General features: G+C 42.5%; 2 protein-coding genes, 1 long non-coding RNA gene and 1 pseudogene across 9 annotated transcripts; 1 reads left to right on the top strand and 3 right to left on the bottom strand.

Moving 5' to 3' along the window:
• The first annotated feature begins 7401 nt into the window (after nt 1–7401).
• Nucleotides 7402–62385, top strand: BBS4 (Bardet-Biedl syndrome 4). Of its 3 annotated transcripts, XM_080807419.1 has the most exons (17): nt 7402–7445; nt 14059–14110; nt 28647–28692; nt 42283–42362; nt 45130–45193; nt 46427–46538; nt 47628–47700; nt 50981–51034; nt 52374–52501; nt 54940–54994; nt 56168–56236; nt 57215–57367; nt 57468–57639; nt 59336–59405; nt 59983–60124; nt 60667–60868; nt 61415–62385. In XM_080807419.1, the coding sequence occupies exons 9-17, from the start codon at nt 52431–52433 to the stop codon at nt 61522–61524; spliced, it is 1044 nt and encodes a 347-aa protein (XP_080663545.1). In that variant the 5' UTR covers nt 7402–7445; nt 14059–14110; nt 28647–28692; nt 42283–42362; nt 45130–45193; nt 46427–46538; nt 47628–47700; nt 50981–51034; nt 52374–52430; the 3' UTR covers nt 61525–62385. The 3 variants fall into 3 exon arrangements, with proteins under 3 accessions (XP_080663545.1, XP_080663544.1, XP_080663543.1); XM_080807418.1 differs by lacking the exon at nt 28647–28692 and having other exon boundaries at nt 7406–7445; XM_080807417.1 differs by lacking the exons at nt 7402–7445; nt 28647–28692 and adding an exon at nt 7688–7864.
• Nucleotides 30312–30953, bottom strand: LOC308346030 (large ribosomal subunit protein eL22-like; annotated as a pseudogene). The gene is made up of 2 exons: nt 30751–30953; nt 30312–30529 (listed from the first exon to the last, which is right to left on the bottom strand). The product of its transcript is annotated as a large ribosomal subunit protein eL22-like (transcript).
• An 8458-nt stretch (nt 62386–70843) lies between the features above and the next one.
• On the bottom strand, nt 70844–112277 carry ADPGK (ADP dependent glucokinase). Of its 3 annotated transcripts, none has more exons than XM_080808738.1 (7): nt 111986–112277; nt 105154–105379; nt 101736–101798; nt 80076–80196; nt 75454–75650; nt 74807–74905; nt 70844–72427 (listed from the first exon to the last, which is right to left on the bottom strand). In XM_080808738.1, the coding sequence occupies exons 1-7, from the start codon at nt 112210–112212 to the stop codon at nt 71873–71875; spliced, it is 1488 nt and encodes a 495-aa protein (XP_080664864.1). In that variant the 5' UTR covers nt 112213–112277; the 3' UTR covers nt 70844–71872. The 3 variants fall into 3 exon arrangements, with proteins under 3 accessions (XP_080664864.1, XP_080664865.1, XP_080664866.1); XM_080808739.1 differs by having other exon boundaries at nt 70844–72424; nt 111986–112268; XM_080808740.1 differs by having other exon boundaries at nt 70850–72274; nt 111986–112268.
• Nucleotides 112278–119249: 6972 nt separating this feature from the next.
• LOC308345668 lies at nt 119250–121992 on the bottom strand. Of its 2 annotated transcripts, none has more exons than XR_013967095.1 (3): nt 121727–121899; nt 120861–121009; nt 119250–120167 (listed from the first exon to the last, which is right to left on the bottom strand). It is a non-coding gene; the product is annotated as an uncharacterized lncRNA (long non-coding RNA). The 2 variants fall into 2 exon arrangements; XR_013967094.1 differs by having other exon boundaries at nt 119403–120281; nt 121727–121992.
• Nucleotides 121993–144179: the final 22187 nt, after the last annotated feature.

The following is a 144179-nucleotide window of genomic DNA, read 5'->3' as shown; positions in this document are numbered from 1 at the left end:
CCATCCCTACTCTAATTTTTAGCATTAAAGATTTTTTTTGTCTGCTTTTGGACTTTCTGTAAGTGGAATCATACAATATGTCCTCTTTTGCATCTCACTCTTCTTTCACTTAAAATGCTTTAAAGATTCAACAATATTGTATGTTTTGGTAAATTATTCTTAATTGCTAAGTAGTATTTCATTCTATAAATATACCACCATTTGTTTGTCCATTCTCCTATTGAACTTTTAGGTTGTTTCCAGCTTGGGGCAATTATGAATAAGGCTGCTATGTATATTAATATATAAATTTAAAATTTTGTTTTGTGGACACGTTTTAATTTCTCGGATAAATGCCTAAGAGCAGAAGATTATTGAGTCACATGATAAGTGTATGTTTAACTTTTTAAGAAACTGCCTTCCTGTTTTTCAAAGTGGCTTACCACTTTGTATTCCCATCAGTGGTATATGAGAGTTCTAGTTGCTCCATATCTTTGTCAGCATTTACTGTTGCTAGTGGTTTTTTTATTAGTCATTTTAGTCGGTATGAAATAACCTGTGATTTTAATTTACATTACATTTCCCTGATAATTAATGATGTTGAGCACTTTTCATATGCTTACCTTACATTTGTATATCTTTCATGAAGTATCTTTCATGTCTTTTCCCATTGAATTGTTGTCTTATGATTAGTCTGCGAATTCTGGATACAAGTCCTATAATGGATATATGTGCTGTGATTTTTGGTGTTGTTTGGTTGTAGACAATGGGTTATCTGTTCACTTTCTTATTGGGATATTTTGATGAGCAGGAATTTTTATTTTGATAGTCTGTGTTACTGATTTTTTCTTTTATAGTTTTATGACCTCCAGGTCACAACATATTTTCTTCTAAAAGTTTTGTGGTTTGGGGTTTTATGTTGAGGTGGATCACAGATAGTGTATGATCCATCTCAGTGGTTTTAGGCTTTACATCTTTGGTTTGGAGTTTTACATTTAGATATATGATCTATCTCAAATTAATTTTTGTATCCAAAATTAGGTTTATTTCAACATGGATATCCAGTTTCGGCAACATTTGTTTTAAAAGGTTTTTTTTTCACCCAGTAGATTGACTTGGCATCTTGGTTGAAAATCAATTGACTGTGTGTGGTTATTTCTAGACTCTATTCTTTAATCTGAAAGACTTTTTTTGGGCATTGTTCTTGTAGTTTCTCTGGAGATGAATTATCTCAGCTTTTATATGTCATAGGATTTTTTAAAAAGATTTTATTTATTTGTTTGACAGAGATCACAAGTAGACAGAGAAGCAGGCAGAGAGAGGGAGAAGCAGGCTACCTGCTGAGCAGAGAGCCCAATGCGGGGCTCTATCCCAGGACCCTGAGATCATGGAGCTGAAGGCAGAGGTTTAACCCTCTGAGCCACCCAGGCGCCCCCATAGGGTATTTTTATTTTACTTTTGTCTTTGAGTGGTATTTTAGTTGGATATAGAATTCTGTGGGTTTTTTTTTTAATTTAAAGATTTTATTTATTTGACTGACAGATCACAAGTAGGCAGAGAGGCAGGCAGAGAGAGGGGGAAGCAGGCTCCCTGCTGAGCAGAGAGCCTGATGCGGGGCTCAATCCCAGGACCCTGAGATCATGACCTGAGCCAAAGGCAGAGGCTTAACCCACTGAACCACCCAGGTGCCCCTAGAATTCCATGTTGACCTTTCCTTCTTTTTTCAGTACCTTGAAGTCATTTATTTATCTTCAGGTCTCATTTGTTTCTGGTCAGAAGTCATCCTTTATTTTTATTATTTATCTGTGCGTAATGTATGTTCACCCCCCCCAATGATTACATTGGCTCTTTATCTTTGATCATCAGCAGATTGATTAGAAATGTTTCTCCTTGTATAGAGTTTACCTAGTCTCTTGGATCTTTGTTGATGTTTTTCATTAATATTGAGTATTTCTTGTCCATTATCTCTTCAAATATTTCTCTTGCTCCATACTGTCTCACCTCTCTTCTCCTTCTGGGACTCCAACTACACATACATTAGATGATTTGATATTATCCTACAGATCTCAACATTCTTTTTTCTTGTTGTTCTCAGTTTGGATACTCTCCATTTAGCTGTCCTCAAGTTTCCTGAATGCTTTCCTGTTAACTCCATCTAAAGAATTATTTCTGATATTGTATTTTTCTTTTTCTTTTTTAAATAAACTTTTTTAAAAGTAAACTCTACATCCAGTGTCAGGCTTGAACTCACAATCCTGAGTCAAGAGTCACGGGCTTCATTGACTGAGCCAGCCAGGCACTCTGATATTGTATTTTTAATTTCTAGCCCTTCATTATATTTGTGTAGTTAACATATGTCTGCTAAAATTTCCCCTTTCTTCATGAACATTGTCCACATTTCCACTAGATATTTTTAAGCATTTTCATCATCGCTATTTTAAAAACTCTATCTTATCTATCTTATCTATTGATTCCAGTATTTGGCCTACACCAGATTTTTTAACATTCTAACCAGAGTTATTTTAAAGATCCTGATCTTTAGGTTGTCTCTAATTCTGCTTCTATTGAACCTTTCCTCCATTACCATAGATCTTATTTTCTTGCTTTTGCACATGCTTTGATTTGATTGTATGCTGGACATTTTGCATAAAAATAGAAATTGGAAGGAAATATTACTTATCTTGAAAATGGGGCATGCCCATTTTCCTTTCAACCAACTTGAATAGTGGCTCAGTTAACTTAGGTCTGGGCTTAATTGTGGCTTAGTTTAATTCAATTCACTATTAGTTTTAAATGTTTTGAAGGCAGAATCAGCACTTTCCCTTCAGTAAGTCCTGGGTTTGGGACATTGGCAAGATTCCAGAGATCTGACTTACCTTCTCAGCAAAGTCATCAGTCTTTGGAAAGATGAGAAGTCTCAATGTGAACAAACTGACCTAGCTACCAGGTTTTTTTGGTCACTGGAAGGGGGTATGAAAGGTATTTTTCTCAGTTTCTGTATGTGCCCTACATTAGCCTTTAAGGAATAATGCCCACAATGCTTTGGGGATGGGTCTCTCAGCTCTCCTGCCCCACTCTTAACCTTCAAGAGTGCCTCTGATGGGTTTCTTAGTGTTATTCCTTTGTGCCCTCATTTTTAAAGGGTCTCTTGCACTTGCGAGAGGCTCCACTTAACCTCTTAGGCAGTACTGATCTGTCTCAACTCTTCTATTATCTACCCCACTCCCACTTTTCATCTATTATCTCCCCATACCTGGTTAAGATCCAAGAGAGAAGATTGGTGAATGGGTGCAGGCTTTCTCTGTGGATTTGGGTCCTCCTGTTGCAAATGTCATGCCAGTCTATATGGACCTGTTAAAATTTTGTTAAATTTCAACTGGTTTCTCATTATTCCCCTATGGTGGATTCCTCTTCCCAGCATAGTCCAGCCAGACGTATGAACAGCCATGGGTCTTTCTCTCCTGTGAAGGACTTAGCACTTTCTGGAGGTCGGTTCATTTATGTTTCTTTATGTCCTTATCTTCCTGATGGGTTTTAAAAGATTTTTGATTTTCTAGCTGATCTGTCCTTTTGTTTGCTAGGATAGGAGCTATATCCTCTTGTAATTTTCAAGATCCAAATCAGAAACAAATTCTAGGAATGAAAATTTTCAAAGTGGTTTCATTTACATAGTTTATTAACTAGTTTATAAAATTAAATGAATAATAAAAAGTCAAATTTTATTCAATGGTAAGCAATGAAAAATAAGTCATCTTCCCATTCTATATCCCATAGCCCTCTTTGCTCCCTGTACGGAGACAAACATTATTATCAGTTTCTTGCAATTTCTTCTCAATTCTATTTACAAAATGTGAATATCCCCCCACCTTAGTTTTTTAAGAAACAGAAGCATACCATATTTTTTACTTTACTTTTTTTTCATATAATCATTTCACCATCTTGAAGTATTTTACTGGCTGTAATGTGTGTTAGTATGGATGTACTTTGGTTTCTGTAAATAATCCCTGGTGATTTGAGTTTTTGCCAGTATTTTTTCTCACAATGCAATGTATAGTCCTTTGCCGACATTCACTGTTGAGTATATCTGTAGTACCAGGAATGGGTATATTTAAAATGTTCCATGAAGGTCCTTGGAGCTTCTCGTTATTTTATAGTGTTTCCCTAGGTGTTGGCTGCCCCTTAGGAGTTGGTGGTATGAATTTTGGGAGGCCCAGTACCACACAAGAGGCATAAGGTGCTGTGCTAGAGAGTTGCCTAGCAGGTGGCATCAGAACAAAGCTGGCTGTTAGACCCTATTAGCACAGACCCTTTCCCCTCCCCCCTTCCTCCCTCCTTTCCTCTTTTCTTTTCTTTTTGGGGGGTGTAGCTCTTTCTTTCCCCTACTTCCTTAAGCCCTACCACGGGAGAGAGAAAGACAAATGTCATTTTGTTTGGAATGCCTTAACCAGCTGTATGACTGAAATGATCCTGATAAGCAAAATTACATCCAAGGAAGATTTCTAAGGGAAATGAAGACCCATTTATTATATAAGAATCGTGTCTATGTAATTCTGGGATCTTCTTGTGAAGATCCTATGTATTTTTGAGGAATTTGTTCCTAATTACCTAGCTAATTAAAGCACATTAAACTTAGTTATTAATTTGAGAAATCAACATACTTCCTTACAAAAAAGACCCTTGCACAAAAAGTGCTCCATCTCTTTCCTAAGATCCGGGATCCAAGGAGAGAGATACAATATATATTTATTTAATAACACAGGCATTAAGAATGTCATGTAGTCCTCACAGGACCCCTTTCAGGGAGATTTTGTACATTGGGAAGTGTGCTTAAGAGCTTTCCACCAACATCTTCCCTAAGACTTCCCATCTCAGTAATTGACTGTACTATTTTTCATCCAATTGCTTTTAAAGTTAGAAACCTGGTCATTTCCTGTGATATCTATCCCTCCTCTCATTCTCCCATATCCAATTCTACAGCACAGGAAATCTGTTTTACCTTCTAACATCCTTGAGAATCCATTCACTCTAGTCAAATGAACTATCTCATTGTCTTTTGTTTGTACTATCATGTAGTCTCTCCTAGATTATCAATCCTTATCCCCCTCTTGATTCATTAGCTAACATGAACTCTTTATTTTTACTAAGTTTATTTTTTTTTTTAGTGTCTCTATGCTCAATGTGGGGCTCAATGACCCCAAGAACAAGAGTCACATGCTCTTCTGAGCCGGCCGGATGCACCTAACACAAACTCTTTAAGTCTGACCATGTCACTCTTTGCTCAGAACTCTCTAGTGCCTTTCCAGTGCCCTTAGAATAAAATCCCTCACATGAGCTCTGTGGATCTGCACCATTAGTCTTTCCTACCTCTCCACCTCTTGCAACCAACTCCCTTCCCCTTTCTTCTTTCCAGCCACACTGGTCTTTTTGTGCTGCAAACTGGCCAAACTTCTTCCATCCTCAGGGCCTTTGCACAAACTCTTCCTTTGCCTTAGGATTCTCCCCAGGGCTGCCCACTTCCTTATCCCTTGTTCTCCAAGCTAATGCCTTATCTCCTAGATTTTATTAAAAAAAAAAAATCTCTTATCCAGGGAAACTTCTCTGTCCAAACAAGTCTATATTGGATCTCCCTGTTATTTGCTCTTTCTACTCCATATTTCTCATTAGTATTTACCAACCTTCTAATTATATAGTTATGTAGTTTTTTTCATTTAATTTTATTTTCTCTGATTGGAATAGGTAATACATCCACTTGGTAAAAAAATTCAAATTGTACACAAGGTACAGAGTAAAAAGTCTCTTCCTTGTTCCTCTACTATCCAGTTGTTCTTACTAGTAATCATTTTTAGCATTTTGGGTATCTAACAGATATTTTCTGAGTAGACAAGCAATTATGTACATAATATTCCTCATTTTTTGCCTTCTCTTTATTAACACAGATACTATATACATTTTTCTGCACTTTGTTTTTATCGGTTAATAATGTATCTTGACAATTCTTCTATGTCGATATGTAAATAGTTGCCTCTTTTCACATACTAGATAGTATGGACTTACCATAAATTTTTAACCTCAATTATTAGGCATTGGGTTGTTTTCAGGCTTTGGTTATTACAAACAATGCTTCATTGAATAACTTTGTATGTAAAGTCATTTCCTGCAAAAATACCTACAGAATAAATTCCTAGAATTGAAATAAGGGCATTAAAGGTTATATGCATTTTAAATTTTGGTAGTTATTGCCAAACTGCTCTTAATGGACATTGTATCAATCATATTCCCACTAGCCACAAATGAAAAATGCATGTTTCCTCACAACTATGTTAGTGAAAATTTTTTTCTTTGCCATGTAAGAGGTGGAAAGTATCTCTTGGAAAGTTTAATTTGCATGTTTTTTCTTCCTTGCAAAGTTACACTTTCATGTTTAACAGCCATTTGTATCTCTTATTTAGTGTACTGTTTCTTCATAAATTTTGCTTATATTATTAATGTCTGATTTCCTCTCTCTACTTTAAGGTCGGTGCTGTGGGTGCAGGGATCTTGTTAGTTTTGTTCACTACCTGGTTAGTTCCAGGTACGAGAATGAATGAAGCTCGAGAAATGACTGGCTCATGTCATGCCGTAGTCAAGTTCAGAACTCATGTTTGACTCCAAAGCCCACCTGTATCTCCACGATCACACCCGGGAAAATCCAAGCTTTTAACTCACCACACAAGGGGACAGATGGGTAACGTAAAACGGCTTAAGTGTGTCAGGAAGTGGATTGTGGCAAAATGGCGAATCTATGGACAGTCCAAGCGGTTTTTCACATCTGTTTTACTGACGTTTGGGAATGGAAGTCCACTGTATCTTTACATGCCCCGAGGCCGGGTTTCTGGCTTTCTTGTGAAATCTCCTGGTTTTTAAGTATTCCCAATAAAAACATCACATGCAGCCCACCCGCAGCGGATTTGCAAATTCTGGCGTAGAGACTGGGAGCCTGATGAGGCGAAGACCTCAGTTAGGGAAAGCTAAGAAACGAGGTTTTTGTGAAAGTCGAGAATGGGGTTCTCTACCCTAGAGTCTGGGGACCAGGACTCCCGGAAGGATTGAAATAAACGCAAAGTGGCGGGAGGACTGCGCGGCCTTCCCAGCTATGTGTGGCCATTCCAGCCAGCGCGGTCCCGAGCTTCACTAACGGTGCCCAGGGCGGTCAGGGGTTGCCCTAGGGGAAGAGAACTGCCTCTGTATTCCCTCAACCGGCCCAATAGCGTCAAGCGGTCGGTGAAGCAGCACCCCACCCTATCCAGGTTTCCAGAAAACCCTCCCAGGTGAAGCGTCCTGCCCGACGACCGCTTTAGCTCCCCGCTCAGGCCCCTCCCAGCTTCCCCTGCTCCATGACTTCCGTTTGCCTGGTCGTCTGGGAAACGGCCAACTTCCGGCCGCGAAGCGGGGGCGGAGCCAAAATGGCTGAGGACAGACGTGCGATGGTGAGCGCGAGGTTCTCTTTAGTGTCCCGGCAGCCGGGCGGGGCAGAGCCGCCCCGGGCGGAGCGGAGAGGCGAGGCAGGCTGGCGGGCGGTTGTCCCTTGGGGAATGGGGAGCGGGCTCTGGAGCCGCTCGGGGTGCGCGGGGCGACACGGCCCCGCTCTTGAGAGCTGGTCCGCCTGCGTAAGGCGGACTTTGCAGCGCTGGGCCTGTGCTGGGCTTGTGGTCCCTTTTGGGGTGCGCTGGACGAAAAAGGGAGATTTTCATCAGAAATGGCTCTTTTCCTAGTCCTATCTTTTCCTTCTCACGAGTTTTGGAAAGGAAGCACTACCGTTTGTGCAGAGACAGTTTGTGTTAATCCCCTGGATTAGAAGTTGACTATGACAAAGCCTGGCAACTTTGAGCGTCACTGCCTTCTGCCGGTGGGTCGGGACCGTGTTTTCTCTGTTGTAATTTAGTTTGGGAAAGTGCTGTTTGGGGATTCAGCTGAAGCTTGAGTTAGGCGTTAATTAGACTCCACAGAACTAATAATACAAAGTAGTCCAGATAAGTTCGGGATAACCCAGTGGTAGTTATTTATGAAGTGTATGTTTATATTTGGATCTAATTTCTGTAAAGTTGTAAGTGTGAAAACGTGTCTACTTTGCTTTGGGTTTCAAAGCATGTTTTACTCGTTTGTTAGAATGACTTTTTTAGGGGCACCTGGGTGGCTCAGTGGGTTGGGCCTCTACCTTCGGCTCCAGTCATGATCCCAGGTTCTTGGGATCGAGCCCCCGCGTTGGGCTCTCTTCCCCCGCCCCGCCCCGCCTGCCTCTCTGCCTACTTGTGATCTCTGTCAAAAAAAAAAAAAAAAAAAAAAAATCTTAAAAAAAAAAAAAAGAATGACTTTATTAGTTATGTCTTTGGAACGTATTGCTTTGAAAAACACCCTGGAAAATACAGGAGACAAAATAGCAGTTTTGGGCTGATGGTTTTACAACTTAGTTTTGGCCGTTAAGAGGAGCAAGGCCAGTACTGTCTATCAGTGGGTTTTGTTTTCTATTCTCTTTTCATGTCCAGAGAAGTCAAATTATTTTTGGTGTAATCATACAATTCCGAATTCAGTGAAGGAGGCCCCAAGCAAAGACTTTTAAGCTGTAAATTAAAAAAAAAAAATTAAATAGCATGATTACTGTTACTGGGTTTTAGATACTAGAAACATATGAAAGAAAATACGTCACCTACAGAAATGTAAGTTATACTGCTAACACTGTGTTGTAAATAGAGCTTATTCTCTAGTGCTCATTGCAGGTATGATCATAAGTAGAATATGAACTTGATTTCTGTGATGGCAGAATTGTCCAGTACTTTTGAATCTAATAGTGTTCTAAAGAGAATGGCTGTTTTGTAGCACTTGAACCTGAAGTTAGCTGTTCATTTTCATTATTGTCAAGTTTATTGCTGGCAGTGTTATATTTGTAGTAATTTCAGCTTTTCACATTACTGCTGCAGGGAGATTTGAATTTCTGCCCTTTTTGGAAGCGATCTGGTATCTTGTAATAAAATTAAAAGGGCCTAACAGTCTCATTCAGTCAATCAAGAGACCAGTATCCCACTGAAATAAAAGCAGAATATAGGCATATAGTGCAAGGGTATTCATTGCAATATTGTTGATAATGACAAAATGCCGGAGACAGGGTGAATACCCGTTAATAGGGTAATAGATGACTTCTGATACTTCCATTCTGAGAATTATTATGCAGCTATAAAAAAGTGTTATTAGAACTGGGGGTGCCTGTGTGGCTTAGTCGTTGTCTGCCTTCAGCTCATGTCATGATCCCAGGGTCATGGGATCGAGCCCCACATTGGGCTCCCTGCTCAGTGGGGAGCCTGCTTCTCCCTCCTCCACTCCTCCTACTTGTGTTGCCTCTCTCACTCTCTCTGCTAAATAAATAAATTTTAAAAATCTTAAAAAAAAAAGTTGTTAGCACTATATATGTTGATGGGGATGGTATACATTTAAAAAAAGATATGGAATGGAGTGTTAAACAACAAAATTTAACTGAATAGACTTTAAAGATCTTATTGGCTTTATTCAGTGATTAATGAATTAATCAATTAGTGACTTAATGAATTAATGATTACAGCATTCATTCTGTACAAAATGGAAGGCTTTCATAGGCAGAAAGGAGTGGAACAGGGAAGTTATATTAAACAAAAAGTTTGGTTATTGCAAGATCACTTTCCTTTAGATGATGGCAGGGGTCTGTCAGGCATGTTACCTCACTAATACTTATTGGGTGATTTTTTTTATTAAAAAATTTATTTATTTATTTGACAGAGACACAGTGAGAGAGGGAACGGAAGCAGGGACAGAGGGAGAGGGAGAAGCAGGCCTCCCGCTGAGCAGGGAGCCCCATGCAGGGCTCGGTCCCAGGGCTCTAGGATCATGACCCAAGCCGAAGGCAGACACCCAACGACTGAGCCACCCAGGTGCCCCTGATTTTTTTTTTAATTGAGGCTTTCTAAAAAAAGTTTTTATTTATTTGACATAGAGAGTGCAAGCAGCGGGGGAGTGGCAGGAAGAGGGAAGGGGAGAAGCAGGTTCCCAGCTGAGCACAGCTTGATCCCAGGACACTGGGATCCTGGCCTGAGCTGAAGGCAGTCACTTAACTGACTGAGCCACCCAGGCATCCCAAGTCTTAATGTTATTTTAACTGACATTACCTGATTATTAATGAGGTGGAGGCAGTAGTGGTTGCTCCTTTTCCTTTTTTGTTCAATGCCTGGTTCATATGTTTTGCTGCTTTTTCTTTCTTCTTTTTCTTTTTTTAAGAATTTTTACTTATTTATTTGAGAGAGCAGAGCTAGTGAGGGAGAACAGGAGGGGTAGGGGAGGGACAGAAGAAGAGGGAGGGGTAGAGGGAGAGGGAGGAGCAGACTCCTGGTTGAGCAGGAAGCCTGATGTGGGGCTCCATCCCAGGACCCGGGGATCATGACCTGAGCCTAAGGCAGACACTTAACTGACTGAGCCACCCAGGAGCCCCATGTTTTGCTTACTTTTCTACTTCAATGTTTTTCTTATTTTCTTTTTACTGTTTGTTTTGTAGTTACAGTTTCTGGCTGTTAATCCTTATCCTTTTTTTTTCTTTTTTTTTTTTTTTTTTTTTGGTTTTGTGTTGCAAATATCTGCTCTTGGAACAGAAGTTCTTAATTTTAATGTAGTTGAGTATTTAGATCTTTTCTCAATTGGTTTGTGCTTTTATATCTTCCTGAAGTAATCTTTCCCTAGCCTATATTTTCTCTAGAGGTTTTTTTAAATTTGCCTTGTTCGTTTTAATCTTCTATCTTTTTAAATTTTTTTATAATTTTTTTAAATTTTTTTAAAGATTATTTATTTATTTATTTGACAGACAGATCACAGATAGGCAGAGAGGCAGGCAGAGAGAGAGGAAGGGAAGCAGGCTCCCTGTTGAGCAGAGAGCCCAACGCGGGGCTGGATCCCAGGACCCTGAGATCATGACCTGAGCGGAAGGCAGAGCCTTTAACCCACTGAGCCACCCAGGCGCCCTGTAGTCTTCTATCTATCTTAATTCATTTTAATTTACCTTATAAAGCTTTTTCTCTTGAAGTCTGTTTTGTTTAATGTTAATATTGCTACTTTAGTTTTCTTTTTGTTTCTGTTTTCCTGGTGTAAATTTTTCTATCGTTTACTTTGCTTTTCTGTTTTAGATGTGTCTTTATATAAATAGCATACATCTAGATTTTTAAAAACATCTATCCTGATAATTTAACTGGAGAATTTGACTTTTTTCTCCTTCTTTTTTTGCCTTCTTTTTTTCTTTTTTTCTGAGTTTCTTTTTTCTCTCTCCTCTTCTCATTTAATTACTTGTAAGTTATATACAATTTTTTAATATTACATATTCAACTGAAAGTTCAAATTTAAAATTCAGTAATGTAGGGGTTATCAAATGCTTTATTACCCATTGCCTTCTGCCAGTTCATGCAACTATTGTTCAGTTTTGTAGTTTTTGTGTTTCTCAACACCACAAATTACACTTTTGTTTTATTTAGTCAGTGGATGTTTAGAATACTTCCATATTTTACCAATTCCTTTGCTCATTCCACTCCTTCATTCTGGGGTTCCTCTTCTTCTTCTTTTTTTTTAAGATTTTATTTATTTTTCTAACAGACACAGTGAGAGAGGGAACACAAAAAGGGGGAGTGGGAGAGGGAGAACAGGCTTCCCGTGGAGCAGGGAGCCTGATGCCGGGGTTGATCCCAGGACCCTGGGATCATGACCTGAAGCGAAGACAGACACCTAACGACTGAGCCAGCCAGGCGCCCCTGGGGTTCTTTTCCTTTTTCCTAATGTGTATCCTTTAAGAAGTTTATTTAAACAACATTTTTTTTAAAGTTTGTTTTTTTTTCTTTAAGTAATCTCTACACCCAGCATGGGGCTCAGACTTAAAACACTGAGATCAAGAGTCACATTCTCTTCCAACTGAGCCAGCCAGGTGCCGTGAAAGTTAGTTTTGATAGATATAAGAGTTTAGATCTGAGGTTGGCAAACTATTTTTTAAAAAGGGCCATTAATATATATTTTGGGCTTTGTGAGCCAGTCTCTGTTGCAAGTAACTCAGCTATGCAGTTGTAGTGTGGAAATAACCATAGACAACCATAGGCACACGTGTGACGGTGTTCTGATAAAATTTTATTTTAGACACTTAAATTTGAATTTTATACAATTTTCAGGAGTTAAAAAATATTAAAAAATGTAAAAACCATTAAAAATGTAAAAACACGGATGCCTCAGTAGCCCTATTGTTTGAGTGTCTGACTCTTGTTTTTTTTTTTTTTTTTTAAAGATTTTATTTATTTATTTGACAGAGAGAGATCACAAATAGGCAGAGAGGCAGGCAGAGAGAGAGAGGAGGAAGCAGGCTCCCCTGCCAAGCAGAGAGCCTGATGCGGGACTCGATCCCAGGACCCTGAGATCATGACCTGAGCCGAAGGCAGAGGCTTAACTCACTGAGCCACCCAGGCGCCCCTGACTCTTGGTTTTGACTCAGGTCATGATCTCATGCTTGTGGAATTGAGCCCTGCATCAAGCTCCCTGGTCTACTTCAGATTTTTTCCCCCTGTGCCCTTGCCTGCTCACACAAGCATGCGTGCTCACTCGCTCTCTCTCTCTCTCTAAATAAATAAGTAAATAAATAAAATCTTTTTTAAAAAAATGTAAAAGACATTCTTAGTTTGTTGACCATATAAAAATAGGCTGGATTTGTTTGACCTGCAGGCCATAGTTTGCTGACCTTGTGTTTAGATTAACATTCATTTTACTTTTAGCACCTGAGACATGGGAGTGATTTTTCTTATCATGTCTTTATGTGATATTATTTACCATTTTCAGTTGTTGAGATGCCAGCTGTCAGTCTAATTGTCCTTTCTGTGTAGCTCATCTGGTGATACTTTTTTTTTTTTGGATGCTTTTAAGAACTTTTGTCTCTGGTTGCAGGTCCTTGTGATATATGCAAATGTGGGTTTATTTTCATTTAACCTGGTCAGGATTGGTTGCACATTCTGAATCTAAAGATTAGTGTCTCTCATTACTTCTGGAAATTTTCAACCATTATTTTTGCTTATATCTTACCATATCATATGTAACATAGGAAGTAGTTATAAGAAAAATCCATTTGAAGATTTCCTGCAAAGTTAGAGCATAAGATAGTATTTACTATATTCAATAATGTCCCTTTAAAAAAAAACTCCCTCTTAGGGGTGCTGAGTGACTCCTTTGGTTAAGCAGCCAACTCTGATTTCAGCTCAGGTCATGATCTCAGGGTCCTGGGATCAATCCCTGCATCAGGCTACATGCTCAGCAGGGAGTCTGCTTGAGGATTCTCTCTCCCTCTCCCTTTGCCCCTCCCCCTTGCTCATACTTGCTCTCTCCCTCTCTGAATTAAGTAAATCTTAAAAAACAAACAAACAAACAAAAACCCAACTCCTTGAGTTGAGTGCTAGGTAATTTCTGTGTAGATGACCTCATAAACTTCTTTTTATCAAAGTTACTACTTTTTTGGTTTGGTTGTTAAGATATATAGCATTAAGTATAATGCTAATATGCAGTGTCTAAGAACTTAGTACATTTATTTGTGCACATTTTATGCATTATAATTATATATTACACAGGGTGTCTAGGTGGCTCAGTTGGTTAAATGTCTGACTCTTGGATTCTGCTTGGGTCATGAGCTTGGGGTCATGGGATCAAGCCCCACATCAGTCTCCTCACTCTGTCTAGAGTTTGCTTGAGAGTCCCTCACCTTCTCCCTCCTCCTGCTCATGCTCTCTCTCAAATAAATAAATAAAACCTTAAAAATATGTATAATTATATATTATACGTAAGTATATATCATAGATATGCGTTATACATTATTAATAGTTTGGATAGCAAATGTGTAACTTGACATTTGCTTTTTAAACCATATTAAAAATGATTTTTAATTTTTCTTTGTGCCTGTATGTAGTTAATGGATTAATTGCATGATTGGAGAGCTACTGATTATGGTTGTTTGAATGCTTTTTTAAGTTAGCAAGATTTATGGTGATGGTTTAACATAGACTTCTCTGTTTTCAGAGAACTCCCTTTCCTGCATCTGCTGAATCTCAGAAACCCCGGCTGAAAAAAGGTTGGTATGCAATTTCATTGTATGTGTCTATTTGCACAGAATTTCTATTGATTCTTTTTTTTTTTTTTCTTGAAGATTTTATTCATTTATTTGACAGACAGAGATCACAACTAGGCAGAGAGGCAGGCAGAGAGAAAGGAAGGGAAGCAGGCTCCCTGCTGAGCAGAGAGCCCGATGCGGGGCTCGATCCCAGGACCCCGGGATCATGACCTGAGCCGAAGGCAGAGGCTTTAACCCACTGAGCCACCCAGGCGCCCCTCTATTGATTCTTTGTTGTGTATGCATTAGAGCTTTTAAAAATGTGACTTTTGGAGAAAAGCAGTAATCGTCTAAATATTCCTCCACACCACGCTCTTATTTTATGGAGTTGTTAGATATTTTGGGATTGATTTTGCCTGTAAATATGTTTAAATGGGCCTTTATTATTATGTAAGTATGTATTTTCTTCTTGTGGAAAAAAACACTGTAAAGTTCCCATGGTACATATCAGACCTCATATAATCTCATGTCTATGTTAAGTAAATATGAGGTTTTATGAAAATTGAGTCTGTGAAGACTAGATAAGGACATATACTGTGAAGAACTGCATTTAAAAATCTGATAGAGATATGTTCTATTTTATTTAGAGGAATAGGATTCCTTAATTTGTTAACGCATAATAAAGTCTTAGAAAGGCTTGTATCACATTGCAGTGTACTATATTGGATATTCTGTCAATGTCTAATAAGCATGTCTAATGCTTAACAAACTTAGAAAATACCCAAACTTTTTATTTAGCAGAAGAGACCATCTGTTTTATTATTTACCCATGTATTTATTATTTTCTAGATGAGGAAACCAAGGCTGAGGGAAGGGGCATGACTTATCCAGGGTCATGGGTGTAGTTCTTGTCTGCATTATGAGTTATGTTTAACAGTCAATACGTCCTTTTGCAGCATGTGTTTTCCTGTTGTCTGCTAAGATTTTTAAATTTCATTTGCCAGTAAATTGTTTAGCTTACTTGGGGAATTTCTGTTCCTCTGAAATTATAATACAAGTTATTGTAACGTATGATTGCCTTCAGAATTTGTTTTCAGAGTTTTTCAGGAATACCTCTTTCATTGAAAGAGCATTACATCTATAATTTATTTATTTATTTACTTTTTTTAAAAGATTTTTATTTATTCATTTGTCAGAGAGAGTGAACACAGGCAGACAGAGAGGCAAGCAGAGGCAGAGGGAGAAGCAGCCTCCCCGCTGAGCAAGGAGCCCGATGTGGGACTCGATCCCAAGACCCTGGGATCATGACCTGAGCCGAAGGCAGCTGCTTAACCAACTGAGCCACCCAGGCGTCCCTACATCTATAATTTAGATTATTTGTGAAGCTTAGGTGTTTCTTCTATTATCTAACATAGTTGCTAATATTTTTTTACATCATTTCTGGACATGAGAGCCATCTTGCTGTGATGTTTCTCACTTCGTTTAAATGCTGATGTATTTGGCTAGTTAAGTAGCTAGGGGCTAGTGGGTATTATGATTGTTTCTCCAGTGTTCTTTCCGTCTTCCTCCAGAGTCAGACTCCATGGTTTGACTGACTCCCAGTCCAGGAGAGCTCTATAGTATATACCAGTAAAAAATTGGCCTGTCCCCAATTCAGGCTAATGAGATACAAAGCTGATAGTTATGGGGTAAAGGGTCACATTTGACACGTTATGCTATAAGAAGTAACAGTGCTAGTTGAGAGGCAATGTGGGGGGTTTGGAGGGGTAGGAAAAGAATAAATGAAACAAGATGAGATTGGGAGGGAGACAAACCATAAGAGACTCTTAATCTCAAAACAAACTAAGGGTTGCTGTGGGGGGAGGGGAGGGAGAGAGGGTGGTTGGGTTATGGACATTGGGGAAGGTATGTGCTATGGTGAATGCTGTGAGGTGTGTAACCCTGGCAATTCACAGACCTATACCCCTGGGGCTAATAATACATTATATGTTAATTTAAAAAATTATTAGAAAAAAAGAAGTAACAGTGCTGTAGTGCCCCATCTAATCCTTTCTTCCCACTTTCTGATTTCTGTGACTAAAATTTGGTTTTTCCTGTTCTTGAATCCTTCATACATGAGTACTTACCAGTTCCAGGACCAGTGATAGGTATCGGGAATACAAAGATAAATAGGGTATGGATTCTGCCCGCAGGGATTGGCAGTCTTCAGGACATAGAAGATACAAGCAAATTATTGAAGTGTAGTGTATGCCTTCCAGTTTTTTTAACTCTTTTTGTATGAAATGTCTTGAACTCTTTGCCATTATTGCTTTGGTTCTCTGGTGAAATTCATTGTTCCCCCTGGAAGTATAAAGGTCAGGACTTAACAGAATATTTCAGGTGTGAGCAAGGCCAAGTGGAATGTCTGGAAGGTAAAAATCTCTTCATCTGGATCTTTTATTTCTTTTAGTCCAGCGCAAAGTCTAATTGCCTTTTGGTCAACCGTTTTACACATTTGCAATACCACTACATTTTACAGTTTGAGGGGTATCATTCATGTAGAATACAATGACTACAGTGTAAATGATACCTTTGGAGTTGTGCAGAGTAGTGTCACAGGCACCTAAAATATCGAGGGTATACCTCTTAACCTGCCTTAATTTCTGGGTTCCACAGCTCAAGATTTTATCTGTCAGTATGGTGAATTACATTGACTCTTTGGAATGTTGTGCTAGCTTTTGAATTCCTGGGGTAAACCCCACATGGTCATGATGTATTAACCTTTTTACATGTTACTAGATTCAATTTGCTAATTTTTGTTAAGGACTTTTGCTCTGTTCATGAGGGCTATTGGTCTTTGTTATTATTGTTCTTTTTTTTTTTTTTTTTTGCAATTCTTTTGTCTTTTTTTGGTATCAGGGTTATGCTGGCCTCAAAACAAGTTGGGAGCTATTTCCTCTTCTCTTTCCTGGAAGACTTTGTATAGAATTGGTGTTATGTCTTAAATGTTTGCTAGAGTGTGACAGTGAAGCAGTCTATGTCTGGATTTCTCTTTGTTGGAAGGCATTTAAGTACAAACTCAGTTTCTTTAATAGATTTGGGGCTATTCAGAGTGTATGTATTTTTTTTTTAAGATTTTATTTATTTATTTGACAGAGAGAGAGAGATCACAAATAGGTAGAGAGGCAGGCAGAGAGAAAGGAAGGGAAGCAGGCTCCCCGCTGAGCAGAGAGCCCAGTGCAGGGCTGGATCCCAGGACCCCGAGACCATGACCTAAGCTGAAGGCAGAGGCTTAACCCACTGAACCACCCAGGTGCCCCAGATTATATGTATTTCTTTAGGGAGAGCTTTGGTAATGTTTTTCTTTCAAAGAAATTTTGTCCATTTCATCTAAGTTATCAAATTTATTGGCATAAAGGTCATGATACTCCTGTATTTTTCTTTTAATGTCTTTTTAGACCTTCCTTTTAGGATGTGTTGTGGTAGTCCCTCTGTTCCTGATTTTGATGTTTATGTCTACTGTCTTTTTTTTCTTGGTCGGCTTGGCTAGAGGTTTATCCACTTTACTGATCTTTTCAAACAACCAACTTTTGATTTTATTTTTTCTTCTCTCTTTTCTGTTTCAATTTCATTGATGTCTGCTCTTATCTAATATTGTGTTTAATTTTGAGTTTCTTTTTTCTTTCTGCAGTTTCTTAAGGTAGAAACTTAGATTATTGGTTTGAGGTCTTCTTTTCTGTTGTCAGCATTTAGTGCTTTACATTTCCTTCTAAACACTGTTTAACTGGTTTGTATACATTTCAAATGTTATGTTTTGGCTTTTATAAACTTCTAAATATTTTAAAATTTCCCTTTTATTCCCCTTTAACCCATGTACAATTAAGAAAAGTATTGATTAATTTCCCTAAATATACGATTTTTCCAGATTTTTTTGTTGTTGTTGTTACTGGTTTCTAGTTTAATTCTAGTTATGGTTAGAAAACATACTTTATATGATTTGTTTTATGGCCCAGAATGTGGTCTGTGTTGGTGAATATTCCATGTGCTTTGAAAAAAAGGTGTATTGTTCTGTTGGATGGAGTTATCTATAAATGTCAGTTAGGTCAAGTTGTTTGATAATGTTATTCATCTTTGTACTTATTGGTACAGATATTAATATCCTTATCGAGAAGATACTGATAACCCTTAATGAGAGAAAAGTGTTGAAGTAGGCACATGTAATTATGGGTTTGTCTGTTTCTACTTAAAGATCTATCAATTTCTGGGACACCTGGCTGGCTCAGTTGGTTAAGCGCTGCCTTTGGCTCAGATCATGATCCCAGTGTCCTGGGATCGAGTCCCACATCAGGCTCCTTGCTCAGCAGGGAGCCTGCTTCTCCCTCTGCCTCTGCCTGCCACTCTCTCTGCCTGTGCTCACTCTCTCTGACAAATAAATAAATAAAATCTTAAAAAAAAAAATCTATCAATTTTCACTTTGTGTATTTTGAAGATCTGTTGTTGGATGCAAAAACATTTAGGGTTGTTTGAGTTCTTGGTGAATTGGCTCTTTTATCATTATGTAATGTGTTTCTTCTATTCCTGATAATATTCCTTATTTGAAGTCAGCTTTGTCTGATGATAATAGAGCTGTTCCAGTTTTGCTTTGATTAGTGTTTGTATGGTAATGCGTAGTTTACATACAGTCAAATTCACCTTTTTTTAAAAAACATAAAGTTCTGGGAGTTTTGACAAGTGAAAATAGTTGTGTGACTACCACCACCCCCTCAATCAAGTTATGGAACAGCTTGATCACTCTCAAAAATTCACCTTGACTTTGTAGTAAAACCACTTCTTCCAATTCCAGTTGCTGGCAATCACTGATTTTTTCCTGCCTATAGTTTTGTCTCTTAGAGAATATCATTTATTTATATATTTTTAAGATTTTATTTATTTGAGAAAGAGCAGGAGCAAGCTCACAAGCAGGGGAAGTGGCAGGCAGAGGGAGAGGGAGAACCAGGCTCCCTGAGGAGCCAGGAACTGGATACAGGGTTCAATCCCAGAACCCTGAGATCATGACCTGAGTCTAAGGCAGATGCTTAACCAACTGAGCCACTCAAGTGCCCCGAGAATATCATTTAAATGAAGCATACATTATGTCACCTTTTGAGTGGCTTTTTTCACCTAGTGTAATATTTTTGAGATTTATCCATGTTGTGTGTTTGAGTTTGAGTTTCTTTTTATTGATGAGTAGTATTCAGTTGTGTGTGTATACTGCAGTTCATTCATCCATCCATTCACCAAAGGACATTTGGGTTTTTGGCTATTACAAATACAGCTGCTATAGAAATATTTGCCTAGAGGGTTTTGTGTGAACATATTTTTGTTTCATTTGTGAAGTGTCTTGGAACGGGATTGCTGGATGGTATTTTGAGTATCTGTTTAGTTTTATTGGAAATTGCCAAACTGTTTTCCAAAATAGTTAAACCATTTTGTATTTCCTTCTGCAAAGTGTGAGTGTTCCTTATACCTCATAAATGATTTGGGAAGTACTCTCTCTTATTTAATTTTCTGAAAGTTTGTGGAGAATGGACTAATTTCATCCTTAAGTATTTGTTGTAATGTTTCTGTGAAGCCATTCGGGCCTGGTGTTTTCTTTGTAGAAATGTTTTCAACAACAAATTCAACTTACTTAATAGAGATAAGGCTAAACAGGTTACTTAATTCTTCTTAATTGATACTTGGTAGTTTTTGTCTTTCAAGGAACTTTTTTCACTTCATCTAAATTGTCTAATTTATTGCCATGAGTTCACAATTTTCCCTAACAGATATTAAAAATACTGTGAAGCCTCTATAATTAAAACAGTATATTACTAGTATACAATTAGAGGATAAACCAGTGTGGGTGGGTGGGCACCTGGGTGGCACAGTCAGTTGAGTGACTGACTCTTGGTTTCAGCTCAGGTCCTAATCTTAAGGTCATGAGATCCAGTACAAAGTGGGCTTCATGCTTAGTGCAAGACTGTGCTTGTCCTCCCTCTGCCCCTCCACCCTGCTCATGTACACACACACTCTCTCTCAAATGAATAAATAAATCTCTTTTTTTGAAATATAAATCTTAAAAAAAAGAGAGAGAAAGAAAAAAAGCCAGTGGAAAAAAAAGAAAGTTCAGAAATAGACTCAAATACATTTGGCAATTTATTTATTTATTATTTTTTAAAAAATTCTATTTATTTGAGAGGGAGAGAGCACAAGCAAGGGGGGAGACACAGAGGAAGAAGGGGAGAGGGAGAGGGAGAAACAGGTTCCTAGCTAAGCAGGGAGCCTGATGTGGGGCTTGATCTCAGGACGCTGAGATCATGACCTGAGCCCAAGGCAGGTGCTTAATGACTGAGCCACCCAGGCGCCCCTACATTTGGCAATTTAGTATATGATAAAGTATATGGTGTCCTAAATTACTGGAGTAAAGATGTATTTTTTAAAAAATTGTGCTGGGACAACTGGATAGCCATTTTGATAAAGAAAAAATTAGATTTATACTTGATACCGTACACAAGAATAAACTCCAGATGGGTCAGAGATCTAATCTAAATGTTAGGTACATAACCATGCAAGTACTAAAAGAAGGTATTGCCAGAGGTTATACAAGATTGATAAATATTACCTCATAAAAATATTACCTCATATATATATATATATTTTGCATGGCAAAAGGCACAATAAGGAAAGACAAAGCAAAATAATATAGTGAATTAATATATTGGCAACATATATCACATATGATGTCTGATATCCCTAATATCTAAAGAAGTCTTAAAAACTTGGGTGGGGGAAAAAAGACAAATACTCAATAGAAAAGTGGATAAAACACAATCACAATTTACGCGTGCGTGTGTGTGCACACACACACACCACACTATAAGAATGACCTTTGGGCGCATGAAAAATATGTCCAACCTGATTCAGAGTAAGAGAAATTAAAATTAAATCGATACTAAGTTACCATTTCTCACCTATCAGGATAACTAAAATTAAGAAATATGAGTACTTAATTTGTGAGGCTCTGGGAAACAGGCATTGTCTTACATTGCTGGTGAGAATCTCAATTGTTATGGCTATTATGGAAGAGAATTTGGCAAAAATCTAATAAATCTCTATGATCACATTTCTAGGACTTTGAAGATAGTATCTCTGACAATAAAGGGTTTTTAACTATTATTCGTTGCACTGCTGTGGTTGTTAAATATTGGAAACTTAAACGGCTGTACATAAAGAGTGAATAAACTGTAGTATATATAGCCACATAGTAGAGTACTATGCCACTTTAAAAGAGTAAGATTAATATAATTTGATAGAGTGATTTCCAAGATAAATTGTCTTTATTTTTATTTTTTAATTTTTTTAAAGATTTTATTTTTATTTATTTGACAGACAGAGATCACAAGTAGGCAGAGAGGCAGGTAGAGAGAGAGAGAGGGGGAAGCAGGCTCCCCGCAGAGCAGAGAGCCCGATGTGGGGCTCAATCCCAGGACCCTGAGATCATGACCTGAGCCGAAGGCAGAGGCTTAACCACTGAGCCACCCAGGCGCCCCAAGATAAATTGTCTTAAAAAAAAAAACAACCAGTATAAAAGAGAAGTTGCCGTATACTCCATTTTTATAAGAAAGAAGGAGAGGGACACCTGGGTGGCTCAGTGGGTTAAGCCTCTGCTTTTGGCTCAGGTCATGATCTCAGGGTCCTGGGATCGAGCCCCACATTGGGATCTCTGCTCAGCAGGGAGCCTGCGTTCCCCTCTCTCTCTCTCTGCCTGCCTCTCTGCCTATTCATGATCTCTGTATGTCAAATAAATAAATAAAATCTTTTTAAAAAAAGTAGGGGAAATAAAAAATACGTATGTGCTTATTTTCACAAAAAAAATCACCAGAAGGCTATATCAGAAACAAATGAGATTGGCTATCTACAGGGCCTTGTGTGGAAATGCCGTGGAAAGGATGGGGGATATGAAACTTCTTTTGGTATGTCTTTCTGTAGTTCCAATTTTTGGTATCGTGTGTTGTTTCAGTAAAAATTGGAAAAACAAAAATCTTTTCCTTTTTTTAAAGATTTTATTTATTTATTTGATACACAGTGACAGATCACAAGTAGGCAGAGAGGCAGGCAGAGATGGGGGAAGCAGGTTCCCTGCCCAGCAGAGCGCCCGATGCGGGACTTGATCCCAGGACCCTGAGATCGTGACCCGAGCCAAAGGCAGAGGCTTAACCCACTGAGCCACCCAGGCGCCCAAAAAACAAAAATCTTAAAAATAAAATGCGAGCGAAAGCAAATATGCTATGGTTTATTGGAGTCAAGTTTTCTTACTGTTAGAGTAGGGAGTTACATAATACAGAAAAGGGAGAGGTGAGATTAAACCCTAATGGATTAGATTGGAATCGAAGATACCAGTATTGAAGACATGGCTTTTAATATAGATACATAGTTAATAGAATATATTTTTTCCCTACTTCTGTCCACTGAGAAGGGTTAGCGGCAATGACATCCTAGCAGCCATGAGCACGTTTAGTGCCCAGATCTTAGTTTCTATGTAGTGTTTTCCAGTAAAAGGAACCAGGGTTCCTTAGAGAAATTCTGCCTAATTCCATAAGTAAGGCTAGGAGAGTACAAGATGAACCTGGGATATCTTGTGTCAGAAAGTTTGTCATAAGGACACAGAAGTATGTTTGAAGGGCGTTCTCTGTCCACTGGCCAGTTCTGGAGTGATTTAAGCCTTCAGCAAAATAGCAATGGATTATAACACATGGAATAAAATAAGAATGCACCAGTGCATACTGATAGAAGTATACTAATACGGAAAAGGAAACACTCTTTCTTTTAAAATGGAATGATAACTAGTAAGTGTAGAATGAATGATAGAAAATTATCGTTTGGCAGCCATCATAGCAATAATCAATTCATGCAAAACTCAGTGGATCTAAACTAGTGGGTAAAAGTTTGATGGGAAACAGGATATTTACTTAAGTCTTTAAATATCTCTCCATAAGATACATCTTAATTATAAAGTAGTAATAACTTCATAGTGGAAAAATTTGCCAGACACTACCTTGACCAAATGATGTAAGTTAAACGTCACAGTGATGGAGCACATCAGTATCCTATGCTTCCTAAATCACTTCTATGGTATTCTTGCCAAAAATCTTGAAGAAATATTAGATGAACCCAGATTGAGAGATAGTCTACAAAATAACTAGCCTGCATTAAAAAGAAAAATGTCAAGGTAATGGAAGACAAAAATTAAAGAAGACTAAAGAGACATGACAGCTAACTGTAACATATGGTCTATGATGATTCTAGAGCAGAAAAACACCTTTTTTTTTTTTTTGTAAGATTTTATTTATTTATTTGACAGAGATCACAAGTAGGCAGAGAGGCAGGCAGAGAGAGAGAGGAGGAAGCAGGCGCCCGGCGGAGCAGAGAGCCCGATGTGGGGCTTGATCCCAGGACTCTGGGATCATGACCTGAACCGAAGGCAGAGGCTTTAACCCACTGAGCCACCTAGGCTCCCTGAAAAACATCTTTTTTTAAAGTTTATTTAGTTTTCGTAACCTCTATGCCCAGTATGGGCCTTGAACTTAAACAACTCTGAGATCAGGAGTCACATGCTCTTCCAACTGAGCCAGCCAGGTGCCCCCAGAAAAAAAAATTTTTTTTAAAAGATTTTATTTATTTATTTGACAGACTGAGATCACATGTAGGCAGAGAGGCAGGCAGAGAGAGAGGAGGAAGCAGGCTCCCTGCCGAGCAGAGAGCCCGATGCGGGGCTCTATCCCAGGACCCCGGAATTATGATCTGAGCCAAAGGCAGAGGCTTTAATCCACTGAGCCACCAGGTACCCCTGACCTTTTTTTAAGCATACAGTCCAGTGGCATTAGTTACATTTACGGTGTTGTGCAACCATCACCACTATTTCCAAAACTTTCATCTCAAACAGAAACTTTGTGCCCATTAAGCAGTAATTTTCTGTTGTACCTTCCCCCCTAGTTCCTAGTAACCTCTACTTTCTGTCTTTATGAAATTTACCTCTTCTAGATATTTGGTATACTCAGAATCGTACAATATTTGTCCTCTTGTGTCTGGCTTATTACATTTAGCATAATGTTTTAAAGGTTCATCTATGCTACAACAGGTTATATAGAATTCGTTCTTTTTTAAGGCTGAATGATAATCCATTGTATGTGTATCTCACATTTTTTTTATCCATTCATTTTTTTAATGGACTTGGGTGGTTTTCAACTTTAGGTTGTTGTGAATAATGCTGCAGTGAACATTGGTGCACAAATTTCTGTTTGAGATGCTGCTTTCATTCCTTTTGGGTGTGTATCTAGGAATGGAATTGCTGGATCCTACAGTAAATCTATGTTTAGTTTTTTGAGGAAATGCCAGATTGTCTTCTACAGCAGCTGCATGTGCAAAGGCTCTAATTTCTCCACATCCTTGCCAACACTGTTTTTTCTGCTGCTTTTTTTTTTTTTAACATAGCTATCCTAGTAGGTGTGAAGTAGTACCTCATTGTGGTTACCATTTACATTTCCATAATGATGAAAGATATTGGGCATCTCTTCTCATGTTCTTATTGGCCATTTGGATTTGTTCTTTGTAGAGCTGTCCATCAAATGCTTTACCCATTTCTACAGTGGGTTGTCTTTTTGTTGTTGAGGTTAGACTTATTTTATTAGTGATTGATTCATGTCTTCTTCTTCTTTTTTTTTTTAATTTATTTATTTGTTAGAGAGAGAGAGCGAGCGAGCACAGGCAGAGTGGTAGGCAGAGGCAGAGGGAGAAGCAGGCTCCCCACCAAGCAAGGAGCCCGATGTGGGACTCGATCCCAGGATGCCGGGATCATGACCTGAGCCGAAGGCAGCCGCCCAACCAACTGAGCCACCCAGGCGTCCCTGATTCATGTCTTCTTTTTTTCTTTTAAGATATTTGCTTCAGTTATCTCAGGATTTTATTTAAAAATTTGATTCTAAGAACCTTATACAGTACCATTTTTTTATTATGTTATGTTAGTCGCCATACAGTACATCATTAGTTTTTGATGTAGTGTTCCATGATTCATTGTTTGCATATTAACACCCAGTGCTCCATGCAGTACGTGCCCTCCTTAATACCCATCACCGGACTAACCCATCCCCCCATCCTCCTACCCTCTAAAACCCTCAGTTTGTTTCTTGGAGTCCATAGTCTCTCATGTTTCATCTCCCCCTCTAAATCCACCCCCCTTCATTTTTCCCTTCCTTCTCCTAATGTCCTCAATGCTATTCCTTATGTTCCTCAAATAACTGAAACCATACGATGATTGACTTTCTCTGCTTGACTTATTTCACTTAGCATAATCTCCAGTCCCATCCATGTTGATACAAAAGTTGGGTATTCATCCTTCCTGATGGCTGAGTAGTATTCCATTGTATATATGGACCACATATTTATCCATTCGTCTGTTGAAGGGCATCTCTGCTCTTTCCACAGTTTGGCTATTGTGGCCATTGCTGCTATGAACATTGGGGTGCACATGGCCCTTCTTTTCACTTCATCTGTATCTTTGGGGTAGATACCCAGTAGTGCGATTGCTGGGTCATAGGGTAGCTCTATTTTTTATTTTTTTTGAGGAACTGCCACACTGTTTTCCACAGTGGCTGCACCACCTTGCATTTCCACCAACAGTGTAAGAGGGATCCCCTTTCTTTACAGCCTCTCCAACATTTGTTGTTTCTTACTTTGTCAATTTTTGCCATTCTATTACCATGTGAGGTGGTATCTCAATGTGGGTTTTTTTTTTTAAGGTTTTATTTATTTATTTGAGAGAGAGAATGAGAGAGAGAGTGTGAGAAGAGGGAGGGTCAGAGGGAGAAGCAGACTCCCTGCCAAGCAGGAAGCCTGATGTGGGACTCCATCCCGGGACTCCAGGATCATGACCTGAGCTGAAGGCAGTCACTTAACCAACTGAGCCACCCAGGTGCCCTCAATGTGGTTTTGATTTGAATTTCCCTGATGGCTAATGATGAACATTTTTTCATGTGTCTGTTAGCCATTTATACAGTACCATTTAGTTTAAAAAAGTCAATATTTTTTTTCTCTCTTCACTCTGAAAAGAAAGACAGATTTAAAGGAATTGAAAGTCTAGTCTTGATTTAATTTTGCAGGTAAAGTTTTAGCTAAGCATTGTCCTCTTTTTCTCTTTAGTATCATGTAGAACTGGAGTGATGAGTAAGTTTTTTATATTTAAAAATTATCAGGGCATCTCTTGTGTGCAGAGAAATGTGTGTGAATTGATATACTTCTGAGCAAAAGTTTCTCAGGAAGTATCAGGAACTGTAAAAGTTCGTATTATTTAACTTAGTACTTCCTGTTCTAAGAATCTATCCTAATAAAGTATCCTCAACACATATGTGATTTTCTTCTTAAGCAAAGATATTAATTACAGAATTATTGATAGTAGTGATTTATTGGAAACAATCTACATATTCACCAGTAAAACAAGCTAAGTGATTATTCATTCATGCAAATAAATACTAAGTAGCTATTTAAAATAATGTTTATTTTTTAAAAGGATTTAGAATTGTCTACAGACAACTATTTTTTCTTAAAATGCACATATAAAAGGATTAGGAAGAAATATGATAAATTGATAACCATGATTATGATTATCTGTGAGTAGTGTGAACATGTGAGGTTTTAATTTTTTTTGTTGTTCCTTTCTATATTTTCAGTAGTAAATAACAGAAAATCCAACTCAAAGTGGCTTAAATAATAAGAAATTTTTTCAGCTAATGTAAGAGGAAGTCCAGAATTAGAATGGGCTCTAGCATTGGTCACACAATTCAATAATATATAAAGCCCTGAGTTCTTTCTGCTTTTCCACTCTGCTATGCGATGCCTGCTTTTTCCTGAATTAAAGCTGCCATTAGCATTAGGCATCTGCTGTTCCAATGCCAGAGATATGGTCTGGCTTCCCATCTTTCTCTTTTAAAAATAAGAAAGGCCTGTTTTCCCCCAGAACCTCTTAGGAATACTCTTTTCATTGGGTCAAATTGATAGGCCTGCCAGTCGTGGGCAAAGGAGATAGGATTACCATGATTAGTTTAATTTAATCAATTGATAAGGAGTGAATTTTGAGGAGTCAGGGTAATCATTGCTGGCTGCAGAGCACAGACAGATAGGTAAGTGGTATATGGATATACAAATGAGGCTGTAGGGGAGGCTGTCAGACTGTCCTCCCTCTGGCACAGTGTTTTAGGAATCACTAGTGCTGAGCTTGCTTTTCTTTCCATTATCTGCGTCATCTCTGTTTTTCTCTTTTCTGTTTATTCTGTCTCTCTGCTTGTAGTGCTGCTGCTACTGATTACTTCTCTTTTCCTTTCCTTTGCCTTTTATGACAAAAACATTTTAAATAGTGTAAATATCTGAATCACACATTTTAATATTGTACGGGTTTGTAAAATGATGGACTTGAAAAACAGAATATCAGAAACTTGTTTGTTTTGTATAAAACTTGCTTTAATAGTACTCAGTAATTTCTCTTGAATTCTGATATGAAATTGGGCTTCCAGTTAAGATGGTGCAGTAAACTCAAGTTTTGGTCACTCCTGCTCCAGATACAGAGCAATAAAGAATAAAATGTGAGTAGAAAAAATATACAGTGCCAACCTGCAGGAATTGTCTCTAGGCAAATAGACTATTACAGAAAAAGGAAAGGATAATGGTTTTTATTTTATTTATTTTATTTTAAGATAAAATCAGAAAAATCAACATAAGTTCATCATAGAAATTTGGAAAATATAAGGAATATAAAGAAAACAGGATAAATATCAGCCTTAAGAACTAATGAACTTTTGTTGAAAAATTAAAGATTAAAGTAGTATTTTGCACAAAAAGCTATCACATTTCACTGTGAAATCCTTGGGTGTCTTATTAACCTGTAGTTCAGATTTTCTCAACCTTGACAGTATTGACATTTTGGGCACAATAACTCTTTATGGTGGGAGATTAACCTCTATGTTGTAGGATGTTAACAGCATCACTAGCCTCTACCTAGTACAAGTTAGTAGTGCCCAGTTGTGACAACCAAACGTCTCCAGATATTGCTGTATGTCTCTCGAGTCCAGAATTATTCCTAGTTGAGAACCACTGCTCCGTTTAAACAGTACGACACTTGAAGGTGGAAGGCAGGAAGCTGATAAATTTAACATGAAGAGTTCACACAGAAGTTGAATTAGCAAGCAGAAAGACTTCATCTGAACAAGGAATAGTTGAGGGCATTTTAACTGAGCATCTCTGAGTCTGGACTTGGATGTTGTCTCCCAAAGACATCCCACCCCTCAGTCTGAGAGGCTTGTAATTGTCATTTGACTCTGGTCTTGAGGATGGCGACTGCCAACTGTGGAATGGGTAAATTTGGGATTTTTGTCCAAATATATCTGGACTTTTTCACGAACAAGGAACTTCTTGTTTGGAATTGTTTACCAGAATTACTAGATGGTTCTGAGAAAATAATATCCTACATGGGGCTACTTAAGTCCTCTTATTTTTCCCTATGGTATGACCTCAGGTGACTTTCTTCTGGCTTTCAGTTGAGGACCCTATCCATCACTGAGGTGAGTGAATTGATTTACTTCATGGGTATATTTCCTTTGTTTAAGGAGTTTCCACTGGACGCCTTTTCCATTTGGGGGTGGCTATAGCCCAGGATGAGTTTTGTCTACAACCTGAGATAATATATTTACTTGTGAGAAACTTGGTCTCAGCTTGAGGTTTGCTTTTAGGGTATTTTTTTAATAGAAGACATTTTTTTTTATTGAGGCAAAATATATGTCACATAAAATTTACCTCTTTAAACATTTTTAGGTGTACAATTTAGTGGCATTAATTACATTCACTGTGTTGTATAACCATAACCACTATCTATTTCAAAACCTGTTTCATCACCATATACAAACACTATGTACCCATTAAATAATAACTGTCCATTTCTTCCTCACCTCTAAGCCCTAACAACCTCTGTTCTGCTTTGTTTCTCTGAATTTGCCTCTTTTAGTTATTTCATATAAGCAAAATCATATAATATTTGCCTTTTTGTGTCTTGCTTTTATTCCACTTAGCATAATGTTTTCAAGGTTCATCTGTGTTGTAGCATGTTATACAGAATTCCATTCCCTTTTAAGGCTGATAATATTCCATTGTATGTATATACCACATTTTGTTTATCAGTTTGTTGATGGACATTTGGGTTGCTTCCATAGAGATTTTTTCTTTTGAATTAAAAAAAAATTTTTTTTAATTTTAAGTAGGCTCCCCACCCAACGTGGGGCTTAAAATCACGGCGCTGAGATTAAGAGTGACAGGCTCTACTGTCTAGCCAGCTGCCCCTCCATAGACTATTTTTAATGTGTCAGGTTTTTTTTAAGGTTTGTTTATTTATTTTAGAGTGGGGAGAGGGGCAGAGGAAGAGAGAATCCCAAGCAGACTCCCCACTGAGACCAGAGCCTGATGTGGAGCTCGAACCCATGACCCCGAGGTCAGACCCCAGTCAAAACCAATGCCCAACCCACTGTGCCACCCAGGTGCCCCATAATGTGTCAGTATTAAAGAATGTAAAGGTTGTGGAGGTTGGGAATGTTACACATATTCTGGAAATATGTCATTTTTCTATGCTGTGTATAATAATTTCTTCTACAAAGTAATTACTATCTGTTTTTTGTTTTCAGTACTGATTTTATAGATATGTGCTTTTGACTTCATTAATACTGTTCCCTTTTCCTATGTTTCCGTTCTTGCATACACAGAATTGTAGAGTCAGAAGGTAATTTAGTTGTTATCTAATTCAGTTTACAATTCACATGAGATTGCTCTCACAGCATCTTTGATAAACAGTTATCTCATTTCAGTGTTTCTGCTGTAACAGAAAAAAGTGTTTCTGCACTTTTTTTGATTTGCTTTTTGAAGAGATAGTTAATCTTAATTGTCTCCGTATCTTCAGCTCTGTTTTCTTAGTCTATTGTAATCTGGCTTTTGCCCTACCACTTCACTGATTAAATTGAGCTGAGCATTGGCATTTTTTTTATTGTGGTAAAATATACAGAACATGAAATTTATCATTTTAGCCATTTTTAAGTGTATAGTTTTGTGGCATTAAGTACATTCACATTGTTCAGCCCCATGGCCAAACTTTTCCATTTTCTCAAACTGAATCTTTTTTTTTGTTGTTTCCTAAATTTTATTTTAAATTATACAAAATATTCCAGATAAATGAGTTCTTATCATCATCTTCCTCCTCTTCCTCATCTTGGTTAATCCGGAAGTAATGTAACTCATAACTCTCCTTGCTGTTAGCGACTGTGTGCAGCCAGTCATGGAGATTGTTCTTCTTCGGTATGTTTTGGTGAGATATTTCAAATACCTTTTGGAAAAAGGCGCCTCAGAGGTTACAGTAATCTCGGGGCGCCTGGGTGGCTCAGTGGGTTAAAGCCTCTGCCTTCGGCTCAGGTCATGATCTCAGAGTCCTGGGATCGAGCCCCACATCTGGCTCTCTGCTCAGCAGGGAGCCTGCTTCCTCCTCTCTCTCTCTCTGCCTGCCTCTCTGCCTACTTGTGATCTCTAACTGTCAAATAAAAATAAATAAAATCTTAAAAAAAAAAAAAAGAAGTTACGGTAATCTTGCTTTTGCTCCTTTCAATTGTTATCACCCCTCCACCGAGATTTCCAGCTTTTCCATTCACTTTGATTCTCTCTTGAAGAAAACTGCTCAAAATTGGCAGCATCCATGATATCATCTTCTACAGGGTGGGTGCAATCAAGGGTAAACTTCAGAACTTCTTTTTTTGCCCCCCTTCGCCACAAACTCTTTCACGGGTGCCATGGCGGCAGGAGAGGCAGAAAGGGCTCAGACTGAATCTTTGTACCCATTAAACAATAACTCTGCATTACTCCCTTCCCCCAGCACCTGGGACTCAACATTCTACTTTCTTTTTCCTTTTTCTCTTTTTTCCCAGTTTTATTGAGATATAATTGACATGATATTATATTATATAATGATGATTTGATAGTGTGTATATTGCACTTACTGCAGTAAGTTTAGTTAACGTCCCCATATAATTTCAAAACTTCTGTGTGTGTGTGTGTGTGTGTGAGATGAGAACTTTTAAGATCTCTTAGTACTTTCAGATATATGGTTACTATATTGTTTATGTTAGTCACTGTGCTGTACTTTACATCCCAGAACTTATTTATAACTGGAAGTTTATACCTTTTGACTCCCCTCATGCTTTTGCCCACCCTCCACCCCCACCACTGGCAACCACCAATCTATTCTTTATGAGTTCGATTTTTTTCCTTTTAGCTTCTGCATATCAGTGAGATCATACAGTTTATCTTTCTCTATGACTTTACTTATCATAATGTCCTCAAGGCCCATCCATGTCATGAATGGAAAAAAAAGAATCTTTATTTTTTTGTGGCTGAATAGTATTTCTGTGTGTGTGTGTGTGTGTGTGTGTATCACATTTTCTTTATCAATAATATTCTACTTTCTGTCTCTATGAATTTGATTAGTCTGGGTTTACGTCATATAAGTGGAATCATACAGTATTCATCCTTTGTTTCTGGCTTATTGTAGTTAGCAGTAATATCTTCAGGGTTCATCCATGTTGTACATGTGTTGGAATTTTATTCCTCTTTAAGGCTGAGTAATACTCCATTCCATATTCCATAATATACCACATTTTATTTATCCATTCAGTCACTGATTGACATTTGAGTTGATTCACCTTCTATTGTCAGTAACACTGCCATGAACATTGGTGTATAAATGTCTGAGTCCCTGTTTTTCTTTTCTTTTCTTTTCTCTCTCTCTCTCTTTCATTCATTCATTCTTTTTTTTTTTTTTTAAGAGTTCAGCTTTTTATTGAACATGTTTATAAAAGAGGTTTAGTCAAATAGACCAAAGTGCATGCTGTCAGCCTCCTCAGGTTCTTCTTTCTGTGGTTCACTTTCTTTCCTCAGCTGAGGCCACAGTGGTGAAGGGGCAGGTCCGCCACCCTTTGCAGATGAGACTCCTGTGTAGACGATGGCCAGAGTCTTTGCACACAAGCCTGGTCAGAGAGGTTCAGCATTTACTTTGGCTGTGTTGATGAGAGCATTGATTGTAACCTCCATAACCGTCACCTCCTCATTGTGCAGGAGGAGGGCCCAGGAGATGCCGGTGAAAGTGTTGGGCTGGCAGCTGCCAGGCTATTCACAGGATGAAGTGGGGGCTTTACCCCAACATGGACTTAGCTTCTTTGGAAGGACTACTTTAGCAGCAAATGCAGAAATGGCTCCCTGCTTTCATTTCTTTTGAGTGTATACTCAGTAGTGGAATTGCTGGATCATGTAATTCTGTTTTTTTTTTTTTTTTTTTAAAGAAGGAGCAATGCTGACTTTTCGTTTATTTATTTATTTATTAAGATTTTATTTATTTATTTGACAGATGGAGATCACAAGTAGGCAGAGAGGCAGGCAGAGAGAGAGGGGGAAGCAGGCTTCCCGCTGAGCAGAGAGCCTGATGTGGGGCTCGATCCCAGGACCCTGGGATCATGACCTGAGCTGAAGGCAGAGGCTTTAACCCACTGAGCCACCCAGGCGCCCCTGATTTTTCATTTAAATGGAAGTGCTAATAAGATCTATAGGTCCTAAGTGCCCAAGTCTTTTTTTTTTTTTTTTGAAGATTTTATTTATTTATTTGTCAGAGAAGGAGAGAGATGGGGAGAGAGAGGGAGAGAGAACACAAGCAGGGAGAGCAGCAGGCAGAGGGAGAAGCAGACTCCCCGCTAAGCAGGGAGCCTGATGCGAGACTTAATCCCAGGACCCTGGGATCATGGCCTGAGCGAAAGGCAGATGTTTAACCCACTGAGTCACCCAGGTGTCCCTCTTTTTTTTTTTTTTTTTGATAGAGAGCGAGAGAGAGAAAATGCGTGCATGAGGGTGGGGCAGAGGGAGAGGAAGAGAGAGAATCTCAAGCAAACTCCCCACTGAGTATAGAGCCTGAGGTGGGGCTCTGTCTCACAACCCTGAGATCATGACCTGAGCCAAAATCAGGAGTTGGGTGCCTAACTGACTGAGCCACCCTGGTGTCCCTTAAGTGCCCAACTCTTGAATTTTGACAAACATATGTACTCATGTAATCATTGCTCAGAACAAATTAAACGTCTTTGTCATCCAGAAAGTTTCCTCATGCCCCTTTCCAAGCAGTCCTCCCTTTGGTTCTCTAGGAGGAGCCACTCTGATTTCTGTCCCTATAAATTAATTTTGTCTGTGCTTGAAGTTCTTACAGGGGGAATGAATAATATGTACTATTTAGCTTTAGTTATCTTTTCCTCCGTTTTTTATATTCATCCATGTTGCTGTAATGTATCAGTAGTTTTTTAGTTTTTAATTTTTTAAAAAGTGCCAATATTCCATTGTATGACTTAATATACCAGAGTTTATCCATTCTCTTATTGAGGAACATTTGTGTTGTTTCCAGTTTTTGACTGTTATGTAAAAGCTTCTGTGAACATTCATTTATGTATCTTTTTGTGTGTGGGTGACATGTGTTTTAATCTCTCAACAGTAAGTACCTAGGGAATGAAATTGTTGGGTCATATATAAACTGTATGTTTTAACTTTAAATGAGCCTGCCAGACTGGTTGCTATAAATTCTTTGATACTGTCAGTCTTTTTCATATTAGACATGCTGGTAAATATGTTGTAGTATCTTATTGTGACTTTAATTTGCTTTAAATTTATGACTGGTGATGTTGAACACTTTTTCAGCAATACTTACTGATCATTTCTTTTGTGAGAGAAATATTCAAGGCTTTTGCCTATTTTTAAATTGGATTATTTGTTTTCTTCTTATTGATTTGTAAGAATTCTGTACTGGGGATACAAGTTCTTTTGTCTGTTATATATATTATGATTCCCTCCCGACTGATTCTTTCCTGTTCACTTTCTTAATGCATATTTTGATGATTTTAATTTTTAGAAGTTTTAATTTTGATGAGGCTGATGTATGTTTTTTTCTTTTATGATTAATGCTTTTTGTGTCTTGAGAATCTTACCCTTAGTCACAGACTGAGTTTTGTGCCCCCTCCTCTTCTATACTGGTATTGTAAAAATTAATTCTTTTTGTGAAGGAGGTATTTACTTTGATTCATGACACTTTTTAAAAATCAGTACATAGCATACATAAAAGTGCATAAGTCATAATTCTATAGCTCAATAAATTTTCACAAGGTGGATGTATTCATATATCCACTTTGATTAAGATATGGAACATCATCGGCATCCCAGAGGCCCTCCCTCATGCTCCATACTAGTCATTAACTACTCCCAAATGTGGTTACTTACATCTGACTTAAAGTATGTAGATCAGTTTTGCTGTGCTTTTGAACTTAATATAAACAGAGTCATTTAGTATGTACTTAAAAAATATCTTTTTGTATCTTTTTCATTTGTTATATAGTATTCCACTGTGAGGCTATACCCTAGTTTATTCAGTTTACTATTTGTTTGTTTGTTTATTTTTGTTTTTATTTATTTTTGAGAGAGAGCGAGCGAGCACCAGGGGAGGAGCAGTGGGAGAAGGGAGAAGCAGACTCCCTGCTGAGCAGACAGCCTAATGTGGGGCTTGATCCCAGGACCCTGGGTTCATGACCTGAGCTGAAGACAGATGCTTAACCAACTGAGCTACCCAGGTGCCCCTGTTCAGTTTACTCTTGATGAACATTTGGGATACTTTGATTTTAAGGTATTATGCATAATGCCACCATGAAGTTATTTGGGTATACACATGTACTTAGGAGTAGGATTGCTTGGTCAGTGGAAGGATAGAATTAGGTTCAGTAGATATAAGCAAACAGTTTCCAGATATGTTTAATCTCTTTTGTATGCATGTACACATGTGCATTTGTCCCCATGCATTTCTATAGGCATAGAAATTCCTTAAAAATAAAAAGTTCTCTTCTGCTTTTCCTATCATAGAAAAACTTTTAAATCTAATTTAATTTTGTGTTGCTAAGTTACATCTAGTTGACAGCACAAACACATTTTAAAATTGGAAAATCTTTAATGGTTGGGCAGAAACTTGGTGTAGTTTAATGAGTGATCATGAAGATTTGGGTTATAGCCCTGCCCCATTCATTAATTAGCTGGTGAAAGTGAGCAAATCACTTAGCCTCTGGAGTCTTAATTTTGTCATCTGCAGTGTTAGAATAGTCCATGAGTTATAGAACTTGCTAGCCTCAAAGGACCATTCAGTGGACTAGTAGGGGAGGAAAACAATTTGATGTGGATATATATGAAATATATATAAATAAATTATATATTCTAATATATTCTGTGTACTTACAGAATATAAGTAATTCATATGAATCAGTATATAATAATAAAAAATTTTTAATATAAATGGGAGGATACATATATACCCATGCATCCCTAAAAAGGATAAATGTAATTGTTAAATTTTGATTTGCATAAGTAAAATAGGATATGTAGTAAAACCATAATTGTTTTTTTTTGGTCATAATTGATCTTTTTATATGACTTTTTCTTTCTTCCTCATCTATTTTAAGCTCACAAGAAGCAAACAAATTGGGTAGCAAATAATTTAAGAATAATAACTTTTTAAAAACCAGCTTCTGGCATTTATATGGGGTGAGTACTGACTTGGTCCAGTGTCCTCTTCCTTCTCCATCATCATTTATGAACAGAGTCGATGTTTCTGCTGATCCTGGGCCTATTTGCCCTCAGATCCATTCCTCACCTTCCCTTCTTTGCTGTGTCTTGTGAAGAGCTGACCCTTGCAGACTTCTTCCCTTAACAGGCCTCTGTGTCAGCAGTTTCTGTCTGGGTTAGCAAGTGAGAGGAACTGGAAGGAGATTAGAGGGCAGGAGGAAGAAGAACCCAGGGTTTTCCTCTCTTTGTTTTTGCTTGGGGAAGTTGGAGGAGTGGGTGGTCTCTGGAAGCATCTCTTCTGTTGCTTCTGCCGGTCAGGCCATCTTGGTTTTAGTTTCTTCCTGGTAACTTCAGCCCTGGATACTGGTAGCAACACATTTCCTCCCCTTTTTTCTTCCAGTGGTAGATTTTTTTTGTTCCCATGCTAACCTCTGATTTGCCCCACCATTCCCTGGTGGGCCTCTCATTTCTCTCATCACCTGTTCACTGCATTGAAGTCGCTCTGTTTTAAATTCTCAAGTGTTTTTCATGTTCCCTTGTTAGACCCTGACTGATACAAAGCTCAGATTGATAGTAATAAAAATGTCTTACATTTACATTTGTTTCAAGATTTGTCCTCTTTCTAAAAATTCTGGTATAGTTAACATACAGTGTTATATTAGTTTCAAGTGTACAGTATAGAGATTCAACAGTTCCATGTATTACTCAGTGCTCATCAAGGTAAGTGTACTCTTAATCCCTTTACTTTTTCCCGCCCTGGCATGGTCGGTTTGCTCTCTATAGTTAAGAGTCTGTTTTTGGTTTGTCTGTTTTTCCCCTCTTTGTTCGTTTTGATTCTTAAATTCCTCATATGAGTGAAATCATATGGTATTTGTCTTCTTCTGACTGACTTATTTCACTTAACATTATACTTTTTAGATCCATCCATGTTGCCACAAATGGCAAGATTTCATTCTTTTTTATGGCTGAGTAATATTCCACGCACACATGTACACACACACACACACTCCACATCTTCTTTATCCATCTCTCGATGGACACTTGGGCTGCTGCCATAATCTGGCTATTTTAAATACTGCAATAAACAAAGGAGTGCATGTATTTTTTTGAATTAGTGTTTCTGTGTTTTGGGGGAGTCAATACCTAGTAGTGGAATTATTAGATCATATGGTAATTCTGTTTTTAACTTTTCGAAGAATCTCCATACTGTCTTGCACAGTGGCTGCACCAGTTGGCATTCCCACCAACAGCTCACAAGAGTTCCTTTTTCTCCACATTCTCACCAACACTTGTTGCTTCTTGTGTTGTTGATTCTGACAGGTGTCAAGTGATAGCTCATTGTGGTTTTGATTTGCATTTACCTGATGATGGGTGGGGTTAAGCATCTTTTCATGTATCTGTTAGCCATCTATATGTCTTTGGAAAAATGTTCATGTCTTCTGCCTATTTTTTTTTTCTTCTGCCCATTTTAAAATTGGATTACTTTTGGGGTGTTAAGTTGTGTAAGGTCTTTATGTATTTGAATACTAACCCCCATACCAGATATGTCATTTACAAATATTTTCTCCCATTCAGTAGGTTGTCTTGTCTTCTAGTTTTGCTGGTTTCCTTTGCTGTCCAGAAGCTTTTTATTTGATGTAGTCCCACTAGTTTATTTACTTTTGTTTCCCTTGCCTCAGGAGAAGATTTGCCGTATCTTCCAATGTTCCAAATAATATATGGCGGTAGAAAAGTATTATTAGTCCTGTTATAACATGAGGAAATTAGCATTTATTGAATGGCCACTTTCAGCTTTTTCATAATTTTCCACTGAAAATTATTATTATTTTTAAAGATTTTATTTATTTATTTGACAGAGATCACAAGTAGGCAGAGAGGCAGGCAGAGACGGGGGTGGGAAGCAGGCTCCAGAGCAGAGAGCCTGATGCGGGGCTCAATCCCAGGACCCTGGGATCATGACCCGAGCTGAAGGCAGAGGCTTTAGCCCACTGAGCCACCAAGGCACCCCTGAAAATTATTTTTTAAAGATTTTACTTATTACTTGAGACAGAGAGATCACAGTCAGTGGGGATGGGTAGAGGGAGAAGCAGACTCCTCACTGAGCAGGGAGCCTGATGTAGGACTTGATCCCAGAACCCTGGGATCATGACCTAAGCCGAAGGCAGACGCTTAACAGACTGAGCAAGCCAGGTACCCTCCACTGAAAGTTACTGAGGGAAAAATGGAGTTCCAGAGAAGTTAAATAATTTGCTGTAGGTCCCGAGAAGGCTGGTACTGAATCAGGATGGGAATTCTAGATAAAAAAAAAAAAACCATGTGCTATGTCTGCTTATCCCGGAAGAGATCCTTTATCAAAGAAGGCTTCATTTATGATGTACTTACAAAAGTGTTAGTCGTTTTAGAAAATTTTTCAACTGAAAGTTCAAAGCACAATAACTTTCTGCTCAGCCTTCATATATCCAGGATGTTATTTCCTAGCATTAATCAAAGTGTAATATATCATTTGAGTTAGGGCCATTTGGTGGAAAATTTGGTATCTAGGGCAAATTACAAGGAAGAAGGATTCTTAACAGTTGTCACGTTTATTTGGTTATGTAGTTGTTTCACATAGAAGTCTAGTGCATCCTTAGAGAGGGAAGGAAAGAGGAGGGATGTCACAAAAGAGTAGAATGGGGTCAAGAGAAGAGAAGGGCCAAGGCAGTATGGTTGCCAGGTTGCCAGCCTTCTACCCACACTGCCTTGGTGATGGCGGAAGGGCAGCGTGGGAACTGGAGATACCGAGGAAGTTTTTATACAATAGCTGAAAGACATCACCTTATCTTCATCTCATCAGCTGGCCCCCTGATCCCTGTGGTAATAGAGGCTCCTGAAGTATAGCATCAGAGATGACCACCATTCTCCACTGTAAAATAGAGGAGGCTCAACTTTGCCTTTATTGTGCCTATCTTTTTTTTTAGAGGATCTTTTGTGTAGGTAATTCTCATAATACTTGTGAAAACATGTAGAAACCAGTACTCCTGTTTGTAGGGAATTGGAGTGGGCAATGATTTGGAATACAAGAAATTCAATTCACACATTTACAGGTAAATTCTAACTATAGACTCAAGATTTATAGACTCTTTCTAAGGCATCGAGAATTTCCTCATCTTTGAAAAATAACTAATAATACAGATAATAAAAATAGCAACAACAGTTAACACTTGTAGGACTTACTATGTGCCAGAAATTGAACCTCTATATATTGTCATTCAATCTTCCCAACTCTGTGAGGGTATTTTATTCCTTGACCCTCCTACTTAAAAGTGTAACCCCTTACTCTATACTCCTTGTCCCTCTTCTCTGCTTTTTTTCCATAGAAAAATATCACTCATATATAACTTATTTTATTATCATCTATCCCTTCTGCTAGCACTTTCTGACTTCCCCCCAACTCTGTCCCCACTGATTTAAGGCAGGAGGGCAGCTTTGTTCACTTTTGTATCCCCAGTGCCTAGAACAGTACCTGGCACATGGTAGATATTCAGTGAATATTTGTTGAATGAATGAATGACTCTCTGTTTTATAGATGAGTTAACTGTATATTTCCCAAGATCATACAATAATAGGACAGTTATGGGGCTCTGAAATGATTTCTAAAATCTCTGATGAAGGTAAAATTCTTTTAGCATTGAGACAAACTCTTGTCTCCAGGAGTGTGAAATGACCGTTAAACCTTTGGATTTGATGATGCCTTCCCTTCTTCTAATCTCTAGGTCTTCCTTTCCTTCCTTGGGCTTTTAAGCTGCCCTGCAAATTGAGTATTTTTTTCTCCATTTTTCATCCAGGAAATGGAGAAAATTACTCATCTTTCATTGTGAGATTTTAATAGTAGCAAAACTCAGATTTGCTTTTTATGAATTTTTTCTATAGCTGAAAGCTGTAGAAGCAGTGATACTTCATGACATTTTGAACTCAGAGATTTCAGTGTCTCCTTCTACTCTTGCCCTTCAGAGGGTAGGTGACAGAGTGGTAGGCTGTACAAATGAGTCTTAGCCCTAGATGACTCACTGAGCCTAATCCCAGAACTACACTTACAGTGTAGCTCTCTACCCACTTTTCATGTGTGCGTGTGTGCGCACACACCCCTCCACCCACACCCACCTCTAAGCTTAGTGATTTGTATGGCCTTTAATAGGAAATTTAATTCCAGAAGTGGTCAGGTGGAATGTAAATGGCTTAAGATCTGTTGACTGATGGGGCTTGAGGAAAGAGAAGGATGGAAACAAAAGTCTTCAAAGAACCTCAGATAGGCCCTTGCTGACTAGAAGAAGGGTGGTCCCACCCTGAATATGGGTTACTGGAAGATGAGTCCACTGCTTAACATTTTACCTTTTTTTCCTTCCTTCTGGCATAGAAAACCGTATCCGTACTTTCTTGTCATAATTTTATCTTATAAATTCCATTGATATTCCCTACTGTGTTCTGGCTCCACTGACTCTGGGTCACAGTAAGGCTTTTTTTCCTTCCTGTCATTTTATGGATCTATAAGTCTTAGGTTTTCCGTTAATGTATCTCCTAAGGTTATGAGACAAATGATTGCAAATAATTAGAAATCATTTCCATCATGTTTCCTGCTGTATTCTTTCTTTTACCTTTTTAAGAGAGAATATTTCAGATATGTATTAAAGTGCATAGAAAAATACGAACCTCCATGTACTCACTGGCCAGATTTAATAAATAAAAACATTTAGTCACGCATCCTTTAGCGATTTTTATTTTTTTGCATCAAAGCATCAAAGAACTAAAGTCTCCCTCACCCCTTTTTTTTTTTTTTTAAAGATTTTATTTGTTTATTTGACAGACAGAGATCACAAGTAGGCAGAGAGGCAGGCAGAGAGGCAGGCAGAGAGACAGAGGGGGAAGCAGGCTTCCCGCTGAGCAGAGAGCCCGATATGGGGCTCGATCCCAAGACCCTGGAATCATGACCTGAGCCGAAGGCAGAGGCTTTAAACCACTGAGCCACCCAGGTACCCCTCCCTCACCCCTTTTTTAAGAGTGGGTTGTGGAGGGGCAGAGGGAGAGAGAGACTTTTTTTTTTTTTTAAAGATTTTATTTATTTACTTGACAGAGTGAGAGAGGGAACACAAGCTGGGAGATTGGCAGAGGGAGAGGGAGAATTAGACTCCCTACGGAGCACGGAGCCCAATGCGGGGCTTGATCCCAGGACCCTGGGACCATGACCTGAGCTGAAGGCAGATGCTAAATGACTGAGCCACCCAGGTGCCCCGAGAGAGACTCTATTTTTAATTTTTATTTTTTTTATTTTTTAAAGATTTTATTTATTTATTTGATAGAGATTACAAGTAGTTAGAGAGGCAGGCAGAGAGAGAGGAGGAAGCAGGCTCCCCGCTGAGCAGAGAGCCCAATGTGGGGCTCGATCCCAGGACCCTGAGATCATGACCTGAGCCGAAGGCAGAGGTCATGTAACCCACTGAGCCACCCAGGTGCCCCCTGAGAGAAACTCTTAAGCAGTTTCCACTCCCAGTGTGGAGCCGGATGTGGGGCTGGATCCCATGACCCTGAGATCATGACCTGAGCCAAAATCAAGAGTCGGACGCTTAACCAGCTGAGCCATGCAGGTGCCCCTGAAGTCTCCTTTTTAAAACTTTCCTCCCTCCCCCTTCCTCACCACTGTTCTGAGTTTGGTGTGAACCCTTCTCTCTCTCTCTTTTTTTCTCCACAGAAAAGTAATTTCTTAATAAATTTTTTAAAAAGATTTTATTTATTTATTTATATATATGGAGAGAGAGCACAAGTAGAGTGGCAGGCAGAGGGAGCCTGATGTGGGTCTTGATCCCAGGACACTGAGATCATGACCCAAGCCGAAAAACAGCCACTTAATCGACTGAGCCACCCAGGCGCCTCTCTTAATGAATTTTTACCAATATTTTTATACTTTTGAATTCAAAGCGATAGTAACTTATTTTATGGTTTATCATAAATCATTTTCAGTGACTCCAATAGCTTCTTTTGTCATTGTTGCCTTCTCATTCCTGGGCAGTGGTGTACAATATTTTACCTTCCTATTGCTAGGACTGTGTTTAGCTATTTTTGGTCCTCTGATCTATCAGATGGGACATTAGATGTTGGTAATATTCCTGAAATACCCTTTAGAGAGTCATCTTATTCACCTTCAATAATGAGGGAGAGAGAAAGAGAGAAGAGACAAAGGATGATTTTATTTTTTTCAGGCCAAGTTATGATCTGAGAAACTGATGTCAAGCCACAAAAACTGAGGAGAAGCATATATTCAATGTGTAATAGTAGGACAAGTATCTTGTAGTTTAAAAATCTACACATTTAGATGTGTATATTTAGATGATACTCTTGTGGGCAGCAGCATGAAGGATTTAATGTGATACTGCAGTATGTCTGTAGTAACATGTGAGCACAATGCTTAAGGGGAAAATCTAATAACGACTGTGTTGTTTGTTTTGTTAAAATATGCTGCCCAGGTCAAGAGTTTCCGATTTTGGAGAAGCAGAACTGGTTAATACATCTGCACTATATCCGAAAGGATTATGAAGCATGCAAGGTGAGTGAGTGTAACGATAGAGACCGTGAGAGGCCGGCAGAACTAGCATTGTTTCATACCAGCATGAATCTTAAAAGGTTTCTTTCTTTTGTTCTGTGATATTGTCCCTTTATTGTTTCCTTCTCCTTTTTCCATTTCCTATTTTTGGCTTCTCTTCCCCTTTATTTCTTAAGAGCTGGGGATGTTCTTAGGTCCCATCCTTGACCCCTTTTTCTGTGCATTTCATACATTTGCTCTTGGTCTTCAGACCAAGCTGATACCTACTGGTGCTTCACAGGCGTTTCAGGTTTAGCTTTTCTGTAGCTGAATTAATCTGCTTTCCTCTAGACCTATTCCTTCTCTTGTACGCTGTTGCAGGGATAGGTACCATCATTCATCCATCTGTCTGTGTCAGAATCTCCTGACGCATTTTCCCTAATGTATTATAAATAATCATTACATTCTGGAGATCCTTGTCTATTATCTCTTGAAATTGTCCCACTTTCTTCTCTCTCTAGGCCTTAGTTAATTTCCATCATTTTCTGTTTAAATTACTGTAAGAATCCTTATACTAATCTTGCCTGCTTCCCATCTGTTTTCAACAGTGCTCCAAAAATGACTTTTCTATAAAGCAAGTAGAATCAGGTTACTTCCTGCTTAAAACTTACCAAGATTCTCCCATTGCTCTCAACTTTTTTAGCACGGCATTTGAAGCCTTTTTTCCCTGACACTCTTAGCCACCTAGCTTCTCCTCCAATCCCTGCCAACACAGGATTTTAAAACTGTTGACTCCAGAAGGCTTTCCTTGATTCTCTTAAGTTAGACCCAGGAGTTCTCTGAACTCCTAGCTCATCCTGAGCTTACCCTGTCACAGGAGGAAGAGAGAGCCTATATTTCGATATCAGACAGCCCCTGGCATCTACAGTGATGCCTGGAACTCTTTTCATATTTTCTTGAGCTTGCCTAGATTCTAGATGAGGGTTGGCAAGCTTTTCTGTAAGGAGCCAGATGGTAAATATTTTGGGCTTTGTAGGCCACAGTCTCTGTTTCATATTCTTCATCTTCTCTTATTTCTTTTTTTTTTAATAACCCTTTAAAAATATACAAACTACTCTTAGTTTGAGAGCTTTATAAAAACAGACTCTGTGGCCTTGATTTGGCCTGTGGGCTATAGTTTGCTGACCCCTGTTCTATAATAAGTAACCACAAGAGAGTTGAGATTTAAAAAAAATTCCAGATGAACATTATTAGTAGTTATTTGTATTCTATAGATTTCTTACGTATCTCCTTGCCATGTCTACCTTTTCTTTTTTTTAATTTTTAATTTTAAATTCAGTTTAGTTAACATATACTGTATTATTAGTTTCAGGGGTAGAATTTAGTGATTCATCAGTTGCATATAACACTCAGTGCTCATTATATCAAGTGCCCTCCTTAATTCCCATCACCTAGTTATCCCATCCCCCCACCCAGCTCTCCTCCAGCAAATCCTAGTTTGTTTCCTACAGTTGAGTCTTATTGTTTGCCTCCCTCTGTTTTCATCTTACTTTTTTTTTCCTTTCCCCTGTGTTCATCTGTTTTATTTCTTACCTTTTTTTTTTTTTTAAGATTTTATTTATTTATTTGAGAGAGAGAGAGCACAAGAGGTGGGGAGGGGCAGAGGGAGAGGAAGAAGCAGACTCCCCACTGAGCAGGAAGCCCAATGCGGGGCTTGATTCCAGGACCCTGGATGATGACCTGAGCTGAAGGCAAACATCCAGCTGACTGAGCCACCCAGGTGCCTCATCTGTTTTGTTTCTTAAATTCTACATATAAGTGAAATCATATGGTATTTGTCTTTCTTTGACTTATTTCGCTTAGCATAATACCCTGTAGTTCCATCCACATCGTTGCAAATGGCAAGATTTCATTCTTTTTGATGACTGAGTAATATTCCATTGTGTATATACCCCACATCTTTTTTATTCATTCATCTGTCAGGGGACATCAGGGCTCTTCCCATAGTTTGTTGTGGCACATTGCTGCTATAAACAGTGGGGTGCAGGTGCCCCTTGGAATCATGTTCTGTATCCTTTGGATAAATACCTACTAGTGCAATTGCTGGGTGGTAGGGTAGCTCTGTTTTTAACTCTTTGAGGAACCTCCATATTGTCTTCCACAGTGGCTGCATCATTTTGCATTCCCAACAGTGTAAGAGGGCTCCCCTTTCTCCGCATGCTCACCAACCCCTATTGTTTACTGACTTGTTAATTTTAGCCATTCTGTCCGGTGTGAGCTGGTGTCTCATTGTGGTTTTGATTTGTATTTCCCTGATGCCCAGTGAGGTAGAGCATCTTTTCATGTGTCCATTGATCATTTAGATGTCTTCTTTGGAGAAATGTCTGTTCATGTCTTCTGCCCATTTCTTGACTGGACTTCTTGTGTTTTGAGTATTGAGTTTGATAAGTTCTTAATAGATTTTGGATACCAGCCCTTTATCTGATAAGACATTTGCAAATATCTTCTCCTATTCTGTGGGTTGCCTTTTAGTTTTTGTCAACCGTTTCATTTGCTGTGCAAAAGCTTTTTATCCTAATGAAGTCCCAGTAGTTCATTTTTGCTTTTGTTTCCCTTGCCTTTGGAGGCGTGTCTACCAAGAAGTTGCTGTGGCTGAGGTCAAAGAGGTTGCTGCCTCTGTTCTCCTCTAGGATTTTGATAGATTCCTGTCTCACAGCCTATACCTACCTTTTCTTAAAAACACCTCAAGACACTGAACTACTACTCAGAAGTATTTTTCGTCCTCTTTCAGGCTGTCATCAAAGAGCAGCTTCAGGAGACTCAGGGCTTATGTGAATATGCTATCTATGTCCAAGGTAAGACATAAATTTCTTCTCTTCTTGATAGAGAAGTTTGCCTAGGTTCTGAAGGAAGAGCAAACTGCCTATGAACACTTCAAAGTCAAATGTTCTACAAAGGTCTTATTCAGTATTATGTTGCTTGAAATCAGAACATAATTCTTATGTGGGATTTGACCTCAGAAATGACTGTTTTTTGTTTGTTTGTTTTGGTTTTTTTGCTGCTGTCCTTCCCCCCCCATTCTCTAATGTGCAGCTAGTGTTTTCAGAGTGGGTGTTAGGGTCCCTACCTCAGGCAGCAGCTTCAAGTCCAGAAGGGGCTTCTGGAAGTCTCCTTATGGTCAGGCTAAAAATGAGGTAGAAATGATGAGGAAAGGCTTGAGGATTTTTTATAAGGGTCTTAGGATGAAGGGGGAAAGCCGAGAAGTATAGAGGGTAAAGCAGAGAATAGATGAAATTTATCAGAAACCGAATATAGCAACCACTGACTGAAATTTTACTCCATAGCATCTTTAGTTTTCCTGGGAACTCCCCTTTTGATTCTTTAGTGTGATGAATGATTTTGTTTACCACTCACTGGATTGGTATCCTTCAGATTAACATACAGTTTTCTGACGTAATTGGTAAGATATTGACACATCTAGGACATCATGGCAAAAAAAAAACCCAACTCTTTTATTTCTAATATTACAAGTTCCAGACTCTCAGCACCTCATAATACTTAAACATGTAAATTCTTCCAAAAATTTAAGCCTGGGAAAAATTACTGATTCAGAGTGGTTGCTATACTGAAACCAAGTCCAACATACTAGTGCATTCGCAGCCAGAATCTCCCTGATTGCACTTGCCCTGTTGGGGTATACTCTGGAAATTGATAGACAGAAGTCTGAATTATCATGATAAATAGAGTGTTTGATGGGGAAGCCCAGGAATGTCCTTATTATGAAGAATTTGTAGGATAATTTGCAAGGCACCTCATTATCTGCATGGTGGATACTGGGAATGGAGGAGTAGGTAGGTTTGAGATATCTTATTTAAAAAAAGTTTTAGATTGTCAATCACTTTGCTATTTGTTTTGGCCTACCTGAGGATATAGGGTTTAGGCCTATCTGATTGTGTTAAAGATATAGTTATCCAAAGGATTTCTTTGGTATGATTTTTTAATTCCCTCTTCTCCGATTTTTCTGATACCAGACTCTTTTCTCCCTAGAATATGATGGTTTTTTTTCTGTGTTTTCTGTCTCTTGGCAGCATTAATATTTCGCCTGGAAGGAAACATCCAGGAATCCCTAGAACTCTTTCAGACGTGTGCTGTTCTCAGCCCTCAGTGTGCCGATAACCTCAAGCAGGTGGCCAGATCTTTGTGAGTATTTGCTGCTGGCAAGCCCCAGCACACTCAGGGTGTTCTCAGGCAGGGGCTGCTTCTGGCCGCCTGAGCAGCTTGATGCAGAGAGGGAGAATTGCTCAATAGGGAGACTGGGATCCACTTTGAAGAGTGGATTGATTTTGAAATTTGAGAAGATGAGTTAACAATGAGTATTTCAAACATTGTATGGTGTAGTGTGTTGGGGGAAGACTGATACTGTTTATCGTATAAGTGGTGACATCTTGTTCCCTCAGTCCCCTTATGCTGCTGGCATCCGTAGCATTTTTTGCATCTGCTGTTCCAACACAGTAGTGTTGTATAGTATACAACATTATTATATACAGTATTTATTATGTATATTAGTGTACAGTAGTATAATACTTGACATAGTGTTTGTGAGTGGATGCCCTGACAGCTCCTGTATGCAAGAAACCTCCAGTCTTCATAAGCTGTTAGGTATACTGGTAGTTTTTCAATTCTGGAGCCATAAGGTGTCCCATGGGGTTCCCACCCCCACTTCCTTACCTACTGTCATTCATACTTGCACTGTCTTTGCATAGAGGCCCAGATTGCCTTTTCCTGTCTTTAGAATTGTGATCAATATCAAGGCAAGAGATTTAGTCTTGAAAGGGAAGGGGATGTCCCTTAAGTAGATGGTGGTGATGAATGCTGGCAGTCCTTGCTTAACTGGTATATATACTTCACCTTGTTTCTTTTTTGTTCTATATTGGTGGTACATTACAGAAAATAAATTACAGAAGACTTTCACTAAAATTGGTGTAGAGACCAAGAGCCTGGGACAGCAGTCAGTGCAGCTTCTACCAAAAGAGCTTCTATTATTGACATATGCCAGCCTCATTGGCCAGAATAGCACAGCCAGCTAAAAGGGAAGAGGCTTGCAGAATTTTCTCCTGGTTGGAACATAATGAGGGACTAGTGGAGTTAGTCCTGTATTATTAGTCCTAGCTAATAGGGAAGAGGCTTGCAGAATTCTCTCCTGGCTGGAATATAAGTCAAATGAGGGACTAGTGGAGTTAGTCCTGTAAAAGCTTTGAGTTAATTCCAGAAAATGTATCTCTTCCACAGATTTCTTTTGGGAAAACATAAAGCTGCCACTGAAGTATATAATGAAGCAGCTAAACTTAACCAGAAAGATTGGGTAAGTGGAGAACTTGAAGTTCTTTGTCATTAGTGATGTGCTAATGGTTCCATTTGTCATATGGCTGTCTTTTGTTACTGCTACTAAATACCTACATGCCCAAAATATCTTTATTTTATCCTCACACTTGACTGATGGTTTAACTAAACGTAAGGTCAAAAATCATGTTGCCTCATAACTTAGCAGACATTGCTACTTGATTTTATGGCAGTCTCTTACCAGTTTGATTCTAGTTGCTAACTCTGCTTTCCTCTCTAGAAGCTTCAAGGATTTTCTCTTTATCATTGGAGTTCTGAAATACCAGTCAGAGTTGTCTAGAAGTGTTTCTTTTCTTTTTTCCCCCTTATCTGTGGACCCAGTTGGCTTTTCTCTAAGGATCCTTGCCCCCTTTGGGGTCCGGGAAATTTTCTTTGAGTAGTTCTTTGATTTTTTTTTTTCCTTCTCCTCCATTATCTATCTCTTTGTATCAGCAATAAAAATTCTGACTAATCATTGGCTTTACCAGTTAGGGGTTTATTTTTTCTCATGAAACAGATCCAGGTGAGTAGTTGCTTGGTGGTCCAAGGATGTCAGGGCTGAAGCTTTTTCTTCATGGTCACAAGGTGTCTGCTGCAGCTCTAAGATCACATCATCATTCCAGGCAGGAAGAAAAAGGAAGCAACAAAGAGACAAAGACATGGCTTGTATTAGGAATGTATAGCTTTCCCAGAATCCCCCAACAGACTGCCACTTGTGTGATGTCAACCACCCTGACCCCTTTAAGGGGGGCTGGGAAGTGTAGTTTTTACATTGGACACATTGACACTCTAAACAAAGTTTGGTCTTATAGGAAGGACAGCAAGGAGAGTGTATATTGAGCAGCGGCAGGTGCCGCACTGTTTTCCCCTGTATTCACCGTGTTCTGTACTTGTTCCCTGTGGCTCTTCACTTGCATCGCACATGTTCTCCCTCATTGTCTTTTTGCTGTACTTTCAGGGACATAGCCTCTCCATGTCTCTGACTCTTGAAGTTTTGTTCTGTCTTCCAGAATTATCTTTTCCTTCCTCTCTTTGTTTTGGTTCTTCTTTCTCAGGCTGTTGGGGTTTTTTTTTTTTTGTTTGTTTTTTGTTTTTTTTCCAAGTAGCTGAGGACTCCTGGAAAGACCTATCTGTGTGTGAAGGATTTGATTGGTTAGTACGGAGAGTGAGCATGGAGTTCCCTGCAGTTCTTACGGCACTATTACTTTTGAGAAGTTTCAGTTTGTTGGTCACTTCTGTAGGTCTGAAGACAGAGAAGCCACCAAGTTCTTTATGGCTAAAGGCCAAAGTGAAGCCACAGATAAGGGAAAATTCATTTACTCTTTCATTCATTTAGTCATTCTTCCAACAAATGAGTGTCTGCTACATGATAGGCACTGGGCTATGCCTTAGAGATGCAAAGATGGATTGGTGGATTATGGGACAATCACCTAGAACAGGAAATACAGGAAGGAAGAGAAGGCAGTTTTGGGAGAGGAGGATGATAGCCAGTCAGAGCTAAATCCTGTCTTTAAGTTATGGACATGAGGAGTTTTAGCATCTGGTAGGACATCTAAATTGAGATGTGTCCAGTGCATGTCTGGATACAGAATCTGAAACTCAAGTGTTCCGGGCTAGGGATGTACATTTTGGAGTCAACAATATAAAGGTGATGACTGGGGCACCTGGGAGGCTCAGTTGTTATGCTTCTGCCTTTGGCTCAGGTCATGATCCCTGGGTTGTGGGACCGAGCCCTGCGTCGGGCTCTGTCCCTACAACGATCCAATCCATACTCCCATCTACCCCACTTCACAAAATCCAGCAGAACATCCACAAACGTTTCAGTATGTATTTCTAAGGGATAAGATCTTTTTTTTTTTTTTTTTAAAGGAACAGAGTGATGAATCCATGGTGATTCTGTCTACATTTATGTATAGTTGAAATTCTCCTGAAGATTTAGACCTAAAAAAGGACAAAGTATCCTAGTACTAACACTTTGTCTTAAGCTAGGCAAACTACTTAACCTCTCTGACCTTCAGTTTGCTTACCTCTCAAATCAGAATCGTTATACCTGTGTTTCAGGTTTGCTGGGGAAATTAAAGTAATCATATATGAAAACCATCTGGCACAGAGCCTGATGTGAAGTAGGTACTGCATCAATGATCCCTATTTTGTTGTTATTTTAGGGGACTTAGAACACATTGTAAACCATTTGTCTCTAAGCCCTGGGGTCCGTGTTTCTTCCGACAGGGACGCTTCTGGGTCTAAATGTGCTTCCACACCTCTCCACTACTACTAAGAAGTCCTCACTGCTTCCTGCTTTCCTCACCTTGCTTCCCCCTTTCTCTGAAGCTACCGCAGATAAAGGGAGATTGAATACAAGGGAACTTGAGAGACTCTGTATAACTCAAGGTCAGGACATGCAGGCTCATCTTACAGGGAACTGGACCTGGCCAGCTGTCAGTCACCAGCTACTCTGCATTTCGGCTTCAGTTTTTCTTTCTGTAGGTCAGCGCCTGGCAAACTTTCTATAAAGGGCCAAGTGAATATTTTAAGCGTTGTGGCTTCATGCAGTCTCTACTGCCGCTACTTAACTCTAAAGTCCTAGCGTGAAAGTTCTGTAGGCAATGTGTAACAAGTGGTTGTGGCTGTGCTCCAGTAAGACTTCATTTACGAGAAAAGCAGAGGATGGATTTGGCCTATGGGCCAGCATTTGCAGACTTCAGCAGACTGGCTCCAATGACATGCATTCCGCCTCAGTGGCCTCCAGAGGTGGTGTCAGTTCCCGAGTCCACATCAAGTCGTCAAGTCCCATATTCCTAGGAGAAGGAATCTGGTCAGCACACCGATGTGCGCATGTGCGCACACGCTCACATGCTCACACACACACACACACACACACACACACCCACCCACACACCCACACACCCACACACCCATACACCCATCAGGGATGGGAGCAGGAGCTGTGGGCAGTCTCTTCGGAGAAGAGGGCAGGGGGCAGCTCTTAGAGAAGAAGGGCCTAGGGCTGCGTATGTATCTCTAGGATCCAGGAAGATCACCTGTTAAATTCTGCTTTTATCTCTTATAAACTGAGTTTTTAATATTAACCCATTTTGTAGAATTAAATGTATTTAAGTATGAAATCTAGTAAAAGAACTACCTCTAGTGCCATTTAAATGTCAGCTTTGCTGGACAGTAACAGTCCCTAGATCCCTGTTGTATCATTCTGTTAGTAACTGTGGAGTTCACACCTATGCTGTTTTACTTTCTTTTGTGTGTAGGAGATCTGTCACAATCTGGGAGTCTGCTACATTTATCTGAAACAGTTCAGCAAGGTAATGTGTGGGAATGGTGGTGGTGGTTGAGTGCCGGGCTGGGGCGCCCACCGAGGGGCCGCCTGTTGCAGGGGCGCCATCACTCGCAGTGTAGTATTCCTGAGAAGTGCTTGTAGAGATTTTGGCAGCCAAAATTGAAAGTGCCATACGTTTATCCCCATATTTATTCTCATTTTTCATCCATCTGTTTTTCCAGTTTTTTTTTTCGTTTCTGATTTTAGCAAGAAAATGACAAACTCTAGAAATACTATGAGGGAATGGCAATCGAATCACTTCTCTCCCCTCTTCTCTTCCATCCCTAGTCTGATTTTCCAGTATAGAAACAAATGTTCAGTAAAACTTAGATATCAAAAGTGAATGCTTAGGTCTTAAAAATGTAATCATGATTGTGTGAGCTATCTTACTGTCTGACAGCAAATGATTTCAGTTTTTAAGATTACTGGAAATGAATTTAAGTTTTAAGTGGATTTGATTTCTGACAGTTACCATTTTTAATGTTACTTTCCATCTAAGAACTTATATTTTTAGTGGGTCTCCTTGTTTCCTGGGCAGATCCACAATGTTACATGCTTGCTTAGGAGCGTTTTCTCCTCAGAGAATATTCCAAGCAAGTACATTTCTATTCATAGGATTATTCTGAGCCAGGGGAGAGGTGGGATTGGTCTTTCGTCAGACCTGTACTGATTAGGAGAATTATATTTAGATTTTACTGTAAAGCTGACAGAGCAAATATAATACTTGACATTGATGTAAATACTTGTTGAATCAATTAATGACTTAAATTCTTTTGGTCATCGATTAGGATAAAGCTCTTCCAGAGTGAGGGGTTTGTTTTGTTAGCTCCGGTATCCCTAGTACCCAGAATAGGTACTCAATGGATACATGTTGAGTGAATAAATGAGAACAGTTTATCAAAATTTATTTATCAAAATACTGGTGAGGAAAATGAGGTCCACCCGGGGGAAGGTTGTGGAGTTGGTTAGCAGTGCAGCTGGGATGAAGTTTGGGGCAGTGCTCTATTTTGTACTCTGACACTCCTTTGAATTAGGAAGTATGAGTCATGGGTGTGGGTATCAAGCAGCAGAAGACACTCAAAAAGGTTAGTCATCTTGTATAAAAAACTCTCCCACATGGCTCCAGAGGCAGACACCTCATGTTGCCAGCTGTCCTGTCAGCAAGCGGTTTTGGTATGTTTTAGGGATTTGAGGTAGTGGGAGCTGTTTGCTGAGATGTCATGTTCCTGCCTGAGTACAGGGGGAGCTCTTTCTGATAGCCACACCAAGCCATTGTCCTTTTGTGGTAGTGATTTGGTTCTCTTTACTCCCATCAATCTTGTCAGGCACAAGAGCAGCTGCACAACGCCCTCCATCTTAACAGGCACGATCTGACTTACATAATGCTGGGGAAAATCCACTTGCTAGAGGGGAACTTGGACAAGGCCATCGAAATCTACAAGAAGGCAGTAGAGTAAGTGTGTCTGTTTTCTTTAAGGCAATGAGAAAATCAATGGGAGCAGACATAGGAACCCCCAAGCTTAAGACTGAGTATGGATTACTCTGATGGATTCCTAGTTATGTAAGTTAGAGTAAAACTCAAGCTAAGGTTCGAAGCTCCCAGAGGCTTGCTTACATAAGGAAGAGTGTGTTTCTCACCTGTCAGTAGGGCTAGTCTGCCTAGCTGGATAGCTTTGCTCCACAAGATCAATCCAGGACCCACCATTCCTCCAGTTGTTGCCTTCACCTGTATGGTTGAAGCTACTTAAGGTAGATCCATGGTCCAGGCTGTGGTGGGGGGCGGTGGTAGAGGAAACCACTGAGTTAGCAGCTCAGAGTATCTTAATGGTTCAGAAGTTGCACACCTCATTCCTGCTCATATCCCATGGTTCATGAGGTGAGGCGGCCACTAGCTGCAAGGGAGGTGGGTACACATGTGCTTAGGAGGAAGGAGCGGATAGATTTTGCAGTCTGCTGGCAGTCTGCCACTGTGGTTTTAAGCTTTATAGCAGATCTTGTTTCCAGAGACACTGGCGTCAGACATCTCTTGATTCACTAATAAACGTGTGGCCTTTATTAGCATGAGACCAATATCTTGTTGTTTTTTGGTTTTTTTTTTAAACATCATGAGGGTAGGCCAAACCCCAGTTGATAATGGAATGGACTGCTTTTCCAGGATGGTGTTCAATGTTTCTTCTCTAGGGACACATACTGTCTTTTCTTTTTTGTATAGGGTCTTGTTTGTTTTGTCACTTAACAGGATGTGTGGCTACAGTGTGTAATTCCTGATAATTAGTCTCTGAACTAAACTTAGAATTCTGTTAATTACCTTTGTTTTCTACCATAGCAGTCACTTCTCTGATCATACCAGTCGCAACACTCTTCTGAATTTTTTTCAACCACATTTTGTGTCTAAAAAGATATAAAAATCCCTTGGTTTGGGGCATGTGTGTGGCTCAGTTGGTTAACTCATGATTTCGGCTCAGGTCATGATCTCAGGGTTGTGAGATGAAGCCTCTCGTTGAGCTCCCCACTCAGCAGGCAGCCTGCTTGAGAGTCTCTCTCTTCCTCTATCCCTCCCCACTTCGTGCTCTCTCTTTCTCTCCTTCTCTTTAACAAATCACTTGATTTGTTAAGCTACAAAAGATTTGTCAGCAAGAGGCTAAGTTTACAGGGACAAGTAGGAAGGAGCTCCTGTAGCATATTTTAAGCTTCTATGGTGCTGGGTGGAAGCCTTGATCCCCAACTTCTGCCGTTTAAAGTTGTCTCTTTGAGATTAGCTCACAGAAATCTGGAGGGTGACATTCTTCCAGGGGCTCATCAAGGACTTAAGTCAGTAAAATTCCCAAGGGAAAAAGGGGACAGCTGAACATCTGGAACTTCACTGAGAATGGAGACCATTGTTTATGACCTATTGCTTTGGAGATGGTAGTCACATTTTGGTGGGGATCAAGGGGTCTGCCACCAAAATCAAAGAAGTTACATAGTTGGTTTGTGGGAGGGAGGTGATCAAAGTGGATATTTGCTATGGCAGAAAGTGAAGGGCATATACTCTGTTGAACTGAGTAAGCTCTGGCCAGCTTAGGTGCCTGCTGTCTGGGGCTTTGGCCCCTCTGGTCTGATATCCCCCTAGGTAACCAGTGCCCCACTCATTCCTTAGAAGCAGGAGGTGCTGCTCCTTGCCTTTTGGCATTTTCACTGTTGAAACTGCTGATGGTCCTACAGACAGAACAGCTCAGCTCATTGTGGCTTAGGTTTTATGACAAAGGCAAGGATCAGTGAGGGACTGGGAAAGCAAATCATCTTTTACTTAAGTCAGTGTTTACCGCCCAAAGCCAAAGGCTAATTTTTTCCTCGAGCTGGTTTGTATCTTCCTTCTTTTTTGTTTGGTTGTTTAGTATGGCTTTTTGTTTAATGTGGAGAGCAGAGCATTAGGGCCACTGAGATGCTAACCACACAGAAAACTGCTGGCATTGTCAGTACAGTGAGGCCAGAAAAAACAGCAACCGCTGCCCCCAAACCTATGAGAGAGAACTGGCTACAACTGTGTGTTTCGGACAGACTTGATTCATGGAGTGTCAGTCTTGAATTGTGTCAGTATAATCAGGACAGTCACAGCGAATATTCCATAGATGGTTCTTAGGACTTTGGCCCTAAGGAAGGGCCCTGACAAAGGAGTCTGGATTCTAAGTCCCGTTTCTTTCTTGCTGAGCAGTCGGTCTTGTAGCTGGGGTTGAGAGGACCAACTTTTGAAGGAAATTCCCAAATCAGCTTCAGGAATTTTCATGGGGAGCAGGAGGCGCCAGGGTGTCTCCAGGTGCGGCGTAAGGGCGCGTCAGCGGGCAGGGGTCTCGGTGTGTCATACGCATCTTGTTTCCCTCTGAGCACTCCATGTGGGTCCATGTGTTGCAGGTTCTCGCCAGAAAATACGGAACTTCTCACAACTTTAGGACTACTCTATTTACAGGTAATGAGAACTCTACGCATCTATGCACTGATGTTAGAAATGCTTTTGGATTTGTATGGATTGTGGCATCCTTGCACTTTGGTTTTACTTCAACACATTGTGCTGAAGGTCGTAGGAAGCACATGAACCTCTGTGTCTACATTTGATATTCTTTGTTTGCTAAAGGAATCACTTTTCTGCATTTGAATCAGGCAAATAAGTTTGAGGCTCCTGCCGTTGTAATTCTTACCCATGTAAGGAAAGGGCAGAGCAGAGAACTGGTGGGGAGTTGCTGCTGGAGAAGCTGTGAGGCAGGTGAGCACCCGCAGGGCTGGGGCTGGAGGCCACTTACCTTGCTGCCTCTGCCCAGCCAGGTCCTCTGGGAAAGCGGCGGCAGAGCATTGTCTAGAATAAGAAATCTCCTCTACCCTCCACATTTCCCCACATGTGAATGGGTTTTTTTTTTTTAAATATTTTATTTATTTATTTGACAGACAGAGATCACAAGTAGGCAGAGAGGCAGGCAGAGAGAGAGAGAGAGAGAGGAGGAAGCAGGCTCCCTGCGGAGCAGAGAGCCCGATGCGGGCCTTGATCCCAGGATCCTGAGATCATGACCTGAGCCGAAGGCAGAGGCCCAACCCAACTGAGCCACCCAGGCGCCCGTGAATGGCTTTTTTTAGTGCCTCCACTTCTCTGTACCAGCCCGCAGGCCTGGCGGGGACCCCGGAGGCTCTCGCCCTGTCCTGCCCCCCCAAGCTCCTTCAGTTCTCTGCTCAGCTGGCCCACCGGCTCTGCCTCTGGGGTGGCCTTTTTATCTTTTGTTTTTCTTGAAAAGGAATCAGGAGCTTAATCCTGGACATTCCTGGCTTTGGCTTGGAGGTTGCCCCTCCTCCACCCCCCAACCCCCCTACCCCCCCCACTATTGAGGCTTACCGGCCCATTTCCTGCCAGGGAAGCATTGTTGTGGAACACCAGAGTGCACCAGAGGTGGCTCTGGTGCATAGATACTTTGACCTTCAGGGGACAAATCAACAAATATGGGGGTTTTTAGTTTTTTTAAAGCTGGTATCTGTAGCTTTTTTTTTTTTTTTTTTGCCATGACAACCAAAAAGCCTGGGTGTTGCTGTTTGGGGTGTGGTTGGCCAGACTGCTATCTCCCCCCAATGTAATTCTCTGGTTTGCTTTTTCTCCAAGCTCGGCATTTACCAGAAGGCATTTGAACACCTTGGAAATGCACTGACTTATGACCCTACCAACTACAAGGTATTGTAGGCTGTCCAACCCTGGAGCCTTCACACAGCCGCTCCCACTGCTGCCAGAGGTGATCTGGCCCTAGAAAGCATTTTGGATACTTGAGAAATACCTGTTTCTTGGAAAAATTACAAACAGATATGGCCCTTCTTGATGAACATATGGTAACACATGGTAAAGTTCGCGCTCTGCTTATTTTCTACGAGCGCACATTTGCTGTCACAGGCCTGTCATGCAGACAGTGAAACTCATGCTGGTCCTTGTGTTACTCAGGAAATGAGGTCCAGAGTCTCCACACTGCTGTCCGAGGAGAATGTGGGGAAGTGACTTCTGGGTTCTTAATGAATTTGTGAGGACAACTCTCACCCAGATAGGACTTTGGGGCTGAGATTGTGCAGTGGATGAACGTCATGGAGGGAGATGCAGCAAAACAAGCTTTGAAGAAGGGTGCAGACCTGGCCCTATCTCTTCCATCATGGGAGGTGTGGTAGGCTGAATCTGCCAGCGCCTGCCTGGACCTTTCCTCTGAGAAATGAGAGGGCGGGGCTGCGGAGGCCTCCGGCTGACCCCCCGGGTGGTGCCAGAGGAGCTGGACCTTAAGTGGCCAGACAGCAGTTTCTGGGTTGTCTGGAGCATTTGGCATACCAAGTAGGGGCCGTGGAGAACAGATGAAAGGCTGTTTTCACTGAAAGGGCCTTGACTATCTGAAATACTGACTTTCTGAACTAGAAGTAGGAACAAGTGAGCCAGGGCAAGTCACTGACATTTTTTTTTCTTTTTTCTTTTCTGTGCCAAAGAAAGCCAGGGGCACAGGGACATTCCTCCCAAGCATCTGTCCCGAGAGCCTGAATATATTTTCTATGTCCTGGAAGAAGTGTGGAGTCCTGTCCTTGCTGACAGGCCTGCTGAGTACACCCAGAACCACCGCTTCACTGCGAAAGGCTTTGGGGAATGGCTCAATTACCGGCTTTTCATGTCCTTTGTTTTCAGGCCATCTTGGCGGCAGGCAGCATGATGCAGACCCATGGGGACTTTGATGTTGCCCTCACAAAATACAGAGTCGTAGCTTGTGCTGTTCCAGAAAGTCCTCCACTCTGGAATAACATTGGAATGTGTTTCTTTGGCAAGAAGAAATATGTGGCAGTGAGTGTCTCCCCATCTTCCTTGTTTGTGTTCATAGAGGCAGTTCCTGGGGCTGCCAGGCTTGTCCCAGCTGCTCATCGAGTACCCCCTCTCCCTGCAGGCTATCAGCTGCCTGAAGCGAGCCAACTATTTGTCTCCCTTCGATTGGAAGATTCTATATAATTTGGGCCTCGTCCACCTGACCATGCAGCAGTATGCGTCGGCTTTCCATTTCCTCAGCGCAGCCATCAACCTCCAGCCAAAGATGGGGGAGCTCTACATGCTCTTGGCTGGTAAGAGACATTTGTGGGGAGAGCCCCCCTGTAGTCTGTGATGACGGAAAATGATCTAGAATCATATGAGGCCAGTGGTTAAATGTCCCGTAGAAGCCATTGCCTCACAGATCCCATTGGAGCCTAGTTGAGTGCCCTGGAGCTTGAAAAAAGACAGAATATTTGGTTTCTTCTAGCTTGGAGGTGTTTCACTCAGAGACCAACAGGTTAAATCAAGATCATTCCTAGTTCATCTTTTACCAGTTGTTTTCCCTGACTTGACAGTTTATTTACAAAGAGAGAGAGAGAGGGAAAAACAAAGAGTCCAACCAAGTTCCAGATACCACCGAGTGTTAACAGCTTGGGCTTTAGGAAGGGTCCTCCTTCCACTACGTACTGGTTAGAACTCACAGTAGAGAGGGAGGATTACATAATTAAATAACCAATGAATATTAAGTATTGGTTTTATTATCATTACATAATTGGTCTGTTATTAAAGTACTAATACTCTTTCTGGGGGTATTTCTCCACATACAAGACTTACTAAAATGTAAGCCCAAAAGCACTTTCCGTATTCTGACAGTGTGGTCTTCTGGTGATTTTTCTTTTTTTTAAGATTTTTATTTATTTATTTGACAGAGATCACAAGTAGGCAGAGAGGCAGGCGGGGGGTGGGGGGAGCAGGCTCTCTGCTGAGCACAGAGCCCAATGAGGGGCTTGATCCCAGGACCTGGGATCATGACCTGAGCCGAAGGCAGAGGCTTTAACCCACTGAGCCACCCAGGCGCCCCCTGGTGGGTTTTTAAAAATCATTATTGTGGGGTTTCCTCTTTTTTATAAGAGGAAGGTTGCCAAAGCAAATTGAATGGTTCACTGTGGGTTGCCTGAATACGAAGTGAGCTCCATTCTGATGGGGATGCAGGAATGGGAACAGACAGCCCTACTATAAGGCATGAGCAGCATTTCTGACTTCACAAAGTAGAATTCACTGGCACAGTGTGGCCAAGGAGCGGGGAGCAAGTCGTGCAGCCCGAACGGCAGCGTGGGCGCGGCAGGCGTGTGTGGAGCACAGTGAGGGGGTGGTCAGGAGAGATAGTCTGGGGCCACATCAGATGGCATGAGTGGAATGCCTTTGGATAAAGGACTTTGGCCTTTATTCTAGAGGCTGAGGTTTTCCAGCTATATTCCTAGGCCTCTTTTGTGTTCGGTGGAAGTGAACGCATGGCTTATGGGGAGGTGGAGTGGGCCTGCCTTCCAGACAGCTCTGTTTCCTTTGTTTTATTGAACAGGCTTCCAGATAATACTGATTAAAAAGGAGATTGTGTTCTGTTGCTAAACAAAAGTTAAAGATCATGGTTATGGGTGATGGCAAACCAGTGAGGATTCTTAAATCAGATGGTGACATGGGCAGCTTTGGGGCTGGTGGAGACACTGCTGTGGGGATAAAATGGCAAGCCTGAAACAACTTACACCTTAACAAGGGCGGTGTCAGAAAAGAAAGCGAAACAAACAGGATTCGGAGGCCTCAGCCACTGCTGACTGTGGGGAGGGGTCGTTGAAGCCGATGACGCAGGGGCATCCAGGCCAAGTGACTGCTAGTGGTGGCCCCAGGAGGTGAGAGGGCAAAGGTGGGGATGAATGAACAGTGGTCTTGAAACATTCCTTGTGTTTTCTGTGCTGGGCTTTCCAGCCACGGTGTCCACTTTCTCTGTTGCAGTGGCTTTGACCAACCTGGAAGATCCGGAGAATGCCAAGAGAGCCTATGCAGAAGCCGTCCGCCTGGACAAGTAAGCTGCTCTGTTGGGAATGGTTGTGGGGGCGGGCTGGACTCTCCGAAACCACCAGGTGGCGCCACAGCCCCGGTGTTGCTCTTGCTGCCTAGCTGCGGAAGGACCTGGGCCCTCAGCACGCTCTGGTGGCTCTGCTAGAACGGACATGGCCTCCAGTCCCGAGTCAGCAGTCAGGAGCCAGAGAAGGCGCTGGCAGTGGGCTTGGGCTGCTGACAGCCATGGGCTGGCTGGAATAGCAGATGAGGCTCAGAGCTTAGTTTGAGATAAACAGCTCTCCCGGGATTCATTCCACCGGCATCTGCCCGACAGCGGGCTCGGGAATCCCCTTTTCAAGCCGGCCATGAGGGCTGGGACATCAGACTTGCTGCTCCCACTACCTCCTGCTTGGCTGGCTGGGCAGTTACTTCCTTGATGCTTCTCCAGAGGCCCCCCACACACGTGTTCTCACCTTGCAGTAGAAGGGGGAAGTCTCTACTTAATCACTTTTTGTCTGTTTTTTTTGTACAATGAGAAGGATCTCTGAATGAGCACAGGTTGCAGATCCCAAGCCTCACAGAATCCCTGTTTGGCACAGGTGTAACCCCTTAGTAAACCTGAACTATGCCGTGCTGCTGTACAACCAGGGTGAGAAGAAGGGGGCCCTGGCCCAGTACCAGGAGATGGAGAAGAAAGTCAACCTGCTCAAGGAAAGCAGCTCTCTGGAGTTTGACTCTGAGGTGTGTCTTTCATTAGCTCCGAGGCTGTCTGGGGACATTTGAGTCAAGCCCAAATAATCCAGATACAAGGTATTCTAAAGGTTCATACCTATTTTGGCTTTGATGTTCCTGGCAGCATGAAATCTTCAATTAGTCACAGCCTGAGGAAAAACCTTTCTAGAAGAAAATAGTAAGGGGAAATTCAGGCTGAGTTATGTTATTGATAGAATACAACTGAGTTGAGGTCTGTGTCTCTTTGCAGCTTCCTCCCACTTCCCCTCATTGGGAAAGGCCTGAGTTAGGCCCTGTAACGCGCTGACCTTGAATCATTGGGTTCTGAGATCCTGTATGCCTTCCCGTGCCGCCCACTAAAGGGGATCTGTATTCTCCGCTGTTGGAGAATGATTTCCGTGCAATAAATACTGCCTCTCTCAAACCCTAGTATTGGCAGACACGATTTCAGCTGAATACTCCCAGGTGTAAGGCCTCTGGGAAGCAGTAGGTAGGCTTGACTCTGCCAGTGCTATCTGTGACTCTTTTTTTTCTTCCCACATGGGCACAAGATGGTAGAAATGGCCCAGAAACTGGGAGCTGCCCTCCAGGTCGGGGAGGCACTAGTCTGGACGAAACCAGTTAAAGATACCAAGTCAAAGCACCGAACCACTTCAGCCAGCAAAGCTGGTGGTTTCCAGCAGCCTCTGGGCTCTAATCAAGCTCTGGGCCAGGCGATGTCTTCCGCAGCTGCACACAGGAAGCTCCCCTCAGGTAGGAGGCGCCACACAGCTCATGGAGTCCTTGGGGGTACAAGCTGCGTGTGCCAGCAGAGAGATGGCAGCTTTAAGTGAGGCTTACACTTTTCAGACTGAGAACACGTTTAAGTTGCGTTTCCCGGAAGGGGAAAAAAGCCATATGCTGGCCAAACTGGCACTTGCTTTCTTAAGGCAAGTTGTGCAGTAGGGAACGGCGACTGGCAGGCTCAGGTGAGTGGTTCAAACACTGGGGCTTTACACTATTCAGGGTTAGCAACGCATGACAGTACCTTCTGTTCAGGTAAAGCAGGGAAAATTCCAGCAAGACTGCATCAGTAGGCATGGGTCAGGTAACTGAAGATGTATCTCAGTGAGTCACTGAAGGCAAACTGGACTGTTGCTATAATTCTTGGCTATGGCCTAACTTCCCAGCTGCAAAGATACGCCACAGTCCCACTGGTCCTAGAAGATACAGGGTTTCTTCTTGAAATTTGACAATAAAAATCATGATTTCCTCCCAGATTGTGGAACTGGGAACTCAACCTGCCTGTTCTGTTACCAGGTGTGGGAGGAGTCTCCCAGCTCCCAAAGCCGCCATCTCTGCCTCTGGAGCCGGAGCCCACTACCGAAGCACATCCAGCGGAAGCGTCAGCACAAATAAGAGAAAAATAGGAGCAGGATGACCTCAGAGTGGGGGTTTCTTTGGTGAGGATGTAGCAGATTAGGAAAGCTCATGTGCCACAGGCAGCAAGGAGGCCAGCTTGTTCCCTGGGCACCGGGGGATGCAGGATGTGTGATGATGATCGCAAGGGGCCTGCAGCCGATATGGCCTCCCGTTCGCCCTGTCAGCCTGGAAAGAGAATGGAGCCCGGACAGGTCCTTTAAGAATTAAGTGCAAGGCTCATGGCTGTGTGTGCGTAGCTCCAAATGCCAACAGGGCACATGATGCTGTTACCTTTTGAAATGACTTGGGCCTCCTGGATGACTGACCCCATCCTCTGTGGAGGGAAAGTCTGAGGCAGACCCATGCTCAGGAACCCGGTTATGGCAAAGCCTCGGCTTAGCCGAGGTGATCCTCAGGCTGTGGGGCTTGGCAGCCCTGAAGGCAAACACAAATCCTGGATTAGTAATCCAGCTCTAACAGTCTGAGGGGAAAAAATGATGAACAAACCTCTGTAAGTTGAGGCCCAGCCTGTTGGCTCTCCGAGCTGTACCTGTCCAAGGGAATCCCGAACAAGTCCCCGTGTCTTGTTCTTGAGAGAAGTCAGAGTGTGCGGAGAGCCAGATCATGTCGGTACAAGCAGCAGGAGTGAAGGGCTGGGCTGCTTTCAGCACCAAGGATGAAAAGGGAAAAAAGAGCTTCTTAATTTTGATTTAAAACAATCAATGATACCCCTGTCCAGATGCTATCAATACATCATCTATACGTCCTTTTTAGAATAAAGATTATGTATTATCATTCCTTTAGGGGAAAGTTGTTACTTAGGTGTAAAAAGAAGAAATCACAATAAAACCTTTTTAAAAGAACCTGTGATCACAGTCTCCTCTTCCCTACTTCCAAAAGTAGTTTGAAGCTAGAGAAGGCACCTCACGGCCAAGTTCGTGCTTAGTGCCAGCATAGCTTCTGCTGCCGCCCTGAGGGATGGTGGGCCAGCAGTTTGCGTGAGGTCCAGTCCCCATTTTGCACTTAAGATGGCCTAAAATCACCAGAATTTGAAGGTGAGGACAGACCTACTGCCAAACCAAACTAAGGAGTTTTTTGTATTACGACTGGGTCTGTTTCGACGTTGAGGCAGCAGCTACAAGAGCAGAAAACCCTGTGGTTCTTGGGTCTCCGAGATCCAGGGCAGCACAGCGGTGGCAAGGACCCCTCGGCAAGTGTGTGGCAGACCCGTGGTCTATGTCTGTGCCACTGAGGAAACTCACCTCTGGCTCGATGTGGATGGAGTCCGGTGTCCCTGTGACCGGAAGGTCTTGGTGAGAAGTAACAGGGTATAAACTAAGAGGAGAGGGGACTCTGGGAGAGATTCGGGAAGTCAAGTCAACAAGAGTTGGGGGCTGGATGTAGCAGCTGAGAACAGACCATCGCGGGGGCACGTGCTGCTGGGGAGAGTTACACAAACCAAAGAGGAACATCGGGGGGACTCAGGTGCAGGGTTGTGGAGTCTAGTTGTAGACATGTTTGCCTTCAGGGCATCCAGAAGGGGTATCAGATACTGGGACAGCTAGATTTCAGATGTGAAATCTGGCTTGAAGGAAAAGATGCAGGAGTAGCTTGATTTGGGTGATCGCTGAAACCACAGATTTGAAAGGAGTCCCCAGAAGAAAGCTAGGAACAAGAAGATGGGGCGGGGGGACCAAAAACGGGACACCAGTATTTAAAGGGAGAAGCAGAAGAGCTCACAAAGGAGACAGAAGCAAGTGACAGTGACCGAAGAGACAAACCCAGGACAGTGCTGTTCGGGGAGGCAGGGAAGGATGGGCTCAGGAAGGGATTGGTCTCCCTGACCGCTCCCAAAAGAGCGACACTATTATCCCCTCTCTGTAAAGGAGGTGGCGGAGGTTGGGAGAGGTAAAATGAGTTTTCCAAGGAAAATGGCGGATCACGATTTGAACCCAGGTCTGGATGCAGAGCTCCCGCTCTTACCTGTTATCCATGCATTCATGATATACCTTTTTCTTAAAAAAATTTTTTTTATATTTCTAAGCTACATGGTTCATCTGAGTTTTTTCAAATTGTCACAGATCTCCAAAAAGTCTTCCAGTGCATTTACTGAAGAAAGTCCACGTATAAGCAGGCCTGCACAGCTCAAGCCCACGTTGTCTGGGGCTCAGCCGTACTAGGTCGCACTGCCTGGTCTTTTGGGCATGTGGATTCGCATCTTCTTGTTCAACTCTGGTGAGAAAGGAGCTATTCTGATTTCTAATATGGGCGTTGCTCGTGTCATCACAATTTTTCACAGAATTAGGAAAATGAGGCAAACTACATCATCACAGCACACGTGGTTTTAGATGGCTTGAACTGAGGCAGGAAAGTGCAAGTATGAACTAGCGTATGGGAAAAGTGCCCTTTTAACGGAGTAATGTTAGTACAAAACTGCATCCCAAAGACAGTAAAGCTTCGGGATGTATGATTATAATAATTTTGTTTTCAAGAAGGGGGGAGGGGCAGAGGGAGAGACAGAATCTTAAGCAGCAACACACCTAGCATGGAGCCAGATGAGGCTGGATCTCAAGGCTTGATCTCAACGCTGAGATCATGACCTGAGCCGAAATCAAGACTGGATGCTTAACCCACCTGAACCACCCAGGCATCCCTAAGATTTTAGTTTTTAAAGCAATCTCTATACCCAACATGGGGCTCAAACTCATGACCCTGAGATTAAGAGTTGCACACTCTTCCGATTGAGTCAGTCAGGTGCCTCTGAACATTAAAATTCTAAAAAGTATTCAATTAGTACCCACCTCCCCTAAAGGGCAGGAAGGGAAGAACCAAGGAACAACAACAAAAAAAGATGGGAGAAAGACAAAATAAGAAAATGTTAATGTGAATCCAATCAAGGCCATAATTACATTAAAACATTATTAGACTAAAAAGTAATTGGGGCGCCTGGGTGGCTCAGTGCCTTCGGCTCAGGTCATGATCTCGGGGTCCTGGGATTGAGCCCCACATCAGGCTCTCTGCTCAGCGGGGAGCCTGCTTCCCCCACTCTCTGCCTGCCTCTCTGCTGCTTATGATCTCTGTCAAATAAATAAAATCTTTTTTTTTTTTAAAGATTTTATTTATTTGACAGGCAGAGATCACAAGTAGGCAGAGAGGCAGGCAGAGAGAGGGGGAAGCAGGCTCCCCGCTGAGCAGAGAGCCCAATGTGGGGCTCGATCCCAGGACCCCGGGATCATGACCTGAGCCGAAGGCAGAGGCTTAACCCACTGAGCCACCCAGGCGCCCCTCAAATAAATAAAATCTTAAAAAAAAAAGTAATTGGACTGTACATTCCAATTAAAAAGTAGAGAAAGGATAAACAAATCTGTCACTGAAAGCAGAAGGATGGAAAAAGCGATACCATTCAAGCTACAGGTCTAAGTCTGGAGAGCTGTATTAATGTCCGCTGAAGAAGACTTCAAGGAGCATTACCAGAAATAAAGAGGGACATGTTATAATAATAAAAAGTTCAGTTCAGTAGAAGAAACATAACAAATATGTATGCACCTAACAGCATTACTTCAAAATACATGAAGCAAAAATTGATAGTTAAATCCACAATCTTGGTTGGCTATGTTAGCACTCCCTCTTTCAGCAGTTGTTAGAATTAGACAATAAGTATAAAAAGGACATACAAGCCACCTTGACTGAATTGACATTTACAGAACACTATAGCCAACAGCTGCAGACTATACATTCTCCACAAGTGCTCCTAGTACATGCAGCAGGACAGACCACGGACTGGGCCACGCCATAGGTCTCAAAGTGAAAAGACTAAAATTTACACAATCTGTTCCCTGACCACAATGAAATTCTATTAGAAATTGATAACAATTGTATGTCTTCTTTGCAGAAGTGTCCATTGTCTTATGCCCATTTGTTAACTGGCTTATTTGTTTTTTGGGTGTTGAGTTTGAGAAGTTCTTTATAGATCCTGGATACCAGCCCTTTATTTATAATGTCATTTGCATGTATCTTCTCCCTAAACAAATAATCCAGTTAGTAAATGGACAGAAGACATGAGCACTCACTTCTACAGAGAAGACATATAAATGGCTGACAGACACATGAAAAAATGTTCCACATCACTCGGCATCAGGGAAATTCAAATCAAAACCACAATGAGATACCACCTCACACCAGTCAGAATGGCCAAAATTAACAAGACAGGAAATGACAGATCTCCGTGAGGATTTGCAGAAAGGGGATCCCCCTTACACTGTTGGTGGAAACGCAAGCTGGTACAGCCACTCTGGAAAACGGTGTGGAGATTCCTCAAGATGTTAAAATTAGAGCTACCCTATGACCCAGCAATTGCACTAGTAGGTATTCACTGCAAAGATACAGATGTAGTGAAAAGAAAGGCACCTGCACCCCAATGTTCATAGCAGCAATAGCCACAATAGTCAAACCGTGGAAAGAGCCGAGATGCCCTTCAACAGACAAATAGATAAAGAAAATGTGGTCCATATTTACAATGGAGTATTACTCAGCCACCAAAAAGGATGAATACCCAACTTTTGTATCGACATGGATGGAACTGGAGGTGACTATGCTGAGTGAAGTAAGTCAAGCCAAGAAAGACAATTACCATATGGTTTCACTCGTATGTGGAACATAAGGAATAGCACAGAGGACCACAAGGGAAGGGAGGGAAACTGCATGGGAAGAAATCAGAGAGGGAGACAAACCATGAGAGACCCTCGACTCTGGGAACCAAACTGAAGGTTACAGAAGGGAGGGGATGGGGGGAGGGGGTGGTGATGGGTATTACAGTGGGCATGTGTGGTGACGAGCACTGGGTGTTAACACGCAACTAATGAATCGTTGAGCACTTACGTCAAAAGCTAATGATGTACTGTATGTTGGCTAACCGAATATAGTAAGAAAAAGAAATTATTAACAAGACATGTAGAAAACCCCTAAGTATTTAGACACTAAACACATACTTGTAGTAACTCTTAAGTCAAGAAAGAAACCAAAAGAGAAAATATTTTGAATAATGAAAACAAATCACAATTTGTAGGACTCAGCTAAAAGCAGTGCTTATAGGAAACTTAGGACTGTAAATGCTTCTATTAGAACACAAGAAAGGCAGAAAACCAGTGACAGAGGTTCCTACCTTAAACTAGAAAAAGAGCAAAATAAACCCTAAATGACTACAGAGCAGACAAATATTAAAGATCTAAAAAGCTAGAAGTTCTATGGGAAAAAAAAAATCCCCAGCTAAACTGATGAAGGAAAAAGGAGGAGACAAATCAGGATATAAAGATAACAGGAATGAAGAAGGGAACAGCATTATAGATGCTACAGAAGTAAGAAAGATCAAGGAACATGATGAGCCATTTACAATCTGAAGCAAACTCTTGGCCCGGATGATTTAGCTGGCAAATTTTTATTAAATTCAACTTTACAAAAATTTTTAGAAAATATGAACAAAAGCTTCCCAACTTGTTTGTATGAGGCCAGCATAATCCTGATACCAAAACCGGACAAAGACATTACCGAATAAGGAAACGATACCCATTATTCTGCATGACCATGGGTACAAAAATTCTTAATGTATTAGCAAATTAATATTAGCACATAAAATCTAGTAGAATATAAAAAGATTACTACATACATCATGACTGAGTTGGGGTTATCCCAGAATAATTTTAAATTTAATTAACTCTTGGTTTACTGTTTGAAAATCAAAGTACTTTCATATGTTAACAAAATAAATGAGAAAGCCCTATGATTTCAGTAGGATACAGAAAAAGCAATTTTTAAAAAGCCGTCATAAGAACACGGCTAATCAGGCATAGGAAGGAACATCAACTTAACAAAAGGCGTCTATGGAAAAGGGTGCAGTAGTAAAACACTCACCACCCTGCCGCTAAGATCAGGGCCAAGGCAAGGTTGTCCACTTGTAAGTTTTGTTCAACATTATGCTAGAAGTTCTAGTCAGTGCTACCAAGGCAAGAAATAAAAAGATATAGACAGAAAACTTCACAAAGGACATGGTCGCTTATGTAGGAAAACCCAAGGAATCCTAAAAATAAGTAAATAACAAGGGATAACTAGATCTGACAAAAATCCATGATACTGTTACATACCACCAAGGGAGAGTTTGAAAATGAAATTCAAAAAAATCCATTTATAAAACTGTCAAGAACTAATATGTGAAGTACTTAGGAATGAACTTAAACACGCAGCCCCTGTACCCTGAAAACTACAAAGTGTTGCTCTGAAAAAGACCAAAAGGGAAAGCTAGGCCATGTTGACATGCTAGAAAACCAACTTGTTGAGGTAAAAATTCTTTCCAAATAGATCTACGGATTCCTATCACAAGCTCAACAAGATTTGGGGTAGAAAGTGCCAGGCTGGTTCTAAAATGTGAGGAAGCGGGGTGCCTGAGTGGCTCAGTAGTTAAGTGTCTGCCTTTGGCTCAGATCATGGTTCTGGGATCCTGGGATCCAGCCCCACATTGGGCTCCCTGCTGAGCAGACAGCCTGCTTCTCCCTCTCTCACTCCCCCTGCTTGTGTTCCCTCTCTCGCTGTGTCTCTGTCAAATAAAATCTTAAAAGAAGGGGCACCTGGGTGGCTCAGTGGGTTAGGCCTCTGCCTTCGGCTCGGGTCATAATCCCGGGGTCCTGGGATGGAGCCCCCCACATCAGGCTCTCCGCTCATCAGGGAGCCTGCTTCCTCTTCTCTCTCTGCCTGCCTCTCTGCCTACTTGTGATCTCTGTCAAATAAATAAATATTTTTTTAAAAAATCTTGAAAGTGTGAGGAAGATACAAAGGACTTAGTGCATCCAAGGTGATCTTGAACAAGGCTGAAGGACTTACACTCACTACCTCACTTCAGGGCTTGACCAGAATAGCAATTATGTGACACTGGCATCAGGACAGACAAACAGATCCGTAAATAGACCCACATTTATCCAGTCATTGTTGATAAAGGCCTGAAAGCAATGCAGTGGGGGAAGGAAAGTCAGAGCCAGACCAACCAGATAGCTGTGTAGAAAACAGTGAATCTGATTCCAACCTAACACCATCCACAAAAAGTCACTCAAAATGGATTACAGACTGAAGTGTAAAACCTAAAACTGCAAAGCTCCTAGAAGAAAAGAATGAGACTACAGGCATGATAGGAAGAGTTCAATGCTTCAGACCAGTGAGCCAGGAAGAAAATGAGTATCTGTCTACAGACTGGGAACATATAAAGAACTCCTACAACTCAGTAATAAAACTAACCACCCAAACAACAATGTATACAAAACCACCCAGCTGGGGGAAAAAAAAAAGGAGTAGGCAGATTTGGACACTTCACAAAGATACATGAATGGCCAATAATCATGTAAAAAACACTATTCGCCATCAGGAAGATGCAAAATTAGACTACAGTGAAATACCACTACTTACCTTCAAGATGGCTACAAATAACATGGACACTTCCGAATCCTGCTGCCAATGAGAAGCCACCGGAACTGTCATACATCATTAGTGGGAGTAAAACGGTTCAGTCACTTTGGAGGGACGGGAACATTCTGTACCTGGATAGGCATTTGGGTTAGACGGGTGTACACGTTTGTCAAAACCACCAAACGATACACTTGACATCTGTGTAGCTCCACTGTATGAAAATTTTTACCTATGACAAGACCCCAGAGTCATTGTGGTAGCTTTTTAAGGTTTTAAAATAGTACTAAAGAGACCCAGAAAATTGCCAGTTCAGTTTGGGAATTGTAACTGACAATTACTAAGCTTTGAAATACGTGCCGTGTACTGTACTATCTTGCACAGCACTCTCCTTTACATGTATACTAAGAACCCCGAGGGGCCACCATGCACCCACTTCATCGATGAGCAAAGTGAGGCTCAGGAGGATCATACGCCATCATACAATACCGCCGTCTCAACACCCTGCACAGAATGCGAGTTTCCTCCGATGAGCTCCCCTTCCCACTAGCCAGAATAAAAATGCAAACTCAGTCTGCATGATGGGGGTGACTGATCTGGGGCCAAACTGTCCTCTCAACAGTTTGGTGTGGCTGGCGCTTTCCCCAGGGCATTAAACCATTTCAAGCAAGTATGAGTGAGTGTTAATAGCATCTGTAGGGAGGCTCATTTCTCACCAGACCCCCTTTTCTAGTCCGGTCGATTTTCCAACCTCCAACCAAGTCCCACGCGGAAAGCTCTCTACCATTCAGCTCCGGGCGCAGGATGGAGGCCCGAGGCTGCACCTGCCGCTTATCCCGGCAGCTCACTTCTGCAAAGCCTCTCCCAAGTGCTGGAGTCCGAGCTTCCTGCTGAAGCTTAGCTGCCTTCTCGAAAAGGTGGGACATTCGGGGGGGCCCTGTGCACATTCCTGACTCCGTGCAGCTCATTCAGGCACAAGTAAAGCTTCTCAAGACGGGAAGGAATACTTGCCTTGTACACACGATGCTTTGGGATACTTTGTGTTAACCACCAAACTGACTATAAATACTTCAAGACCCAGCTTTTGAAAAACACTGCTCTAAGGTACGTGCTGATTACATGTTCCTGACATCCCCCATGCAAACCGGGGGACCATACATACTAAGGGGAGGGGGGGCAGACAGCTCGGAGCCGGACTAAGAAAAAGCCCCGTGGGAAACACCTCAGTATTCTCACAGTTGTCTTGGGTTTATGTAACAGAAGAGAGGAGTTATTCCAGCTCTTGGAAAAACAGAAAGCTCTTCCCACTTCAGCCTTTCTAATACAAATAGGCTAGGAGCTTGGTGTTTAATTATTTTTAATGGAGCCTGGAGGCAGAGACTGATGAGGTAGCAGCCAGAAATTCCCTTAATAAGCGACTTGCTTTGAATTTCAAGCTCTAGGTTTAACTTCTCTTTGAAGGAGTGATCAAGCCTTTCCTTCTTACCCACAGCGGGCAGGAGAGGCCATACACGAAGAACCCGAGGTAGTTTTGAGGTTCCAGAAGCTGCTAAGAGCCAGGTATGAACTGATTACCCCTGACCCAAGTCAGCCTGCCAGCAGCTGCCACATTCACACCGCTCTCTGAACAACTGAGAAGTCTCACCGCGCTCTTCCAAACAGCTGTTCCACAGTGGCTTGGCTACTCTGTCTTGGTACTACTGTCTTCTGTCACCTTAAACCAACAGACGACAGACCTATAGCTCAGGCTCAGCAGTGGGGAAAAGATAAACACCTCAGGAGCAGAGTAACATACACCTCACGTCCTAGTCAAGATCAGAAATGATTATACTTTCCGGCTCCAGAGTGGGGCTGGGAGAGACAGACTCAATCACAAGCAGACTTAGGATTCCTGAAATGTAAATTGTTTTTAATATATTTAAAAGCACACAGAAGTCTCCTTGACTTATAAAAAAATAAATACATAACATGACAGATTTATTCATGATTCTGGGGCTCTGATGAGGTAAAACTTTTTAATGGATGTGGTGTGTCAATGTAACACAGACATGATCTGTTACACACACAGAAGCATATTCCAGTTGTAAAAGCAAATTCCTTCAAGGATCAGAATGAACAAAGATAAGTCTTCCACTGTGGAAAGTGTATCCAGAGCCAGGGGGGTTAGACTGGGCCCAGGCACGGTGGGCTCTAACCAGCCTACAACCCCGGGGGGCAGAAGGCAGAGCCTGGCTGTCCCCAAGGCCACCCCACAGGCGAGCCAGGCTTCTGAGCAAAGGCAGAAAATGAAGGCCTTCCTCAAAGGCGGCACGGAGCCTCGGCTGCGACTATGAAGCCACAGGGACAACTGTTCTGTCCTGACTTGGGGCTCTGTCTGCACTTTGAGAGCAGAAGACTAAGAAGGTGTGCTCATTAAATATTTTCGTTGTAACACTGAATGGAAATCGTGATGCTGCCCATGAGCATGGAGTGGAGAGAGAACACGAGACCCTCGTGCTGGGCTCCACAGGGGCTGGGAGCCCAGAAGAGCAAGTGCACGCTTCCGCCCTGGGCCCCCGGGGAAGTGCTTTCTTCAGCGGACACGCTCTCCAGAGCGGAGTATGGCCTGAAATACTTGACAACACTGCACAAAATGGGGACGTGACAATCAAGTTTTACCCCTGTAACACACAACATAAAAAACCCCCCAAATCCAGTCTCGTTAGTAGATAGCTAAATTCTGATTAAAACCTGAAATGTTTCTGGGTAATCGTCAACAGGCTGGAATGTATCTGATACAGTTGAATCTGTTGTTTCTTTGGCTATCTATCCTTCAATTAGATCTAGAAACTGTTTGGACACCCCTCCATCCTATGTTTCCTGTAATTTAAACTGGGTAGCTCTCCTTCGGAAAAATTACCCACAGCCACCTTCTTAGGAGCGAGGGCGGACTTCTGAGTAGAAGAGGCCTTCGGCGGAAATGGCATCTCCAAGGCCCACCGTTCGAATGGGATCTTTACACACCAGTACTGGTGTGAAGTGGAAGGATATGCCCTCCCTGTGCCACTCGGCTACTGGCTCGTTGGGGTTTATTACGATCCTCGAGCCTGCCTCTGAATGGGAGGTCATGAACTCACGGGGTGCCCGCAGGGACACTCGACTGGCATCGATGGTGTCTGTCGCACAGGCCTGTGTCCCAGCCACGCGAGCGCCCGCGGCCACAGCCGCCAGCTGATTGGCCCAGTGTCCGTCGACAGTCGCCAGGATGTGGTAGACTAGCGTGTGGAAATGGATCCTGGTGAGGTCCGAGGCTCTGCTTTTACTCCTCCCGTGTTCCTTCAAGATCCAAAAGAGGATGTCACTGACCATGCCCACGTCGGGGATGCCATTCCACGAAGAGAGAGAGGAGTGAGGGCCAGATGCCGCCTGGCTGAGAAACAGCAGCTCCTGTTCGTTCAGGCCAAGAGAAGTCACCGCAGGAAAGACCTGCTAACAGAAACACAGCGGAGGTCTCTTTCTGATGGACACCTCACTCCCAAGAGACCCAAGGACACAGCCAGTGACTACAGTGAGGGAAGGCAGGCAGAACGGTGTTGTTCTTCCTTGCCATGAGACTCCCTGCCCCAGAAGTGATGGTCACAGGTACTGCTTTGGCCATGACACCTCTAACCGTACCTTCATTATCCCTTGGGATAAATCCAGAAAGTGGCAGTGACACTGCTGTGGACTCGGTCTTCTGTTACATTCACTCTAAGGGCTGAGAGGCACCTACTTCCTATTTCTGTCCATGGCACCTCGCTTGAGACTTTGCACGCACAGCAGACCCTTGCCTACCAGTGGGACATGTTCCCGAACGCCGGCAGGCACCGGGCCAGTGGAATAGAGAAGGCCCTGGCAGCACACAGGCTCACGTGGTTCCATGTACACGCCAAGAAGCAGGGAGAAAGGTCTCCTGGTAGAGCTAAGATTTTAAGCAGGCGAGGGTTAGGGAAGGCTGTATTTACTGCTGATGGTGCGCATGGGGTCCTGCATACGAGCCGCTGAGCCGGTTTTAGTCTTAAGGGGGGCCGCTATGTCCATGACCTCCTGCTCTCTTACCTGGTGCTCCTCTCCTCGGAGCCAGAGCACCGCGCACACAGGGAAGGGAAGGGGTATGTGTGGGTGCATGTGGCTTTGCTAACGTAAGAGCTCTTCCACTTAGGGCATGTGCTGTGCCAGGCCCTGAGCGGGTGGCTTTTGTTCATTCAATTCTTACCATAACCCTCCCAGAGCAGGAGGAATCGCCTCCATTTACCAGCTATGGGGACCAAGGCTCAGAAAGGTTAAACAGATACACAGAAAATGAAGTAAACACAGCTTTTTTAAAAAGTGGAAAGGTAACCTTAAAGGGGAAATGCAAATTAAAACCTCTACTGAGAGAGACCAAGTGTGAACCCTGACATAAACGGCAGAGTGTGGGCGGTGACCACGTGTGTGAGGGAGGGGCAGGCGCGCAGGGCGGCGAACTGCGGGTGACACTGCCTGCGGCGGGGGAGGCGGTGGCTGTGCGTGGTGGCTATTTGGGAACTCACCACATGCTACTCACTTTTGCTACGAACTTGAAACTGCCCTAAAAGGTAAAGTCTATTAAAACAACCAAAAATTATTCTCAAATATTTTTCACCTGTCAGACTGGTCAAAGAATGCGTGTTTCTAATCACATCCTGGTGCCAAAGATACGAGGAAATGAGCACTTGTAAAGGGTTCTAGTGGAGGTGAATGGGGACAGCTCTTGCAGAGGGCATCCTGGCAGCATTAAACTTACAAAGGCCTTCTCGGCTGCCCCTGGCAGTTGTACTCCTACGAATTCATCGGACATAGGTACCTGCTCAGGGGATATGAAAGTCACGTACGAAGTTCTCTGTTGCACCACCTCCTGGGATAGCAAAGGTCAGAAACCAAGATGCCCACCAAGACAGTGCAGGGTGAATAACCCAGGGACCCCCATACTCCCTTTCATAACCTGGTTGTGAAATGGCAGGATGTTCCCCGGTGATGACGGAGAAAAACCCTCCAAATCCAATCAGTGAAAAAAAGCCAAGTGCAGAACAGTCTATATTCTGAACACTGTGCTACCTTTGGGGGTAAAAAGGAACCAAACATTAAGGCTACATTCCCATGTTTGCTTCTATCTGTACAGAGACTCTGGAGGCATAAGGATGAAACCAAGATTCCTAACAGTGCGTACAGGTGGTGGGAGACTTCACTGTGTATCTTAGTACTACTGGGGTTTGAACCATATGAATAACCTTTTAACCCATTAAAAAGGTTAAATAATAAAAAAATAAAAGGTTACATAACCGGTTGAAGTTCAGAAAGCTAGAGAATGGCAAAGCTGGTGCTCTAACCCCAGCTCCTGAAGCCTGTGCCCGGATGCACTGTACTCCCGGGTACTCCCGGGTCTGATCGCACCTGCCTTCAAGAGGCAGGAGGCGAACACCTTAGTGCCTGGTGGTGAGGAAGTGAAGCTCCCCCGAAGTTGCTCTCCCCTGAGCTTCTGTAACATCAACTGAAAGCAGCTGAGCTGGGCTTTCTGTTTTCTCCTTTGGGTTCTCCTACAAAAACCATTCACTCCAACTTCTCCATTCCAGGAGAAACAGGACCCACAGATCCATTGGTGATGCTGCCACATCTCCAACCTAGTAGGAGATCCTGGTCCACAACGGCTCTGGCTCCTCCTCTGGATCTCCGTGGAAGCAGGTCTGAGTGACAGAACATCCCTATCTCAGGGAGCCCCAAGAGCTGGCCCCACTGGATAAGGGCACTTCTCTGCAAGGCCCCTCGAGGGTGAGGGCCACAGACGGCCGCACACGCTGCCCCTGTGCTTACCTGATGCACGATGCTCCTCATGAGCTCCTTGTTGGTCATACTGGCCAGCTCGAGGTGGACAGGAATACCAGTAGGGATGTCAGAAATGGAGCTCACGACCTGCCAAGAGAAGAGCACAGTGGTGCCATCAGAAGCAGAACTCACCAAGAGGGAAGAAAGGGTCACGGCCTTTTTTGCATCATGATGAAAGCCTAAGCCCCGGGGGTCACCACGGCCTCCGGACGAGGGATGCTCTAGCTGACAGGGAGGAGCCGGGGTCACAAACTCCGGGAACCAAGAACCGCCCCTGTGCACTAAGGGAGCAGCCTATTCCCGGGGCCTACCCCGAGGAACCGCAACACAGCTGATGTGAGGAGATGACACACAGGACACAGAGGACGCAGACCACACACACCGTGGCTGGAGCCACACTCAGCGTAGCGCAGGGCACAGAGGCTCAGGCAAGAGGAGGTTCTGCCCTGTCCTACTCGAGCTGCCGCCACAGCCAAAGGAGCACTGGGAGGTGCCTCCCCGTGGCAGTGGCCGTGAATCATCCCGGGGGGCCAGGACCGAGGCCCAGGGAGCTCGAGCTGCAGAGGTCTAGAGCAGCGGGAACCTGAGGAAAAATGCTAGCCGAGATCTGGGAAATTCTGTGACAGTGCTATTACCTCCAAGAGCCTCTTCCTCTGGAGCTCCTTGCTTTGTCCCTCCATCATGTGCAATCCAGAGAGGACCACCAGGTCTGGCTGAAACTCCTCCAGGCTAGACACAAACACTTCCAGCATATTCATGGCCCCGTTGGAGAGGTCGTGGGAGAAGATGAATCGGTTGGCATGGGGAGCTTTTAACAGGCCCCACTCCTCCCCTAGAGAAGCCCAGTCAACACAATGGGAAGAAAAGGAAGAGGCTTTAAGTCTCCTAGCTGAGGGGGCTGGAGGGGGCCTCCCTGGAGCCCCGACCCTGGGCAGGCTGGCTTCCGGTTAACTGGAGCCTGGCTATGATGGCCTAGCCATGCATGGTGCTGCAGCCAAGAGGACCGTGCTCAGTTAAGAAACAAATGAATAGGATTGGACCCCAACCCAACCCAACAAAACAACAAACACAGCATGGGTGCGCTACGCCTTTTTCAGGGGGCTGCCAGTAAGTCCCAGGAAAGTTCTACTGCCCACTGAGCTCTCACACAGGATGCCTGGGTCCCTTCCCCGCTACAGAGCGGCAGCACAACCTCCAGATACCAGCACCCAGTGCGCACCGTGCACATGGGACACACGACCTTTCTCAAAGCACTTCCCACCTCACAGCTGGGCCCCATGGAGCCTGGAATTCCACAAGTCAAGCTGACCGCTGCCCCTCCTCCCCACTGCCCACTGATGGTTTCCTGGCACTTGATCCAGAAGGTAGCGTCTGGATGCTCTAGCCTCCTCTGAGCAAGCTGCTTTGGAATAATGCCTGCTCAAGACCAAGTTCAAGTGCTACCTCCTCCCTAAGTGACTGCTGACTGCTCCAACCCGAGGTGCACTTTCACTGCTTTGAACATCCATAGAGGCTTCCCTTCATATGATTTGGGGAATATCATTTTGCTTTGAACTACCTCTTCTACAGTTCTGAATGAGTACTCAAACTTAGACCATTACTTAACTTCCCACACATCTGTGCCCCATCTCCCCACACAGAATGCCAGCTCCTTGAAGGAAACACTGTATGTCTCGGATTCTCCAAGCACTTGTCCCCGGCCCTGCAGAGAGGGCCCACTCAGCATCTGCTCAATGGATCCAAGCCAAGGGAGGCTAGAGCCACTCGTGGGTGGGTCTTCTGGTGGGGAGAGCAGTTTGGGATCTGTGCCCACCACAGGAATGGCTCTCCCCACAGGCCCTGCATCAGAGTCAGAATCTCCTGGGGAGCTGAGTTTTAAATGTGCAGGTGGTGAGGCCCACCGCCAGAAATCCTGATGTGCACGTGCGTGGAGAACTACCCCGCAGACCCCACAGCGGCCAAACATTTGAGAGGTGTGCGCTATGGCGGGTGTCCTAAAGTAGGGCAAGTGACAGAGGCCTTCCCCGGGTTCACTTGGAGAAGCCTCACCACCCATTCTTCTGCCAAGACTCGGTAGCAATTCTTGAAACTCAGTCAGTGCAAGGGCCACCTAGACTCTGCACCTACTTCAGGCAATTCCCAAATGGCCCCCAGACAGCATGGGCCTTTTCTAGAGACTGAGGGGCAAGACTTAGGAGCTGGGTTTCCAGAGCTTTCCCTCCAAGTAAAGAATTCATCTCATTTACAAAATTAGAGTTCATACACTGAAAGCTCATTTTCCACTGGTTTCTATCATAGTTACTGGACACTCCTTCAGAAAATTTTTCCTTAAGGCAGACAAACCGCAGCAGAGGGTTTCCTCACACTGCAGGCTGATGTGCTGTCATCAGCAAACCGCTTCCTCCTTCCTACAACGGACCTCTCTGCACAGAAGCCTTGCCTCTCCAAGGGGAGTGTGCATACGTGTGCAGGGCTTACTCTGGAGCGAGGGTCAAGGCTGGCAGGGCCCAGCGTCCCTTTACTGTGAGTTCAGCTTTACTGAATCCATTCCTCTGAAAAACATTTTATATGTGGGTCATTCATATAAAAATCTTTTAAAGCAGAAAAAGACATTTCCTACTTACAACCCTCAACACAATGGTTATGTTAAAATGCCACAGCCCTTTAATTCCTGGTCCACGCCTTATCATTTGTCCATAGAAATCATCCAATAATGGTCCACAGAGCTGAGTGCAATACTCTGAACCCATTTTATCTCCAAACACCCAAAGCAAGGGCGGCCTCCCCTGCGAAGCCTCTCCTAATTTCATGGCCTCACCCCTGTGAAATTAGGTCACAGGACCTAATTTCACATTCCTAAATGTGAAATTAGAAATTTCACATTTCCTAACTCTGCCAACCCCACCAGACGCAGCTGCTTCCTTCCCTGGGCCACTGCTGGTGCCTCTTAAGGATGGGGCACATGCTTTTGTCATCGTCTGCTCAAGAGCCCATGCCCTGCAGTGAGCTGAGCACCGGGCCCACGCCTTCCGTCACCAGCTCATCCTGCCTCACACCGTCCCTGCATGCAGCATGTGAACGAATGAATGGGCAAAGGAACAAGCAAACGAGAGGAAAGACTGAGGACTTCGATGGCCTATGACAACAAAGAATATGGGTATGACTCCAAATTCAACATCTCCCCCACTGACGAGACTCTGCACAAGGGGAGAAATCCACATCAGAGTCCTCCCGAGGGCAGGACCTGGGACTGTCCCCTCTGGAGTGAGCTGCTGGGAAGCACTGCCTAATTCACCCAGGAGAGCCTCACGGCACTTGAAGTAAATGAATTTCCTCAGGGAAAAAGTGAGAGAAGCAAAATAAATAGGCCTCTGCAAGGCAAAGACGAGGAGGGAAGTGGAGAGCTGCTCCCTGACTGTTCCCACAGGACACAGGACTGACAGAGCGGCCTGAGAGGCAAACCGACTAGAATGTAGACAGGACGAGTCTGGAACCTCAAAGCCCCCTTGTTCTCACAGAGCTTGGAATGTGTTTCTCTGAGTGATCCCTTCTCTCAATTTACCGTTCTGCCCTTTGGCCACTATGTGTGACTCAGTAGGTCCCCAGCCCAAAGCCTGTTAACAAGCTTCTCTGAGGAAGTCTGGCAGGAGAAAAGGAGGAAATGATTGGTGACAAATCCTCTTTTTATTCATCTAAATTTGAGAGAAGCTGGGGATGGATTTCTGTGAAGACAAGTGATCCGAGGGCTTCTGCCACCAGACTAGGTTCTCTCCAGGGGTCAGTGAAAATGTAATTTCACATAAAGCTTAATGGGAGGCCCTGCTTTGTACTAACAAAATAAGGCACAGAAAAGAAAACCTAAAGTGTGGGGTTTATAAATCCAAGGATGGAGACGGTCTCCTTTCAAGATTAGCTGTGCTGTCTGCTTACCTCCACACGAGGCACAGCTGTCAAATCCAACAGCAAAATCTGGCTGAAGAGAGCAGTCTCTCCACCCTGCAGTCACCAGGGAAGATGACAGAAACCAGGAACCAGGAAGGTCCCCGGGTCAGGAGGGGAGCACCAGCAGGGTGCAAGGGAGAGGAATCTGGAACTGGCAGCAGCAGCACTTCCAAGGCACATCTTTAGCTCTTCCAGACCCTTCCTGTCAACAGTCGGGTTCATGCCTTCCACTGAAGGAGCGCACAGTACCTCTGGACCCTTGCCACAGTCTTCAGCAGTAAGAGCTATCATTCTGAGTTTCTGAGAAACTCCAGACTTGCACACAATGAAATGTGAACTGCCTACTGCAACGGTCTGTCTATAACGTTCAGACCTAGCCCTTCGCAACTCCCTGATCCAATAAACACCCCAAAGAGAACCAGAGACAAACAATTCTTTTTATGCACATGGAAAAAGGCGTAATTTTCAAGAAGCACTCTATTTCCTGTCTCACATGAATTACTCTAGCAGGTGAGCTTCTCTTAATCAGCTTGGAAGCAGCTCACTGAAGCCTATTAAAGCATTGCTTTAAGGGACCAATTAGTCTGTTTAGATGCTTGAGTCTTTGAGTTAATCATGTGTTAAGTCATACATTCAAGAGTCTGAATTCTAAGCGGAGGAAAGAGAACAGCAAATATGCAGAATTAAAGAGTTAAAATGTGTTCAGGTATTTAGGATTCTCTAAGAATCAGAACTGTAGTCTCTGTGACAACCTACTGGGAGTGACGCTGGGTGGGCTGGATTTGGACTCATGAGCGCTGGAACATTATATAATGGAAAATAATGTAAGTGTTGCTAAATACAAACACTTCACTTCCACACCCCAGGGAAAATAAAATCCTTCAAAGGAAGTTTGCCAGAGGCCTGGAATCAATCCCAAACGGCTTGGAACAGTTGGCCAGAAAAGCCTAGGGCAGAATCCAGCATAGTGCTGAACAGATGTTACTTGCCCTTCTCTTTCCTTAGTAATAAAGAAAAACTTCCTATATGTGTGTTTAACACATTCTCACTTTTATTCAAGATGCCGGTTTTCCTAGAGCCGAACTTCTCTTGGGTTTTGTCTGTAGATCTGGGAATTTTCTTCAATGTTACACTACTCTCTATTCTGAGACAATGGCCAGTTTCAGCTCAGCAGAACCAAGAGGTCAGGGAACTCGTAAGGCAAGAAAGGGTCCTGTCAACTTACAAAGATCAATTTCTAGCACAGTCACACCCCAATCTGACAACACACAGTCCCCTGTCCAGTCTTACACCATTATGTACTCATTTCTCTTACCTGCTTGATATTCTAAAATAAGGTGGAACTCATCCACTTCCTGCAATGACTCTGGTGGAACAAATACATTATCATCAAGAAGTTCATGCAGCTTTGGACCAACTGGACCGCAAAGAAGAACCTGGAGACAAGACACAGGAAATCTATCAGGAGACCTATCCCTGTTCCCACTGAATCTATACAGTGACCAAAAAGGTACATTCAGGACGCTTCTATTCATTTCAACCAAAAACTGGAATCCAAATCTTATTTTAAATGCTTTGGTTTGGAGGTATGTAGTAGAGGGGCTATTACTATTACTATCACATATATCCTTATGGAGGGAATGGCCACCAGACATGAGGGGCTGACAAGAGACCTGAGTCATACCTGTTAGACAGATACCTCCGTAGCTGTGGAATCTCATACACTCTGCAAGGGACTGAATATTTCTGTCCTCCCTAAAGTCCTATATTGAAGCCTAACTGCTGATGTGACACTATTTGGAGACAGGGCTTTCAGGAGGCAACTAAGGTCCAATGAGGTCATACAGGTGGGGTCCTAATCCAAGAGGATTGGTGGCCTCATAAGAAAAGGAAAAGTGAGAGCTAGATCTCTCTCTTTCCAACTTACCCACTGAAGAAAGGCCATGTGAGGACACACCAGAAGGTGGCTGCAAGCCAGGAAAGAAGCCCTCACCAGAAACTGGACCCTGCTGGAATCTTGATCTTGGACTTTCCAGCCTCAGAATTGTGACAAAATAAATTTCTGTTGTTGAAGCCACCCAGCCGATGGCATTTTGTTATTACGGCGAAGACACACCCCACTCCCCCTTTCTTTTCTTTACTCACTCATCCTATGTAGGCAAACAGAGATGGCAAGTTGCTCAGAGCTGCCTGATGAGGACAATTCTGTTTGAATCTTACAGAGTTTAGAAAAGAGCCTCGGGATCACAATATGGCCCCCAATCACAGGACCTAATTTGTGGGATCAGGCCCCTATTATACTTGGCTGTTATGTGAACAGGATAGCCTTCCAGAGATGGGAATTAAAGAGCATCTCAATTCAGCAAGTTGGGGGGGAGGTGCTCTGAAACTTTTCCTAAACCTTTTCAACTCCAACCTGGGCCTCTCCCTGGCTATTCCTTCTAGAAGTCATTTCACATCTACTGATGTTCCTCACAAGCTGCTGCTCCTGCCACACCAGCTCTGGACCCCACCCACTCACAGCCAGGCCAACCTGCTCAAAACCACCAAACAATGAGGCTTGGACAGGGATGTAAAGGAAAGTTCCCAGAGATGATCAACACGATTTCGGATTTAATGTGCCCCACCCAGAGAGAGGCTTCAAAAGGCATTTTACTTGATAATTAACTGCTTGCTTGTACAGCTGCCGCTTTACTTCTTTTGTCTAATTCCTGGTCAGCACTTCAGCCTTCAAGATGAGAGAACACAGGCCAGATTTTCCCTCCTTTCCCAAAACAACAACAAAAACAGACAAAATATATGAAACAATGGTTTTTACAACATTTGGATACAACAACAAAGGACAGTGATTCCTAACAGGAAAAAAACGAACTGAGTAAGACCTACAGATGCTGCATGAAATTACCTTAAAGGAGTTTCCAGATAGACAAAATCTGAAAGAGTTCATCATCAGTGGACTTGCACTGTAAGAAATGTTAAAGGAAATCCTTCAGGCAGAAGTCAAATGATACCAGATGGAAATAAAGATCTAAACAATGGAATGAGGAGCACCAGAAATGGTAACTCTGGATAAGTACCTAAGATCTTTTTCTTACTATTGAAATCTCTTTAAAAGATAATCAACTGTTCAAAGGGCAGTATTAACAACACAGGATGAGGTTTATAACATACACAGAAGTAAACCATATGACAACAACACTATAAAGACCAGAGAAGAGAAATGGAAGCACTTGTTTATTATAAAGTCCTCAGATTATACATGAAGTATGATGACATCACTGACCACAGATCGTGACGGCTAAAAACGTACACTATAAATCTTAAAGCAACCACTAAAATAACGAAGAATTATAGCTAATAAGCCAGAAGATAATATGAAAGTGTAGAAAATAATTCAAAAGAGTGCAGAAAAGGAAGAAAAAGGGAAGATAAAGAGGTGGGACAAACAGAAAACAAAGAGCAAGATGTCAGACTTAAACCCAATCTAATTTATTAACAAACACATTAAGTGTAAATTGCCTAAACAGCCCAATTAAAGGAGATTGTCAAAGTGGATTAAAAAGCAAGCCCCAAATATATGCCGCCTACAAGAAATATTTATTTATTAATTATGAAATCTAAGTCACCATTTTATTTACTTTGCAACAGACTAGTATTTTGTTTTTATCTGGACACATTACTACTGTCTTCTCATTTTAATTTGTTTTTAATTGATGTATAGTTGACACAAAATGTTACATTAGTTTCAAGTGTACAATATAGTGATGCAACCAATCTATATGTTATGCTATGCTCACCACAGGTGTAGCTACCATCTGTCACCAACACTATAACAATACCACTGTTACATAATAACACCAATCAATTGTTATATAACAATACCAACATTATAACAATACCATTGACTAGAATTCCCTATACTGTACCTTTCATCTCCATAGCTTTTTCATAGCATAACTGGAGGCCTATACCTCCCACTACCCTTCATCCATTTTGCTCATCCTCCCACTGCCCAAGAAATACACTTAAATGTAAAGACACCAATAGGTTAAAACACAAAAATGGAAAAAGTTAAGTCACACTAACGCTAATCAAAAGAAAGCTACAAAGGCAATTTTAATCAAAACAGATTTCAGAGCAAATACTCTGAAATGATTTTCCTTATCCCTGGCAACGATAGAGAAGTCAATTCATAAAGAAGATACAGCAATCAGAAATAGTTAGATATACACTTAATGACAGGGCTTAAAAATACACGAAGTACAAAGTTATAGAACTGTAAGGGAAGAAGATGAGAATGTTAACTATAGATGAGAATGTTAATACTTGCTTCTCAATAATTGATAAATCAAATAGACACAAAATCAGTAAGGATATAGACCTAACAATACTACCAACCAACTTGGCCTGACATTTCTATCCATCCAACAACAGAATATACTTCTCTTCTTCCTCTACCCCCCACCCCCATTCTCCCTGGCACACACGCTCTATCAAATAAACAAAATCTTAAAAAAGAAAGAAAAAAAAAAAGAACTTTACTAAGATACACCACATTCTAGGTCATAGAAAGTCTCAGTAAATTTAACAGATCAAGAGAAGTATATTCTCTGACCACAATGTAATTAAAATAGAAATCATTAGTAGAGGGTGCCTGGGTGGCTCAGCCAATTAAGCATCTGCCTTTGGCTCAGGTCATGATCACAGGGTTCTGGGATTCAGTCCCTCATCGGGCTCTCTGCTCTGCAGGCAGTCTGCTTTCCTCTGCCCCTTCTCCCACTCGTTCTCTCAATCTCTCTTTCAAATAAATAAATACAAATCTTTTTTAAAATAAAAAGAAAGAAATCATTAGTAGAAAGGTATCTGGAAGTATTTAGCTATCCCCAAGTACTTAGAAATGAGATCACACACTTATAAATAGTTCAAGAAATCATAGGGTTAAGAGAAAGTACTTTGAATTCAATGAAAACTACAATTATCAAAATCTGTGGGATGCAGCTAAAGAAGTACTTAAGGGTAAATTTATAGCACTAAACATCTATATCAGAAAATAGTCTCAAATCAGACCTCAGCTTCTACCTTAAACTAGAAAAAGAAGAGCAAATTAAACATGAACAAGACTAATGAAACACAAAAGAGAAAAACAATAGAGAAAAATCAATGAAACCTAATATTCATTATTTATTGCAAAGATCAGTAAAATTGATAAAACTCTAAGCAAACTGATAGAGAAAAAAAAAAATCACAAGGGAAACTGCAGAAAGATCCTGAGTTCGTCTCCTCCCACAGACACAATGAGCCTACAACAATACACAGAGCAACTCTCTCTGAGAACAACTGAAGATTAGCAAAACAATTCTTCCACATTAAAGACATAAAGAAAAAGACATACTGAGAAGGGCAGAAGGGACAGAGACACAGTTTGGCTGGGATCCAAACCCCTGGTGTCCTGACCCACAAGTGGGAGGCAGAGCACAGATGTGGAGGTCCTCCCTGAGGAGTGAGGGGTTCAAACCCTACACTGGGCACCCCCTGCCCTAGGATCTGCACTGGAAGGAGGAGCCTCTATAATGCCGGGCTCTGAAAATCAGGGGGGCTTAACTCTACAGGAACAACAGGGTTACAGTAGACTGATACTTTGCTACTGACTGGTGTACAAGGAATCTCACTCACGCCAAGACCCAGGGCAGGGCAGAAGTTTGAAAAGCACCTGGACCATGGAAGAGATCTGACTAATTTTAGGATTTGTGCTGGAGCGGAAGGGCTCTAGAGGAACTTTCTCTGTGAACAGAAGCATTAGCATGTACCATTTTTTGTCCTCCTTCAGCCTAGCTGGCCTGACACTAGGAACAAAAGTTCTAGCACTTTCTATCTACTTCACTACCACTGCTCACCCTGTTCCTGCCATCCCCTTGCAGACCTGCCCACCCTGGCAGGTACCCCCTCCAAAGTGGCTCCTGCCCCACCATACCTGGTGGGCAGCCTTATCTGGGATCTGTATCTCTCCAAAGCCACTCCTGCCCTGGGAAGGGGAGGCCAGCCCTAACCACCAGCGCCCCTGCACCAGCCACAGCCTCTGAGCTAGCCAGGCAAACCCCAACCACCAGCGTGCCTACAGCACTTGCAGCCCAGCTCAAGAGATGGGTATGTGCAGCCCACACAGGCAACACTCCAGAGTGACTCTGCTGGACTAGTGGTGACTTCACTTCTGGGCCCCAAAGGATACCTTCTACACAAGGCCACCACCTTCAAGACCAGAAGACGTGAATGAACTACAAAATACATAGGAACAAACAGAGAGACAGACAAAATGAGACAGAGAAATATGTTCAGAAGAAAGATCTCAGAAAAAAGAACTAAATAAAACAGAAAAAAGCAATCGACCTGATAGAGTTCAATGTAATTGATGGTTATAGAGACGTTCACTGAACTTGGGAGTGGACAAACTCAGTGTAACTTCAACAAAGAGACAGAAAATATAAAAAGAACTAATCAGAGCTGAGCAGTAACTGCAATGAAAAATACACCAGAGGAAATCAACAGCAGACTAGAGACTGCAGAGAATGGATCAGTGCTCTGGAAGGCAGGTAGTAGAAACCACCCAAGCTGAACAGCAAAAAGAAAGAATTAAAAAAAAAAAAATGAGGACACATTAAGGGACCTCTGGGACAATATCAAGGGACTTAATATCAGCATTATAGGGGTCTCAGAAGAAGAGACTAAGGGATAGAAAACTCACTTGAAGACCTAACAGCTGAAAACTTCTCTTCTCCAACCTGGGGGAGGAAACAGCCAGCCAGGTCCAGAAAGCACAGACAGCCCCAAGCAAGATGAAGCCAAGGAGTCCTCCAAGACACATAATAATTAAAATGTCAAAAATTCAAGAGAAAATCTTAAAAGCAACAGGAGAAAGGTAACTGGTTGCTTACAGGAAGACCTATAAGACTACTGGCTGATTTTTGAGCAGAAACTATGCAGGCCAGAAAGGAGTCCTACGACATATTCAAAGAGCTGAAAGAAAACCATCTACACCCAAAGATACTAAGGATACGGTACCCTGGAGAACTATTACTAGGATACCCTGCAGAACTGTCATTCAGAATTGAAGGAGCGATATTTCCCAAACAAAAGTTAAAAGGTATTCATTACCACTAAACTAATCTTATAAGAAATGTTGACTTTTTAAAGCAGATATGAAGAGGCCAAAACTAGAAGAAAAGTATGAAAGGAAAAAATCTCACTGGTAAAGGAGGGAGACAAACCATAAGAGACTCTTAATCTCAGGAAACAAACTAAGGGCTGTTCAGGGGTTGGGGGGGTCAGGAGAGGGTGGTAGGGTTATGGACATTAGGGAGGGTATGTGCTATGGTGAGTGCTGTGAATTGTGTAAGCCTCATGATTCACAGACCTGTACCCCTGGGGCAAATAATACATTATATGTTAATAAAAATTTTTTTTAAAAAGTTAAAAAAAGCAAACATATAGTGAAGGTAGTAGATCAGTCACTTATAAAGTTAGTGTGAAGGTTAAAAGATGATAAGAGTAAAATCAGGGGCGCCTGGGTGGCTCAGTGGGTTAAAGCCTCTGCCTTCAGCTCAGGTAATGATCTCGGGGTCCTGGGATTGAGCCCCACATCGGGCTCTCTGCTCAGCAGGGAGCCTGCTTCCCCACCCCACCCCTGCCTGCCTCTCTGCTTACTTGTGATCTCTCTGTCAAAGAAATAAATAAAATATTAAAAAAAAAAAGAGTAAAATCAACTAAATCTATAATAAGTAGTTAAGAGACAAACAGAATTTTTTAAAAATGTAAAATATGATTCCAAATACATAAAACATGGGGTGGGGCGGGGAGTAAAATGTAGTGCTTTTAAAATGTGTCCAACCATCAACTTAAAATAGAATGCTATACATATGGGATGTTATATACAAACCTCACGGTAACCACAAAACAAAAACCTACAAGAGATACCCACACACAAAAAATAAAGGAATCCAAGTGCAACACTAAAGAAAGCCATCAAGTCACAAGGGAAGAGAGCAAAAGAACAGAGAGTAACTACAAAAACAACCAGAAAACAAGAACAAAATGGCAATAAGTACATACCTATCAATAATTACTTCAAATGTAAATGCACTAAATGCTCCAATAAAAAGACACAGGGTGCCTGGATGAAAACACCAGAACCATCAATATACTGCCTACAAGAGACCCACTTCAGACCTAAAGATAAACACAAACTGAAAGTGAAGGGAAGAAAAAAGATTTCCATGCAAAGGGAAATAAAAAAACTGGAGTAGCAATACTAAATGAGACAAAACAGATTTTTAAACAAAGACTATCACAAGACAAAGGGCATTACATAATGATAAAGGGGCCAGTCTCACAAGAGGATGTAACAGTTGTAAATATCTATGCATCCAACATAGGAAACCTATATATGTAGATATATAAAGCAAATATTAACAGACATAAAGGGAGAAATTGATAGTAATACAATAACAGTAGGGGATTTTAACACCCCATTTACATCAACAGATAGACCATCTAGACCAAAAGTCAATAAGGAAAGTGGTTTTGAATGACAAATTAGACCAGGTGGACTTAACAGATATATACAGAACATTCCACCTAAAAATAGCAGAATACACATTCTTTTCACGTGCATATGGAACATTCTTCAGGCTAATTAATGTTAGGCCACAAAACAAGTCTCAATATATTTAAGACCAAAATCATATCAAGCATCTTTTTAGACTATAATGGTATGGTAACTGGAAATCCATTCCAAGAAAAAAAAGTGGAAAAAAACTATGTAAAAGCCAAACAACATACTACTAAACAACCAATGGGTCAACAAAGAAATCAGGGGAAATTTAAAAAAATACCTTGAGGCGAATGAAAATGGAAACAGAGTATTTTTAAAATCTTTGGGGCACAGCAAAAGCAGTTCTAAGAAGGAAGTTTATAGCAATACAGCCTACATCAAAAAATAAGAAAAACTCAAACTTTTTTTTTTTTTAAAGATTTTATTTATTTGACAGAGAGAGAGGGAACACAAGCAGGGGGAATGGGAGAGGGAGAAGCAGAGTCCCCAGTGAGCTGGAAGCCTGATGCAGGGCTCGATCCCAGGACCTTGGGATCATGACCTGAGGTGAAGGCAGATGCTTAATGACTGAGCCACCCACTCGGCCCTCAAATGAACAATTGAATCTTGACCAAAAGAAACTAGAAAAAGGGTAACAATAAAAACCCAAAGCAGAAGGAAGAAAATGATACCAAAGAGCAGAGTAGAAATAAATGAAATAGAGACTAAAAGAATAGAAAAGATCAATGAAACTAAGGGTTAGTTCTCTGAAAACACAAAAGTGATAAACTTTTAGCCAGAGTCATCAAGAAAAAAAAGAGGGGACTGCTGACAAACTAGAAAAAATGGACAAATTCCTAGAAACCATATTCTAAGAGTGCAACAGGAAGAAATAGCCTAAACAGACCAATTATTAGTAATGAAATTAAATCAGTATCAAAAAACTTCCAACAAACAAAAGTCCAGGATCAGATGAAATCACAGATGAATTCTACCAAACATCTAAAAAACAGTTACAACCTCTTTCTTAAACTATTAAAAAAAGAGAGAAAGGAACATGTCCAAATTAATTCTATCAGGCCAACACTACCCTGAAACCAAAAACACTACAAAAACAGAAAATTACAGGCCAGTATCACTGATGAACACAGATGTAAAAATCCTCAACAAAATATTAACAAACTGCATTTCAAGTACATTAAAAAGATCATTCAGACTTAGCCTCAGCAATCAGACAACAAAAAGAAATAAAAGGCAACCAAATGGGCAAGGAAGAAGTCAAACTGTGGTTTGCTTGGGGAAGGTGGCAGGGGGATGGGCTAAATGGGTGACAAGTATTGGGAGGGCATTTGTGAGGAGCACTGGGTGTTGTATGGAAGTGATGACTCACAGAATTCTACTAGTGAAACTAGTATTACCCTATACGTTAACTAACTGGAATTTAAATAAAAACTTAAAAAGAAAAACAACTAAGAATGATGGATAAAGCAAAATGAAAAAAAGAAAACAACAACAATAAAAGTTCAAATGTGCATGTTCTGGCAAGATAGTTAGAAATCCTGACTCAAGAAAATAAAGCAAGAATCTAGATATTAGGGGGGAAAAAAAAGCTTTCACCACAACCAAGTGGGATTTATTCCAGGAATGCAAGAAGAGAGCTCAGGGCCCCACTCCTCAGTGCGCCCTCAGAGAAAAGCGCTCAGTCACTTCCATCTCTCTGGCCGCCAGCCGCACTCCCACTGTTCTAGTCACCAGTCTAATATATATATACATATATATATATATTTTAAGATTTTATTTATTTATTTGACAGAGATCACAAGTAGGCAGAGAGGCAGGCAGAGAGAGAGAGGGAAGCAGGCTCCCTGCTGAGCAGATAGCCCGATGTGGGACTCGATCCCAGAATCCTGAGATCATGACCCGAGCCGAAGGCAGCGGCTTAACCCACTGAGCCACCCAGGCGCCCTATATATTTTCTTTTAAAATATTTTTTCTGTATTCGTTTTAACTTTTTTTTTTTCTGAACTTCTTTTTATCCCCTTTCTCCCTCCCACGATTTGGGGTCTCTTCTGATTTGGTTAAAGCACATTTTCCTGGGGTCTTTGCCACCCTTTTAGTATTTTATTTGCTCCTTCATATATTCTTATCTGGACAAAATGACAAGGCAGAAAAACTCACCACAAAAAAAAAAAAAAAAGAACAAGAGGCAGTACTGAAGGCTAAGGACCTAATCAATATGGACACTGGTAATATGTCAGATCTAGAGTTCAGAATGACGATTCTCAAGGTTCTAGCCGGGCTCGAAAAAGGCATGGAAGATATTAGAGAAACCCTCTCCGGAGAGATAAAAGCCCTTTCTGGAGAAAAAAAAGAACTAAAATCTAACCAAGTTGAAATAAAAAAAGCTATTAATGAGGTGCAATCAAAAATGGAGGCTCTTACCGTTAGGATAAATGAGACAGAAGAAAGAATTAGTGATATAGAAGACCAAATGATAGAGAATAAAGAAGCTGAGCAAAAGAGACAAACAAATACTGGACCACAAGGAAAGAATTCGAGATATAAGTGACACCATAAGACGAAACAACATTAGAATAACTGGGATTCCAGAAGAAGAAGAAAGAGAGAGGGGAGCAGAAGGCATATTGGAGAGAATTATTGGAGAGAATTTCCCTAATATGGCAAAGGGAACAAGCATCAAAATCCAAGAGATACAGAGAACCCCCTCAAAATCAATAGGTCCACACCCCATCACCTAATAGTAAAATTTACAAGTCTTAGCGACAAAGAGAAAATCCTGAAAGCAGCCCGGGAAAAGAAGTCTGTAACATACAAGGGTAAAAACATTAGATTGGCAACGGACTTATCCACAGAGACCTGGCAGGCCAGAAAGAACTGGCATGATATATTCAGAGCACTAAAAGAGAAAAACATGCAGCCAAGGATACTATATCCAGCTAGGCTATCATTGAAAATAGAAGGAGAGATAAAAAGCTTCCAGGACAAACAAAAACTGAAAGAATTTGCAAACACCAAACCAGCTCTACAGGAAATATTGAAATGGGGCCTCTAAGGAAAGAGAGACCCTAAAAGTAGTAGATCAGAAAGGAACAGACAATATACAATAACAGTCACCTTACAGGCCATACAATGGCACTAAATTCATCTCTCTCAATAGTTACCCTGAATGTAAATGGGCTAAATGCCCCAATCAAAAGACACAGGGTATCAGAATGGATTAAAAAAACAAAACCCATCAATATGCTGCCTACAAGAAACTCATTTTAGATCCAAAGACACCTCCAAATTTAAAGTGAGGGGGTGGAAAACAATGTACAATGCTAATGGACATCAAAAGAAAGCTGGGGTGGCAATCCTTATATCAGATAAATTAGATTTTAAGCCAAAGACTATAAGAGATGAGGAAGGATACTATATCATACTCAAAGGGTCTGTCCAACAAGAAGATCTAACAATTTTAAATATCTAAGCCCCTAAAGTGGGAGCAGCCAACTATATAAACCAATTAATAACAAAATCAAAGAAACACATCGACAATAATACAATAATAGTAGAGGACTTTAACACTCCCCTCACTGAAATGGACAGATCATCCAAGCAAAAGATCAACAAGGAAATAAAGGCCTTAAATGACACACTGGACCAGTTGGACATCACAGATATATTCAGAACATTCCATCCCAAAGCAACAGAATACACATTCTTCTCTAGTGCACACGGAACATTCTCCAGAATAGATCACATCCTGGGTCATAAATCAGGTCTCAACTGGTATCAAAAGATTAGGATCGTTTCCTGCATATTTTCAGACCACAATGCTCTGAATCTAGAACTCAATCACAGGAGGAAATTTGGAAAGAACCCAAATACATGGAGACTAAACAGCAACCTTCTAAAGAATGAATGGGTCAACCAGGAAATTAAAGAAGAATTGAAAAAATTCACGGAAACAAATGATAATGAAAACACAATGGTTCAAAATCTGTGGGACACAGCAAAGGCAGTCCTGAGAGGAAAATATATAGCGATATAAGCCTTTCTCAAGAAACAAAAAAGGTCTCAAATACACAACCTAACCCTACAGCTAAAGGAGCTGGAGAAAGAACAACAAAGAACGCCTAAACCCAGCAGGAGAAGAGAAAAAATAAAGATCAGAGCAGAAATCAATGAAATAGAAACTAAAAAAACAACAGAACAAATCAATGAAACCAGGAACTGGTTCTTTGAAAGAATTAATAAGATTGATAAATCCCTGACCAGACTTATCAAAAAGAAAAGAGAAAGGACCCAAATAAATAAAATTATAAATGAAAGAGGAGAGATCAAAACCAACAGCAAAGAAATACAAAGAATTTTAAGAACATACTATGAGCAACTCTACACCAACAAATTCGACAATCTGGAAGAAATAGATACATTCCTAGAGACATATAAACTAACACAACTGAACCAGGAAGAAATAGATAACCTGAACAGACCCATAACCAGTAAGGAGATTGAAACAGTCATCAAAAATCTCCAAACAAACAAAAGCCCAGGGCCAGACGGCTTCCCAGGGGAATTCTACCAAACATTTAAATAAGAACTAATTCCTATTCTCCTGAAACTGTTCCAAAAAATAGAAATGGAAGGAAAACTTCCAAACTCATTTTATGAGGCCAGCATTACCTTGATCCCAAAACCAGACAAGGATCCCATCAAAAAAGAGAATTACAGACCAATATCCTTGATGAAAACAGATGGGAAAATTCTCACCAAAATACTAGCCAATAGGACCCAATAGTACATTAAAAGGATTATTCACCACGACCAAGTGGGATTTATTCCAGGTCTGCAAGGTTGGTTCAACATCCGCAAATCAATCAATGTGATACAATAGATTAATAAAAGAAAGAACAAGAACCATATGATACTCTCAATAGATGTTGAAAAAGCATTTGACAAAGTACAACATCCCTTCCTGATTAAAACTCTTCAAAGTGTAGGGATAGAGGGCACATACCTCAATATTATCAAAGCCATTTATGAAAAACCCGCTGCAGATATCATTCTCAATGGAGAAAAACTGAAAGCTTTTTCTAAGGTCAGGAACATGGCAGGGATGTCCGTTATCACCACTGCTATTCAACATAGTACTAGAAGTCTTAGCCTCAGCAATCAGACAACAAAAAGAAATTAAAGGCATCTAAATCGGCAAAGAAGAAGTCAAACTATCACTCTTTGCAGATGATATGATACTATATGTGGAAACCCAAAAGGCTCCACTCCAAAACTGGTAGAACTTGTACAGGAATTCAGTAAAGTGTCAGGATATAAAATCAATGTACAGAAATCAGTTGCATTTCTATACACCAACAACAAAACAGAAGAAAGAGAAATTAAGGAGTCAATCCCATTTACAATTGCACCCAAAACCGTAAGATACCATAAGATACCTAGGAATAAACCTAACCAAAGAGGCAAACAAAGAATCTATACTCAGAAAACTATAAAACTATGAAGTATAAAACTATATTTATATTTATATAAATATTTATAGTTTTATAAAACTATATAAAACTAAATAAAAAACTATATAAAACTATAAAACTATAAAGTACTCATGAAAGAAATTGAGGAAGACACAAAGAAATGGAAAATGTTCCATGCTCATGGATTGGAAGAACAAATACTCTGAAAATGTCTATGTTACCTAAAGCAATCTACACATTTAATGCAATTCCTATCAAAATCCCATCCATTTTTTTCAAAGAAATGGAACAAATAATCCTAAAATTTATATGGAATCAGAAAAGACCTCAAATAGTCAAAGGAATATTGAATAAGAAAGCCAAAGTTGATGGCATCACAATTCCAGCTCTATTACAAAGCTGTCATCATCAAGACAGTATGGTACTGGCACAAAAACAGACACATATATCAATGGAACAGAATAGAGCCCAGAAAAAGACCCTTAACTCTATGGTCAACTAATCTTCGACACAGCAGGAAGGAATGTCCAATGGAAAAAAGACAGCCTCTTCAACAAATGGTGCTGGGAAAATTGGACAGCCACATGCAGAAAAATGAAATTGGACCATTTCCTTATACCACACACGAAAATAGACTCAAAATGGATGAAGGACCTCAATGTGAGAAAGGAATCCATCAAAATCCTTGAGGAGAATGCAGGCAGCAACCTCTTTGACCTCAACTGCAGCAACTTCTTCCTAGGAACATCGCCAAAGGCAACAGAAGCAAGGGCAAAAATGAACTATTGGGACTTCATCAAGATCAAAAGTTTTTGCACAGCAAAGGAAACAGTCAACAAAACCAAAAGACAACTGACAGAATGGGAGAAAATATTTGCAAACGACATATCGGACAAAGGGCTAGTATCCAAAATCTATAAAGGGGTCAGCAAACTCAACACCCAAAGAACAAATAATTCAATCAAGAAATGGGCAAAGGACATGAACAGACATTTCTGCAAAGAAGACATCCAGATGGCCAATAGACACATGAAAAAATGCTCCACATCACTCAGCATCAGGGAAATACAAATCAAAACCACAATGAGATACCACCTCACATCAGTCAGAATGACTAAAATTAACAAGTGAGGAAATGACACATGCTGGCGAGGATGCGGAGAAAGGGGAACCCTCCTACACTGTTGATGGGAATGCAACTACTCTGGAAAACAGCGTGGAAGTTCCTCAAAAAGCTGAAAATAGAGCTACCCTATGACCCAGCAATTGCACTACTGGGTATATACCCTAAAGATACAAACATAGTGATCCGAAGGGGTACGTGCACCCGAATATTTAGAGCAGCAATGTCCACAATAGCCAAACCATGGAAAGAACCTAGATGTCCATCAACAGATGAATGGATAAAGAAGATGTGGTATATACATACAATGGAATACTATGCAGCCATCAAAAGAAATGAAATCTTGCCATTTGAGACGATGTGGATGGAACTAGAGGGTATCATGCTTAGTGAAATAAGTCAATTGGAGAAAGACAACTATCATATGATCTCCTTGATATGAGGAAGTGGAGATGCAACATGGGAGGTTAGGGGGGTAGGAGAAGAATAAATGAAACAAGATGGGATCGGGAGGGAGACAAACCATAAGAGACTCTGAATCTCACAAAACAAACTGAGGGTTGCTGGGGGGAGGGGGGTCAGGGGAGGGTGGTGGGGTTACCGACACTGGGGAGGGTATGTGCTATGGTGAGTGCTGTGAAGTGTGTAAACCTGGTGATTCACAGACCTGTACCCTGGGGATAAAAATACATTATATGTTTATAAAAAATTTTTAAAAATAAAAAAAAAAAGAATAAAATGTTAGGATACCTGGGTGGCTCAGCTGGTTAAGCCTCTGGCTTTGGCTCAGGTCCTGGGATTGAGCTGAGTCCTACATCAGGCTTCCTGCTCAGGGGGGAGCCTACTTCTCCCTCTGCCTGCTACTCCCCCTGCTTGTGCTCTTTCTCTCTCTCTCACAATAAATAGATAAATAAAATGTTAAAAAATGTTTAAAAAAAAGTTAAAAAAGAAAAAAGTGAATCATTAAAAAGAATAAAATGTCTAGGAATCAATTTAACCAAGGAGGTGAAGAACCTGTACTCTGAAAACCATAAGACAGTTGATGAAAGAAATCAAAGACGACACAAATAAATGCAAAGATATACCAAGCTCTCGGACTGCAAAAATTAATATCGTTAAAATGTCCATACTACCCAAAGCAATCTACAGATTCAGTGAGATCCCTACTGAAGTACCAATAACATGTTTTCACAGAACTAAGAACAAATAATACTATAATTTATATGGTATCAGAAAAGACCCTGAATAGCTAAAGCAATCTCAAGAAAGAATAACAAAGCTGGAGGCTCACACTACCAGATTTCAGGCTACATTACACAGTACTATAGTAATTGAAACAGTATGGTACTGGCATAAAAGATCAATGGAACAAAATAGAAAGCCCAGAAATAAACCCATGCTTATATGGCCAATCAATGACAAAGGAGGCAAGAATATACAATGGAGAAAAGACAGTTTCTTCAATAAATTAGTTGAGAGAACTGGACATCTACCTGCAAAAGAATGGAACTGGGCCACTTTCTTCCATCATATCCAAAAGGAAACTCAAAATGGGTTACATTTAAGTCTTCTAAATCTAAGTTCTGAAACCATAAAATTCCTAAAACAGACAATAAGTTCTTGGATATCAGTCTTAGCAGTATTTTTTTGATTTGCCTCCTCAGTCAAGGGCAACAAAAGCAAAAATAAACAAGTGGGACTACATGAATCGAAAAAGTTTTGCATTGGGGCGCCTGGGTGGCTCAGTAGGTTAAAGCCTCTGCCTTCGGCTCAGGTCATGATCTCAGGGTCCTGGGATGGAGCCTCACATAGGACTCTCTGCTCAGCGGGAAGCCTGCCCCCGCACCCCCCCCCCCCCCGCCTACTTGTGATCTCTGTCAAATAAATAAATTTTTTTAAAAACCTTTAAAAAGTTGAGAGAGCCAAGTATCATATGGTTTCACTTATTTGTGGAGCATAACAAATAACATGGAGGACAAGGGGAGATGGAGAGGAGAAGGGAGTTGAGGGAAATTGGAAGGGGAGGTGAACCATGAGAGACTGTGGACTCTGAAAAACAACCTGAGGGTTTTGAAGAGGCAGGGGGTGGGAGGTTGGGGGAACCAGGTGGTGGGTATTAGGGAGGGCACGGATTTCATGGAGCACTGGGTGTGGTGAAAAAACAATGAATACGGGGCGCCTGGGTGGCTCAGTGGGTTAAAGCCTCTGCCTTCGGCTCCGGTCATGATCCCAGGGTCCTGGGATCGAGCCCCGCGTCGGGCTCTCTGCCCAGCAGAGAGCCTGCTTCCTCCTCTCTCTCTCTGCCTGCCTCTCTGCCTACTTGTAATCTCTGCCTGTCAAATAAATAAAATCTTTAAAAAAAACAAAAAAAAACAATGAATACTGTTACGTTGAAAAGAAATAAAAAATTTAAAAAAAAAAAGTTTTGCATAGCAAAAGAAAGCATCAACAGAATGAAAAGACAACCCAATGAATGGGAGGTATCTCCAAATGAAGTATCTGAATCAAGGGTTAATAATGAAAATATGTGAGAAACTCATCTATCTTACACCAAAAAAAATCTGACTTTTAAAAAAATGGGTAGAGGACTGGAAGAGACATTTTTCCAAAGAAGACATACAGATGCCCAACAGACACACTGAAAGATGCTCAACATCACTCATCATCAGGGAAATGCAACACCAATCAAAACCACAATGAGAGATAACCTCATGCCTTTCAGAATGGCCAGTATCAAAAAGATAAACAACAGATGTTGAGGATAAAGGAACCACTGTGCACCACTGACAGGAATGTAACAGTCTGGTGCAACCACTCTGGCAAACAGTACAGAGATTCTTCAAAAAATTAAAAATACAAATACTGTATGATCTAGCACATCTACTCCTGGGTATTTACCAAAGAAAATGAAAACACTAATTCTAAAAGACATAGTTATGGGATGCCTGGGTTGGCTCAGTTGGTTAAGTATCCAACTCTTGATTTCAGTTCAGGTCTTGATCTCAGGGTCATGAGTTCAAGCCCTGTGTTGGGCTCCGTGCTAGGAATGGAGGAGCCTACTTAAAAAACAAACAAACCAACCTACCCCTATGTTCACTGCAGCATTATTTACTTTAGCCAAGATATGGAAGCAGTCTAAATATCCTCGACAGGCGCCTGGGTGGCTCAGTGGGTTAAAGCCTCTGCCTTCGGCTCGGGTCATGATCTCAGGGTCCTGGGATCCAGCCCTGTATCGGGCTCTCTGCTCAGCAGGGAGCCTGCTTCCTCCCCACTCTCTCTGCCTGCCTGTCTGCCTACTTGTGATTTCTCTGTCAAATAAATAAATAAAATCTTAAAAAAAAAAAAATCCCCGACAGATGAATGGTTAAAGAAGATGTGGTATATATATACAATGCAATATTACTCAACCATAAAAAAGAATGAAACCTTGCCATCTAAAACATCATGGATGGGCCTACAGGATATTCTGCTAAGTGAATTTGATTTTACTTCAATGTGGAATCTGAAAAACAAAACATAAGAACAAACAAAACGAAATTCCTAAATACACAGAATGAACTCATGGCTGCCTGAGGGAAAGGTGGTAGAGGGATGGGCAAACATAGATAAAGGGAATAGGGTACAAACTTCCACTTAAAAATAAGTCATAGAGGGGGGGCGCCTGGGTGGCTCAGTGGGTTAAAGCCTCTGCCTTCGGCTTGGGTCGTGGTCTCAGGGTCCTGGGATGGAGCCCCGCGTCGGGCTCTCTGCTCAGCAGGGAGCCTGCTCCCCCTCCCCCCCGCCTTCTCTCTCTGCCTGCCTACTTGTGATCTCTACTTGTGATCTCTCTGTCAAACAAATAAATAAAATCTTAAAAAAAAAAAAAAAGTCATAGAGGGGCGCCTAGGTGGCTCAGTCAGTTAAGCAGCTGCCTTCAGCTCAGGTCATGATCCCAAGGTCCTGGGATCGAGTCCCACATCAGGCTCCCCGCTCAGCAGAGAGCCTGCTTCTCCCTCTCCCTCTGCCTGCCGCTCTGCCTACTTATGCTATCTCTTTGTCAAATAAATAAATAAAATCTTAAAAAAAAAATAAGTCATAGGGATGGGGAGCATAGGAAATATAGTAGACAATATAATACCTTTGTATGATGACAGATAATAATTATACTTATCATGGCATTTTGTAACATATGTAAATATCAAATTACTATGTTGTACACCTAAAAGTAATATTCTGTGTCAACTGTACTTCAAGAAAAGGATGAACTTCCCAGAAAAAAAAGACAACATAAGTTACCAATATCAAGAACAGGAGATACCACTATAGATTCTATAGATCTTAAAAGGATAAGAGAATATAACAATTAATTTTATGTCAATAAATTCACCAAATTAGAGGATATGGACAAATTCCTTGAAGTTCCTTGAAACAAAAATCTGAATTTCTCCATATCTATTAAAGAAATCACATTTGTTGTTAAAAACCTTTCCACATCAAAAACTCCAGGCCTAAAGGGTTTCACTGGTGAATTCTACAAACAATTAAGGAAATATTTCTCAACTCTCTTTTTTTTTTTTTTGGTTAAAGATTTTTGTTTATGACTGAGAGAGATAGCTAGAGAGGGAACACAAGCACGGGGGAGCTAGAGAGGAAGAAGCAGGCTCCCCACTGAGTAGGGAGCCTGATATGGGGCTTGATCCCAGGATGCTGGAACTGTGACCTGAGCTGAAGGCAGACATTTAACAACTGAGCCACCCAGGCTCAGTTCCCAACTCATTCTATAAGGTCAGTATTACCCCAATACCAAAACCAGGCAGACATACAAGGGAAGTACAGACCTCATAGAAATTGATGCCAATTTTAATTTTTTTTAGATTTTATTTATTTCTTTGAGAGAGGGAGAGCTCCACGAGGAGTTGTGAGCCCAATGCGAGCCTCGATCCCGGGACTCCAGGATCATGACCTGAGCCAAAGGCAGTTGCCTAACCAACTGAACCACCCAGGTGCCTGATGCAAATTTTTAAAGCAAAATTTTGTAAACTGAATCCATCAATATGAAAATATATCCGAACCAGGTGAGGTTTATCTTAAGGATCCAGGTTGGTTTAATACCTGGAAACCAATGTGATTACCACATATCAAACTGAAAAGCAAAAACCATTCAATCATGTCAAAAGATACAAAACAGTATTTGACGAAATACAGTACCTATTTCTAATTCTTGGCTAAACAACATAAATACATTTTCTAAAGGCCCTCTCTACCCCTGCACGGTTTCCATTCTACCATTCCACTAAATTTGCCTTTGCTATACTCACCAAGGTCTGCTTCTGAGACACAATACAGCATGGCCATTAAGAATGTGAATTCTGGGGATGCCTGGGTGGCTCAGTTGGTTAAGCCACTGCCTTCGGTTAGAGGCATGATCCCAGGGTCCTGGGATAGAGTCCTGCATCGGGCTCCTTGCTCGGCAGGGAGCCTGCTTCTCTCGCTGCCTCTGTCTGCCTCTCTGCCTGCTTGTGTGTACTCTCTCTCTCTCTCTCTCTGGCAAATAAATAAAATCTTAAAAAAAAAAAAAGAGTGCGAACTCTGGAGCTGTAATACCTGGGTTCAAATCCCAGCTCCACCCCTTACTGGGTGTGCGACCTTGAACAGTTACAACTTCTTCATGCCTCATTTTTCTTGTCTACAAAGTGAGGATAATAATAAGACTTCTCTTACAGGGCATCATAAAGTTAAATGAATTCATATATATACAAAGCACTAAAAACAGTGGCTGACATATAATAAGAACTATGTAAGCGTTAACTATTATTTTTATTATTACCTTTGGAAAATACCTAACCCTGGAAAATACCTAGATTAACCTCTGGTTGATCTCAGACGATCACTTTGTTGAGAAGCATTTCAGCAGGTTAAACTAAATCTGAGAGATTAGTACAGAGTAATTAAGGTCATGGAGAGCCAGAGTTTGAATCCTGGCTCAGTTAATTCCAGGCTAGGTGTCCTGGAGCTCATTACTTAACCTCTTTTCTCATGCTCAGAAGGGTCTTAATACCTTACTTCTTCAGACTGTTATGAGGGCTGTGTCGAAAATCCCTTTTCTTTTCTCAATCTCCCACCGAAGCCAGACTTACTTTACCAGGATGTCTTCCAATTGGACTGGTCCTAGGCCTGGCTTTTCCAGAAACCAAGAGCAAATGCTGGCCTCTGAAGAGGTCGATATTGAAAGGTCAATCCTGTATTCACCCAGAACTTTTGGGGTGTTGTCCTCTCAGAGGCCAGAATTACTTCTCAGGGTCATGAGAATGCCTTTTGGGGACCAGGATTCTGATGGGAAGAGCCTGCCTCTAACGAGCTTATAACTGGTCTTCTCTTCTGTCAACTGGTGGTATTTCTGAAAGTCAGTCCTAGAACTTCCAATCTCTATTTGGGAGTTAATTAGTACCTTAAAGACAGTGGCTACAAAAAAAATCTGTATTTCCAATCCTAATGTTTTATAAGAACTTTAATTCTTATTAAAATGCCACTGCTCACACTTCAATGTGCTCTCCACATCTATCTCTTGGTGTACAATGTGGTTCCATATGCATTTTTCCTCCTCAAATAGCTGATTATCTGTATTTCTGGGTATCTCTGGGGTTTTGATTCTGTGCCCCTGACCTACATTTCTATTTTCAGGCCAGGTCCCACAAACTTGAGGACTACTCATGATTCCCCACTGTCATCAGTAGCCACATCTATTCTGCACTTCTCAAGTTTGTTTACTCTGGAATCATCTTTGTCAAGTCTATCTTCTTTGTCCTCATGTATGGTCTAGCATCAAGTGATTCTATCTTAATTCATTTTTTTCTTTTTTTTTGAGAGCACGCACGCAAACACAAGTACACGGTGGGAGCAGGGCAGAGGGAGAGGGGAAAAAATCTCAAGCAGGCTCCATACCCAACATGGAGCCCAACATGGGGCTCCATCCCATGACCCTGATATCATGACCTGAGCAGAAGTCTAAAGTCAGACACTCAGCCGACTGAGCCACCCAGGCACCCCTCAAGTGAGTCCATTTTTAGTAGGCTTTAGACACATCTGTTTCTCCCCTTCTGGCTGCTCAAATTCAAATCTTAATCATTTTACAATACTGCAAGAGCAAAAACCTCCTTGCTGGCCTCTCCCTATTCAACTCATAGCAGAGAACCTTCCTACTCACAATGTTATTTTGAATATAGCAGTAATTTTTAATTCTGTTTAAAACAAATGGTTTAAGACCTGAAGATACCCTCCCCTATCGACCTCCATCTAAAGGCCTTCATTTCCCAACACTCTGGATCCAGGATCATCAATACAGCCAACTATGTTTTTCTCTCTTCAGTGTGTTCCCTAGTCCTAGGTACTGATTCCACAGCCCAAATCCTCTCAACTGTCATGTGATACAATATTTAAGAATATGGGGGCTAAGGTTCTAGGTTAGAAAAGCTCCATTTCTGATTAGCTATGACACTCTTTATGCCTCAAGCTTCATATGGAAAGCAAGACAATTACAATACCAACCACAGCACCAACTGGCCTCAGATGTGGGTCGGACTAACAGAGCTTGTCTATGCAAAGCACTGTTCTCACACAGTAAGCACTGAGGAAGCACTAGCTATTACTACTGTCCCACTAATATCGTACTGCCTCCTAACAAGAGACCTAGGGCCTGGCACATACTAGGTGGTCCATAAGATGAATATTTATTCTTGCTCCCCAAATTATTCAAATACTAGTGAAAGATACAGATTTTAATCATGGAATTTGACCTACCTTTAAATCTGAGTTGGCTGCAAATTTCTGTCCAATTAAAGCTGCATTTCCTCCTACATAGTGCTGTAAGACAGTTTCAAAGTTATTAGACAGTATTTTAGCAACCTATGTTACCCAAGCTTAGTAATTTTTTTAATTTGTTAAATTTATAGTCCTTCCCCCCCCCAAAATTTTGAGGCTACTTTACAACAATAACACACAGATGAGATATTAATAAAATTATTAACCTCCTAGGTTCACAGGCAATGAATTATAAACAAAGGCTAAAAAAACCCAAATATGTTAACCATGAAAATTAGTGTAACTGCCTTAACTGTAGATCAGATCTGGCCTTGAGCTTTCAGGAAGCTAGAAGAGATAAAGAAAACATGAAAAATGTGGACAGATCTTATCTTCTGTGCCACAGTCCTACTGAAATGGGTGTATGACTGTGTTACTCTCTCCTAAAATCATTCAATAGATACTACAATGAACTAAACTCAACTTGTAAGTGAGGCACACAGGCCTTTCTTTTCTACCCTCCTCTCCTGTGCTTCCCTCCCACACCATGCCTACAGCTCTCTGAGCCTGTCTTCCTCCGTCTTTGTTCTTTTAGCACACGCTATTCCTCTCTCCCGGATGCCCAGGCCTTCTCATGCAATGGGAAATCTCCACTTCCTTCTCAAGAACCACCTGCACGCACCTCTTCTGCCATGCCTGCTGTCCCTCTTTCCCCACTGCCAACTCAGCCTCCACAGCCGCCCTCCCAGATAGTATTAGAGATCCCTTGCTATCCCTATACTCGAACTCCACTAAAGCCCTTGTCCACCTGGGCTACTGTCATCTGGGTACATGACTAGCTCCCTCAAGGCAGGACTGGCTCTCTTCTTACTACAGTAAGTGCTCAGTGAATGTTTGTTGCTAAATTTCAAGAAAGATGTGTTAGAAAATAAAAAGGCTTTCCTAGGAGCAAGTCTAAGGGTAATGGATCCTAATGTAGAACTATGTCTCCTAAACACCACTCCTTTCAGCTGCAGACATGGTGCTGGAGAGGCGGATGACTCAAGGCTGGTATTCCACGTTGCTGACTAAGGATGGATCCACATGCTTTGGACACCTGACAAATAGGATAAGGCTGATGCTCCATTAGGAAAACTGAGAAGCCTAATCAATACTCTTGCTCAGATGGAATGCTACTATCTCACCTTCTAGCCCTCGACCACAGGCAGAGGCACAGACTAAACAATTCAATTCTAGATTCTAGACACCACTTTCATCCTAAGCTTCCTGTTGACCAATCTCCAGATTCAGGTAAACAATAACTGCTTCCTGTAGGTAAATTTAAAGCTTTCTGTGAGATACAGGCTAAAATTTGGTCTTTTACATTTTAGCATGAATTTTTATTTGACTATTATGGCCAGATGAATTTACTAAAAATCTTGGGGGAAAATATTAAGATTTTATGAAGTGAATTTTAGATTTTTCATGTAATAGTTATTAACTACTGTTTTATCAATCTGCTTATAGTTTAAGGGAGTTTGAAAAGACATCAAATGAAGTGTTGCCCTCATGGAAGGTAAGGAGAGCATTTTAGATCTCATACTTTTTTTTTTTTTTTTTAAGATTTTATTTATTTATTTGACAGAGATCACAAGTAGGCAGAGAGGCAGGCAGAGAGAGAGAGGAGGAAGCAGGCTCCCTGCTGAGCAGAGAGCCTGATGCGGGGCTGGATCCCAGGACCCGGAGATCATGACCCGAGCCGAAGGCAGAGGTTTTAACCCACTGAGCCACCCAGGTGCCCCCAGATCTCATACTTTTAAGAAGTAACTTGGACAATCAAAAAGCTATCTTTATAGAAAAAACTTTTTTTTTTTTTTGCATCATGAAACAAAAGGCAGGATCAAGGCAGAAGGGAATAGAAATTGAATTAGTGGTTCAAATACAATGATAATAAAGACTTTTAGCAGCAGACTTGTCATCATGTCAGAACTACTGAGATACTTTCATAAAAGATCAGAATCTCACTAGTGAGCTCAGCTATAAAAATGACTGCAGCCGACATTTTAACAGCTTGCTGTCTGCTTTACAAACTTGGCTGGGTAACGCCCATGCCCACTTTAATGTTCAAATGGGAAGCTTCAAAAGCAAAAAGAACTTTAAAACCTTGAAAGTTCTCAAAATAAAAGTGGTCATAAAGAATGGCCCATGAAAAGTACCAATTAAAAATGGCATTAAGGAGCTCCCCTAGCAAGAACCACATCTAGACTGATGTGACTAGCCAAGGCAAGATTTTAGGTGAGTAGGAGGAACTGGGGGAGTGGGGGGTAGACAGACACTGAAATAAACAATCAAAATTCAGTCTCAAGAGGTGTGAGGGCACGTGTAGCTGCAGGTATGCTGGGGTTAAGGGCCTGGGATCTCTAGGCCCAGCACTGCCTCTAACTCCATGTGAACCTTAAAAAAAGTATCAGAACCATGTGGGCCCTAAGGCTTTATTTATGATCACCATGTGGGCTTGGGGACTCCTAGGTCTGACAGGTCCTATCCTGTAGACCAGGGGTTCTCAAAACAAGGTCCTCAGAACAAGAGCATCAATGCACCCAGGAAACTTCCCAGTAGGGAAGTAAGTTCTTGAGTCCCATCCTACATCTACTGAATCAGAAACTCTGGGAGTAAGGACCAGGAATCTGTTTCATTACCGCCCCCCACAAGTGATTCTGTGTTTTAGGTCTGAGAACGACTGATCTAGACCAGTGCTTCTCAACCAATGTGATGTTGCTTTCCTCTTCTCCCCAGCCTGGGAACAACTGAGCGTGACCTTTTTAACTATCACAGCTAGGGAAGGAAGAGAGTGCTACTGTCTGTCATCCAGTTGGTAGATGCGAGAGATGCTGCTGAACATCTCACCTATGCAGGACAGCCCCTACCACAAAGGATTATCCAACCCAAAGCATCAGTATTGCTGAGGTAAGGAACCTGGCTCTGGGCCACCAGAGCAGAGGTGAGGATCCAGCACTCCCTTGCCCATGCATAAGCTACAACTAGCGCTCTGTGTGTTTGGCCTTGTTCTCCTGCTCAGGAAGGACTCAGCCATATTATGATTATTCCACATTATCAGCCACAAACAAGAGTGCGCATCTTTACTACCTTCAACTTGGGTAATATGAAAAAAGAGGAATCTGATAGATAAACTAGGACCAAAATTTTGGTAACTATGCTTCCTAAATGTTGGCTGAATTGAACTGACTAGAAATAGTGGAGTTAATGAAAAGTTCAGATATACAGTTTGACAGAAAGGGATAATACTACAGAACTGGATTCCTAACAATCACCCTCCAGAGAGACTGAGGAAAAGTTACTTGGTTGCTTCTAGGAACCTTATACAAAAAGCTATCTTTCCCCACCTTATCTTAATTTACTGCTGGTGAACCAAACAGACCTGGGCTCCGGGTAGCTCTGATGCAATCTGGGCAATGTCATGGAAAGCTTCCTTATCGCTGAAGAAGCGCTCAGCTGCGGCTCCCTTCCCCATGAAGTGAACAAAAGCTTCTTCCAGATCATTCCTTGAATGCAGAATAGTGTGATCTTTTCCATTCCCAGGATTCCGGCCAAGTGCCTGCAAGAGCTTTACTCCTGAGAGCACTACATCCACACAGGCATTGACTCTGGAAGGAAGGAGGAAAGAGGCAGTGTGAAAGAAAAGAGAAGCAGCACCGTGGAAGCTACTTTGCATTTAACAACAGAGAAATGTTTCCAGGAACTGTATCCAAACAGAAAAACCAAGGAAGTGGATCGAAATCTGGACAGGGAAACAAATAGCCTATGGCAGGAGGAAGATTCCTTTATCTGGACAAATGTCTTAGGATCGGAACACAGGAATCTTTCCAACAGGATGGCAAACTTCTTTTTTTCCTTAAAGATTTTATTTATTTGTGAGAAAGAGACACTAAGCAAGGAAGCTGACGTGGGACTCGATTCCAGGACTCTGGGATGATGACCTGAGCTAAAGGCAGACGCTTAACCGAGACACCCAGGCATCCCCAGTGTGGCAAACTTTTACACTAGCTACAAAGAGAAAACAGGTGCTCAGCATTTGAGAACAAAGTTATCATAATACAAATACAGCATTTCTGAGAAAATGTTGGCAGAGACATACTGACTGGATTCCTACTGGCTTTGTGACTTGGGCAAGTCACTTTAATTTCTCAACTTCCTCATTTATGGTGTAATGTGGGTGTTAGACTCATAGAGCTGTATTGAAGATTAAGTTAATATATGCTTAGGAACACTGCTTGGTGCAAAGTAAGCAAAATATAAGTGCTGGTCAAAGGCCAAATATCAGATACCTTCCCTTCAAAGACACATTAGGATGGTGGTAAGACTCACTAAATACCTAATGTCTAAATACTCCTAGCTGAAACTTTTCAACAGTTAAGTGGTGCCTTAAAGACTGAGGCACATCTGTAGCCTGGTAACAATTCATCACTTGGCACTGGACCAATCCAAGACCTTTAAAGGGCCTGTGAGAAGCCAGTGCTGCACTACCTAGCTGTCTTTATGGAAACAAATTATAAAGGGGGCACCTGGGTGGCTCAGTGGGTTAAAGCCTCTGCCTTTGGTTCGGGTCATGATCCCAGGGTCCTGGGATTGAGCCCCGAGTCAAGCTCTCTGCTCTGCGGCGAGCCTGCTTCCCCCCACTCTCTATCTGCTTCTCTACCTACTTGTGATCTCTGTCTGTCAAATAAATAAATTAAAAAAAATTATAAGGCACTATGGTTGTCTGGCATGGTCTGTCTATAAAAATATAAACCAGAAAAGTTCCGGTTTATGTTTTTAGTGTTACTTTGCTAAAAGTCATCCCTTAGAAGAGAAAGGTCAAATAATTTGGGTACCTAGAGAAGGACTTCCTGTCCCCCACCTCACAGTCACCTTGATTCCTGCCTCTGCCTACTGGGGATGTCATTTTTGCCAGGGGGGCTAGATGACCACATAGGCAGCTGGAAGCTTCTGAGAAAGTCAAAGCTCACAGCAGGCCAACAAACAGCTTCTGGTGATAAGGATGGATGGGCTTCCAAGGGTAATTCTGAGCAGCTTCAAAAGCAGAAAGTATATTCATCCATAAGAAAGGCCCAAACGACTGGACTCTGATGTAGACTATAGCTATGTCTCCCTTCTAGTTTCTTAAAAAAAAAAAAAAGAAAAGAAAAGAAAAGAAAACCTCTTGATCTGGAAATTAACACCTGAATTCATTAACGGTGGTAAACTCTAAGAGGAATGAGATGGGCAAGGGCAAGGAATTTTCTATTTCGCTAGATGTATTTCTGATTTTTATAAGCATGCATTACTTTTATAATTAAAAAACAATTATCATATGATCTCACTGATACGAGGAATTTGAGAAACAAGACAGAGGATCATAGGGGAAGGGAGGAAAAAATGAAACAAGATGAAACCAGAGAGGGAGACAAACCATAAGAGACCCTTAATCTCAGGAAACAAACTGAGGGTTGCTAGGGGTTTGGGGGTGGGAGGGATGCGGTGGCTGGGTGAGGGACACTGGGGAGGGTTATGTGCTATGGTGAGTGCTGTGAATTGTGTAAGACTGATAAATCACAGACCTGTACCTCTGAAACAAATAATACATATTAAAAAATATATAATTTTTAAAAGGTTCATATGGAGGCGTGACATCACTCAAGCAAGGTTTACAAGGGCAAGAAAGAGACCCATCTCTCCTAATGACACAACTCACTGCACCCACATCATAAGGATTCTTTAATTTTTCCCCTATGGATCCCATGCTTGTAAAAAGATTTCTGCCCACTAAACAGAATTTAAATACTCAAATTTTCTTATTCTTTTAAAACAAAGATACATACTCTGGTCAACTGGAAAGGCATAATCTAAGAGTTACTATGCTTTTCTGTGCATAAAACACATTGACATTAAGCAGGTGCTTAATGATAAGTTTAAAATATGTTACTTTCACAGCCCTACTGATTATAAACCAAGCATACCTTATAAACTGGTCTCAATTCCACCCCATATAGGAACACCCATATAGGGTGTTCTTCAGTTCTTTATTTCTACTGAATGTAACATTAGATGTTTAAAGGGTAGACTTAAAAAATATATATTTTATTTATTTATTTGGCAGAGAAAGAGAGCACGCATAGCACAAGCAGGGAAGGCAGCAGGCAGAGGGAAAAGCAGGATCCCTGCTGAGTAAGGAGCCAGATGTGGGGCTCGATCCCAGGACTCCTGGGATCATGACCTGAGCCGAAGGCAGATGCCTAAAGGACTAAGTCACCCAGGAGCCCCAAGGGTGGACTCTTAAATAGCAGTGCTTTCCCTGGCTCTCAGATGCAAGTAGGTTCCCGAGTTTCAGAAAGTACAAATTTTGATAGTGAGAGACACTATTTCCACCCAACAGCCCATATAGAAAATGTTTTCCAATGGATTTGGGTCCTGAGTCTGGAAAGCAAAAGTTCAGACACTTGAGGGATGCCCACATCTGAAAACAGAAGCTTGCACAAACACATCACCTTCATCCCCAGTGATACGCTAAGACCTTGAACAGGGTCTGGTTCTTTAAAAATGAGAATGGAGGAAGTCTACAAAAGTTACAAAACAAGGGATGCCTGGGTGGCTCAGTCGGTTAAGCGTCTGCCTTCAGCTCAGGTCATGATCCCAGAGTCCTGGGATCAAGCCCCACATCCGGCTCCCTGCTCATCAGGAAACACGCTTCTCCCTCTCCCTCTCCCACTGCTTGTGTTCCCTCTCTGGCTATGTCTCTCTGTGTCAAATAAATAAAATCTTTAAAAAAAAAAAAAAGTTACAAAACAAAACCAACCCCCCCCCATAACGCAAAGGAACAATGTTCAACATATTTTGCAACACAAGACAAAACCCAGCAGAAACAATTTTGACTTAAAAATATGTACCCACCATAGGAATATTTTCTACCCCCCAACTTTATCATGTCATGAATACTAAGGGGAAAAAAAACTTAAAAAGGAAAAAATTTTATTCAGTAGCTTTTCATAATAAAAAGAACACTGAACATCTACATACCAGATACCAAACTAATGTGCTTTCTAGTTATACTTTAATCAGAGCAAGAATCTCCCTCTGCTCTTCCCTCAATTCAACAGCATCCAAGAATGTAACAAGCACATCACCTATGGTGCTTTATTCTCAGGGGAATTAAAGGGAGGAAGGGAGCAAAAGAACCAGAAGAGAAAATTATGCTCCTGTGACTTTAGGCAGAATTTCACAGTTGAGTAAGAAATGTATAAGATTATAGTGTGAGTCTGGAGAAAACAAAAACAGATGAAATAACTGGAAAACAAAGCAAGACAACAGATGCTGAATGCCCAAACAAAGGGAAGGGCTAGAAGGCTAGGGGAGCCTGGGCTTCCAGGCCTACTGCCAGAGACTCTTGGGGGGTGGGAGAAGGGGGCTCAGTGCTCCCTCTAGACTGCAAGTTCTTTAGAGGCAAGAATGGTTGTTTTCATTACCTCCCTGCTGCTTCATTATCTGCAAAATGTTTCTTTAGGTTCTTCCTAGCTTTTTAACACTATACCTGAGATACTGCAATAGGTAATCATAATCATTGGAAGATGCAGAACTGCAGAGAAGAAAAATCCAAAGGGGAAGGGCAGTGGTCCCTGGGGTGAAGTCTCGATGGCGCTCTGGACAGAGAAAGCAACCTGGTATTTAGGAAGCACTGAATATAAGACAGGCATTTTCAAACAGACCACACCAACTGCAAAACTTGGTAAGACAGGGAAGTAGTCACACTGCTTTCAGCTGAGAAGAATTGAAGCGGGGGTTGACTACCATTCCAAAGGCCACAAATGGAAGAGCCTAAATTCAAACCCAGATTTCTCTGATACTGAAGCCCTCACAGGGAGCATGCACAAGCAAAGATGCAGATGAAGGGATTAACTGTGTCTGGATACAGTAAGAATGCTGATCTAGTTAGTGTTCATTCCCCGTACCTGGCTTCACTCTGACTTTTGAAACCTATCTTACTCCACTCCTCTGTTGACCTATTAGTTAGATCCATTAGTAGATCTAACTAGATGGAGAATTAGTAATCCTTTGGGACACAAAGGCTGCCTTTTTTTTCTTTTTAAACCATGAGTCCTGAAAGCACTTTTCAAAATTGTCATCAACAGCACTGTGTACCCCTGTCCCCCATCAATTCATATGTTGAAGCCCTAACCACAAATGTGAATGTTTTTGGAGATAGACTATTTAAAGAGATAATTAAGGTTAAATGAGGCCATAATCCAAGAGGACAAATCTCCATATAACAAGAAGAGACACCAGGAGTGCACATGCACAGAGGAAGGTTCATACAGGTAAGTGGTGGGAAGAAGGCCATCTGCTAGTCAGGATCTCATTCTGAGACTATCAGCCTCTAGAACCACGAGACAATTCCTACTGTTTAAGTCACCAGTCTGTGGTATTCTGTCATGTCAGGCTGAACACTAATAATGAATATATCTGTTTTCAACAAATGAGGCGGGGACCTTGCCTTCACCGATTTTTGCATCCTCAGAGCCTAGCACAGACCTGACACATACCATATAGTTGCTGATATTTGCTGAATGTCCATAAAGCCAAGGAGGACACTTAAGAAACTGGTAAGGAAGAACACCTGGATGGCTCAGTTCATTAAGCATCTTTTTTTCTTAAGACTTTATTTATTTATTTGACAGAGAGATCACAAGTAGGCAGAGAAGCAGGCAGAGAGAGAGAAGAAAGCAGGCTCCCTGTTGAGCAGAGAGCCCGATGCAAGGCTCGATCCCAGGACCCTGGGATCATGACCTGAGCCGAAGGCAAAGGCTTTAACCCACTGAGCCACCCAGGCGTCCCTAGCATCTGACTCTTGATTGCAGCTCAGGTCATGACCTCAGGGTCATGAGATGGAGCCCCATGCTGGGCTCTGCACTCAGCACAGAGTCTGCTTGAGATTCTCTCTCTACCTCTACCCGACCCCACCCTCCCAACTTGCACCTGTGCACTTTCTCTCAAAATAAATAAAATCTTTAAAAACAAAAAAACAAACAAACAAAACCCAAAAGAAACTCATAAGGAAGTAGGTGAAAAGGCCTGAACTTGAGAGAAGAGATAAAAGGAAATATTATCTGAAGAAACTATATGCTGGTTTAAAAAAAAAAAAAAAGAGTACTATGGGGTGCCTGGTTAGCTCAGTACATGAAGCATGCAACTCTTGATAAAGGGTTAAGTATGAGCCCCACAATGAGTGTAGAGGTGACTTAAAATAAATATTAAAAAAATACTAACATTTGTGTGCTCTTTACAGAAGACACCATGCAAGATTACACAATTATTTCGTTTAATCTTCAGGATAATTTTGCTCTACCTTACCCTTGCCTCAAGCACTCACAAAAACTAGAAGAGTACTTCATAGAAGGTCTGCTTTTGTATCATGCTTTTGAAGTGATGGCAAGATATTTAAATCGAATTGAGACAGGGTTTAAAGTTAGTGTGAAGGGAACAATGAGGAATACAAAGAAAGGAGGTCCTGTGAGTTGGGAGAACAGTAAATATGCAATGTCACTGAAGTCAAGGGAAGAAAAGAGTTTCAAGGAGAAAGGCATGTTCAGCGCGTGGAAGACTGCACGGGGTTGACAACGAAGACTAAAAAAGGGCAGCTGAATTGGAAAATCAACAAATCACCGGTGAGCTTTGAGAGAGCAGTTTCAATAGCGGCGGTCTCCCAAACTACGGTATTAAGGAAGGAAAAACAAGGGAGATAAAGTCGGTAGCTAAAGGTAGTGAAACACACCACTCACTCAAGACGTTCAGAAGAGGGCGAGTGTCTTCAAAGTGCTAAGACCCAAGTGTCTTTGACCGCAAAAAGGCAGTCGCCAAAAGAGCTGAAACAGGATTGAAGGAGACTGGCACAGGAGGGTGTCAGGCTGCGCGGGATTTGCAGAGGCTATTAGGTCCTACGGAGATGACAAAGGGGCGCAGAGACCAGGCAAGAGGAAAAAGCAGTCTTTTGAGTCCCTGCAGCAGTGACGAACAGGGCTGGTTCCAGACCCCTTCTCGCCAAGGAGGCAGCGTGGACACCAGCGCCGAGAAGCCTTCCGGGGAACGTATGGGAAGCCCTGTTTCCGCGCGGTTCTACCTCCCAGTTCCCCAGCCGCCCGAACTCCAAGGCGGCCCTCGGAGGCCCGAAGCACCCGCACTTCCTGGAAAGACCCAGAGACGCAGGCCCCGCAGGCACTCACCCCACGGCCACGCGGCGCCAGCGCCGGGCCGGCCGTACGATGAGCGCGTCCCAGGCGGCCGCCAAGCGGCCCTCAGGGGAGCCGGGTCCCGGGGGCGCGGGCGCCAGCTGTAGCGAGCTCCACAGCGAGCGAAGCGCCGAGCCGGGCAGCTGCGGCTCCAGCAGGAGGACACAGCCCACCGCCAACGCCAGGAAGCCGGCATACGCAGAGCCGCGCCACAGCGCCATGGGGACGGAGGCGCCGCAGCCGCCGGCCCGCTCCTTTCCCGGCCCGCGCCTCTTCCGTCTCGGCGTTCGCCGCCGTAGACACGCGCCACGTCACGCAGGCGCGCCACGGCCCCCGAGGGGCGGGCTGGGGGCGGGGCTCTGCGCGGCTCCCCGGGTGTCCCGGGCTGGCGCTGGGGGCCGCGGTTGCATGGTCCAGAGGCCGGAACGCGGAGCCGGGTCCGGGGGCCTTCCCGGGACTCCAGCCGGACACCACCAGAGGGGCGAGGGTGCGTTTGTTCGGAGGGGCACCAATCACAGTCCCCCTCTTTTAATTCGTCCCTCCGCGAGTGTGTCCATCCTCCATCGCTGGCTTAACGCTTCCTCTTTCTCCCTGGGGGAATTAGCTCAGACGGCACCCGCGCTGCAGGGAGCCCCAAGGGCAGGCGAGGAGGGAGGGATTCCGCTCCTTTCGAGGGCAACCGAGGCTTTCAGCCCCTCGAGGCCTATGCCAAGACGGGAGATCCCGCAGTGATCCCTCTCGCGGGACGACCGGAATCAGGCCTTCAAATAACCCTCTTGGGGGCGCTGTTCCCTTTAGCAATATCAGAAAAACGCACAAATGCACACAATCTTGTGTTACGGAGATTATGGACTTGGGTTAAGAAACACTGGCTTCTCCTCTTTTCCGCGGGGATAGGGCTTCAGCCCAGGCAGGCTCCGTCTTCCTCATTGTGACCCTTCTGTGTATGAGTGTACATTATGAGAAGTGAAGCTCGGCTTGTTGCCAGCTCCTTCTCAGCAGCCACCATGTATCGCCTAGGCTTCTTCCCTGCCCTGTTCAATTTTTTTTTTTCTAGTTCTGCTGGCTCCTGACCTTGGCTTTGTGTCCGATTTTCCACTGCCCCTGACCTTTGGACTTGGCAATGAAACTTTATTTCCCTAGCTTTGATCTTGGGCAATTGGGTTCGCCTCTCCACTCCCACCTGCCTCACATCACACACTTTCCCATCCTGGTCCTCTACCTTCCCCTAGCTCACCCCACCCAGCCTACCTGATGATAGCCGTCTTTTCAAAGATGTTCACACAGGAAGAGCTCTGGGCTGCCACGTAAAGGAAGGAAGGCAAGGAGCCAATGAGATTTATGTGGAGCCTTGAAACTGTCTTGCCTTTCCCTTCTTTCTCCTCAGGTAGACACGTCAAACCAGTTCCTAGAGAAACTGATTTCTCTCTCATGGCCCTGAGTGGACATGTTTCCCTACCATCCCAGAGAGGACTACACCAGCACCTAACTCAAAAGCAGGGAATCCACTGATGCCAGAGAACATTTCTTAATAATATTAGCAATAATTGTTCCTTGGATAAACCTCATTGGCTACGATACTGCCAATGCACAAAACTCAAGAGACTACTTCTCTCTACTGAGAATTTGGACCAAGAGTCAGGAGTCTGTAGCTAGTTTTTTTCATTTTTTGTTCGTTTGTTTGTTTTCTGTTTTTTGCTTTTCCTGGACCCACAAGGTCACATAGGCTTGATGGTCAGATAGAGTTAGTTAAATATATTTCCAAAGTGAAGTTTTGGAGGAGCTCAGGAAGCTGGACTCTGGGAGGTCTATGGGGGCAGACAAGACTAGAGAAACAGGGAATTGCTCCACACCAGAGCGATGTGGAGAGAAAGCTGCCTGGACCCTTCCCTTCTGGCTCCAGAGATAACTGCTAAACTGGCAGCACTTTCTTTGAACCTAATTCTTCTGCTTCTTTCGCAGTTGGCCAGAACTCCCCCCTGCCACTCCCTCAGTTTTATTAAGATATCATTGACTATCCATTAGCACATTAGTTATAACACTGTAAAGTTGAAGGTGTCCAACATGATGATGTGATACATGTATACATTGAACCACGATTACCACAGGAAGTTTAGTTAGCATCACTACCTCACGGAGTGACGAATTTTTTTCTTGTCATGAGAATATTTAAGATCTACTCTCTTAGCGCCTTTAAAATATACGATATTAGAACTTTTGATGTAGCCACAGAGACAAGACAACAGCAGCTGAAACAAAATGGAAGTTTATTTCTCATGTGAAAGTCTGAAATGGGTGCTGGCACTTCAGCAGCAAGCATGGCCCTATCTGCTCATTATCGAGGCTGCTCTGGGGTGCGTGCTGGTTGGTGACTCAGTGTAGCTTTGTGCTGTGGGTGGCGGCAGGGGAGGACATAGGGCCCAGAGTCTGGATCTCAATTCCAACTGAGAACAGCAGGGGCTGTAGGAAGAATATCGGCCACACTTGCCAGTTGTAGCAGAATCTGATGTGACTTCTGGTCACATACACAATCCCAGGGGTCTTAATTTCTTCTAACTCCTCATCAGGGGCTCAGGGGCAAGCAGTCAGCTCTTTGGGTACTACAAACACTCCTGAAATACTTCCTTTGAAAAATAGTCATTTCTGATCATTATCTGTTTAGGGAGTCTGGAATGTGTTGCAAGCTAACTTTTTCTAGAAGTCAGATTTCTGGGGGCACTTAATAGAAAAGAGCCCTGAGTGGGCAGCCATGGCTCCATTCCCTAGGCTGAACAAAGTGAAAAGATCTGGGCAGGCCTTAAGACACCCCTTCCCCCACTCAAATTGCTTCCAGACATGGCCTTTGCTGTTGGTTCTCTCTCCTAGGACCTTGAAATGAGAGAAAAAAGCAATATGGTTCCAGAAAATTCAGAGGCAAATGGAGGCTCCAGATGTCTATCCAAGACCCTGACCTGGAAGGCCAAGATGCAGATCCTGTATTTATATAAGGAATTAGCAGAGTCCTATCAGTTCCCAAATTAGCCTGAGGCTTTGGCTTTGACATAAGCACAAGTCAACACCACTCCTGTGATCTGAAGGGTTTTAAGGAGCAAGTTTGTTCCCACATTGGAACAGAAACTAAAGGGGTACCAAATAGTCCTTATGTAAGCTGGGCTAACCCGTTTTTCCACAGTTTCAGGCCTCTGGGTTTCATCCAAGCTGCTCTCCAAAGTCCACACTGTGTCAAGGCCTTTTCTGATGCCTGGGACACAGCCCACCAAGGCCACACCCAAAGGCCAGAATCAGTGCACAGTTTTGAAGGTTATAGGAAACTCTAAAGAGGGGCTCCTGGGTGGCTCAGTCAGTTAAGCCTCCAACTCTCTAACTCTTGGATTTTGATCTCAGGATCCTGGGATGGAAACCCCGCCCCCATCCCCCCACCCCTCAGGTCAGGAGACAAAAGAAAAGGAATAAAGGATCCTAGCATCCGAAAAGAGAAAGTTTTATGTCTGCAGCCACAGCCCTGGGCAATCAGACACCCTCCTCCCTCACCTGCCATCCAGAGGGCACTAGAAGAGTTAGGAGGATGGCTTGCTGAGCACAGATTGGGGCAGAGAACTTTGGAGGATATAACAGTGTGGTAGCTGTGGATTTCCACTTTAGGATTAACTGCTTTGGACTAGGAGGAAGTGCTGAGCGTGGGAAAGTGGGAGGGTCAGAGCTGTCTGGGCTTCTATGTGGCAGGGGCCTATGAGCTTCATAGGGAAAATGAGTGAGGGGGCAGGGTGAAGCATGGGCCTGTCCCACAGTGGTCTTGGCTGTCTCCCGCTCTTGGAGCAAAGCTCTCCTACTGGCTGCTGGAGGTCTTCCCTGCTCAGGGGCCCTCCAGCTTGGTGCTCCTCTGCACTGTGTCAGCCATCTCCGCTGTGGGTCCTGCAGCACGTTCCAGCCATCTGATTTGGGTTCTGTCATAGTCCAGTGTACATTTGGAAGGCAATGAAAAGTTGACCTTCTAAGTGTATTTCCTTCTTGCAACAAGAATCCTAACAATTCTAGAACCATCTAGCCCCAGAGTTGTTTTCCAAAGACAAAGTTAAAAATAAAAGAAAGCAATAGACGTTCAACTGGTGCGGCATGGCTGGTCTACTCTAGAGTGGCCAGGGGCCCAGGCTTGTTCCGTCTTTTGCTCTCTCATCCGTAGGGTGACAGCATAGAGGAGCAGGCATGCCATGATAAAATCGTGGTTCTGGAAGAAAGGAGAGCTGGTGGACAGTCGTTGCAAGGCAATCAGTGCCTTCTACTCCAACGGAAAGAATGTGGGGTGTGATGCCTGGTTTTAAATCTCCACTTCCGCCAGCCAGTATCTTTGTATCTCAGGCGAGTCATTTAACCTTTCTGTCCCTCAGTTTCCTTACCTGCAAAACAATTCCTACTATACCAAATGGTTGTGAAAAGTAGACATGTCCTAAAAGAGCCTAGCACATTGTCTAGTGCATGTTGATACATGACAAAAATACTCCCTGCCATGGCCATGGTTGGTTTCTAAGAACTCTCTTTAATTTTCTTCTTGGCCCTGCTGGTCTGGCATTTTCTCACTATAAAGAGGGCAAGCATCTTTACATAGATCACTGTGCAGTGACCTTTTCTATTATCAGCTGCTCGCATCTATATAATATTACATTGGAAAAAAATACTAGAATTTATTTGCTCAGTGAATAGTAAGTAGAACATTTGAATTTCCCCAGGCTTTTACTGTTCTGTATAATATTGCTGTTTACAATGCTGATGCACTTGTATATAAGCCTTTTCAGGGTATAAACCAAGAGTGAAATTCCTGGGTTATATGAAACCCCTGTCCTCAACTTTACTAGATAATATCAGACATCCTTCCAGAGTGGTATTCCAAATCATACACACCAAAAGTTTCTTAAAGCTTTGCCATTATGGGGGCACCTGGGTGGCTCAGTCAGTTAAGCATCTGACTCTTGATTTTGACTCAGGTCCTGATGTCAGGGTCTTGGAGCCTGCTTAAGATTCTCTCTCTTCCTCTGTCCCCCCCCCCCTTAAAAAAAGCTTTGCCATTCTGTAGGATGTGTAGTAGTGTCTTATTATAATCATGATGAAGTTTTTCTTAGTTGCAAATACCTTCTACCCCTCCAGTTGTCTTTTAATTCTCCTTATAATATCTTTAGTGAATAAAGTTCGTAATTTTATTTTTTTTTTAAGATTTTACTTATCTATTTGAGAGGGAGAGAGAGAGAGAACAAGCATGAGCAGGGAGAGGGGCAGAGGGAGAAGCAGGCTCTTTGTTGAGCAGGGAGTCTGATGAGGGGCTAGATCCCAGGACCCTGGGATCGTGACCTGAGCTGAAGGCAGACACTGAACCAACTGGGCCATGCAGGGGCCCCTAATATTCATAATTTTAATGCTATTAATAGTATGTTCCTTTTTCTTGCTTCCTTTTCCTTTATCATCCGTGCTTTTTGTTGTTGTTGTTGTTTTTTTAAAGGTTGTGAAGATATTCTATATTCCCTTCTCAGAGCTGTATGATTTTGCATTTCATGGTTAGGGGTTTAATCGACCTTGGAAGTGATTTTTGTGTATTATGGGAAGAATCCTTATAGGTACCCATTTAACCCAGTGTATTTTACTGGCTATATCACAATGATCTGCATTTCCACCACTGTCCTATATCTAGTGTCCATATATGTGTGGATCTATGTTTTAGGGCTCTTTATTATTTCATTGGTCTATGTATCCTCATACTAACACTCACTATCTTGATTTCTGATGATGTGGGTTCTTATACCCTATTTTTCAAGAGCATCTTGGGTATCCTTGGCCCTTTTTCATTCCCATATACATTTTTAAATTGACATACCAAAACAAACCAGTTAGATTCTGGTCAGTTTCAGTTTGGGGAGGATTGCCATCTTTATAATAGTGAGTTGTCTAATCTAAGACTACGGTAGATCTCTACATTTATTTAGATCTAAATAAATGTCTTGCAATAAAATATTCAATGTCAGTGTAGAGGCTTTGCATATCTTTAGCATTATTTATTTCTAGGCACAGAAATTTCTTAATCCCATTATTGAGGTAAAATTGACATATAGTAACTGCACAATATTTAGAGTGTGTGATTAGATAAGTTTACCCTATGTATACATCTTGAAACCATCACTACAATCAAGATAATAAACATACCCATCACCCCCAAAAGACTCCTCGTGTCTCTTTGTAATCCTTCCTTCCCAAACATCCCCCCTCCCTACTCTGTACCCAGGCAATCAGTAATCGGATCTCTGTCACTATAGATCAGTTTACACTTCCCAGAATTTTATATAAATGAAATCATACAGTATGTCCTCTTTTTGATCTGGTTTCTTTCACTCAGCATAGCTGTTTCGATATTCACGTAGGCTGTAGTGTGTAACAGTAGTTGCTTTAAACTTTTTTTTAAATTTTGAAATAGTTATAGTCACAGGAAGTTGCAAAAATAGTGCAGAGTTTCCCTGTACCCTTTACCCAGTTTCTTCCCCATGATCTTTGCATGCCTGGCTGCTTTCCGTCACTAATATCTCTGCTCAAATACAGTCTGCTCAGAGAGCTTCCCTGACCAAACAATATAATCTCATCAGCTTGTGGGGCTCTACCACCTCTCCCTCTGTCTAGAATTTATTAACAGCGGATTTTCTCATTTGTTTATTAATTTATTTGTTTATTGTGATCTCATCCTATGAGAATATGAATGACACGGAAACAGAGACCTTGTCTGTCCTACTCAGTGACTAGAATGGTGCCCGGCATCAGTAAATAGCTGTTGAATAATAAAATAATATATCTTCCAGTCTGTGCATAATATGGTTATGGTTCTCGCTATTTTACAGATGAGACATGGGGTTGGGAAAGATAAAGTGAGTTGCCCCAAACCACACAGTTTGTGATAGTGGTGGTGGGGATATTGGGCGCTGAGATTTGAATCTCTGATTTATGAACACGCTACACCCTCTTTAAAAAATTCCGAGACAGGAAGCAGGCAGAATGAAGCTGGTTGCATCTATGTCCTTCCATGGCAGGAGCCCTTCTTTATACCATAGACTCAGATCATAGTGCCCAGGCCAGGAACAACTGATATCCCAAGTGGTCAGCCCTTGGGGTCACTGGCCTCAGCAGCAATGGTAGGGACTGCAAACCCCACTGTGGGCTCCCCTACGTCCCAGAAAGAGCAGACAATTAATTTCCTCCAACCCCATTCACGCTTATGGATTTTTTCTTTAAAAGAGTTAATCTGGCATTTATTTCCAAATCTTTTTTTAAAAGAGGCATTACAGTTCATTACCATTTATTGCAAACAGATTTCTTGAAACAAGTCAGTCCCAATGTTGACACCATAATGCTTTTTTTTTTTTTTTTTTTTTTTTTAGTTTTTGGCACTATTTACTGTTTAGAACAATAGAGAGCAAGTTTTTAAATAAAAAGTGGATAGTACTTCACTGGAAAAATATAAGAAAAAATAGATTTTACTTTTATACCCCCAATCTACATATTTTTAGTGAAGGTTACATTCAAAAGTTAATTTCCAAAAAGATAACAAGCTTACAAAATCATGACAAGAGTCAGCTGGATTTTCTTGAGAAATGAAATTAAAGCCAGATAGCACTGCTTACTTTTCAGCAAATTCTGATTTGCCAAGTTTTGAAAGGAAAAAGCCTAACGTAGTTTTCAGTGTTGTCTCCTTGTCTGGGAGAATCTGGAGGACTTGTTGCTTTCTGACAGCCTACTTTGTCATCACTGCTCCCAGTCACAACTGAGTCAAGCTTGCCATGCACAGCCCAGAGCTCAGACCCCGGTTGAAGTAGATAAACCCCCTGTGTCTTTGACGGGGCTGTGGATTTCAGACGTTGCTCTATGTGCTCCAGTCAATATGCATGGAGCTAGTACAAGAAAGGAACCACATCACTTACTTATGTCTGAGAACTTTCTGCAACAAAGATCTGGCACATCCGTCGGTTACTTTATCCATTACAATTTGAGTCAGTACCCAGTAGCAATTTTTCTTCCAGGACTTCTGATCTGTGGCCAAATGTATGATCCATCAGTTGGGTCATGTTGCAAACTGTGTTATAATCAACACTTTGAAAAATGTATCATCACTGTCATATTCTTCAGAAGCAGCTCTTGGTGACCATATTTCCTGTGGGGTCAGGGAAAAGAAATGTCGCAATAAATCCCCTTTCTTACTTTCTGGATCCAACTTTTTAGGCTGCTTTCTTCTTCCTGGGGTGGGTAAGTAAACCCTGGGCCTTTTCTGCTTAAAAAACACACATAAAAACAAGACATGTTCAGTGTGTATGTATCTTTTAGAAAATACAGAAAGATACAAGTACTTTAAAAAGTACCCTTGATCCCACTGATCAATGTTAATTTTTTGATGTACATCTTTGCAGACTTCAAGAATTTATTTATCTATTTGAGAAAGAGAGAGTACAAGCAGGGGGAACAGAAGAGAGAGCGGGAGAGGCAGGATCCCCACTGAGCAAGGAGCCTGAGGGTGGGAAGGAGGGGGCTGGATCCCAAGAGCCTGAGATCATGACCTGAGCGGAAGGCAGAGGCTTAACAGACTGAGCCACCCAGGTGCCCCTGCAGACTTTTTAAACAATGTGCACACATAGGCAGGTCTTCACAAAAACGTTATTTTATTATTATATTTGTTGTATGCTAACTTCCAAAAAACCAATATAATGAACATTTGGGTATATCACCAAAAATTTTTGTACAACATGATTTTTCATGGCCACTTAGACTACTACTTATCTAACCCGCAGGTAGAGAAACTGCTGACAAATTTTGGCTATTACAAACAATGAGGGATGAACACCATTCTCACCGAAAAATCTTTGACGTTTCTTTACCGTCTCCTTAGGAGAGAGTCACACAAGTGGAGTGGCTACAGCACGCCGGATGCAGTCGTCAGGTGTCCCGCCAGTAATCCCATGCTACACGCACTCTGGTCCGCACCGCAGCCCAGCCAGCCTGCTTAGGATAGATGCTCCAGATGACTGCTCTGGCTCGGAGGAACCCGGGAGAGAGGGCGCCTAGGGTGCACAGCAAGCCACTGAGTCTGTGGCCCCACCTAGGCCCTCTAGGGCAAAGAAAGGGGTCCCCCGGTGAAGAGAGAGGAGCACGGGTGAGGGTGGGCCCGTGGAGAGAGCCACCACCTCTTTCCCTGCGCCGCACAGTATGTCTTTGAACTTTGGTTTCCTCATCTGCGGAATGGGGATGGATTCTCTTGGTGATGGAGATGTGTGGATGCGGGGCCTTCGGGGGTGCACAAAACAGAGCCCCGCCTGCTGGAGCGCGGCGGTGCCTGCTGGGGACCGAGGACCGGAGAGTCGGGCAGGCGCGGGCAGAGCGACTCCGGGCCCGCAGGGGGCGCCGCGAGCCCACCGCCCTAGCCGCATAGCGGGGGGGCGGGGCCGCCGAGTCACTGACGGGGAAGGTGGGAGGGGGAGGGGCTGGAGCCGCGCTGCCGGGGGCTCGCTGGCCGGGACAGGGTCTTCATCTCGGGAGATTTCTAGATTTGTTTTCACGCGCAGCAAAAACGCTAGAGCTTTACAGGTCCGTGTTAGCAGGCCTTGGCTTTTTCCCTCCCCGCTCAGTCCAGCGGCCGCCGGGCGGTTCCTGGGCTCCAAAGTGTTTGCTCCAGGGTTTTCAAACCTCCGCGGGGAGGCCGCCGCCTCCGGGAAGACTTACCGGACTACCCCAGGGCTCAGGGTGGCTTCTGGTTCCTAGAGTGTGCGGCCCACTTCCTGCGTTGGACTGTCTCGGAGGGTGGGGGCTTTGCCTCCTTACCGGGTCTCGAGCCCAGTATCGCCGCCCCCGAACACCCCTCCCTCCCGCCGGTCGTCAGAAGTTGGGGGGAGGGCACCGCTTCTTCTCGCAGGGCGCAGTCAAGCGTCCGCAGGAAGGGGTCATGCAGCATCCCCAACCCTTTAGCCTGTGTCCCATTCCGGGTGTGTGTGTGTGTGTGTCGGGCGGGGGGTTGTTTCTGTATTTGTGTGGGAGTTTGTGCAGCCTGTCGGCGGGGTGTTTGTGCCTGTGCGGCTGTACATGTATTTGTGAGAAAGCATTGTCTAAATTAACTAGACATCTATATGGAGTAAGTGTTCAAGTCAAAATGGAAAGGATTCTAGTCCTTGTTGCTTGGCGATGTAGGTAAAATAGCCCAGAAATCTCAGGGCTGGGGATTAGTACTACATTGGCAACCACAGCCACCTAACCTTGGGCAAGTCTTTTCCTCAACTGGTCTCCACTGCCACTTTGTTAAAAGATAATCGTTTAAAGGGAAAATCTCTCATAAAAATAAAAAATGAGTATGTGTCAGATTTTTAACTCCTTGATGAAGGAATAATAAGCTAAAAATGAGTTCAAAGGACAATATAAAGGCCAGATACACATACCCGTCAATCAGGAATAATGAAATGAATTTGTTAATTGATGCAGAATTGGCTTCTTCCATGGTGGGGAGGGGCATCAATTGCACCTCCACCAGACAAAACTTATTTGCATTGCTATGAACCCAAATCATTTGTCTATTTTCAGTTTTCTACAACTCACAGAAAATCAAAGACAACGAGAGGTGGAGACTACCATGAATTGATACCCCAGAATACACTAGCCCAATTTCCAAAGGCACTTTTCTCCCTATTTCAAAAGCCTCTCACACTTTTTCCTGGCAATTTGTACAATAGGGTTGGGTTACATAAAGCTTTTTGAAACTTTTTAGTAGTGGAACTCTAAGTGAAATCTTGCAGGAAATCCTAATATATAAATATATATGTACACATATATTTTAAATTTCTGTTAAAATAATTTATTATACAATTAATACATGTTCACTGTACAAATGTCAAGTAGTACAGAAGGTTACTAAATAAAAAATTAGGGGCACCTGGTTGGCTCAGTCGGGTGAGGCTCCTATTCTTGATTTCAGCTCAGGTGATGATCTCAGGGTGGTGGGATTGAGCTCTGCCTCTGGCTCTGGGCTGTGCGTGGAGCCTGCTTGCTTGGGATTCTCTCTCTCTCCCTCTGCCCCTTCCCCTTCTCTCTTAAAAAAATAAAAAATTAGTCTTCCTTCTCTTCTTCCTTCTCCCTCTCCCCTTTCAGTTCCAGAGCTACCTACTATAAGAGATTTTTGTATACTCCAGGAGATACCCTCTACACATGTACAAACATACAGGTTTTAAAACGCAAACAGGATAAAAACAATTCGTTCTTCTGTACTTCATTTTCTTTTTTTTCCAATTAAAAGTATAGAGGGGTGCCTGGGTGGCTCAGTGGGTTAAGCCTCTGATCATGACTCTGAGGTCATGATCTCAGGGTCCTGGGATTGAGCCCCACATCGGGCTCTCTGCTGGGCAGGGAGCCTGCTTCCCCTCCTCTCTCTGTCTGTTGCTTTGCCTACTTGTGATCTCTCTCCCTCTGTCAAATAAATAAAATCTTTTTTTTAAAAAAGTATAGAGGTCCACCTTATCATTTTATTTTTTTTCACCTTATCATTTTAAATGGTAAATAGTATTCCAGAATATGGATCCTCTCAACTTACTTGGCTAGTTCTCTATTAACGGATATTTTTTAGTTTCCAGTTTTATGGTATTATAAACAAAAGTTGCAATGAACTCCCTTAACCAGTATTTTTGAGTGGTGATGTATCTGTATTTATCTATCAATAAAATTTTAGGAGTGGAATCGCTGGGGTTAAGGGCAGGTGCATTTAAACATTTTGACATCTATTGCCAAGTTACCTTCCCCGGAAGTTGTCATTTATTTTTTTCCCCTGCCAAATGGCATATCTTCACATCCCCACCAACAGTGGGTATTATCAAACTTTTAAATTTAAAAAATTTTGACTCTGATAGAGGGAAATGGCATCTCCTAGATTAGGAGTGTACTTTTCTACAATTATCTCTAGCAGTTAAAAATCTTCCCTTTGGTGAGGGGCACTTGGTTGGCACAGTAGGTTAGGCTTTTGACTCTTGATTTCTGCTCAAGTCATGATCTTGGGGGGTGGTGGCGGGGGTCGTGAGATCCAGCCCTGATATCCTGCTCTTTGCTCAGCAGGCAGGCGGGGAGTCTGGTCAAGGATTCTCCCTCTCCCTCTGTCCTGTGCCCTTGTGCTTGAGTGCTCTCTCTCTCTCTCTGTCTCAAGGAAAATAAAATAAATAAATATTTACAAATAATCTTCCCCTTGATGAGAAATTACTTCATCGTTTCTACAGAATAACTCATCTGGTGTAATTTGGCATAATTTGAAAAACCCTTGAGCTAGACTGATTTCCTAGGACCTCATTCCAGGAGGCAGAGTCTCTGGAAGTGGGCATTTGGCCCTGCTCTGTGGCGGTGTGGAGCTTGTCTGCCCCTGTGTGTGTCTGTGTGCATGATATGTGTTTGAGTGCCAGTGTGTACGTGCCAGTGAGTGTCCACCTCTCCTTAGCTGTGGGGAGCAAAGACCTCCCAAGAGCACAGTTTACCAGGGCCTCAGTGTAGGACCCAGAGATCTCTCCCCATTGGGAAAAAAGAGTGGCTGGACCTTCTGTGGCCTGGTACCATGAATAAGAAAGGGACTGAGGACAATGGCAGTCTCGTGTTCTCCGTCTCTCCTGACCTACTCTGCTTCTGCTGGGGCACTACTCCCGTCTCTCCTCAGAACCATAAACTTGCCCATGGGCCCAAAGCAGCCACCCCAGTCTGACTCAACAAGCCTTTCAGTGGCTTGGAACAGTGACTCAGTTTCTCAAGAAATCATCCACTCATTGTGATGGGTGGGGGGGGGGGAGAGAAAATAGCCACCAGATGAGTCTGTAGGCAGGGGCTGGAGTCATGGTTCTAAATCTGCTTGGTAACATGCTCCGTTGTTTGGGAAGTGGCTGGAAACTTAATTCACTGTCCACCAGCAATGCCAGCAGTGTGTCTGGAAGAAAGAGCAGGAACTCAGGAGGGAGACAGGTATGGGCTCCAAACTGAGCTCTGTAACTCACTAGCTGTGGGGTCGAGGGCCAGTCACTTGATTTCTCTGAGCCTCATGCCTTCACCTATAAACCGAGGTTAATGGTGCCCACCTTGTGAACTCACTGTGTGGATGAAGTGAAATAATACATGTGGTAATGGATCTTAGTAAGTACGTCAGTCAACACTCCCCTGAGAGTGACGTTTTAATAATCACACCCTCCAGAATGAGGATCTCAAAGAACGTCCCCAAACATCAGAATCAGAGAGGGTCCTTCTTCCTTAGCTATGCCCATTCAGTAGCTGCCTGGTGTCTCTGTACCCTTGTGAGAATGGCTATCCTCATGTGCCACTCACTGCTGTACACTTTTTCTTTTTGTTAAAGATTGCATTTTTAAGTAATCTCTACACCCAGTATGGGGCTTGAACATGACACATCAGGGCAAAAGATATATTATTATATCTGGTGTATCTGGCTATTTGTCTGGAATAGAGAGAGAGTGGACTCCTACCTTATCCTTACAAAAATAAAATTCCAGGTGGATTAAGGGCTTAAAATATAAGAAGTAAAATATTAAAAATCTGGCACAGCAAATCGGGATGCAGTACTAGCACACACCTCTCAGAATGGCTAGTGAAAAAGTCAGATACGACCACGTACTGGGTGGCTGTAGAGCAGTGTCTCTTGCGTTACTGACCAGGGTGTAATTGGTACAACCACTTTGGAAAACCGTCAGTCTCTATAAAAGCTGAGCATACACATACCCCATGACCCCAAAATTAAGCTCTTGGGTAAATATACAACAGAAATGCAGACACAAATTCACCAAAAATATGTACCAGAGGGGCGCCTGGGTGGTTCCATCAATTAAGCATCTGCTTTCGGCTCAGATCATGATCCCAGGGTCCTGGGATCGAGCCCTGCGTCCGGCTCCCTGCTCGGCGGGAAGTCTGCTTCTCCCTCTTCCACTCCCCCTTCTCGTGTTCCCTCTCTCGCTGTATCCCTCTCTCTGTCAAATAAATAAATAAAATCTTTAAAAGAATATGTATAAGAATGTTTGTAGTAGCACTATTTGTAGTAGCTCCAAATTGGAAGCAAAACCCAAATGCCCATCAATAATAAAACAAATTTAAAAAAAGTCAAAGAAGTAGAAAAGTATTAATGTTTGGTACACTTACATAAAGGAATACTGCACAGCAATGAGAAAGAATGAACTACGTGAATGAATCTCGCAACCATCATGTGCGTTAAAGAAGTTAGACACACAAGAGTACATAGGGATGATTCATTGGAATAAAGTTTGAGCAAGAGCCTATGATGTTAGAAGTCAGGGTAGAGGCTACTTTTTAGGGGGTGTCATAAGTGGAAGGAGCATGAAGGAACTTCTAGGGTGCTGGAGATGTTATGTTTCTTGATCTGGGTCCCAGCTACATGAGTGCGATCACCTTGTGAAAAATCACGGATCCGTAAAGATATATGCACTATTTCATAAATACGTTATACTTTGACAAAAATTTTGGCAAGGAGGTTTCATATAAAGTAGGGGTTAGAAGACCTTCTCAACCAAGATTGGAAATCTAGGCGATCAAAAAGTAAGATGTTTCTGCGTATATATGTGTGTGTGTGTGTTTAAAACATCTTTATGGCAAAAGATACTGCAAGCAATGTCAAAAGGCAAGCAATAGACTTGGAAAAATATTTTATAATGAAAATGATAAACAAAGGTTAGAAGCTGTAATATGCAAAGAGCTATCAGTTGATCAGATAAACAACCCAATAGAGAAATAGACAAAATGATACAAACAGGCAATTCAGAGAAGAAAAATATCCAACTATATAGAAAGATGTTCAAATTTCTTAGAATTCAGTGGCATGTAAATTAAAGTAGTAATAAGATACTAGTTTGCACCCTCCAGGCTGGCAAAATTAAACAGAGCTTCTACATCTATTTTATGTTGGGGGGGAGAAGTGTGCTCTAAATCATTGCCGGTGGAGATGTAAATTATTACAGCCATTTTGGAAATCAATCTGGAAAAATCCATTAAAATTAAAAATACATATGCCCTTTGACCTAGCAATCCCTCTCCCGGGAATCTATTCCAGAGAAATAAAGGCATCTACCCAAAGGCCCGTGTGCAAGGGTGTTTATTGCAACATTGATCATAGAGGGGTACACATGATGTGTGGGTGTGTAGACAGACACACACACATGACACGGGGGTGTGCAAACAGACACACACACACACATACAGCCCAGAAACAAGCAAATGTCTCTCAGCCCGGAAGTGGTGTAGATGCTGGTGCTCTCCCTTAGGGCTCACAGTCCAGAGGCCTGGGGTAAACTGCAATCTTTCCAGTCCACAGGAGGTCTCCACCTGGAGCACAGGACAGGCAGGCAGTTGTGGATGATTAGAAGCCCTGTGACTCGTGTGGGTAGTTAACAGCATGGATTTTAAAGCAGGATTTGAAGGAGTGATCATCTGGGACAGAGGCATTCCTATAGCTCCTCTTGGCAGGGCTGCCAGAATCGAAGAAGGGACCCCAACAAGGGAAGACCATGGGAGTGACTGTTGTAGACATTTAAGGCCAGTCACACCTACAGGGGCTTTTTTAAGCCAAAGCCAGGCAAAAATTCATACTAAATGAAGGGATCAATGGCAAATAATTATTTCTCAAAACCATGTGTTCCTTCTGAGGTTTGTGGTCAAGTCATATCTCCACCCACCTGTAGCTCTCTCTCTTTTTTCTTTTTTAAAAAGATTTTATTTATTTATTTGACGGAGAGAGGGACACAGCGAGAGAGGAAACACAGCAGAGGGAGTGGGAGAGGGAGAAGCAGACTTCCTTGCTGAGCAAGGAGCCCAATGTGGGGCTCAATCCCAGGACCCTGGGATCATGACCTGAGCCTAAGGTAGATGCTTAACGACTGAGCCACCCAGGTGTCCCTTAACTCTATGTCTTACGTGAATTAAAATGTGTAGTGGGGACACCTGGGTGGCTCAGTCAGTAGGGCATCTGACTCTTGATCTCAGCTCAGGTTTCGATCTCAGGGTCGTGAGTTCAAGCCCTGCATTGGGCTCTATGGTGGGCGTGGAGCCTACTGTAAAAAACTCACTAAGCTCCAGTGGGCTGTTGGGCAGCCTTGGCCTTGCTTAGGAAAGCAGCTCTAAACAGGCCTCTACCCTAAATTAAAGCCCACATAGTATGTATGTAAATATTTAAAATTATAAACCAAGTCAATGAACTCTTAGCTAAAAATATTTTATCCTCCTGCCTTAAAAAAAGATTAAAAACAAATTTAAAGATTAAAAATTTTTATATGAATAAAAGTAGGCAAGGCAGTAAAGAAGATGGAATTTAATTGTTTTTGCACACAGTTGGCTATTCTGTTGATTGGCTGCTGATGTGTAGATAAGTAATAAAAATATATGTAATTCAAAAAAATATATGTAATTCATAAATTATTATGTATCTTTTTAGTAACTTAATTTTTCTTGCCTTCTTTATTGCAAAATTAATTGTTATAATCAAGAGTTTTGTACCATTTATGTTCTATGGCAAATTGGTACTAAGCTAGACTATCTTTTTTGAGTCGTACTCTTAGACACTTTAAAAAATTAATTTCAATTTAGAGAAAGTTTCAGAAAGGAGTGGAATTGTCACAAAAAATCTTAAATGCAATATTTAAATTGGAAATGAATCATGAATTGTACATATTCTGTTCAAATACTTTAGTGGAGTTACAGAAGATGAATTTATCATGACTGCCCTGAACCTTACAAAATATTTTAATTTCACAATATGAATTTCTTCCCCTTCTACTGTAAATGCCACCATCTCTTAAAGTGATATCGCGAGCCATGCTAGGATGTGAAGCATTAGCCACACGTAGGACATCTGTGGTTATGTATATTCAGGTTACAGAGGTAAAGTGTTGGTAGGGCAAGATGTTCCACAGCCACCACGCGCACCTGTCAATACTGCACTAATTCGTGGGTACCCCCTGGACCATGAACTGGAGCACAGAGAAGCATGAAAATGGACATGTACTCTCCTGGGAAATGCTACTTTACTCTGTAAGAAACCATTGCATTCATGCTATCTGGGAAAAAGGATTTGACAAGTTAATTAATTTGTCTTTTTTCTTTCTTAAGTGCTTCTGCCACTCAAATCTTCCTCTTACTCTGAAGCAGTGTCTGTCTCCGATGTTGGCAGACGAACAACCCAGAAACCTTTGTGACATGCAGACGCAGTTGCTTTTTGTGTTTACCTCGTGGGGGGCGGAAGACGCGGAGTGGCGTTGCGCTGGGGCCCGGATGGTGTGGTCACCGAGCTGATGTCTAGGCTGCAGGATGCCCTCTGCACAGGGCCTGGCAACAGCTCCCATGGGCTCCTTAGTTTAGTTTTCGAATATTCATGGTATTGTGGGAGCTTTGAAGGCAGGGCTTCGCAAACTTTCTGCGGCGCAGGATTGGTGTTCAATTTTCCCATCCAATACGGATCAGATTGTACAAATCCAATAAAAATAAATCACTAGAAAAATGAAATTGAAAAAAATCCACATAAAATCCAAGGCTCACGTTTTAAAGACGGAAAGATAAAAAGTTCCTCTCTGTTTCTGTGTGTAACTCATCAAGACCCAGTAACAGACCATTTGTGGACTGGCGTTGGTCCACAGACTCCACTTCCTGTAGTGCTGCTCAAAGTCCCAGAAGCCGGGGTAGGGACTCTCTTGCCTCTCGGGGTGGTACCAGGAACCATGAGTCTGAATCCTATCCCATTGTCTTCTTCCAGTTTGAGTACTCTGCCTGCCCTGTCATGCGGCTTTCATGTTAGGTCCTCTGTCCTCTCCCTGTCCTCACACAGGCACATATCCCCAAGCTTTCTCCATCTCCACAAGCTTCTGCAGCCCCTGCTTCTCCCCAAGTCACTGGTTTATGATGACGGACCTTGAAAGACATGCCTGGAGTGGGGGCTTCTGAGTCAAGTGTTGCACTGAGAGTGTGACGTTGTCTTTGACACAGCCAGGACCTCTCCTGCACCTGGTGCTCAGCTCCAGAGACTGTAGGGAGAGGAAGTCAGTCTCATCTGCCCCTTGAATGGAGAGGATGTGGCCACTTCTGCAGATGCTGCCATCTTAAACCCATTCCGGGTTTAAGACAAACTGCTCACCTATCCTTCCTTTTAGGGGTTGATGCTGGAACCTGGGGCTGAATTGTTTCAGTTATCTCTGCTGGAGTTTTCAAGACTCTGCATCCAGGGCAAATGGTCATGCATGTTGTAGGAAGCAGGAGACGTCTGAATTAAGATCAGACCAGAAAGCTGATAGATCCCAGACAGGCAGCTGGTGAAGGAAGGCCTTGTGGAGCTGTTCAGAGGTGAGGTCCGCCTACACTGGGCAGAGCAAATGGAAGGGGAAGTGCTCTGGGCTTTCTTAGTGGAGGTAAGAACTCCCACCTACCTGGGGTCAGCATGCTTCCAGAAATCCTACATAGTATAGATACATGCTTCTAAAATCATTCACATATTTTTTTTTATCACTTACATATTTTTTATGACTCATTTCAAATTTTCTATCCTTGTCATCTCTTCCTCTTATAGATATTTTTGCAACAGATGTAGCTTTATTCATTGCAAGCTACTGGTGATTCATTTTTTTAAAAGATTGTATTGATTTATTTGAGAAGAGGGCATGAGCAGGGAGAGGAGCAGAGGAAGAGGGAGAAGCAGACTCCCTGCTGAGCAGAGAGCCCGATGTGGGGCTCGATCCCAGGACCCTGGGATCATGACCCAAGCAGAAGGCAGATGCTTACCCAACTGAGCCGCCCAGGTGCCCCAGTACTGGTGATTCATTTAAGCTATCTCCTTTAATGTTTTAAAATTACAAAGGGAATTCAAAAGTATATAAAATGGAAATCTGTCTTCGTCACCCATACAGTCCTGTGCTCCTCAATCCTCCCAAGAGTTAAGGATTTTTACCAGCTGTTAACAGTGTGCCCTTGCCAATTCATGCTATGCATTTATAAATACCTGTCTTTCCTGTCACTCACCCTGGGGGAAGCAATGCCATGAGCCACTCATTGGAGAGGCCCAAGTGGAGAGGAATGGAAGCCTCTGGCCGGCAGCCACATGAGTGAGTTTGGGAGCAGGTCCTCCAGCCCTCACCAAACCTTCGGATGAGACTGCAGCCCTGGTTGGCATCATGACTGCAACCACATGACAGACTCTGAGCAGGGCCACCTTGAGGAATTCCTGACTCTCTGAAACTGTGTGAGATAATAAATGTCGTTTTAAGCTGCTAAGTTTTGGAGTAATGGGTTACAGAGTAATATAATTAACACAGCTTTCATTCTCTCCAATTACAACATCATTTTTTAGTTCCACTCTATAACAAAGCTCTTCAAAAGAGTTGTCTATACTCATCACCTGCTTTTCCCTCCCCCCACCCCCACTAATCCTGTCCTAGTATGTTAGCCAATGTCTACTATCTGGGTGACCAGGATGTCACAGGGCAATGCTGTCTTAAGTACCTGTTGCAGACCCTAAGATGAGGGTTCACGTGCAGAAGATTTATTAAGGAAGAGCCCTTAAGAGAAATTGGGAAGGGAGTGGGGGAAGCAGGACAGGGAAGAGGAGGAAGTGCATCAAGGATGACTTTCTAGGCAAAGTCCCAGTCTCTATCTGGTCCCGGATAGCTCTGGAGAAAATTACACCTGGGGCACTTCGGTGGTGCAGTCAGTTAAGCCTCTGACTTTAGGTTTTGGCTCATGTCATGAGGTCAGCATTGTGAGATCGAGGCCCATGTGGGGGGCTCTGTGATCAGCACAGAGTCTGCTCGAGATTCTCTCTCCCTTTCCCTCTGCCCCCAACTCTCTTTCTCTCTAAAACAAACAAATAAATCTTAAAAAATATTAAAAAGAAAAAGTTTGTTCCATCTTGTGGGGCGCCTTGGGTAGCTTAGTTGGTTAAGCATTTGACTCTTGATTTTGGCTCAGTTCATGATCTCATGGTCGTAAGATTGAGCCCCATGTCAGACTCCACAGCCTGCTTGGAATTCTCTCTCTTCCTCTCCCTCTGTCCCTCCTTACCACCCCCAACCAGTCAATCAATCAATCAATGAATAAATAAATAAAATTTGTTCTGCCTTGAGGCAAAGAGCTGGGCTTTCATAATGCCATATAATCAGTCACTGTGTGGATTATCCCAGGGGCATAAGCTCCCAGATATTTCTGACTCTTTGCACGTACAGGCAAAGCAAATGCAGTAACCCAAGGGCAATAGTCTAACGATCACACGAGCAAGATGTTGGAATAAAACACCTAGACAGAAGGTGGGAGAGGGGCACAGAGAACCATTTAAAGGATTTAAGGAGAGCTGGGCAAAGTATAGTCAATAATGGCCACAACAGTGCTTCTTAGACTTTAATGTGTATTCGATTCATCAGGGGCTCTTGTTAAAATGCAGACTCTGGCTTCATAAATTTGACATGGGGTTGAATTCTGCATTTGTAATGAGCTTCCAGGTGATGCTGAAGCTTTGAGTAGCACTGAGCTCCGGTCATTCATGGGAACTTCATGTTATAGGAATTGATCCTATCCCATGAAAAGAGCATCACGCATGTCCTGGTTATCTGCACCTTTGTGTCAAACCACCCTCAAAACGGAGTGATCCAAAATACAATTCACTGTTCTGTGGGTTGATTGGGCTCAGCTCAGCATTTCTCACTGGGGTCTGTCACAGAGCTGCCATCAGAAGTTGGCTGGTCTTCTGTGCTGAATGTCCCAGAGGTGAGCCTGTAGGATTGGCAGCTGACACAGGTTTTTTCCAGGGAGCTCAGGAGGGATTACTGACTATCATGCCTTCGTGTGGCTTCTCCATGTGACTTGAGTTTCTCAGAGCCATGGTGGCCATTCTAAAATGTACCCAGGAGTTGTGTTAATCGATATGGTAAGATGTGCAGACATGGAAATGACTGTCTTGGAGGAAGATGTTTATACCTATTCTAGATCCCCAGAAACAGGAGGCACAATTCCATGCGAGGCCACATGAAGAAGGCCACCGGGGTCAGTGGGGAGGCAGAAAGGAGGGAGAGGAGAGCATTCCCAGAGCCTTTACTGGGGCTTTTGTGAAAAGGAATGGGTGAGGCATGGTAGACAATGTGAGTAAGTTTAGGTTGGATAGTTTGAATAATTTCAGTCTCTGGTTGTAGGGGTGGTCCTTGGTTGCCTATTACTTGGTCCTGTGGTGACTTAGAACAGGCTTGGGGTGTGAAAATTTCATGAAGGGGTTGGTTGGAAGTGCGGACTCTGGATAGGTTGGTTTGTATATCAAAGCCACACTCATGAGGGAGGCTCTAGAAATACGCTAACCCAGGGAGGGACAGTCTCTCCAGGATTAAGCATAGAGAAAATAAGTAAATAGAGTCAATACAGTAACAGCATTCTGAAAGGGATCATCCCAAGAGTGACCATTCCAAGAGGCAGGAAGTAGAAGCTACCAAGACAGTGAAATCACTTCTGCTATACTCTGTCGGTTGAAGCAGACATTGGAAACTCAGATACAAGTGGGAAATAAACTCCAGCTCCTGATAGGGGTGTGATAGGGTTACTTCACAGAAGGACATGTGGGATGGGTGACATTGCTGTGGCCATCTTCAGAAAGTACAATCTGTCAGATGCACATCTTACTCAGTGTAAAATATCTATGTAAATATCTGACAACATCCAAGTTGGTGCATTCTGCAGAGAAAATGCTCCTGAGCAAAAATATCTCCATGTATGAAGGCTCTTCACCCCCGCCAATCTTGAGTAGGAGGAAGTCTAGTCCTCCGGAGGGTTTCCCTTCTGGTAATCCAGTTTCCAATGATGCAAGTCAGCCTACAAACAACTCCAGGTTCTTGCTCACTGCTGCCTCCTGCTGGCACATCAGACTTTCAGAAACTCCCCATCAGCCAGGACTCCAAAGCGCTGCTCCCTACCCTCATCCCAGCCCCGGGGAAAGATATTGTTTGTTATTTACAACTGTCCGCTGCCTTCTAAAGAAGATGGAGCCCAAAGACTGTCGAAGGGGTCATGGGAAAGAGTCTGCAAAATTGGAAGCAAGGCAGGAAAGGGTTTAATTGCTCTGCAGAAAGAGAGGGAAATCTATAGGGGGTGGTGGGAACAGAGACTGAAACTTCCTGGGAAGGGTCTGGAGAGGGGGTAGGGTGTAAGGGTTGGGGGAGAGGGCTATGGTGAGGAGAGTGGGGGAGTAGGGTGGAGGGTGGGTTGTCTATGGCTGAGTGAGAACTTGCAGGGAGAGTGGGGATGTTGTTTGCTCCGTGCTCTTCCTGTGACCCTGTACTCCTTGAAACTTCAGAACAAAACGTCTTTCTTCCTCTCATGCATTGTGCAGTGGATTTTCTTTGGAGAGATAGAGAGGAATGCTGCTGAGTTGCCTTAAGGTAGGGGAGGGGTGGATCAGGGGCTCCCACTGGGAGAGTACCAGGGGCTCCATGGAGTCCGGGGTACCTCTGCACTGTGGTCTCCAGCCTGACCATTCCCTTCTTTGAGGAAAGCAGCATTTAAAGTGAGGGCACAAAAAGGGCACAAGGTGAGTTTGGAAGAGGAGGAAGAGAACTGTGTGGGTGGGGAATATGTCTGAGTGTATTGCGAGGGGCAAGGAACAGAGAGGCGGGAGATGACGCTGGTAAGTGGGTTAGGGCTCTGGGTAGGGCCTTAATTTCCTTCTGCATCAAAGATTCTCCCAGATATCCTAGTCAAAATCTTAGAGAAATCCAATAACCCTCCATGCTGCATGTGGCCCAGGCTTGATTCAGTATTACATTCAAAGCAACATAGCCCATTTCCATGCTGTAATTCCTGTAAGCTCCAATCACTCCTTAGCCTCCTCCAGTGGAACCCTCGGTTCCAGAGCTAAGACGTCTCCCACCCTTATTCCATCGCTCCTGCAGGGTCAGCCATGACTTTGGGGCTTGGCCAGGGCATTGGACAATCCTTGGCCTAACCTTTGTAAGGCTTACTGCAGTGGGGATGAACCAGCAGTGGGGAAAGCCATGTCCTGTAGGTTGGAGGGAGGACTTTTTGAACACCTCACTCCTCTCTGCCTAGCAAAGGTCCCCAAAGAGCTTCCTGGCAAAGACTTTTTCACACTTTTTAACTACTTGGCAAGTGGTTTATAAATCCTTCTAAATACCAGCAGATTAGTCTGTGGAAATCCAAAACTTTAGAAAAAATTAATTGAAAGAGCCATTGAATTGAGGAGGTTTTGCCTGAGTAAATATTTTCTCTATGGAATTCCGATCTATTCATTTAGTAATCCTAATTATGGTTTTGCTAATTTGGGGGTCATTTCAGAGAAAGTGCTTTATTCCACCAGGAACCCTGTCAGTAGGTTAAGAGGATTTTGTTTTTCATTTGTGCTGTTTCAAAAGGAAATTCATTCTTGCAACAGCTTTAGCTGTTTTCTGCTTATGTCTGCTGCCTTGCTGCTCAAGGTTGACAAGAAAAAACCTCGGGCTTTTGTTAGTTTCTGTGCCTGGCCCCTTGTATGCTCACCAGTTCTCTCTCTTCCCACCCTTCTGGGGACTCAGCAGAGATATGCAGAGGTGGATGTGCTGAATTTTCCAGGAGTTTCGATTTTCAAAATAATGCCAGACCATCGGAGCAGAGGGGAAGAGCCGTGGGCCTTGGGGTCTTTGTGTAGGCCGTGTCTTCTAGCGGAAGCCCGCTCTCCCCCTTCCTGCAAATACACACACCTGGATAAACATCCCTGCACGTGTCCCTGTGGCCCCCTATGAGAATGCATTGGGGATATACACCCGAGCAAGGTCTCCTGGGTCAGAGGCTGGTGCATCCTGGTCTCACCTGAGCCGAGTTGATTTGCAGGGGTTCTCGGGATTTTTTAGCTATCACTTCCTGTCTCTACCTTGTTTTGGACATGGCAAATACTTCTCTTCTGTCCTGCCTACTCTGATCTGACTGTGTCTGGAGAATCATGTTTGGTCCTGGGGGTCATATTTCAAGAGATCATGACATGGCAGACCCAGAGAAGAGAGGCTTGTTTCGTGAAACCTGTCCCATGGGAGCTGTATCAGTGAGTGGAATGCGCAGGGCTACGGACTTCAGGAGATTCAAGGGATGGTATTTCCAGTGGCCAGAGCCACCTGCCATTGAGACTGTGCTCCCTGGAGTGACAGTGAGCAAAGGACCGCATCAGGAGTGTTTAAACAGAAGAGAGTTACTTGCTGGGGATACTGCACAAGGGCTTCAAGTGTCAGATGGCTCTTTCCAACTCTGAGATTTTTCCAACTTTTCTGAGTTCCCATGTGCTGAACGTCAGAGAAGGAAGAGACACGATAAAATTCTTTTAGTTCTTGTCCTTGCTCCGGCTGCCATGACAAAAATACCATGAACCGAGTGGCTTAACGGACATTTTGTTTCTTACGCTGGAGGCTGGGAGTCTCAGATCCACACACCAGCAGACTTGGTGAGGGCCTGCTTCCTGCTTCCGAGACAACCATCTTTTCCCTATGTCAGCACAGGGTGGGAGGTGGGGAGGGAGCTCTCCGGGGTCTCTTTTAGAAGGCACTAATCCCATTCATGAAGGTGGAACCCCCAGAAGTCCCTTGTCTTGATATCCTCATAACATCTCTTTGGGGGGTAGGATTTCAAAATAATGAATTTGGGGGGCACAAACTTTCAGTCCATAACAATCCTCTTTTCTTTTTTTTCTTAAGAACTCTCTATATTCTTCATTTTTCACGGTATGACATGCTCCATGACCTTGTCCTTTGTAAGAGTCATGCACACGTAGGCACACCAAGACTTGTGCTCAGTCATAATCACACAGACACCTGCACATCAGCAGACCCCCATATGCACACACTTACCCACACAGAAGTACACAGGCACATGCACACAGACTGTAATTAATATTAAATGCCCGACAAATAGGTATGCTCCACAGGCCTGTCTCAGCGATATTGTGAGTTCTGTTCTAGATCATTGCAATAAGGCGAAGATAGCAATAAGGTGAGTCAAATGAAGTTTTCGGTTTCTCAGTCCATGTAACACTTATGTTTACACTCTTCTGTGGTCTATTAAGCATGCGATACCTTACGCTTAAAAAGAGAATGTACATGCCTTAACTAAAAAATACTTCATTTTTTTTTAAGATTTTATTTATTTATTTGACAGAGAGAGAGACCATAAGTAGGCAGAGCAGCAGGCAGAGAGGAGGAAGCAGGCTCCCTGCTGAGCAGAGAGCCTGATGTGGGGCTGGATCCCAGGACCCTGAGATCATGACCTGAGCTGAAGGCACAGGCTTTAACCCACTGAGCCAGCCGGGGGCCCCCCAAAATACTTCATTGTTAAAAACACTAACCACCCTCTGAGCTTTCAGCACGTTGTAGTCAGTGATCCCCGATCACCACAACAAATATAATCATAACGAAGAGTTAGGAATCTTGTGAGAATTACCAAAATGTGACACAGACAGACAAAGTGAGCAAAAGCTGTTGGAAAAAGGGTGTCAACAAGGGTGCCACGAACCTTCAATTTGTAAAAACTGCCATATCTGTGCGTCTGCCCCCACAGATTGTCTGCACTCAGGGAGTGTGGAGGGACGGTTAAGCATTCAGTGTGAAAGGTCGCGCAGGTGAGGATCTCCTTGGTGCGGAAGCGCCATCTTGGCGGGTTCAACCCCCACAGCGCGCATCTGAAGAAAGTGTAGCCTGCGTTCTGCAGGGAAGTAAATGTCCTCCTGTAGTCCAGCTCATGCCGCAGCGAGGGGCCTGTGCAGACACACGGGGCCCTTGGTAATCAAGGCCTTTCTGCAACCCTTCCCACTCCCAACTTGGTGTCTCCCAGAATAATCTTTAGGCCTTTCCTGACAGGGGCTAAATAAAACTCTGGAATTTGGCCTCTTTCCTCCCACCCACGGGACTAACTGTTCCCTATGTAGTATCTTGGTCATGGAGCTTCTGGGTCTTACACCTCCTTTATCCTGGCTTAGAGCTACTTACTTTTCTAAGCACGGGGGGGGGGGGGGGGGGTGTGGGGGGGGGAGATAGGGGGATGGGGGCATGGGGGGGGTTGTGTGGAAGTAGGGGTGGGGGGGAGGGTGCGAAAGTTCAGGAAGCAGTGTCCAGAGAGGGCTGCAGCTCCTGCCAGTGGAGTGTTTTTGTAGGAGGAGGTCAAGTTGGGAGCTAGACTGATCTTTTCTTCCCAGTGGCCTCTGGGCCAAGTCAAGCAGCTGAGATGAACCCCACTGAACAACGGGCAAAGGATAACGACTGGACAACATATTAAGCAAGAAAAAAAAGGAGTATTTGAAAAGATGCTTGAACAACATTAGTAATCAAAGATATGCAAATTAAAGCAACAATGAAAAATTACTCTATCCATGTTCTACTGGCAAAAAGAGAAGGTGAGTAATACCAAGTGTTAGCAGGAATGAGAGAATGGTAAAACCGGCATCGCTCGGGAGAGTGTCAACCACCTGACCCCGTGCTCACTCTCTGCCTGCAGACACAGGGGGAAGGTGTGGCCACATGTTCCTTCTGCTGACGTTGGGGAACCTGTGCCTAAAAACCTACGAGCTGTGAAGGTCTAGGCCCACGTGCAGAGAGATGACCTTGCTGACTGTGGAGGAGGGAGAAGGTGGGGCTCATCGTGGCTGGGAGGAGGCTTCCCAAAAGGTTGTGACAGGAAACCGAGGCTAGATGGTCTGCTAGAAGCCCTGTCCCAAGTGGTCACCTGCTAAGCGTTGGTCTGACGTGGGGGCGGGGGGGGGAGGGAGGGAGAGTGGTCACCAGGTGGCTTTGTGTCATTTAAGGTCCACTCGAGCTCCAGCTCTGGCTTATTCTCAGCCCCCTGAGACCTACAGGAGGTGGTTTGAATACAGGTCCAGATGACACTTTGAGGACCTCTGGTGAGGGGAGAGAACAGTGTCAAGGGCAGACCATTCAAGAAACGCTTCATCTGGGCGTGGTCAGAGAGGAAGAAGATCTCGGAGCAGGCAGAGCTTGGGGACACTGACACATAGGTAGGATGAGGGTTGATAAGGGCCACCAAACTTCATAACAGGAATAAGGAAAGACTACAAGGAAAGACTACAAGGCGGGGAGGACCATGAAAAGGTCCTCCCCGCCTGCCATGATGTATTATAATAAAGACTAACCAGTATTTAAACATGATTGAGGGTTGGGGCGCCTGGGTAGCTCAGTGGGTTAAAGCCTCTGCCTTCGGCTCAGGTCATGATCTCAGGGTCCTGGGATCGAGTCCCACATTGGGCTCTCTGCTCAGCAGGGAGCCTGCTTTCCCCCCTGCCCCCCCGCCTCTCTGCCTGCCTCTCTGCCTACTTGTGATCTCTCTCTCTCTCTGTCAAATAAATAAATAAAATCTTTAAAAAAACATGAGTTGAGGAGGTGAAAAAATCTGATATTGTGAACTGAACATTAAGCTAAAATATGTGTGCCTCTGAGTCTGATGCTTATTCAGGAAAAGCCACGAAGTTTGCCCAAGAACATGAAGTGTTCCTCCAACCTTCATTTGACTAAAAGATTTTGCCGGCCTTCTTGTGTACCTGCTGATGCAGAAGCAGCCATAAGCTTTAGAAAAGGAAGAGCCCCGGGGCACCTGGGTGGCTCAGTGGGTTAAGCCGCTGCCTTTGGCTCAGGTCATGATCTCAGGGTCCTGGGATCAAGTCCCGCATCGGGCTCGCTGCTCAGCAGGGAGCCTGCTTCCCTCTCTCTCTCTCTCTGCCTGCCTCTGTCTACTGTGATCTCTCTCTGTCAAATAAATAAATAAGTCTTAAAAAAAAAAAAAAAAAGAAAGAAAAGGAAGAGCCCCTCCCCTGAAGGGGCATTTTTGACCTCAGTAAGATTTGTGCAGGACACAGGACCTTCAGAGCGTGGCTTCAGGTCAGATGTTAGGATTTCTAGGACCAGTGGAAAAGTTTTCTTAAAAAGAGGTGATACTAGGTTAAAATGTATATTTTTTTCAAGTAGGAACGTGAAACAACGTCCTATTGCCTCATGAAAGACAGGAGGGACATCATCTAAGAATAGAGGGCAGCCCTTTGAACAGAACACATTATGTTTTAGGTGAGAATCCAGACTGACTCTCTGCTATTGTTCATGTCTGCCTGTAGCAGGACTTGGCATTTGATTACCTCCCCCAGAGGTCAGATAGGACTCCACAGATCATTAGCAAGTGATGTGACTTTTACTGGTGAGTTGGTAAAACCATGGGATGGAGGGTAATCCTGTAAACTGCAAGACAGACTAAAGTCAAACAACCCTTGGTCATCTCTGTCCTACCCCTGAATCTCTTTCTGGTGACCAGATGCCTCACCTCTATCTCCTCAGTCCCCATGTTGCCTCTACCCTTCTCTGACTCCCGGAAAGTTTGAGATAGACACTCAGATGCCAAATTATTGCTTTATAGTGTTAAAAAAAAAAAAAGGGCACAGCAGGCCAAAAATGGAGTTGCTTGTGCTAAATACCATGTCAGTGAATCAAGACTTAGTACCTAGTCCAATTGTAGGTTCAACCTCTGAGAAATGTGACCTTTAACCAGTTAACATGGGATTACCTGGTCAGCACTAGTGAGGTAATCCACCTGTTAGAGCCTTCTGGCCCCTTTGAGAGGGTGACATTACCTGAAATTCTTGCCAATAATTCTTGCTAATAATTTCCTTTTTCCGTCCCCTTTCTGCCTTTAAAAACATTTCCTTTTCTACAGCTGGGTAGAGCTCCCTTCTGTTTGTTAGGTGGGATGCTGCCCAATTCATGAATCTTTAAATAAAACCAATTTGATCCTTAAATTTATTCAGTTGAATTTTTGTCATTTAACAGATTTGGTGGCTCTGATAGGATCTGAAGTGAACATTTTTTTAAGTTTTAAATTCCTGTTAGTTAACACACAGTGTAATATTAGTTTCAGGTGTACAATATAGTGATTCAACACTTCCATACAACACCTGGTGCTCATCACAAGTGCACTCCTTAATGCTCATCACCTATTTCAACCATCCCCCTACTGTTAACCAGTTTGTTCTCTACGGTTAAGAGTCTGTTTCTTGGGCACCTGGTGGCTCAGTTGGTTAAGACACTGCCTTCACAGCAACCTCTTCAACCTCAGCCGCAGCAACGTCTTCCTAGGAACATCGCCAAAGGTGAGGGAAGCAAGGGCAAAAATGAACTATTGAGATATCATCAAGATCAAAAGCTTTTGCTCAGCAAAGGAAACAGTTAACAAAACCAAAAGACAACTGACAGAATGGGAGAAGATATTTGCAAACGACATATCAGATGAAGGGCTAGTGTCCAAAATCTATAAAGAACTTAGCAAACTCAACACCCAAAGAACAAATAATCCAATCAAGAAATGGGCAGAGGACATGAACAGACATTTCTGCAAAGAAGACATCCAGATGGCCAACAGACACATAAAAAAGAGCTCCACATCACTCGGCATCAGGGAAATACAAATCAAAACCCCAATGAGATATCACTTTGCACCAGTCAGAATGGCTAACATTAACAAGTCAGGAAATGACAGATGCTGGCGAGGACGCGGAGAAAGGGGAACCCTCCTACACTGTTGGTGGGAATGCAAGCTGGTGCAACCACTCTGGAAAACAGCATGGAGTTTCCTCAAAAAGTTGAAAATAGAACTACCCTATGACCCAGCAATTGCACTACTGGGTATTTACCCTAAGGATATAAACGTAGTGATCCGAAGGGGCACGTGCACCCCAATGTTTATAGCAGCAATGTCTACAATAGCCAAAGTATGGAAAGAACCTAGATGTCCATCAACAGATGAATGGATAAAGAAGATGTGGTATATTTACACAATGGAATATTATGCAGCCATCAAAAGAAATGAAATCTTGCCATTTGAGACGATGTGGATGGAACTAGAGGGTATCATGCTTAGTGAAATAAGTCAATTGGAGAAAGACAACTATCATATGATCTCCTTGATATGAGGAAATGGAGATGCAACATGGGGAGTTAGGGGGGTAGGAGAAGAATAAATGAAACAAGATGGGATCGGGAGGGAGACAAACCATAAGTGACTCTGAATCTCACAAAACAAACTGAGGGTTGCTGGGGGAAGGCGGGTCAGGAGAAGGGGGGTGAGGTTATGGACATTGGGGAGGGTATGTGCTATGGTGAGTGCTGTGAAGTGTGTAAACCTGGCGATTCACAGACCTGTACCCCTGGGGATAAAAATACATTATATGTTTATTAAAAATTAAAAAAAATAAAAAAAAAAAGAAAGAAACTGCCTTCAGCTCAGGTCATGATCCCAGCGTCCCAGGACTGAGTCCTGCATCGGGCTCCCAGCTCCATGGGGAGTCTGCTTCTCCCTCTGACTTTCTCCCCTCTCATGCTCTCTATCTCTCTCTCTCATATAAATAAATAAAATCTTAAAAAAAAAAAAGGAGTCTGTTTCTTGGGTTATCTTTCTCTTTTCCTTTGTTCATTTATTTTGTTTCTTAAATTCCACACATGAGTAAAATCATATGGTATTTGTCTTTCTCTGACTGACTGATTTTACTTAGCATAATACTCGACCTCCATCCATGTCATTGCAAATGACAAGATTTCATTCTTTTGATGACTGAATAATATTTCATTGTGTCTATATACCACATCTTCTTTATCCATTCATCAATTGATGCACACATGGACTGTTCATAATTTGGCTATTGGAGATAATGCTGCTATAAATGTCAGGGTGCATGTATCCCTTTGAATTAGTATTTTTGTATCCTTTGGGTAAATACCTAGTAGTGCAATTTCTGGATCATAAGGTAGTCCTACTTTTAATTTTTTGAGGAACCTCCACACTGGTTTTCAGAGGGCTGCACCAATTTACATTCCCACCAACAGTGCAAGAGGATTCCCCTTTCTCTGCATCCTCATGAACATCTGTTGTTTCTTGTGTTGTTGACTTTAGCCATTCTGACAGGTGGGAGGTGATAGCTCATTGCAGTTTTGGTTTGTATTTCCTTGATGATCAATTGATGTTGAGCATCTTTTCATGTGTCTATTGGCCATCTGTAAGTCTTCTTTGGGAAAATGTCAGTTCATGTCTTCTGCCTGTTAATTGGATTTTTTTGGTGGTGTTGAGTTTTATAAGTTCTTTATAGATCTTGGATACTAACCCTTTATCAGATATGTCATTTGCAAGTATCTTCTCTCATTTCATAGGTTGCCTTTTAGTTCTGTTGATTATTTCCTTCACTGTGCAGTAGCTTTTTATTTTGATGTAGGCCCAATAGGTAACTTTTGCTTTTGCTTCCCTTGCTTCAGCAGACACATCTGGGGAAGTTGCTACAGCTGATGTCAAAGAGACTCTGTTCTCCTCTAGGATTCTGATGATTTCAGGTCTCACATTTAGGTCTTTCATCCATTTTGAATTTATTTTTGTGTCTGGTGTAAGAAAGTGGCCCATTTTCACACTTTTGCATGTGGCTGTCTAGTTTTCCCAACACCATTTGTTGAAGAGACTGTCTTTTTCTCATTGGGTATTCTTTCCTGCTTTGTTGAAGATTAATTGACCATAGAGTTGTGAGTTCATTTCTAGGTTTTCTGTTCTGCTCTATTGATCTATATGTTGATCTACTGATCTCTATGTCTATTTTTGTGCCAGTACCATATTGTTTTGATCACTACAACTTTGTAATACAATGTTTTTAAAAAGATTTTATTTTTAAGTTATCTCTATACCCAATGTGGGGCTCAAACTCACAACCCTGAGATCAATAGTTGCATGTCCATCCAGGTGTCTATAATAGAACTTGAAGTCTGGAATTGTGATGTGTCCAGCTTTGCTTTTCTTTTTCAAGGGTGCTTTGGCTATTCGGGATCTTTTGTGGTTCCTAAAAATTTTAGGATTGTTTGTTCAGCTCTGTGAAAAATGCTGTTGGTATTTTGATAGGGATTGCATTAAATGTGTAGACTGCTTTGGATAATATAGACATTTTAACAATATTTGTTCTTCCAATCCATGAGCATGGAAATTCTTTCCATTTCTTTGTGTCATCTTCAATATCTTTCACTAGTGTTTATAGTTTTCAGAGTACAGGTCTTTCACCTCTTTTTTTTTTAGATTAAAAAAATTATTTATTTGGCAGATAGAGATCACAACTAGGCAGAGAGGCAGGCAGAGAGAAGGGGAA

This window comes from Martes martes (genome assembly GCF_963455335.1).
Source record: "Martes martes genome assembly, chromosome: 7".
Classification (NCBI taxonomy): domain Eukaryota; kingdom Metazoa; phylum Chordata; class Mammalia; order Carnivora; family Mustelidae; genus Martes; species Martes martes.
The sequence above is the reverse complement of the archived record's forward strand: the minus strand, read 5'-3'. Positions and strand labels throughout refer to the sequence as shown.

Bases quoted from the DNA above. Each gene is read 5' to 3' on its own strand.
- BBS4 (XM_080807417.1), top strand. From the start codon at position 7,823: ATGACAAAGCCTGGCAACTTTGAGCGTCACTGCCTTCTGCCG. The intron at 45,194-46,426 runs GTAAGACATAAA...GTCTCTTGGCAG, and splicing joins ATATGCTATCTATGTCCAAG to CATTAATATTTCGCCTGGAA. The intron at 59,406-59,982 runs GTAAGCTGCTCT...TGTTTGGCACAG, and splicing joins GAAGCCGTCCGCCTGGACAA to GTGTAACCCCTTAGTAAACC.
- ADPGK (XM_080808738.1), bottom strand. From the start codon at position 112,212: ATGGCGCTGTGGCGCGGCTCTGCGTATGCCGGCTTCCTGGCGTTGGCG. The intron at 80,197-101,735 runs GTAGGTCAAATT...TCTTGTCTCCAG, and splicing joins CAGCCAACTCAGATTTAAAG to GTTCTTCTTTGCGGTCCAGT. The intron at 75,651-80,075 runs GTAAGAGAAATG...GGGCTTCTCTAG, and splicing joins TATTTTAGAATATCAAGCAG to GGGAGGAGTGGGGCCTGTTA.